The sequence below is a fragment of the Tripterygium wilfordii genome, chromosome 17, assembly GCF_013401445.1.
Source record: "Tripterygium wilfordii isolate XIE 37 chromosome 17, ASM1340144v1, whole genome shotgun sequence".
NCBI classification, from domain to species: Eukaryota; Viridiplantae; Streptophyta; class Magnoliopsida; order Celastrales; family Celastraceae; genus Tripterygium; species Tripterygium wilfordii.
The window spans coordinates 3,810,694-3,946,831 of record NC_052248.1 but is presented as its reverse complement, the minus strand read 5'-3'; the positions used below and the strand labels follow the sequence as shown (position 1 = coordinate 3,946,831).

The following is a 136,138-nucleotide window of genomic DNA, read 5'->3' as shown; positions in this document are numbered from 1 at the left end:
GCAGTTTAGGAGAATTTGTTTAGAGACGATTAATGGATTCGTTCTCAAGAGAAAATTAAGGGCACTTAGATTACCTTGCTTCCACTGTCTTCACACCTAACTATAAACAATAGATTTCCATCAGCAGGGGCGGAGATAGAGGGGTAGAGTGGGGTCACTTGACCCCACTCAATTTTTTTTAAAAAAAATTAATATATGTAATACTATAATTTCTTTTTTATTTGTTAAATTGTAATATGTTTGTTTTTATGATTATTTGGGTTACTTAAATTAATATTATTTTATCCGCTTAGTACGTTATTTTGGTATGTAATTATTTATAATTATAAAAAGTGTGACCCCGGTGACAATGCGTCCCAACTCCGTCACTGTCCATGAGATAAGTTCATGTTTTGTTTGAATAGCATAACTAACAGCCCCTTGATGGCTGACAAACTCTCCTTTCATAAGCTACCTCACTACTTCTCCATTTCAATAACATCAGCCTGTTTGGTAAGGCGTTGGACTCAGCGGTCTCACTATGCGGGCCGTTGACATCCAACGCCTCACCAAACGGCAAGGCGGGACCAACTAGGGGTGTCCATTCGGTTTTCGGTTTGGTTTTTAACCTAACCGAAATGTCCGAATCGATTCGGTTATGATATTTTAGAATCCATAACCAAACCATATAGTTAGGATAACCAAACCGAAAATAACCATATTTTTCGGATCGGATAGGATCGGGTCGGTTTTCGGTTGTCGGTTTTTGAAGAAATGAAAAAGTATGAATAAATCTCAAATAGAGTGAGAAAATAGCTATGATAGACTCCAACTCCATCTAACAAAGTTTGATAAAAATTCATGATAATGATAATAAATATATTATTTCATCACAATTAAAGAAAAATAAATTTACAAGACCGAGAGAAATAATATGATCAAGAAAAAAAAAAAAGAAAACATACATGAAAATATCTCCCCACTTTTACTTTAGCAATAATCAATCTTAATTTATATGAATTTTAAAATGATAAGACTACCTTGAGTTTTAACTAATCAATCTTAATTTATAATTTGTGTAATGATTAGGTTAATTGGTATCTAAATTTATAATTTGTTATGAAGATATAATCAGAATTTTAATCTAAATATGTAACTTTTATATATATATATATATAATATCATATATCGTATATATCATATATATCGTATATATCATAATGTTTGGATATTTATATAATATATATTAATATTTTTTCGGTTATAACAGTAACCGTAATCGAAATAACCGTAACCAAAAAAAATCCAAAATTTTAGTAAAATCATAACCATATCCGAAATCGTAACCGAAAAAACAGAACCGAAATCGAATAATCACGGTTATGGATCAGTTTTCGATTTATGGATCGATTGTGGACACCCGTAAGACCAACGGAACCACTGGCTGCAAAGAAGCTCCTAATTCTATGCATTTTTCTTCATAAAATTAAAGTGGGGCCACAAATGATGTAAAGTTCAAAACATGGGCCCCACTTTTGTCTCCTCCTATTATTTGATATTTTAAATTTATTAACATGGCCCCATTTTGCCTCCTTTTATTCTTGTAGTTTTTTCCTTTAACATTGAAAATAATTCAATCACCCTATCAAACGGATCCCATATAAATTCAAACTTGGCAACTATTAGCAACAACTCATAACTGATAGTTTTATCCTTATCCGGACCAATCACTTATGCTTATGTTTGTTTTTCACTTCCTACAACAAGACTCGTTGATAATAGGGATCGTGTTGCCTCGCATCTCTCCTTCCTTGTTTCCTTCGACAATATTATCATGCTCTCAATGACCTTACTTGTTTCTGAAGAACATCTGCCAACAAGTGTCAGTAACCATTCTTGGAGCATAATTCCTATCTTAAAATATTTCCTTCAAGACCTCTTGACTTGGTCTAGATTTCATAGCAATTCCCCAGAAGCTTTTGACCCTTTATTTAGACTTACATCTCTTCAGATTGGTCTCCTTTATCATGACCTGCTACCCCCTATTTTGACTTGAGCCACTATTGCACAGGATTCTATAGATCATTATGGGCCTAGTCACTTCTTTCAGCCCAAAATCCATTTTTAGTGTACTGTAAACAGTTCCTTTGCGCATCTTTTTGTTCAATTCATCTATTATTTCTTGAACATATGAAGTTGAAGTTGGAAGTTCAAATAGTTTTCTTTACAATGAGAATTTCCAAGTCTGTTAACTAAAAAAGTTTCATCACTTTTAGTTTGATGACTTCAATAATCTGTTATAAAATAGTAAGCTAATTGAAATAATAAGCTTGATTTAGTTTAGGAGTATTTCGTCAAAATTCCATTGCTCCTTATTACCATTACATGGAAGAAGAGACATAATATTTTAGACTCCTACATGCATAGTAAGGAAAGCATTTGGAATACACAGTTAAAAAGCTAATTTTTTGGTCATTTAGGTTGATCGTGACCATCTCTTCTGGAAACATGGAGTAAATTGCTCTAAAGCATTGAAATCAAACAATGAATTAATGGACCTTGGAGCATGTTGCATAAACCTGTATTTCCCCTTAGTACATAAGTGAAAATTGATAGATCTAGCATGGAATTTTCTTCACCAGAAGTTGACATGTATCCTGCTCCATGTGGCCAGAAGATTCCCCTCTATAATGCTGCACATAGTCGGTGAAGGAAGTAGTCTCAACTCTTTTGAATACCTCTTCATTTCCAGACTCGAATGCCGTTGATGAAAGAAACAGGTTGGCCTACGAACATATTACAGAGGAAGTTTATGAAGTTAGAGATATTCATGTTGTCGCAGCAAGTCGTATTGCCACCATGATTGCATGCTATTGCCATTGTATATATTCTTCTCTGTCTCTTTTATGTGAATGTTCTGCTACAAATGTGTGTTCTTTTATTTGTTTATTCTTGGTGGTGTTGCAAAGGAACTTAGTGCTTTAAATCCCACATCACTCCGATGAAGAAGTGAAATACATAATATAATAAGCTAAACTTTCAAACTGGTGACAAGCGATTTTCTTGACTCAAACTAGTATGGACCTATTGTTACAGATTTGGTTACTTATAGACAATGTGGTATGTGTATTAAAGTCTCTACGTTCTTCCAGAAGAAGAAAATATCCTTATAATCAGATTTGGCATCGTTGAACCGACCAGATATTTCGATTAGCTTACACCCTTAGCACTAATAAGTGTTTTTAATTTAACTATTAATAATTTTTTCTTCTTGTCTAAAAACTCAGCAGACCCAAAATGCTTGCCATTATTTATGGTTCTCCACAAAAAAGAAAGAGAGAAAAAAGTCGGTTTTTCATTTCCTTCTGTCCAAACATGTCTGTTGAAAGAGTCAAAAGCAGAACACCCTTCTTTCACTCCAATCCAACCGGATAATTAGATCACTTACATTCCATTTCTGCCTCATGACATTGGGATCTCCATTCACGTGTCCTTCCACCATTGCAAGAAAAAGGCAGAGATTAAAGGGACTTTGTTTGATCTTTCATTTTTGTGTTGAGGTGCCTGGCTACAACAACAAGCTTGGTGCTTGAATCACATTTTTGATTTATTACTAATCTTCGAAAAGTTGCAGAGTTTTCTGGGTTCTTTGGAAGGAGGAAAAGAAGATGTCATTTACTGGAACTCTTGATAAATGCAAGGCTTGTGATAAGACTGTCTATGTGGTTGATATGTTGTCTATTGAAGGAGTTCCTTACCATAAATCCTGCTTCAAATGTAGCCATTGCAAAGGGACTCTTGTGGTATATATGTTTTCTCTACCTGCAATTGTTTACATGACTCGATCGACTTCGTTTGTTGATTCTTTTCTCCATTGTTTCTGATAACATATGAATCGAAAATGTCATAGATCGATTGATGAGATCAAGTAGTTTTCATTCTTTTGTTGAATATCATCACACAACTTACATAAAAACTTATATCCCTCTTTGTTTGGATACGATATGACAGATGAGCAATTACTCATCCATGGATGGAGTTCTCTACTGCAAGACTCATTTCGAGCAGCTTTTCAAGGAATCTGGCAATTTCAGCAAGAACTTTCAGACAGGTAGATCTAACAAAACTTTTTGTCTTTCTTTTGAAGAACACATGAAATTATTTGTATCTTTCCATATTAAAAATTCCTTTTGTGGAACTTTATTGCAGGCAAGTCTGAGAGGCAAAATGATCAGCTGGTAATATTTTGCTTTGCACTTCTATTCCAAATATATTATTGTTTACATGACATTCATATCTTTCTTCCATATTGTAACGAAATAGTACTTTCTTTCCCTCTAATGTGTTGTTGCAGAATAGAACTCCAAGCAAGCTCTCTTCCTTGTTTAGTGGAACCCAGGACAAGTGTTCCGTCTGCCAGAAAACAGTCTATCCGCTCGAAAAGGTTTTCATCTCTATGATCTTTAATTTCTGCAATGCATTGTTTTTGTTTTCAATATCTTACAGGTATTTCCAACATATATATATATATATATATATATATATAGGTTAGCCTGGAAGGAGAGTGTTACCACAAGACATGCTTTAGATGTGCGCATGGAGGGTGTCCTCTCACACACTCATCATATGCTGCTCTTGATGGAGTTCTATACTGCAAGCACCATTTTGCACAGCTATTCATGGAGAAAGGAAACTACAGTCATGTCCTCAAATCTGCTAACCACAAGAGAACTGCCTCCTCCTCAACACCGCCTCCTGAACCTGCTGACGACTCCAACAACACCGACGATCCTGCAGATGCTTCTAAAGAGAACACAGAAGAGCAATCTTAAAATACATACATGAACCAGAAACCAAAAAAAAAAAAAATAGAGTAAAGAGGAAAACATGGTGCATGGTACTGGCTGGGTTGATTTGGGTGGTCTGAGCATGCTTTCTAATCTTGTTGAAAAAATTCTTGCTTGATTGATTGTTCCCATTTTTTGTTTTGTTTTTTGGTATTGGATTATTTATGTAATTGACACAAATGGCTTGGTGCAATATATTGAATTTTTTTTTAATATTATGTTTTCTTATATTCATCATTCTCCAGCAGATTTTGGCTTATGTGATCTTATCTAATGTTTACATGTAAACACCTCTGCAAGAACAGAGCCTTAATTGACATGTTTACATGTAATGTTAATCTGAATCGTAAAATGCTTCACGGATTCGGATCTAGATCCTAACCCATCCAGTCTGTGACCTGTTTAGTCCATAAAAACCTAGGGGAAAAAAAAGAAAAAAGAAAAACCGTACTAGTCTTAAAATCCAAAGCGGACATGATTGGACCAAACTTTCATCTCATTAGTCATCTCCCTACTTTTTTTTTTCTCATCCCTCTTAAATTCGGATATGAATTCTGCAATTCGTTTAAAATTGTAGAGTTTATAATTTGAATCCTATGATTTGAGAGGGGTGTCATATCACACAACAATTTGTTTTTCCATTTTCAAAACAAAATAACCTATTTATTCTTGATTTACTTTAAAATTCATAAATAGAAAGGTTCTTTTTCAGGAAAAAAAAAAATAACAGATAGAACTACTATTCTACTGATTGTTAAATGATTCAGAAAAGAAAAGAAAAGAAACAGTGAAACTGTAAAAAAAGAAACACTTGTTTAAATTCTTTAACAGTCAATATTTACAAATTTACCCATTTAAAGCCTAGTTCAATATCTTTCTGTAACTAACTTTCATTCCCATTAACTGAAACTGTCAAAACTGCAGAGCATTCCCGCCATTCTAAAACCCTTCTCTCGTGCTCTCTCTCTTCCTCTCTGACCAACAATGGCTACAGGGTTCTTTGTGGTCTCTTCTTGGCATCTTCTATGGGAGGCCGTGGCACCAATCTTGAATTTGACCAAGAAAGCCACCATCAACTGCACCCAATCTGGGCTAACCGTGATTGCTTCTGATCCGGATTGGACTGTTGTTATGGTGCTGGAAATAGAACGAACGAAATTCAACGTGTTCTCCTGCTTGGAAGGTTTTTCTTTCGGTATGAATCTTGAAGAATTCTACAAGATGATGAGTAAAGCAACTAATGAAGAAATCATCACCATTTTTGGTGATGCTAGAGAGGTCAAAATTGGCGTTAGTGGTCCGGGATATTTTGGTCAGTACACTCTCGTTGTTGATTTACATTTCTTCCATTCACTGTTGGATTCTTCTTTTAGCTTCTTGAAAGTTTTTTCAATTTAAAATCAACCCAATATGTTCTCTTAATTAGTTAATTCTTTCTGGAGAATCCGTCCAATTAGTCCAGTAAAAAAGATGTAGATGTGCACAAGATTTTGAGCTTTGTGATTGCTACTTGGGTTCTTGAACAAGTACATGTCTTAAAAGATTGTCTATAGAATCTTTATTCTATTTCTCGTCTGATTTTCCAGGGAAAAAAAAAAAGAAAACTTCAACCCATTTGACTCATTATAATTAGCTTTTCTGGGTACTTCGTGTTTCTTGCATCTGACCATTAAAATTTATATAAAGCGATTGATTGATTCTGCTACTTGAAGCCAATTTCTTCTCTCTAATCACTCCCTAGTTGGCTCTGCATAGCAGGATACCGTCTTCTCATCAGTCGTGAAGAGACATTGGATGAACTTGATATTCAGCATCTGACAGTTTTAGCAGCAGAATACAGTTACCATGTGTCTGTTGGGATCCGTAGAAACCCGTTTAGAAGAGCTATGACATTTGCACATCAGAGAAGAGCAACTGAAGGTTATTGTCCTTTCGGCATTTCTTTGATTCCTTGTGTTTGGTTGAAAAACTGTACATTGTTTTGCTGACATTTTGTTTGTCATTTCAGTTACAGTAACGATAACCAACACACAAGTGAGTTTCTCTACGGAGAAGAATGAGGAGATGATCGTTGATACGGTATGAATAATCTCATATCCGATCCAAAGCATCGTTTACTCGATTACCATTTCCACTTCTTAATTACATGACAACATATATAATTAGTCCTTAATTTTGTTTCTATCTCTGCAGCCTGGAGAATTCGCAATCCAGCCTCCTATAACAGAACTGATAAATCCTGTTCAAATCAAGTTCAGTCTCCGTCGGATGTCTTCATACCTGAGGGCATCTCTTATGACTGAGGCAGTCTGGCTTTTTGACTCTGTTGATTCAGGTACCATGATGCTTTGCCCAAGCAGTGTCGGCGACTTCATGTATATCTTCCAGACGCCACGCCGCCCCAAGATTAAGCTGTTCAGTCGAGCTTGAATCGAAATCCTTTACCATATAAAACCGTCATATTAAACTCTCATATGTTTTCATTTTCATTGCCTAGCAAAAGTACTGCAAGTACAATCACTGATATGGGAAGGCTAGCTCAAGTGTATGATAGGATAGTGTAGACAAGATTTCATGATTTTTGTACTGATAAAATGCTTGTTCAGTTAATAATATTGCAAGCATGACATGCATGGATGTTTTAGGTTACAGATTGAAGTTGCAAAAGCTCTATGCATATAGATTATATATGCATGACTTGCCATTCATTTCCTTTCAGTTTTATTTTTCTCTGTTCAATACTAAACACTACCTTATATGCTATGGATTTCTTCTTTACTTTCAGTTTTATTTATTTTTACATGAGACCCTTAAATTTGTAGTTTAGATTTTTGTGTTTTGCTACTGAATAATTAACACATAACTCATGTATTAACGAAAAAATTTATAATCTCTTATAATAAATGAATAGACTATTGAATTTATGTATACCTTTTATCTACATCTTTATAAAATAATAAAAAAATGTTTTTATTTAAAATTTACAAAAAAATTCCAATAATATAAAATTTGAATATTTCTATTTTAACACAATATCAATACAAATTAGAATTGATATGGTACAAAAATAACTACTTTAAACTTTGTGTTTCAATTAAATTAGTATTATATTTTATATATTAAATTATTTAAAATAGAAAAATACTAGAAAAAGGGAGAAATGGTTTATATATATATATATATATATTGTATTAAAATTATATTTTAATTAGATAAGAATATTAATTTTTATATAAAATTCAGCTTGTTAGATTTTGGTCAATTACATATTTTAATTCATTGAATTATACTTACTAATCATATATAAAATATAAAATAATAATATACCTTATTTTTAAAAGCACTTGAGGCTTTGACTTAGAGAACGATTTGCGACCAATGAAAACTGAATCGGTTCAGTTAACAATCAATTGAGTTAGACAAATATGTTAAATGTTCGATTCGAATGAAAAACATATTTCTCAACAACATTTTTAAAACGAGAGTTTTTGCAAGAAAGAGAGTTTTTGGAAGAAAAATATTTAAGGGGAAAAAAATCAGCACCAAACAACGCTCTTTCACCACATTTTGAAAGGCCAGTATCCACGCGCTTTCCAAGAGACTTGGGAGTGTCAACACGCGCAGCAAACGCGAGTCAATGGAATGCTTTGTTTGTGAGAGGAAAATAATGGGCTGACGTGTTTAGAGATCGTTTTAGAGTGTGTTTGGATTGAGAGATTTGGGGGGAAGGGAAGGGAAGGGAAAGGGAAGGAAGAGAATGGAAGGGAAAATACATTTCCCTCTCTCATGTTTGGATTGATAAAAAAAGAAAGGAAAGAAAAGTAGTTTAATTTACTAGTTTATCCTTATTTTTTTTATGTTTAAGTGTTATGTCCAAGGGTAAAATAGGTTTTAAACTTATAAGTAACTTTAGTAATCTCTTCCCTCCAAATGACTCCATTTTGGGAGGAAAGAATTTTGACAAAAATTTAATGAAATCTTCCTCCCAAATCCCCTCAAATCCCTCCACTCAATTTTTTATAAACTATCCAAATAAGGGAATTGGAAGGAAACTCCCTTTCCCTTCTCTTCCCTCCCCTCCAAATCCCTCAATCCAAACACACTCTTAGTGTTAGAGATCGTTTTAGTAAATCAATTTTGGCAAAAAAGAAAAAGAAAAATATAAACCCACCAGCCAATTAGCGAATTTCCCAGCAAAAATTCTCTCTCTTCTTCGAAAGCAGAGTGGGAAAGAAATATTGAGGAACTACTCGCTCTCTGCCTCAGTGAAGGTCATGTTAATTTCCTTACAGTGCCGTCATTTGCTCATAGAACTCCATTGATTTCTCAGTTCGAGCTCCTGTGTGGCTTTTCTTCATCGGTCTGTCCCTTCAATCTCTCTCTATATTCTATTCGTTTGCTTCAACACAGCTCATGCAATCGAAGTGGAAGGTTCTAGTTCTAGGGATACACGTATGGTTTTGTTTTAATTCATCGTGTTAGGGTTATGGACTTGCATTTGGGGTGGAATAATTGGAATTAGCTTCAATGGAATATGCCTTCTCATTTTATTTTTTTTACTTTATTTGAAAATTTTGCTTTGTTTTTCACCAGGTGTTTGACTAAATGCCGCTGAGAGAAGTCGAAACGTGCTTTTCAGCGTTTCTATAGATTTGAATCGCATAGATTGGACTGTAGGTATGGATTTTATGTGCAGTATTCGACATGGGGATGCGTTTCAACTGGCTGAAGGTTCAAGTTATAGGATGCCCGCTCAAATTCCTTCTAGGTTTGGAAATAGAAACTTCGGTTACAATCCAACGGTTGTTTCAATTGCTCGCTCCATGAAGAAGATGAGAAGTACTGGTTATAGTGGTTACCCAAATTCATCTTTGGTTCTCAGGACTGGATTTGGTAGTCACCTGAGAGGTCTGTATCCAGATAGAACTCTGTATTTTCGTTTTGATACTTCCCTCAAGGTTTTGAGGGGAGTTAGACACCAGTGCAAAGGTGGTGATTCATTAGCGTATATTGATGGTGGAAATGGCCGAAAAGAACTTGTAGGAAATTCTGATGGCTCAATAGTGGATTCTGTTGATGGGGCCGAGTTAGATGGGTTGGTAGAAGTAGAACGAGCAGAAGAAAAAGAGGAAATTGAATCACCTAGTTTGGATGAACTGAAGGAGATTTTGCAAAGGGCAATGACAGAATTGGATGTTGCTCAGCTTAACAGTATCATGTTTGAAGAAAAAGCACAAAGCGTATCAGAAGCTTCTATAGCTTTGAAGGATGAAACCGCAAATGCTTGGGATGATGTCAATAAAACTCTTGATGTAATTCAAGAAATTGTGAATCAAGAGTGCGTTGCAAAAGAAACGGTTCAGAAAGCGAGAATGGCCCATTCCTTAGCAGAAGCAAGACTTCAGGTTGCAGTAGAATCATTAGAAGCTGCAAAAGGGAAGCAAGGTTCTCCACAACCTGTAGTTTCTGGAGAGAGTGAAACGGAAAATGATGCTAGGGAAGAGGAGGAAGCACTTTTGGCTGCTCAAGATGTTATTAAGGAATGCCAGACACATTTGGAGAGCTGTGAAGCTGAACTTACACGCTTGAAGAATAAAAAGGAAGAGCTGCAGAAGGAAGTGGACAAGTTGAATGAGATTGTAGAAAAAGCTCAGATGGATGCATTGAAAGCGGAGGAGGAGGTTGCAAACATTATGCTATTAGCAGAGCAAGCTGTTGCTTTCGAACTTGAGGCTATGCACCGTGTTAATGATGCACAAATTGCATTGCAGAGAGTGGAGAAGTCTCTCTCCAATCCTAATAATGATATGATGGAAACTGCTCATCAGCAGGTGCTTGGGGAAGAGGCTGTTGTTGAGGAGGAGAAGGCAGGTCAAGCGAGTCCTTCTGATGTTAGGGTTGGAAGAGAGAAAGAAATACCAATACATGAAGATGTTTTAGATATTAGTTTCTCGTCAAATATTCTATCTGATAAGAGTATCCAGGCGTTTGAAGATTTTAAAAAGTCAGATGACTTTAGTGACCATGAGAATGGACAGCCTGGTTCAGATTCTCCTAAAGAAGCTGAAATTGATTCGGAAAAGTTGAAGAGCGTTGCTCAAACAAAGAAGCTGGAATTGCAGAAGGAGTCAACTCTAAGTTCACCCCTTAATACCCCAAAGGCATTGTTGAAGAAATCTTCTCGTTTCTTTTCTGCATCATTCTTCTCATCTGATGTAGAGGGGACTGAATTTACTCCAGCATCATTGCTCTATGGCCTGATGGAGTCTGCGAAGAAGCAATTGCCTAAGCTAGTTCTTGGATTTTTCCTCTTTGGTGCAGGGTATGTTTTGCATTACCACCTTCTTTCTGTTCATTACTATCACTGTGCTTGTGCTCAAACTTAGAGATATTGATAATTTAAGGCCTTGCATAGGGCGGTGTTAAATTGTTAATGAGGTGAAGCAAAGTAGGCAGTGGAGGGAGTAGAGGGCCTGGGAAGGGGTTTAAGTGTTTTACTCTATTCCCCTCCTACGGACTTAATTAAATTTGTTCTCCCAATTTGTTATTTGTGAGTGCTGCCTGGTGACTTGAAAGAAACATGATGTGGTTATTTTCGAGGTTTTGAAAATACTGATATATGACACTATGAAATGGTATGCACACTTTCCTACTCTTTCATCACCATCTGGATGGTAATTTCTGTATCTACAAGCTTTTCTTTGCTTATTTTCCTGATCAGAGTTTGTATTCGATTGTGGCTTCCTGTATCCTGTTGTTTCACCCCTCATAAAGCTTGCCTGCCTTTGATCATAAAATGCTGAATTGATGACAGGGTAGCCTTGTATGCTAATCGCACAGAGAGGAGCTATCAGCTGCTTCAACAGGCAGATGTCATGACCACTAGCATTGAAGAAGTTTCTTCGAATGCTAACTCCATGATCCAACGATTGCGGAAATTTCCCAAGAAATTTAAAACACTACTTGCAAATCTTCCTCAACAAGAGGCATGTGATAACATAAACCTTCACAGGCTTTGCTTTGCTTTTAAATTCCATGCATATAATGTTTTCTCATGTGAGTTCATGATTTTTACCCCTCAGATTAATGAGGAGGAAGCATCTCTCTTCGATATGTTGTGGTTACTGCTTGCCAGTGTTGTCTTTGTGCCTATATTTCAGAAAATTCCTGGAGGTAATTTAATTCTGGAATTGTTTTCTCATTTTTTTTTCGTATGGTAAATCGATTTTATTTTTAATGGTTTGATGTTCCCAAGTATCAGTTTGCTAAGTTATTTTGGGATTATGTTTCACTTTCTTTTTATGTTATCCATAGAGCTTTCTTCAGTTTAGGGAAGTAGTCTGTTGTTAATACCTTTTGGGTTGTATGAGTTGTTAAGGGCCTTTCCTCCACATAGGTTGGCCTTTATCTCTGTTTGAAGATTATGTCTATGTTTTGTACACCATTCCATTCAAATTTTGTTATCCATCCACTGCTTTGTTTAGGGAGTCCTGTTCTTGGCTACTTGGCTGCTGGCATCTTAATTGGGCCCTATGGTCTCTCCATCATTCGCCATGTGCATGGGACAAAGGCGATTGCAGAATTTGGAGTTGTTTTCTTGCTCTTTAATATTGGTCTTGAGGTGGATTCCATATACTGAGATACTAATTGTACTTTACATTTAATCTTTCATCATAATATATTGACTGGCATTCTGGCACTGACTTTTGATCTTTGTTTGGTAGCTTTCTGTTGAAAGGCTAAGTTCCATGAAGAAATATGTTTTTGGATTGGGCTCTGCTCAGGTGAGTGGACCCCTCCTATCCTATCACAATCATTTACATTTGGTTGCAAGCCAGAATTTTCATGAGCTATTTGCTTATAAATCTGTTCATTCTGCGTAATACAGGTCTTGGTAACCGCAGTTGCTGTTGGTGCAGTTGCTCACTTTTTTGGGGGGCAGCCTGGTCCTGCTGCAATTGTAATTGGAAATGGCCTCGCATTATCATCCACTGCTGTTGTCTTGCAGGTAATGGCCATGAGAAGATTTTGCTTCTAAGTTGCTAGTGTCATTGATACTATGACTTCAGTGCTACGCGAAAGAAGAAACAAGCAAAAATATCAGATTTGTGTATTTTTTTAAATATTAGATTGGTTATCTGGATGATCTAGTATCCTTTTTTTTTGACATTGTAGTACTCTCTAGTATCCTTAAAAGTCTTGGACAACTTTTATTTCTTTGTGTTTTGATGTCCGTAAAATTTTAGAAGCTTTTTATTACTCAATATTCTCGCATATTTAGTTCTTGCCTAATCCAGTGAACTCATCTCCTATTGACTTATGTATTGCATTGACTTCTGGGGGCACTACTTGTCATCAAATTCACCCTCTCGAAGGATTCTATCGACTTGGTGCTGTAAGCACCCACAGACATGCTAGTCGATTTTTTTTTATTAAATGTGCAACTCAACTGTTGTTAATGGGTGGCTGCTATAATAGTCTTTGTCTCGAAGCCCTTAAAATTATTTCAATTTCAATGTAAGTACTAAGTAATCAACGACTTATTTCACAGGTATTGCAGGAGCGAGGTGAAAGCACATCACGCCATGGCCGTGCTACGTTTTCTGTGTTACTTTTCCAGGTTACTATACTAATTGACGTCAATCTTCAGATCTGGAAGTAGGGTTGTGAAATGGGTGTACTTTTTCTTAATCAATCTATCTACCTGTCCACAGATCTCAATTAATTGTCAAACATATGTTCTTGCTCATGTCATTTTTGCACTTCTCAGTAATTTAGGATGAAACTAACAACCAGTTGCTGTGAGACATGACATTCTTTTTGTAGCTAATTATTTGCTATTCTAGTATAATATTGCTGTGAAACTGATTATGGGCTTTGTTGGTTATGCATTACAGCCTACCCTTTGCTCCTTTCAAGTGATGTGGTGACATTGACGCTTTTTTTGCTTGGAGTTTCATTTTGAGAATATAATTGTATTCTGCGCTGCTATTTCCTTGATTGAATTGATTTACCAACCTTTCTGTTGTTCCCAGGATCTGGCTGTTGTGGTTTTGCTAATACTGATACCTTTAATTTCACCGAATTCATCCAAAGGAGGGGTAACTTCTATGTTAATCTACGTATCTTTTTATTTATTTTATCATGCACCTCCTGTGAATGTGTTTCGAGCTTTTCATTTCCTGCTGTAAAAAATAATTTTTCATGTTTTGTATTATGTTATCTACATTAATCAAAATCGTTACTGCTATTTTCAAGTAGAAACTTTCCCAGGCTTTATTAGTAGAAGGCCGTCATCTTTGCATGTTGGTTTAGATCAAAGGGAATCTTTTTTCTTTATCCAAGGCAGCAACTTGTAATATGGAAGCAGGGGGTATGGAAACAGTGGATACGGATTTTATGTTACCCTCTGTTAATAACACAGAACAAATCAGATTATAATAGTGCACTAAAGTTTTCTTCTATGTTTTGTCATTGGTTTTTCTACTTGCTTATCGCTATTAAGACAATACCCTCTGTTGTCTTGTAGGTTGGCTTTCAAGCCATTGCTGAAGCTCTTGGGTTGGCCGCTGTTAAGGCAGCAGTTGCCATAACTGCAATAATAGCTGGTGGACGTCTGGCAAGTCTTGGAACATTTCTGTACCATTGACAAACGATTAATGTGTTTGAGAATGTTTATACCTTGATTAGAAGCTATCATGTTCTCTGTGGATGATGCAATTGTCAAACATATTCTGCATTGCAAATGATTATTTTTGTGAAAGTATCTAATACTAGTGGAGTGTTGGCATAAAAATATGTTGTCTACCTTTTCTTTTCCAATCTTGATAGATGAAGCAATACAGATTGGTACTTATATTACTTGTGTATGATTTTGCAGCTACTTCGACCAATTTATAAGCAAATTGCAGAAAATCAAAATGCAGAAATATTCTCTGCTAATACCCTCCTTGTTATCTTGGGAACGAGTCTCCTTACGGCCAGGGTACAACTCTATGTTTTTTCTTATTATTGCTGTAATTTTACTGAATTTATGCCTTACAGTTTTCCTGTTACAGGCCGGACTTTCCATGGCTCTGGGTGCATTTTTGGCCGGTTTGCTTCTCGCAGAAACTGAGTTTTCCTTACAGGTTGAATCAGATATTGCTCCGTATCGCGGTCTTCTATTGGGTCTCTTCTTCATGACGGTCCGTAATTTTATGTTAATATCTTTATGGGATATATGAATAATTCATAAAACTTCACTCTGTAGCCCTAAAAGCTATCAACCTTTGCTTAATGATTTGTGTCTAATTTTAGCCTATTATTTTTCCCATTGTACTGATGAATGAGTATACTCCCTCGTACCCACCCCTTTTTCTTTTTTTTTTTTGACAAGACTCCCTTATCAGCACTCATTGGCAATCATCTTGTCGGTTTCAGGTTGGAATGTCCATTGATCCAAAACTTCTTTTTTCAAATTTTCCGGTCATTATGGGAACCTTGGGGCTATTAATCGGTGGCAAGACTATGTTGGTTGCTTTGGTTGGTCGGATTTTTGGTATTTCACTCATATCAGCAATAAGAACTGGTCTTCTTCTTGCTCCTGGTGGAGAATTTGCTTTTGTGGCTTTTGGTGATGCTGTTAATCAGGCAAGCCTTCCTATCAACTTCATGTTTTTGTTCATGGAATACATTGACAGATGCTGCATTATAATATTTTTATTTGAGCTCTGTCGGAAGAATTTTCATGATGATTCTTTAGCATTTCTTTGTAGCCCATTGCTATTACTTTGATATGCCTTATTTGTGATGCTTGAGGATAAATATATGCAAAAATTGGTTCTGCTAAGCTAATAGTTGGTTGAAACACGGTTGTTTCTTGTTCTTTGTTAAACACACCCCACTCTTTTTCTTATTTTTCCACAAAAGAAGCCCAATGGTGTCGAGTTCTTGCAATTATTAATGCATTGTAACTAATTGCTGAGACAAGTACTACTTATTTGTGCTTCCTGCAGGGGATAATGTCTTCACACCTTTCGTCTTTGCTGTTTCTTGTGGTGGGGATCTCAATGGCCCTCACACCTTGGCTAGCTGCTGGAGGTCAGTTAATTGCGTCTCGGTTTGAGCTGCATGATGTTCGAAGTTTATTACCAGTTGAGAGTGAGGTAAGTTGCCCAAAAATTAATTCTATTAATTGGAAGGGTTTTAAATGTTTAGTGGCTGGTAATACCTAAGAGTCTAAGACAGTGCTGCTGAAGTTTAATGACTCTTGGGCTTTATTGAACAAGCTCATTTTACACCCAAATTAAGAGGTGTAGTAGCCTACTTATTGGAGCATTTTACTTTTCTGGAAGCCCGAAATAGAAGACTATTCAAGTTGACGATTGATTACTTAACCACAAGCTGACTAAAAATTCCCTCAAATGATTACCCGGATACTGTTGTATTCATACATGTTAGGTGATCAATTTTTTTTTTTTTGGGGGGGGGGGGGGGCGGGGAGCTGTTTCAATATCTAGTGAAGTAATTTTTTGGCTTGCTTTTCTGACATCCTTGGTATAAGTAATGAGGATCATATATTATTATTATCTGTGATGTGGACTAGTTTTTGCTAATTATTTGTTTTCTGTCGTGATTTTCTTTTCTTTTCAGACAGATGATTTACAGGATCATATAATTATCTGTGGATTTGGACGTGCTGGCCAGGTGAGGACGTAATTTGAGGATCTTATTGGATAAACTAGGTTAAAGTCATTCATGTGGAAATTTTTTGTTATATTGTGTTCATATACACTCACCGAATTCTAACAGCTTTTCCCATTCTTTTTGGGTTCACCAGATTATTGCACAGCTTCTTTCAGAACGATTGATTCCATTTGTTGCTTTGGATGTCAAGACGTAAGCCACAAATTTAATATATACTCTGCAAACTTGATTATATGTCTTCTCTTACAGATTGATTGTAGGTTTTTTCTAGGAATAATCATCACCATATGTTAACTTAGTGTGTAGATACATATGGATGCCATAATTCCCCTAAGAAATTTGCAGAAAGATATAAAAGAGTCCGTCCAAGACACTTCTCATCTTCTTCCCAAAAATATGTGTCTTCGCCACTCTTCGGTCTTCACATATATGATATAACAGGGAGGACTTTTTTGGTATTCCATTCAAAATAACTTTTCTGCCTTCTACTCATAGAACAGTTGGTGATTATGTTTTATGCCAAATGGGTCGACATAGAAATTTTTACATGAACTACACTGGAATACTTTCCACCATACCCCGACCCCAAACTCATAGTTAAATAGCATCAATTTCTATATGATTATTTTTTTGAAATAGTTACTACTTTGAACAAGAAAAATGATTAAATATATTTCTTTTGATGCTCTAAGCCTCAGTAATGACTGCATGGCACATATTGTTTAACTTTTGTACAAGTGAGCTGATATATGTATAGTAAAATTCTCCCTTTTTAGTGATAGAGTTACAATGGGGCGTTCCCTGGACCTTCCAGTGTATTTTGGAGATGCTGGTAGTCGAGAGGTAAGGCAATGGGCATAATGAGATTTGAGTATGTTGATGTGAATGCTTTCCATGTACTAACTTTGTAATGCTCGAGTAGGTCCTCCACAAAGTTGGGGCTGAACGAGCTTGTGCTGCAGCAATTGCTTTAGATACACCTGGTGCAAATTACAGAACTGTTTGGGCTCTGAGCAAGTATTTCCCCAATGTGAAGACCTTTGTCCGTGCACATGATGTTGACCATGGCCTGAACCTGGAAAAGGCTGGTGCTACTGCGGTAATATTCTGATACTCATCCCTTGGTTTAATTTGGTCACTGTAGATTTGGTCGTGCTGTATGGACCTTTACACCTTCTATTGCTTGGGTGAAGGCAACTATTAAATCGGAGTACATACCTTTGTATCTGTCATACTGGCAACTATTAAACTGGAGTACATACCTTTGTATCTGTCATACTTAATGTTTAAACAATCATGCAGGTTGTCCCAGAGACCTTGGAACCTAGTCTACAGTTGGCGGCCGCTGTTCTTGCACAGGTAAACGGAATGACGTCCATTAAATTGTTTCCTGGTGATTTTATATATTTGCATGTCGCAATTATTTTGCTAGTGGCATGTTATTTAACTACTGTAAAAGAGATGCTGTATGAAGTCCCTTGTTTATGTGAAGATTAAGGTTGTTTGCACGTATTGCGTGTTGGACAATTTTTTCCCCTTCTTTTTTTTTTTCTTCTCAATATGTATTAAAAGTATTTTAGACATATCTCTTATTTAATTATGTATATCCTGATTTATCAGATCTAATACTCAGACATTGAAGTTAATAGATCAATTAGCTTCATTTTAAAAAAGTACTTTTATGGGTAAAGCTTGTGAATGGGCAGCTCAAAGTAAGCCAGCCTGCATGGATACAATTGATGTTGGTATTTTGGTTGGCCTGTTTTTTCTTGTTCTTGATTCGTTTCGTCTTTTTGTGGGTGGGCATAGGCTAAACTGCCCACGTCAGAAATTGCAGCTGCAATCAATGAATTCAGGTCACGCCATCTGTCTGAGCTGACTGAGGTATTTAATTTTTCAGCCACGTTATTTCCCGCTTATGGCATCGTTTCTATGTACCCCTTGTCATATGAACTTCTATTTACAATTTGTTGCAGCTATGTCAAGCTAGTGGAAGTTCTCTTGGCTATGGCTTTTCTCGGATCATGAGTAAATCCAAATCTCAATCCTCAGATTCATCCGATGATGACCAAATCACAGAAGGAACTCTAGCTATATGACAAAACCCAATGAGTCAGATCAGGTAAATAAATAGGGAAATACAAATATTAGGGAGAACAGTACAGAAAATACATGTTCACTGATATAATTTGTACAAAGACAAAGGATCAATGTAGTACTTTCATAAAAATTTTGACAGACTTCTCATAATGAATTTCTGTAGAAGTATTGTTCGTTTAGTAGTTAGGCTTTGGTCTCTTCTATTTCTGCTGAGCACTCATCCTTTAACGAGTCCTACCAGTGTATGTTGGTCTGTAGCAGAGCCAGTGATGGTAAAAACATGTTTGTTTCTAGACTCTAGCAATGCTTGAATTTCAAGGATAAATGCCAGGGAAAGTGGCAATGCACGAATGGCAGTGTCCTGCTCGCCTAAGTTGTACTATTGTTTTACAGTTTTTTTCAAATTTTATAGTCTTAGGGCTTGCCCGTTTAGGGTGTTGGGAGGTGTTGGGGAGGGTTGGGTTCGTCCCGAACACCTCCAAATCCTTGACTGTTGGAGGCTTTCGGGACCGTTGGTACAAACACTTCCCAACACCTCCCAACCCAACACCCCCAACACCTCCCAATACCCTAAACGGGCAAGCCCTTTAATGATTTTACAATTCAATCTTGTTAGCCTCTCATGATCTAATGTCTCAATTTTGACAATCTTGAACAAAAAAAAAAATATATATATATATTGCATTATTTTTGCAACAAAAAAGAGTGATTTAATAGTTTGCATGTTTCATGACAATCAGACAACATTTGATCTCACGATAGATTCAGAAGTGTAAAAAGTTGTAAATTAGATTGGGAGGAAAAAGTCCCATCTACATTTGGGATCTTATATCCATAACAATGAAATTGTTGGTTATAGATATCATTTTTGGTTTCTTTTTTATGGCAATGACACATACTAGGATTTCATCCCCCAGCACAAAGACCTGATGTTACTTTTGCCACCAAGTTCCATCGATGGGTTTTGAATTTGACCAAGAATAAAGAAAGGTTATAAGCCTGAAGAAGGATGTTTTATTATGCTTGTTGTAGCTGCAAGGATGATGGGATCCACGGCAAAGTTAAGAAATTTCACCTCCCACCCTATTGTCCTCCTCCTTTGATCCAGCAGGCCATTCTTCATCCAAATACGAGGACAATTAATCAAAAGATTCTCCCCAAAATTATTCTGCAATGTCATATAATTAGTACCATGCAAATTAGTTAAATTTATAGAGTTATTAATATGATTCTAAATTTCTAATTATACTAAGTATGATTTGTTTTGCTGATTAATTTATTAGCTGTATGTAATTTCAAATTTCAAAAAATTATTAAAAAAAAAAAAAAACTAACTGTGCAACGGAATGACACGTGTCTCGTAAGCGGCAACGCATTAAAAAATTATCATACTTTAATCTAAAAAAACATATTTTAATCTTAAAAGAAACAAAAACAGAAGGGAACTTTCTGAAAATACCGAACAGAAACGTTGGAGGAGTCCTAATCTTACGGGGAAAGTCTCCCGACCCTAATTCCTTTTTCTTTTGGTTGGATGAGGCGGTCCGAAATCCTAATCTTTAAGAGGTAATCTATTTCCCTGTAAAAATCATACGCATGAAAGAAAGCAATCCAGTGACCGTTTCCCGGCTGGGGCTTTTTGAGTTTGGACCATATCAAATTGTTTTCGTAGGCCATGGCTAGGGTTTACGTAACTGGGAGCGCCTGGTGCGAGCCATCTTGAAGAGGGAGCAGCTACTTGTGCCGACCAGGGTAGCGAAAGAACTCCCAAAGGCATCGTTGATGCGGTGCTGCTGTCGCTTGTTCCAGCGATCGTTTTCCCGAGTGGGACTTTTTGAGATCAAATTGGTTTTCTTAAGACATGGCTACGGTTTAGGATATTGGGAGCGCATGGTGCGAATCACCTTAAAAGGGAGGCAGCTGCGTAGTGCCGGCCAGTGTCAAGAAAGAACTCTTAGCGGCATCGCCGGTGCGGTGCCGTCGTGGCTTGTCCGTACCACGAACATTGACCTGGTCTTGCATGCAGCCAGATTCAGATCGAGGATTCCAATGGCGCCAGAATTTGTATGTATTCTCGTAGCTTGACTTTACATGTTGAAGTCTCAGAAGGTGTATTCGGTACTGCTTTTTGGTCGTCTAAGTGTACTTCTTTCCTGTGGTTTTAAGTTGGAAGATCTGGTTACCTTAATTTGAGAAAATATGGTTCATCTTGAGAATGATTTTGGGTTTGCTTATAGAAACACTAGCCTGGGTTGTTGCCCTTTGGATGGATATTAATTTGCATGGTAAAAACAATCGCGAAGTTTTGAACATTGTCCAATAAAGAGGCTTTTGTTGTTTTAGACGTGCGTCTTTGGTTGAACTTTTGTACGTGTTCTTTGCTTTATGTAAATTTGAAAGTTCCTTTTTACATTGTTTTCATGTCTTGGATGGTGTATTCTGTACAATTCTTGGTCGTGCAAGTGTACTTTTATGTTTTCTTTGGGTTCCCATGAACATCTTCAAGCTGTCCTTGGAAGTTCATTTGTATATGTCTCTGGTTTTCTTACAAGTTCAATACTGTGGTGAGGTGAGATGTAGTTGGCTGGTACAGGAAGAAAACTATAGAAAATTTAATGTTGGGATTATAGTTTTAAAAGCTCGGTTTGTATGTCATGGAAAGTTTAGTTATGAATTGTTTTTTTAAGAAGGATTTTGGCCAAGTTTAGTTGTGTGACATTCTTGGACTCTAATGGTGGCTAGTGAGGAACGCATAAGAATCATGCAAAATAAAAGTATGTGCTCGTGGGCGCAGAAACAAACGGAGTTGAATTATGGTTGATGTCAAATGTCAAATGTCATAGCTGGTCAATGGTCAGGCAACAGAGTTACTTACAGATTTATGTTTTTGATTTCTTGAAATCATAGAGATATTGGTGGGGAAATCAATAGAACTCTGAAGAGAATGAAAAACATTGGGGGGACTTGACGGACTGTCAATGAGAGAAATTACCCCATTTATCAGTGCCAATGTCAGTCTTCTTGGACCTAGGCTTATGGCTGAGTGACTGATGGTGATGATTTTGATATCGTTATAAAGCAACATACCACAGTGGAGATCGAAAAAATTATGCGGCCCTAGTATTCTCTTTCTTGCTCATCTCAACCACTAACCCAACATTATGGATTTCTCTAACCATATTGTAAATACTGATGAATCTGTATATACTCTTGCCCCAGCAAAAGCTTATTCTTTTCCCTCTACAATGTTGAAACTTGCGTGAAAGATTAACTTTAACCTTGTCCTTTCTCTAACCATCCAATGCATGCTGAAAGAAAAAACAATGCGTCAATGCCTTTGCCTAACTATTTTCACTTTACTAAAATGAACAGGTACGCTTGCTATAAACCTTCTAAAGTTCTATTTTTTTCTCTCTCATTGACAGAATTCATATGAACGGCCCCTTTATTAATTCTTCAAAACAAACTTGATGGATGCTAACTTGATACGTAAAAAGATGAATGGACAAGAGGTATGGATTTTAATTTTGTTGAAGCTGATGAGTGTATTGAAGATGATAGTACTTTAGCAGCTGCTTTATAGACACCATCACAAAGAGAAATGAAACCACATAAGTTTTCATTGGGTACTCCAGGTGGGACAGTTTCAAATGCAGCTTGGTTCATATATCTTTTATGTTGGGTACAGTTCTTGAGGAGCCATCCCAATCCAAAATCTGATATAATTGAAATGGGGAAGGATTTGCTTGTGTTGGCTATAATTAGGGCTTTTATGGTCGTTGGTAAAAGGGTTCTCACACCTGAATTTGGTTTTGGAGATCCTTTGCTTTTGTAAGTTTTCTAGTTGCAAATTGGGGATATTTATTACTGAGAATTGTTTGGTTTTTTGGTTGCTTCTGGCACCTTACGGGTTTTTTACGGTTGAGTTCATAATTGAATCATACATCCTTGAGTTTTTTGTTTGCTGATTTTTGCCCGAGTTACTAGTTTACTTGATGGATTACTCATGATTCTACTTTGTGTCATTTAGCTCAAGTTCCTCAATTAATTACGAGGCACCTTAAGGTTTTTATGACTGAGTTCGTAATTGACTTCAGGCGTCCTTGAGTTTTTTTGCTTACAGGTTTTTGCTCGAGTTATAGTTTACTTGATGGATACTCGGGTTTCTACCTTATAGCATTTAACTCAAGCTTCTAAGTGATTTGAAGTTCTCTCGTGTTTTCACCTATTGGCCCTTTACAAATGTTGGTTTTGGCCGAAAACTATTTATCGTTTTATATTTGAAATGGAAATTACTTTTGGCACCTCACAGCTTATTCGGTTGAGTTCATAGTGGATTTCATGCATCCTTGAGTTCTTTGCTTGCGGGTGCTTAAGTTACTAGTTTACTTGATGAATTACTTGGGTTTCTACCTTGCAACTTTAGCTCTAGTTCCCCAATTATTTATGTGGCACCTTACGGCTTTTACGATTGATTTTATAGTTGATTTAATGCGTCATTGAGTTTTACGTTTGCGGGTTTTTGCTCAAGTTACAAGTTTACTTGATGGATACTCAGGTTTCTACCTTGTAGTATGTAGCTCAAGTTCCTAAGTTATTTGAAGTTCTCTCGTGTTTTCACCTATTGGCCTTCAAATGTGGTTTTGGCTGAATTTTTGATCGTTTTCTATTTGAAATGAAAATTGCTGCCGGCACTTTACGGCTTTTATGGTTGAGTTCATAATTGACTTGATGCGTCATTAAGTTCTTTGCTACGGATGCTCGAGTTAGTAGTTTACTTGATGAATTACTCGGGTTTCTACCTTGTAACATTTAGCTCAAGTTCCTCAATTATTCATGTGGCATCTTATGGCTTTTACAACTGATTTCATAATTGACGTCATGTGTTCTTGAGTTGTTTCACCTTTATGAATGTTGCTTTTGGCTGAAATTTTTCATCATTATTTTCTATTTGAAATGAAAACTGTTCCTGGCACCTTATGATTTGTACAATTGAGTTCATAATTGACTTCCTGCGTACTTGAGTTTTTTGCTTGTGTTTGCTCGAGTTAAGTTTATTTGATGGATTAATAGAGTTTCATGGGTCATTGAGTTTTTTGCTTATTGGTTTTTGCTCGAGCTATAGTTTATTTGATGGATACTCGGGTTTTTACCTTACATCATTTAGGTCAAATTCCAAGGTTATTTTAAGTTCTCTTGTGTTTCCGCCTGGCCTTTATACGTTAGTTTTGGCCGAAATTTTTTATGGTTTTTTAAAAATTTTTTTTTTTATAGAAGTTGGCCTTGTGCGGTGGCTAGATACTGGAAAACATTTTGAAACTGCTTGTTGGGAATAAAAATTACATGGAATGGCTAATATGATGTTATAATTTTACATTGCAAGAAACACAATTCCAATGGAATTATTTTATTGTACAATAACTATGAAAAACATAAATCAATTGATGAAAAAGAATTGATAAATAATTAAATTCTCACTCCCCTGTTCCTTAGCTTGACTCCTCTTCATTTGTCTGTTGCATGATATCTTTGATTAACATTGTCAAATTAATATGAGAAGAACCACCTTCTTCAATTGCTTTCTTTGACTCCTCACCAAACTCACTAGCTCTCCTCCTCATCTCTCTTGCCTCAGAATCTTCACCATCCATCAACTTGTTAATAGCCTTCTCAATGTCTTGTTTCTTCAACACAACTCCAATCTTCTCTTCAGCTCCAAACTGTAATGGAACCTTCACTCCAACACTTACACCAATCCTCAGCACTTGCACTACCAACTTCTCATTCAAAAATTGGTCTCCAAATAATGGCCATGTAATCAAAGGCACACCAGCACTTATTGATTCAAGAATTGAATTCCAACCACAATGTGTTAAGAATCCTCCAATTGCTGGGTGTGAGAGGATTAGAATCTGCGGCGCCCAACCGCGAATCAATAGGCCTCTACCCTTGACTCTTTCTTCAAATCCATCTTCAGAGATCCAGTTCTCTATTGCCTTTGATTTGTCTCCCTTGAATACCCAAATAAATGGCCTTTTTGATGCTTCCAGGCCTAGTCCAAGCTCAGTCAACTGTGCTGGTGTTGGATTGCTAAGGCTTCCAAGACAAACATAGACTACAGATCCTGGTTTTTGCAAGTCTAGCCAATTCAAGCAATCATGTTGATCAATTGAGGACTTGTTACCTCTTTGAACCTTATTTAAGGTATCTTTGTTGGATAATGAAACAGGACCAATACACCAAGCCTTCTTATTTGGTCTTACCTTATTAAATTCTTTGATGTACTTGGACTCCAATTCTTCAAAGGTATTAAGAATCATCCCATAGCTTGTCCTTTCAGCGGCTAACACTTGCTCCAAATACACTTGCAAATTCGGAGATGGGGGCTGCGGGAGATGTGCTTTCGCGATTTCAATGTCATCACCGGGCAAGCCAGGCACACGAAAGTATTCGTATTTCGAACTTATGCTCTTCAGGAAACTAGAATTGCTGCGAATGTTGTGCAAGCACAATTCTGCAAAGCACGAGAATCCGGTGAAAGTGATCCTTGGAACACCAAACTTGGACGCAATTGGGGCAGTCCAAGGCAAGAAAAAATCGGAGAGTATGCAGTTTGGACGGGGACTTAGCCTCGCGAATAGTTCTTCCACTGGCTGTTGCAGCATTCCTAATGCAGTGAAGAAATTCAACGACAAATCTATTGAAGGCAGCATGTCGACATTCTCACACCCTTCTGGTAATCCTACTGCTTCAAATGGAAGTTGGAGTTGTTCTATGTTGATTTTGAGCCCAGATTCTCTGGCACGAACAATGGTTGGCATAAAACGCTCTGCGTTAAGCGGAGTGGTGACAATGGTCATAGTCACGCAACGCTGTGCCAACATTATAGCTATGTCTACTAGGGGGATTACGTGGCCTTGTGTTGGTTGAGGAATTAAGAGAAAGTGGGGTTGCTTGGTTTGGGAGGCGGCCATTTGGGATTTGCAAATGAATAGCTAGATGGATCGATCTTCCTGGTTTTGTTTAATCTTTTACTTCTTTTTTTGGCAAGTGATGAACATATTACATGTATAAATAAGCAGAACTTGTTTTGAATTTTAAAAAACTTGTCCGAAAACATCACGTAACTAATATGATAAATTAGTAATGTGGAGCCACGATGATCACATTTTAATTGAAAAACGGTTTTTTTAACAAAGAAAATCAACGGAGATTCGGTGAAATTTCAAAAATGTCATCTTGCACATTTGTGGAGTCAAAAGGCTAGCCAGGTGCGCGGCCGCCAAAATAGTTACCCAAAGAATATTTTAGTGTTAAACCCAAGAACGTGTCTTTATTTGGTAATTGAAAATGACAACAAATAAATTTATTCTTTGAACTTCTGATACTAATCTCGAGCCATCAAGCTTGTTCGTACAAACCTAGGAATGCCTTCCTAACCTAATCAAGCCAAATTTGCACATGAACATAAAAATATCTAGAGAATGATTATTTACCTTTTTATTCCTATCATTCTTTCTTGTGCAAACCTCTTTATTCTTATTTTTTTTCTTATGTACCATCCTTACAATTATTATTTTTCAATCTAGCATCCGATTATAAATATTTTCCAATCTACCACTCTAAACCTACGTGGCCAACCAACCCTGAGCACTTGTCTAAGCACATGTCTATTTTTCGTTGAGATGACACACTAACTTAAAGGTTGATGCACCATTTGTACTTGACTCAGTGGGGCCCACATAAATTTGTCTTGTCAAACATTAGTCTCTCTCTAAAATTTGGCACGTTTTGGTCTCTTTCAAAGTTTGCTTGTCCCAAAAAATTACGAAACGACGTTCCTATTTGCACAACTATTTTTACTTTTCTCACCCCCTTGTCAGACATGACAGCCTTTCATGTCTGTTGTGATGTCCTTTCATGTCTAGTGTATGCATTGCTTTTAGGTTGGGTTATGCTATTCACACTTGCAAATAGGAACGTCGTTTTAGGTTTCTAGTGTGTCATGTCTGTTGTGCTGTCTTTTCATGTCTAGTGTATGCATTGCTTTTAGGTTTCCAATGTGTGTATGCATTGGTACTTTAATTCTCAAATATTTTTAATAATATAAATTAAATGTTGATGTTATTGAAAATATTTAAATTTTCTTAATTGCTTTAAAATTTCTTCTTTTGCAGGGGTACTATGCAAATGGATCATCCTATTTTCTTTGAATACTTTTGTAATTTTGGGTGGATTTTCTAATTCAAAATATTTATCCCCAATTAACTCGATTATGCCAAAACAATTAGATTGAATTGTAATATTTGTGACAGAAACATTTACACCTCATGAAAAATAATATAATATGATTAGATTTTTCTAAAATTATTACCCAAAAATAAAATAATTAAATAATTTTCCACAGGTCAACTCGATAACTCATTTTTGAAACGTCTATAGCTAGATAAACAAAATTTCTTTCAATCTTCCCTTAAATTAAGCTTATTGTTCCCTTTAATTAAGCTTACATTAAAGGAAGGTTTGCACCAGACGTGTGTGTAAAACAATTCTTAAAATTTTTTGTTGTCAAAAGGAAAACTAACATTGTGGTTTATTAATACTGACGAGATAGACATGTGTTTCAAGGAAATTTATGAGGTGATTAATGAGACGAGAGCGCGACTCGAGATGGATTCAAAATTTGTATGATGAGGGAGTTTGTTGAATGTGGGTGAGGGACGAAATACTCGCTTTCGGGAAAAAAAATCTTAATGGGAGAGGGGTTTCAACGTATTGGCTGAGGTTGAGGTGAAGTTGAGACGATTAGGGAATCAAAGTCGAAGTGCTACTGTGTAAAAAATAACTATTGTGCAAAATAAAAAATAAATACTGTGTAAAATTAAATATTATTTACTGACTATATAGACAAGAAAATATTTAATTACATTGATTGATGATAAAAGGGGAAAAACTGCAAAAATTAACATAATGATATTTGAGGAAAATCAGAATCATAAATGCAATCAAATAATTAAAATAAAAAACCCTAAATTTTGAAAATCAGAATCTTGTGTGTATTTCGTTTCGTTTCGTTTCGTTTTTTTATTTTTATTTTTAAAATTGAAAAAGACTAATCATTGGTGCATGACCCATGCCAAAAAAGGACATCAGATAGACTCGCATAATATTAATATGTAGTAGATAGTAGGGAAAGACAGAGACAATAATAATGTCAAAAGTACAATGAAGTAATAGTAATTTGACAAATTTCTGAAATGGACTTTCATTACAATTTGACACATATGTATGAAGATAATGCATGCTTCTTTGACGTTTTTAAAAAGTGAGAGATGAATGGCAAGTGATTTGATTGGGGGAGTTTATAAAGTAAAAAAAAGAGTGTAAATAGCATAACCCATTTTATCAAGCCTAGAGAAGTAGATTTGACCTTAAATTTGGCATGTTTTGGTGATGATAGGTCACATCCCCAAAAGCAATATGACACTTGGAGCTCTTATTTATTTTGTCGTTTAGCCTAGAGTTAAACATTCTATCCGCTTCAAATAATTTATCAACAACGTTCTAACTCCCACGACTCATTTATCAATTTCACACTCAAAGTCCCAGCCTTTCATTTTATCTCCCATGGATCCCAGGGCTAGTACAGTGAACTTAAATGTAATTCCGAATTTGATATCACAAGAGGATATATGTGCTCGTAGCACTGATACTTTTAGCCACAACGATCTTCGATCCGATGATTCTGAAGAAGAAAACGAGATATGGCCCACTTACTATGGCCCAGTTATTGCTCCAGATCCTAGTTTGCGGAGGAGTAAGAAAGGCCGGTCTCAGTCCACTCGCCTTCACAATGAGATGGATGCTAGGGATGGTACTCGTAGACCCCATTGTTGTGGTCTTTGTCACACTGTAGGACACACTAGGAGGTCCTGTCCTAACAAGAATTACTGAATGTTTAATTACTATATTATTTATGTTTACTTGTTTAATTACTAAATGTTTAATTAGTCCTGTGTTATCTTACAAGTGTCCAAACCAATGGTTGTGATTAATTCATAACCAACTCTTGTTTACTCTCGCAAACCGATATGGCTTGAAATGTTTTTTTAGACGGAAACCATGAACAGTAACTCTTGTTTACCACATGAATTTGAAATCACTGGACGTTGGATGCCCATAGATCACGAGCGAAGATGTGTCGAAGTGAAATCACTACTATTTTAGAGAGAGATTAAAGTTTGACAAGACAAACTTATGTGGGCCCCATTGAGTCAAGTACAAATGGTGCATTAGTCAAGTTAGTGTGCTATCTCAGTGAAAGGTAGACAAGTGTTCAGGGTTGGTTTGCCACGTATGCTTGGAGTGGTAGATTGGGAAATATTTAGAATCGGATGCTAAATTGGGAAATAATAGTTGTAGAGATGGTACATAAGAAAAAAAATCTTTCTTCGTCTTTTCTTTATTCTTCTTTTCTCTCCTCTTTCTTCTTCTGCTCTTAATTCTCGTCTCTCTAGATCTATTTTTCTTAATTTAAAACTTAACAAGTTTTAGATATGTTATTTCTATTCTTCCTTATTTTTATTTAGGTGTCGATCTTGGATACAAGACTTTCATGAGTTTGTGAGTGTTAGATCTGAAACAATCTGCCAAGTTCTGCTAAATCAGTTAGACATGTACATCTTACTGTTTAAAACAATTACATAATAAACAAACCCTTGTCATATTTCTTACTGGAGCAAATGACCTTAAAAAAACACAATGTCAATACGTTAACATCATAATGTAAGTAAATATTATGATATTTCAAACAGTAACAATAACATTAAAAAACTCATTTGAGACCCTAAACGACGTAATTTGGCAAAGATTATAATTGTACGATCTAAGATCTGAACTAAGATTACATCTCAGATCTCATATTACATCTTAGATATAAGAATATGAAGACGAAGAATAATAAAAACAAGAAGAAAAATAAGAAGGAGAATAATAAGAAAACGAAGAAGAAGATGATGGTGGAGGTGCGACGGTGGTGGAGGAGCACTTCAGCATTGGAATCTGATATATGTTTGCATTCCTGACTTGAGAGTTCAATACATTATGAAACCTGCTAAGGGATACTAGTTCAGGGAGTTTCACAAATTTTACAATCAATGGACAATGTGTTCCTCTAATTGGGTGATCTCACCGTCCAACAACTAGGGTAACCATAAAATGCTGGATGTGCCTTATGTATGGCCAAAATAGGTGGTGTTAATTTGACAGTATCAACCAATGTTTTATGACACAAAGGGGACAACAATTATCTTCCCCAACAACTGGACAAAGGATCATTGTTTCAGCAGTAACAAGTCACAACAAATTTTCAGCAGAGAGATCAATTAGAGCTTCAAAATGGTCTATCCCACTTCTGCTCTGCTGTTTAGTGCTCCGGAGAATCGAAACCTGGAACATAGTGTAAGAAAAATAAAAATTACAAACTTATATTTCCCAAAGTAAAGCCAGAATCATGGAACTTCAGGGGTCTGAATTATACATTAACAGCAAAAGATTTCAAACATTTCACAATATTTGAAATTTGAATGTTTTTTCAAAAAGCAGAATTTATTGACTTGCCTTATAAATTCGGAGGCCTGAGTTTGAAGACAACCTCAGGCACTCCTTGTTCATAAGAAAGAGTTTCAGCAGCAGTTATATAGGTCGAATTAATTCTGAGCGAAAATAATCTTACGGATAAATAAAAGAATTGCACTCAAATTTGAAGCTTCAGAATTGTTGCCCCTAAACCTACGACGATCCCTATGAAATGATTTGATGAAAAAATGATTTGATAAACATCATTGCTTCTTTGGTTGCAGCTGCTTTCAGCTTTCGCGGTTCGCCATTAAAAAGCTGACTAGTAACATGTCAATGTTGGAATAAATGAGATCCTTAAATATTTTCATTCAACAAACGTGATGATACCTTGGGTCGTTTCATGGAGCTTCCAAAATATCCCACTCCAAAAGACAAGGAAGAGTATGCGGCTGCTATCTCCACTGCTTTCAGCTTCGGTGAATTTCCAGCAACCTAATACCAAAAAATTAAGAATTAATCTACAGTTTACGAAGTCATGAACTGGGTTTTGTCAAGGCTCACCGTCAAAGGAGCATCAGCTTCCACGAGCAAAATCCCAGCACTTAAATTTTGACCGCCATTTTGAACAAAAGTGCGCAAGACTTTCAAGCATGCTGAAGCAGGACCAGCTTGTGAACTAAGCATGAATAGAAACCTTGTCAAATCACATATTTGGGTCAACACAGACAAGAAACACAGCAATGGTTCAGGCATCAGCAAATGCATTGAAGATATCAAACAGACAATGGTACCCAGCCATTATGTGATCAAAAACCACTTTTTTGTCCAAACTCAATTAAGTACAAAGCTACCACAATGCATGAACTTTAAAAACATTGATGGAGTTAGATATCATATCTGAATTCTTCACTGTATATCAAACTGCCAAAGCTACTTAGCATACAAAACTCAAACTTCAGTCAACGGTAGCAATCAGTGAAATAATTGTAAACTCAGGTTTCGAGAACCTCTAAACAGAGGATAGCAATCAATGGGAATTTACGGGCCTTTCTTGATTCCATCAAGAAAATATCCTTCCATATACCCCCATGAAATAATCCAAGTAACATGCTGAAAGACATTGTATTTATTTATGTATGCTTCCATTATATTAACCTTACTTTCCTCAGGTAAATATATTAAAAGGTTGACTCCGGTGTTAAAGGCTCTTGAACACTGGGTTAGGGGGAAGGACAAGATGTACACAATCTTACCCCCTACATTTAGGAGAGGCTATTTCTAGGAATTGAACCCATGACTTCGAGGTAGCAATGCAGGAACTTCACCACCAATGCAAGGGTTCAGCATTGTCGTAAAATTTGTTGCATCCAAGTATTAGGGAACTATTATGTGTGGAATTCTTCTCACGATCTCAAAAATGCCAGAAACATGCCCTAGCAAGTTCACACATGTAGACCTATAAAGTAACAATTACTACTTACTCTTTTATATTCTAGTTAACCAAACAGAATATTCCTTCAAACAAAGTGGTGAAAACCGCATATCACCAATTGTCACCTGCAATTGAAATTCAGATTTTACATTTTCCTTCTAGTTTTTTCATTAGCTTAAATTCTATATTTTTCATCTTCAATTAGGAGCATGCCTAGTGATAAAGTTGTTACACTACAATCTAGGGGTTGCATGTTCAAATCTTGAAAACAGCCTCTACGCAATAAAGGGATAAAGCTGTGAACATCTTATCCGTCCTCCACCCCACGCCCATTGTGTGAGTCCTGTGCACAGCAGCTGTCAAAACGCTCAATAGAAGTATACTCGTTTTATCAAGTGCAAATATACTGGACAAACAAACATGGCTATAGTCATAGTCATGACAAATGTATGTTTCATCGTCAATACTGCCAAACAGAATCACCAAGAAGTGCAAAGGGCAAAGGAAACAACAGAAGCGATGCAAAATCTTATTAAAAACATTTATCATTTCCGAATAATAAATTATTATAAGAATTAAGTGAAAGCTAATCATACAGTGATGGTGATATACAGCATTCTCGAGCTGTAAATGCTTTCATTAAGTGCTCTCCTGCACCCGTAACACAAGAACCAACTATAAAAGCAGCACCAAAGGGCCCTTTCGAGGAAGCCCAGCAACCTGAACCATAAGCAGCTGCTAACCCAACACCTCCGCCAGCCTGGTCACATTGTTTTCATCAAAACTAAAAAATTAATAGGAAAGAAAGAAATCGGCCAAATTATCTTGATCATTGGGAATTGATATCAAATTGAAACAGTCACCTATACCTTAAGTGCTATACCACCACTTGAGGCCCCAGAGGCAATGCATCCTTCAGTATCAATGCAAATTACTCCAATGGTGTCCATGATGCTGTCCTCTTCTAGTGAATTTGGTACAGACACTTCATTGCCCTTGTTCCCCTCTAAAGGGCCATAAGGAAGACATCCTATTTCTGGATTGCAAAATGTGTGTGACAAAGAAAAGCACAATTAATTGTATTTCCCAAAAGGCAAGTTAGAGACCTCCATTACCAACTTTACAAGAATATCAACAAAATAGGTTAGGGGCAAAAGTATTAACGAACAACCAACAATAAGAATACACAAAATTAAGTGCCATGAGACATTGTCAGCAAAATATGGCACATGTAAGCAGATGGCAGCAAAAAGATATGCAGGAATATTTATCCATAGCACATGTGCTTCCTGATCCATTAAAACATAGGAGAAAAGACATCGTATTGAATCTGGATATCAGAAATCCAAAGAGGCAACAAATAATATAACTACAGAATATCAGTTAAATGAGGTAATAAGGGTTCCTTTCACCCTCTGGGAAGGCAGATAAGCAAAGATAGCGCATCATCAGTCTTGAAAAATTTATCTATTTGTCTACACTCTTATAGTGATAGAAAATACCTGATGTTGAACTGGACTCTTGTGTATTAGAATGAAGACCTCCCATGATTATATCTGTCTTTGCTTCAGCATCAGCAAGCATTGCTTTGTACCTTTTCCATTGTGTTCTGGCCTTCTCTGTTACTAGCCACTTTTTCAGAGTGTAAATTATATTAGTTGGAATTTGGAAAAAAAAATACAGGAAAATTGAATTATTTGTAAAAGAATCATGGAAAGTAGTAACAGAACCTTATTGGCCTCAGTGAACCGCCACGAAGAACCTAGGCTTGTCAATTTCTGCCTCGCAAGCCATTCACTGCAACACTCTTGCATCTCTTGTAGTAGGCGTACACAGTGACAAAATGCCTTTACAAGAAAGATGAGAATTTCGGTACCGTACGACTCGCCGCGGACTCGCAGGGTCTATGGGCCTGTGGCAACTGGCAAAAGCTTGATGAGCCGGTTTAACTTGTGGTTCAACCAGAACTTGGGCTTGTTCAAACGGATTTAACGTTGAGGGTTGAGTTCTTATGCATGTCTTTTTGTAATGTGCAACTCATTCGGCTGTCTATGAAATAACCTATTGATAAATCTCAAGTTATATCAAAGATCCCACGACCACTATTGATGATTGAGATCTAGGTCGAGACTCAACACAGAATGAGATCCCGAACAAAATGTATGATGATAAATTATGATAATTAAAGTACTCGTAGAAGTTGAACACACAATATTTCATTTGACACAATATTTCATTTGCGCTAAGAGTTATTGTGGTTAAGTTTATTATCTCAGCCAACAAGCCGTTGTTAGTTCTTATGTATGTCCCTAATCCATATCGGCCACATATGCTCTCTATGTATCCTTTTGTCTAGTTGTGACAAAAAATAGAGAATTGCTATGTTATGTCAAAATATACAAGAGAAAGAAATCTATTAGAAGTAATGCTAATGTAAACACCATCAAAATAGATGGAAGTCCAATGCTACAAGACAAACAAAATTACAATGAGTTTCACCTCTTCATCCACAATCAAATCGTATAGGTTACAAACTTGTACAACAGTGTCTGCTTAGCATTTATTTTTCAATTTATAAAGATTACAAATGGCAGATAATTAAAATAAAAAGACTGCCACAGAGTGAAGCGTTTCAGGGTTTTGCTATGAATAATTTTTTGCACTGCTCCATCGTGTCCTCTGGGCTGGTAACTGCAAGAAGAAACCCGAGAAGTTAAATTATGGAAATAGTACTTTGGGAACACAATCACTTGTTCATAATCTTTGGACCTATTTTACTTCTGGTAAGGATCTTACGGCATCTAAAAGACAGAAAACAATCTCTTCTGATTTACAGCGTAACATGGTAAACTTTTTGTTTGCTGAGTCAATGGTATATAATGGGGCTATCGTAAAGAATGGAATGATCACCCTTCCATAAGACATTGAAAATGACCATAATGAGTGAAGGTTGAAATGTAGAGCAAACCTCTATGACCAATGGTCCTCTCCGATTCATAAATTTCATAATCATTTCCGCCCTGCTCAATGAAAATGTACCAGCCTTTCCGTTAGGTACAGTTGAGAATACACATATTTGAAAATAGACACACAGAGGTTTGTGACCACAAAAGAAAAGTGTAAATACAGTATGTCAGTATGTGCATATACATAGGAAATAGAACATCAACATATTATGTTCATTTTAGGTTACAACGACTTATTTTTCGGATATAATCACACAGGTTATCTTAGATGATTATAATAGACATTCCAGATGCAAATTTATGAATTTCAACCCCAGAGTACGCAGGGATCAGTATCAATGCTAAACTAATGCAATCCTTAGACTATCCTCCAGCCAATGTGCCTAAGAACTCAATTTCTACAGCCTGCACACTCTTCTCCTCAATTTTATCAGATATTACCTAACAAGAAAAAAAAAAAAAAAAAAAAACCTCTAGAAAACATGAAGGCAATTCATTTAATGACCAGCAGGTCCAAGAATAACAAAAATCAAGCCCATTGCTTGGAACCATAAAACAGCAAAAAGTTAAGGTGGCAACTCGAAAGTAGTTAAAAGAGAAACATATCATAAAAGCAGGGTGAAACATAGCTGACTTGAGTAAAGCAGAAAGCAAGAAATAATGGCCAATATATCATGGACAAGATGTTGACCTTGTAAGTTTTGTCACCGAAGAAGTGGATGTCATGAAAATCTTGAAGGTATCTAAGGCAGTACGTCTTGTCCCATCCTTGGGGGAAAACCTGGTAAATGAACTGATGAGAGATTCAATTCAAACCTTCCTAATGGTCCTCCATTTAACCATTTAAGATGAAGAAGTCTAAATAAGATAAATTGCTACTCACGTCGAAACTTATTTGCCCTCCAATAGAAAATGTAAGGTTGAGGTGAGAAAACTTTTCACGAAGCACAGCTACCATTTTTGGGCGTACATTGTGAACCTGAACATCAATATTAATTTTTTGTCAACGTATGTATCATCCAAACATAAGATATATAACATAAACACAACTGCCCGTTTTATCTTTTACACAAGTAAAGCCAAAGTTTCTCACCTTGTCGTACCTTTCAAACTCATCTCTTTCTTCTTGGCTGCAGTTCCGCCCAATAGGTGACACATTGAGCATCCCACTTCGAAATTCTATAAATGTTCCACTACAGTCGTAAAAGAGAAAGACAGGTCTTACAAAACTTGCCACACATGAAAACTGACTTCAGGGTTTCTATTATACTGACCTCTTTATCGGGATATCCAAGTCAGCAATATAGTGGAGAGTAAAGTTTATAAATTCCTGCACAAATATTGGCAATCTTTTAAGCAAACTGATAAGTTACCTATTCTACTGCACATTTCTCTAATCCTAAGGAAAGAATATTAATAGATACATAGCATGTCAATATTCATTGAACAACAGTTTGGCATGCAGTGGCTGTCAATGGGTGACTATAGGAAGTGTTGTGTGTATGTTTCTCAGCAAAATCTTGTCTTTCTGACCATATGATATCTCTGAATCCATTTTTATTTATTTCTTGTTTCTTTCTTTGAGAAGAAATTTCAAACAATCAGTGGTGAGTAGGGTTCTTACCTTGAGCTTCTCTTCTCCAAGAAATGATTTCAAGCTCTGGGCAAAGAAAACAATACACTAATCAAGCAAGGAGCAGAATAGGGTACAGAATGATGGAAAACGACAAGAGTTTGCAATAAATAATTAGGTATGAAAATCTGTAAAGCACATGAAAATTCCCAAACACAATGAAATGAACTCAAGAATTTCAAGCAAAATGCAGAACTATTTGTACCTTTCCCTTTGAAGGAAAAAAAGAACGAAGAAAACAACAAAAATCCTCTATATTATATTTTTCCAAAGCAAAAATGTACATCCACAGAATTCTATTAATGTCTTTCTTGGCCTTCTACCATGGATTGCCTCACATCACCAAACTGAGGCATTTGCATTCCTGTGTCGTATACATCAAAACCATCTAAGACATTTTTATCATATCTTTAGCTGGAATTACCTCTAATTTGGATCACTTTTTCATTTCTTATCAATAAAGAAGCTATGATTTTTTTTTCCTTCCATTTTATTTTATGCATGGCCACATACTAGCACCATTTTCATCCTATTCATTTCACTGCATTGTATACGTCGAAATTACAAGCATCCATTATCCAATAGGACTGCAATGACATGAACCTAACACCTGCACGTTAGGTTTGTGTTATAGAAGGTACCTGGGTGCCAATGAGTTTCCCATCCTTATGAGCCACAAGGCCATTCTCAGTAAATACATAGTCATAATCATTAACAACTGCACATATGAAAGAGGGCGGGAGAGGAACTATTAGATGCAATTATATCAATTTTAATGATAATAAAACTGAAAGCCATAATTTTATCCTTTCACACACTTTACGTGGCTCCTATCCATTTATTGTTTTCTAAAAATAAAATAATTAAATTGATAATAATATTGGAATAGTTTCAATTTTTGAGTTAGACAAAACAATTCTTTTTCTGCTCTCTCAAAATGCCAATTTTGCTTTGGCTCTTTCACAGTATGAATAATGAATGTTCTCTTAACAGTTCAAGTACACTAGACCTCCTGCTGATGGCCTGACTGTGATGTTCTCGAATTAGCTTTGACAAAAGGCTTACTCCAGTTCAATAATGCCGAAAAGTGAAATTATTTTCAGCTATAACCTCTTGAAACACATTTGCAATGTGTAAATTTTTTGCCATCTTATGGGGAAAAAAAAAATCGTCACAAAAAAAATTTAGATCAGTAATACAAGCAAAATCATCAAGGTGAAGTTTGCAACACAATGTTCAGCCCTCAGTTATGTTTTTAACAAAATCAATTGAAATAGCTACTTAAATCGCAGCACGACTAACAATACTGACAAGGGAATCATGTTCAAGGAGACAATCATACTGCACTCAATAAAAATGAGGAATTAAATACCAAACTAGATGTAGTTTTGGAGAATATCAGAACATTGGAACAAAGAATCGCTTTCAGGAATTTCGATCCCTTTTTCCTCACTTTACATTAAAAGCATGAAGCTAAGGGTCACTTGAGCAAACCTGTTTTCCCGAGCTGCTCTGATATCTTGGAAAGGTCAGATCCACCCACAATTCCAACTGTGACATTCTGCAACATGCCAACATCAGAAGCTGTTAATACATACCCATGGCTTTCTGGGGTTCAAACAAACAAGATGCAGTATAAATAACTCATTACAATCAAGTTATCAGCAATATACCTTCTGGAGTTCCTGCATGAACTCAATCATCTCTGGAGTAGCCATCTTGCATTTAAATGAAAACCAGATATATCGTCACTTCCAAATTCATAACACTAACACTTTACCTAATAAAAGGACACTAGCTATGATGGTTGCTTGCACAGATTCAACTAAGAAAAAGAAAATTCATAATAATCTAAAGGGAACAGTGAGGTCAGAGGAAGATTGAGAAATCTGATACCTTTCTTGGAGCTGTAAGGGTGTCATCAACATCAAACAAAGCAATCAAACCAGGCTTTACTGCTGCCATTGGAATTAATATGCCCCCCTCTGTCATCAAATCCACCAAGCAGTTACTCTTCCAATTAACATAAAACTAAAATTTTAAGCCTACCGGAAAATAATGAAGACCACATATCAAAGAAATAAAAATGTAGGACACAACCCGCTACAGTGAGTGAGTACAATGCACTTCAACCAGAATCAGATACGGCATTGAAGCTAACACTAATCAACTTTAAGAAAGCTATAATCTCTCTTTTCCACCCTATGGACTTCAAACTGAACATAAATTCTTCACGATATTATTGTTTTTTATTCAGAATCCACAAACACAAACATAAAAAAATACGACTTCAAGGAAGAAAAGCAGATCAATATAGAACCACCAAAACAAAATTATGCAGCGACAGAATAAAGACCTCCTGTTGTTCCTCCTCCGGTCGTAGATCTTGAAGATCCAATCCAAACAATCGATAAATTGATAAAAGGAGGACAAATTGCAATGTGAAAAGTATCAGATCTCAAGTATTGAATAGTCGATCGAAGATTCTTTGATCTGGCTGAAGCGAGTGGCGCTCTCCGAGGGGAAGGTGTCTGCCGGTGACTTCAGTTTGCGGTTGCGCCACTCGGGTGCTAAGTACTAAGGAGTCCACTCAAACGGCCACTTCTATCTTTCCTTCCTTGCGCATACAATTTTAACCGTTGAATTTTCTTTTTCTATGAAATGGAAAATTTTCCTTAAAATACTACTTTGAAATTTTTTATGTTCGTATGAAAATACCTATAAATGTAATTATAGGCTATTAATAATTTAATACTATATGGTAATAGTATAAAATCTATAAATTAGGTATGATAAATATAACTAGTGATACCATAATGTATTTTTGAATATAAAAATTTTGTTAACAACACGGACGGGTATAACCCAAGAACAAACTAAAATTACCTCCAAAGAGAGATCCGACAATTAAAAATATTGGAACAAGGTCCACACGACCAAAGTTTAAGTACATATGGGCAACCATTCAAAAAGATCCCAAACCGAGCACTCTTTGTCATGAAAAATCCTAGAGTTACGCTATTTCTAAATTAACCAACAAATAGACTGATAGTTTGTTTCATAGAGAAAGAGTTACTTAAATGAAACATTATAGAGATACACATGTAGTGTTGTGAAAGGAAGTCTATTTGGACCAGCTGATTAAACACATAAATATCAAGAACAAGTCTATTTAAATAGATTCCACACATGAATACGAGGGTTAAGGCTTCAATGCTCTGTTGATTCGAATGAATACTAAATAATTGAAAAAAGACTAATGTCTCTTAATTTTATAAAATCAAAATCGAAAATACCTTCAAGTGTTTACAACCTTAAATTTAAAACAGTACGAAAGTCAAAATATAAAACAACTCGAAAGGAAACAAAATAATGAAATCCCTAAAATATCGAAAGTAATGAAAAAGACCAAAACAATAATAATTAGCTTATTTGAAGGTATAAATGATGGAATTTAGTCAAAAAGTGACATATCCAGTGGCAAAGATACTGGTTTTGTAGAAGGCGTCGTTTCGAGTCAACCATTCAATTTTCAATTCAATCCAACCCCATTGACAAATACTTTAACGACATTACGTCCCAATTCCCCATTTCGCTCGTATCTCTCCAAAAACGCACCTACAATTCGATCTGCATCAATTACTAATGATGTTGCAATACATCGTTTTCAAAACAAACATGAAAACTAGTGGCGATAATTGTAAATTTTTTTTTGACTATTTATATTTATATTTTTATATAGTATGTGCCCACAAGGTGACGAGGGTGAAATTTCTCGATCCACCACTATTATAGATGAGAAGACTAGGTAGGAACCTTCCTTAAAGTTGGTACACTTGGCGTAAAGGAGAAGAAATAAAAACAAGATGCATGCACGTATAGGGATGACAACGCCCCTATTCAACATCTTTGAAAATTATAAAATTAAATTGCACATCCTAGGATTCAAACTTGAGACTTCTAGATGGTAGAGTAATGAACTAATCAATAAACCAAAGATAATTTTATGTTACACTTGTCAACATTTATGAGTATTGATTTTAAATTTTATATTATACACTTCTATAGTTTTAAATTTTTAAATTTTATACTTTATTTTATAAAACCTTAGGGTCTTAAGATTTTATCAATATTTATGAGTAGATGGTCATATTATAGCTTTAGGGTTTAGTGCTTAGGTTTAGGGTTTAAGACCTTTAGGGTTTAGAGCCTTTAGGGTTTTGGAGATTATGATTTAGGAGTATAGGGTCCTAAGTTAAATATGACTCTCTAGTCTATATTCTTAAGGTTTAGGGTCCTAAGTCAATTGACTTAGGAATATAGACTAGACTAGAGAGTCATATTTAACTTGGGACAAGCAAACTTTGACAGAGACTAAAACGTGCCAAATTTTAGAGAGACTAAAGTTTGACAAGACAAACTTATGTGGGCCCCATTGAGTCAAGTACAAATGATGCGTCAGCCTTTAAGTTAGTGTGTCATCTCAGTGAAAAGTAGACAAGTGTTCAAGGTGGTTTGTCACGTAGGCTTGGAGTGGTAGATTGGGAAATATTTAGAATCGGATGCTAAATTGGAAAATAATAGTTGTAGGGATGGTACATAAGAAAAAAAATCTTTCTTCTTCTTCCTTTCTTCTTAGTCTTTTCTTTATTCTTCTTTTCTCTCCTCTTTCTTCTTCTTCTCTTAATTCTCGTCACTCTAGATCTATTTTTCTTAATTTAAAAACTTAACAAGTTTTAGATATGTTATTTCTATTCTTCCTTATTTTTATTTAGGTGTCGATCTTGGATACAAGACTTTCATGAGTTTGTGAGTGTTAGATCTGAAACAATCTGCCAAGTTCTGCTAAATCAATTAGACATGTACATCTTACTGTTTAAAACAATTACATAATAAACAAACCCTTGTCATATTTCTTACCGGAGCAAATTACCTTAAAAAAATACAATGTCAATACGTTAACATCATAATGTAGGTAAATATTATGATATTTCAAACAGTAACATTAACATTAAAAAACCCATTTGAGACCCTAAACGATGTAATTTGGCAAAAATTATAATTGTACGATCTAAGATTTGAACTAAGATTACAACTCAGATCTCATATTACATCTCAGATATAAGAATATGAAGACGAAGACTAAGATGAAGAATAATAAAAAAAGAAGAAAAATAAGAAGAATAATAATAAGAAAACGAAGAAGAAGATGATGGTGGAGGTGCGACGGTAGTGAAGGAGCACTTCAGCATTGGAATCTGATATATGTTTGCATTCCTGACTTGAGAGTTCATTACATTATTAAACCTGGTAAGGGATACTAGTTTAGGGAGTTTCACAAATTTTACAATCAATGGACAATGTGTTCCTCTAATTGGCTGATCTCACTGTCCAACAACTAGGGTAACCATAAAATGCTGGATGTGCCTTATGTATGGCCAAAATAGGTGGTGTTAATTTGACAGTATCAACCAATGTTTTATGACACAAAGGGGACAACAATTATCTTCCCCAACAACTGGACAAAGGATCATTGTTTCAGCAGTAACAAGTCACAACAAATTTTCAGCAGAGAGATCAATTAGAGCTTCAAAATGGTCTATCCCACTTCTGCTCTGCTGTTTAGTGCTCCGGAGAATCGAAACCTGGGACATAGTGTAAGAAAAATAAAAATTACAAACTTATATTTCCCAAAGTAAAGCCAGAATCATGGAACTTCAGGGGTCTGAATTATACATTAACAGCAAAAGATTTCAAACATTTCACAATATTTGAAATTTGAATGTTTTTTCAAAAAGCAGAATTTATTGACTTGCCTTATAAATTCGGAGGCCTGAGTTTGAAGACAACCTCAGGCACTCCTTGTTCATAAGAAAGAGTTTCAGCAGCAGTTATATAGGTCGAATTAATTCTGAGCGAAAATAATCTTACGGATAAATAAAAGAATTGCACTCAAATTTGAAGCTTCAGAATTGTTGCCCCTAAACCTACGACGATCCCTATGAAATGATTTGATGAAAAAATGATTTGATAAACATCATTGCTTCTTTGGTTGCAGCTGCTTTCAGCTTTCGCGGTTCGCCATTAAAAAGCTGACTAGTAACATGTCAATGTTGGAATAAATGAGATCCTTAAATATTTTCATTCAACAAACGTGATGATACCTTGGGTCGTTTCATGGAGCTTCCAAAATATCCCACTCCAAAAGACAAGGAAGAGTATGCGGCTGCTATCTCCACTGCTTTCAGCTTCGGTGAATTTCCAGCAACCTAATACCAAAAAATTAAGAATTAATCTACAGTTTACGAAGTCATGAACTGGGTTTTGTCAAGGCTCACCGTCAAAGGAGCACCAGCTTCCACGAGCAAAATCCCAGCACTTAAATTTTGACTGCTATTTTGAACAAAAGTGCGCAAGACTTTCAAGCATGCTGAAGCAGGACCAGCTTGTGAACTAAGCATGAATAGAAACCTTGTCAAATCACATATTTGGGTCAACACAGACAAGAAACACAGCAATGGTTCAGGCATCAGCAAATGCATTGAAGATATCAAACAGACAATGGTACCCAGCCATTATGTGATCAAAAACCACTTTTTTGTCCAAACTCAATTGAGTACAAAGCTACCACAATGCATAAACTTTAAAAACATTGATGGAGTTAGATATCATATCTGAATTCTTCACAGTATATCAAACTGCCAAAGCTACTTAGCATACAAAACTCAAACTTCAGTCAACGGTAGCAATCAGTGAAATAATTGTAAACTCAGGTTTCGAGAACCTCTAAACAGAGGATAGCAATCAATGGGAATTTACGGGCCTTTCTTGATTCCATCAAGAAAATATCCTTCCATATACCCCCATGAAATAATCCAAGTAACATGCTGAAAGACATTGTATTTATTTATGTATGCTTCCATTATATTAACCTTACTTTCCTCAGGTAAATATATTAAAAGGTTGACTCCGGTGTTAAAGGCTCTTGAACACTGGGTTAGGGGGAAGGACAAGATGTACACAATCTTACCCCCTACATTTAGGAGAGGCTATTTCTAGGAATTGAACCCATGACTTCGAGGTTGCAATGCAGGAACTTCACCACCAATGCAAGGGTTCAGCATTGTCGTAAAATTTGTTGCATCCAAGTATTAGGGAACTATTATGTGTGGAATTCTTCTCACGATCTCAAAAATGCCAGAAACATGCCCTAGCAAGTTCACACATGTAGACCTATAAAGTAACAATTACTACTTACTCTTTTGTATTCTAGTTAACCAAACAGAATATTCCTTCAAACAAAGTGGTGAAAACCGTATATCACCAATTGTCACCTGCAATTGAAATTCAGATTTTACATTTTCCTTCTAGTTTTTTCATTAGCTTAAATTCTATGTTTTTCATCTTCAATTAGGAGCATGCCTAGTGATAAAGTTGTTACACTACAATCTAGGGGTTGCATGTTCAAATCTTGAAAACAGCCTCTACGCAATAAAGGGATAAAGCTGTGAACATCTTATCCGTCCTCCACCCCACGCCCATTGTGTGAGTCCTGTGCACAGCAGCTGTCAAAACGCTCAATAGAAGTAAACTCGTTTTATCAAGTGCAAATATACTGGACAAACAAACATGGCTATAGTCATAGTCATGACAAATGTATGTTTCATCGTCAATACTGCCAAACAGAATCACCAAGAAGTGCAAAGGGAAAAGGAAACAACAGAAGCGATGCAAAATCTTATTAAAAACATTTATCATTTCCGAATAATAAATTATTATAAGAATTAAGTGAAAGCTAATCATACAGTGATGATGATATACAGCATTCTCGAGCTGTAAATGCTTTCATTAAGTGCTCTCCTGCACCCGTAACACAAGAACCAACTATAAAAGGAGCACCAAAGGGCCCTTTTGAGGAAGCCCAGCAACCTGAACCATAAGCAGCTGCTAACCCAACACGTCCGCCAGCCTGGTCACATTGTTTTCATCAAAACTAAAAAATTAATAAGAAAGAAAGAAATCGGCCAAATTATCTTGATCATTGAGAATTGATATCAAATTGAAACGGTCACCTATACCTTAAGTGCTATACCACCACTTGAGGCCCCAGAGGCAATGCATCCTTCAGTATCAATGCAAATTACTCCAATGGTGTCCATGATGCTGTCCTCTTCCAGTGAATTTGGCACAGGCACTTCATTGCCCTTGCTCCCCTCTAAAGGGCTATAAGGATGACATCCAATTTCTGGAATGCAAAATGTGTTTGACAAAGAAAAGCACAATTAATTGCATTTCCCAAAAGGCAAGTATTAACAAAATAGGTTAGGGGGAAAGTATTAACGAACAGCAACCAACGATAAGAATACACAAAATTAAGTGCCATGAGACATTGTCAGCAAAATATGGCACATGTAAGCAGATGGCAGCAAAAAGATATGCAGGAACATTTATCCATAGCACATGTGCTTCCTGATCCATTAAAACATAGGAGAAAAGACATCGTATTGAATCTGGATATCAGAAATCCAAAGAGGCAACAAACAATATAACTACAGAATATCAGTTAAATAAGGTAATAAGGGGTCATTTCACCCTATGGGTAGGCAGATAAGCAAAGATAGCGCATCATCAGTCTTGAAAAATTTATCTATTTGTCTAAACTCTTATAGTGATAGAAAATACCTGATATTGAACTGGACTCTTGTGTACTAGAATGAAGACCTCCCATGATTATAGCTGTCTTCGCTTCAGCATCAGCAAGCATTGCTTTGTACCTTTTCCATTGTGTTCTGGCCTTCTCTGTTACTAGCCACTTTTTCAGAGTGTAAATTATATTAGTTGGAATTTGGAAAAAAAATACAGGAAAATTGATTTATTTGTAAAAGAATCATGGAAAGTAGTGACAGAACCTTATTGGCCTCAGTTATTTTTTCTGGCAAAGCAATTCCCTTGGACTTCGCCCATAATCTGGCTCCCTCACCTACCAAGAACCTATGTTGACCCCAATAAAAAGCATCGTGAGCACAAGATCATCATTATTTTCATTATCAAAGCCCCACTCATAAACCGAGTCTGATGCCATAAAAGAGATGCAAGACGAATAATACTTACATGGGTGGTATTCGACCAAGTAATGAAGACCCCATAATTTGCTCTTTGGCCAATAAAGCAGCAATCTGGATGGGATTCCGGACACCTGGGCTACAAGTAATCAAATGGATACCAGATAACTTAAAAAATATTATGCAGTATAAATCATTGCCCCCTCCACGAGAATGTCAATTCAACTAATAAAACTGAAAGAGCCACTGCAAACAATAGCTTATAAAGCATAACCTATCTGGAAAAATTGATTCATATTCTTTATAACAAAGAAAACTATGTCTCAAAGTACCTGGCACTGCCCCGACAGCTCCAAATGCACCAGAAGCACCATCCATGAGACTGGCATCACATTCTACAGAACCATCTTCCGTCAAATTGGAACCACGACCCGCATTTGTACTTGGATCATCCTTTCATTACATAAACAATGATGTCTCTCAGGATAACCAGAATCACCATAATCTCTGTATAATTTGAACATTAAAGTAATATTTTTACGTAACTACAAATGATTTCTCCATAGTCAGGACAGAAAATACCTTCTAATAACAGCATTTCTTTGTTTTCAAAATTCAAGATAAGAGAAGCTGCCTATGAGCAGATTAATTCAATATAACTAACTTTTTGGGAAAAAAAATAGAAAAAGAAAGAATCATCAAACGGCATTGTTGAATTTTGAAGAAATGTAAGCATAGGAGGTAAAATAAATACCTCCAAGACTTGAATGGCAGCTGAAACGGCGTCTACGCAACCACCAGAACCCTAAAATGAAATCAATGCATACAACACAAAATGATTCGCATCCTCATGAGCATTACATGGTCAATTGAATTTGTGGAAGGAAGTTCGAAAGAAAAAAAAAAGTGCAGAAGGTGAAGAAGAGACCTTGCCGAGTATCGAAGCGGCAGCGAGGCAAGCGCGTTTCATGGCGGACCTGAGGGATTTCTCGTTGGACGGGGCGTGATATCCAGCGCCTACGTGAACCGCCACGAAGAACCTAGGCTTGTCAATTTCTGCCTCGCAAGCCATTCACTGCAACACTCTTGCGTCTCTTCCAGTAGGCGTACACAGTGACAAAAGGCTGAAAGATGAGAATTTCGGTACCGTACGACTGCGCCGCAGACTCGCAGGATCTGACGGTCTGTGGCAACTGGCAAAAGCTTGATGAGCCGGTTTAACTTGTGGTTCAACCAGAACTTTGGCTTGTTCAAACGGATTTAAGGTTGAGGCTTGAGTTCTTATGTATGTCTTTTTGTAATGTGCAACTCATTCGGCTCTCCATGGAATAACTTATTGATAAATCTCAAGTTATATGAAAGATCCCACAATCACTATAGATGATTGAGATCTGGGTCTAGACTCAACGCAAGTCTAGATCCCCAAGAAAACGTATGATGATAAATTATGATAATTGAAATACTCATAGAAATGGAACACACGAGATTCCATTTGCGCAATACTCATATAAGTTGAACACACGATATTTCATTTGCGTTAAGAGTTACTGTATGTCCCTAATCTTTATTGGGCACATATGCTCTCTATGTATCCTTTTTTGTCTAGTTGTGACAAAAAATAGAGAATTGCTATGTTATGTCAAAATATACAATGAGTTTCAAGAAAAACAAAATAGATGGAAGTCCGATGGTACAAGAAAAACAAAATTACAATGAGTTTCACCTCTTCATCCACAATCAAATCGTATAGGTTACAAACTTGTACAAGAGTGTCTGCTTAGCATTTATTTTTCAATTTATAAAGATTACAAATGGCAGATAATTAAAATAAAAAGACTGCCACAGAGATTCAGCCTTTCAGGGTTTTACTATGAATAATTTTTTGCACTGCTCCATCGTGTCCTCTGGGCTGGTAACTGCAAGAAGAAACCCGAGAAGTTAAATTATGGAAATAGTACTTTGCGAACACAATCACTTGTTCATAATCTTTGGACCTATTTTACTTATGGTAAGGATTTTACGGCATCTAAAAGACAGAAAATAATCTCTTCTGATTTACAGCGTAACATGGTGAACTTTTTGTTTGCTGAGTCAATGGTATATAATGGGACTATCGTAAAGAATGGAATGATCACCCTTCCATAAGACACTGAAAATGACCATAATGAGTGAAGGTTGAAATGTAGAGCAAACCTTTATGACCAATGGTCCTCTCCGATTCATAAATTTCATGATCATTTCCGCCCTGCTCAATGAAAATGCATCAGCCTTTCTGTTAGGTACAGTTGAGAATACACATATTTGAAAATAGACACACACAGGTTTGTGACCACAAAAGAAAAGTGTAAATACAGTATGTGCATATACATAGGAGATAGAACATCAACATATTATGTTCATTTTAGGTTACAACAACTTATTTTTCGGATATAATCACACAGGTTATCTTAGATGATTATAATAGACATTCCAGATGTAAATTTATGAATTTCAGCCCCAGAGTACACAGGGATCAGTATCAATGCTAAACTAATGCAATCCTTGGACTATCCTCCAGCCAATGTGCCTAATAACTCAATTTCTATAGCTTGCACGCTCTTCTATTCAATTTTATCAGATATTACCTACCAAGAACAAAAAAAAAAAAACTCTAGAAAACATGAAGGCAATTCATGTAATGACCAGCAGGACCAAGAATAACAAAATTCAAGCTCATTGCTTGGAAACATAACACAGCAAAAAGTTAAGGTCACAACTCGAAAGTAGTTAGTTAAGGAGACAAATCTTAAAAGAGAAACATATCATAAAAGCAGGGTGAAACATAGCTGACTTGAGTAAAGCAGAAAGCAATAAATAATGGCCAATATATCATGGCAAGATGTTGACCTTGTAAGTTTTGTCACCGAAGAAGTGGATGACATGAAAATCTTGAAGGTATCTAAGGCAGTACGTCTTGTCCCATCCTTGGGGGAAAACCTGGTAAATGAACCGATGAGAGATTCAATTCAAACCTTCCTAATGGTCCTCCATTTAACCATCTAAAATGAAGAAGTTTAAACAAGATAAATTGCTACTCACGTCAAAACTTATTTGCCCTCCAATAGAAAATGTAAGGTTGAGGTGAGAAAACTTTTCACGAAGCACAGCTACCATTTTTGGACGTACATTGTGAACCTGAACATCAATATTAAATTTTTTGTCAACATATGTATCATCCAAACATAATATATGTAACATGAACACAACTGCCCGTTTTATCTTTTACACAAGTAAAGCCAAAGTTTCTCACCTTGTCGTACCTTTCAAACTCATCTCTTTCTTCTTGGCTGCAGTTCCGCCCAATAGGTGACACATTGAGCATCCCACTTCGAAATTCTATAAATGTCCCCCTACAGTCGTAAAAGAGAAAGACAGGTCTTAGAAAACTTGCCACACATGAAAACTGACTTCAGGGTTTCTATTATACTGACCTCTTTATCGGGATATCCAAGTCAGCAATATAGTGGAGGGTAAAGTTTATAAATTCCTGCACAAATATTGGCAATCTTTTAAGCAAACTGATAAGTTACCTATTCTACTGCACATTTCTCTAATCCTAAGGAAAGAATATTAATAGATAAATAGCATGTCAATATTCATTGAACAACAGTTTGGCATGCAGTGGCTGTCAATGGATGACTATAGGAAGTGTTGTGTGTATGTTTCTCAGCAAAATCTTGTCTTTCTGACCATATAATACCTCTGAATCCATTTTTATTTATTTCTTGTTTCTTTCTTTGAGAAGAAATTTAAAACAATCTGTGGTGAGTAGGGTTCTTACCTTGAGCTTCTCTTCTCCAACAAATGATTTCAAGCTCTGGGCAAAGAAAAACAATACACCAATCAAGCAAGGAGCAGAATAGGGTACAGAAAGATGGAAAACGACAAGAGTTTGTAATAAATAATTAGGTATGAAAATCTGTAAAGCACATGAAAATTCCCAACACAATGAAATGAACTCAAGAATTTCAAGCAAAATGCAGAACTATTTGTACCTTTCCCTTAGAAGGAAAAAAAAAGAACGAAAAAACAACAAAAATCCTTTATACTGAGGCATTTGCATTCCTGTGTCGTATACATCAAAACCATCTAAGACATTTTTATCATATCTTTAGCTGGAATTACCTCTAATTTGGATCACTTTTTCATTTCTTATCAATAAAGAAGCTATGATTTGTTTTTCTTCCATTTTATTTTATGCATGGCCACATACTAGCACCATTTTCATCCTATTCATTTCACTGCATTGTATATGTCGAAATTACAAGAATCCATTATCCAATAGGACTGCAATGACATGAACCTAACACCTGCACGTTAGGTTTGTGCTATAGAAGGTACCTGGGTGCCAATGAGTTTCCCATCCTTATGAGCCACAAGGCCATTCTCAGAAAATACATAGTCATAATCATTAACAACTGCACATATGAAAGAGGGCGGGAGGGGAACTATTAGATGCAATTATATCAATTTTAACGACAATAAAACTGAAAGCCATAATTTTATCCTTTCACACACACTTCATGTGGCTCTTATCCGTTTATTGTTTTCTACAAAGAAAATAATTAAATTGATCATAATATTGGAATAGTTTCAATTTTCGATTTAGACAAAACAATTCTTGTTCTGCTATCTCAAAATGTCAATTTTCCTTTGGCTCCTTCACAATATGAATAATGAATGTTCTCTTAACAGTTCAAGTTCAATAGACCTCCTGCTGATTGCCTGATTGTGATCTTCACGAATTTCCTAGCTTTGACAAAAGGCTTACCTCAGTTCAATAATGCCGAAAAGTGAAATTATTTTCAGCTATAACCTCTTGAAACACATTTTCAATGCATAAATTTTTTGCCATCTTATGTAACACAAATCGTCACAAAAAGAATTTAGATCAGTAATACAAGCAAAATCATCCAGGTGATGTTTGCAACACAATGTTCAGCCCTCAGTTCTGTTTTTAACAAAATCAATTGAAATAGCTACTTAAATCGCAGCACGACTAACAATACTGACAAGGGAATCATGTTCAAGGAGAAAATCATACTGCACTCAATAAAAATGAGGAATTAAATACCCACCTAGATGGATTATAGTTTTGGAGAATATCAGAACATTGGAACAAAGAATCGCTTTCAGGAATTTCGATCCCTTTTTCCTCACTTTATCTTAAAAGCATGAAGCTAAGGGTCACTTGAGCAAACCTGTTTTCCCGAGCTGCTCTGATATCTTGGAAAGGTCAGATCCACCCACAATTCCAACTGTGACATTCTGCAACATGCCAACATCTGAAGCTGTTAATACATACCCATGGCTTTCTGGGGTTCAAACAAACAAGATGCAGTATAAATAACTCATTACAATCAAGTTATCAGCAACATACCTTCTGGAGTTCCTGCATGAACTCAATCATCTCTGGAGTAGCCATCTTGCATTTAAATGAAAACCAGATATATCGTCACTTCCAAATTCATAACACTAACACTCTACCTAATAAAAGGACACTAGCTATGATGGTTGCTTGCACAGATTCAACTAAGAAAAAGAAAATTCATAATAATCTAAAGGGAACAGTGAGGTCAGAGGAAGATTGAGAAATCTGATACCTTTCTTGGAGCTGTAAGAGTGCCATCAACATCAAACAAAGCAATCAAACCAGGCTTTACTGCTGCCATTGGAATTAATATGCGCCCCTCTGTCATCAAATCCACCAAGCAGTTATTCTTCCAATTAACATAAAACTAAAATTTTAAGCCTACCGGAAAATAATGAAGACCACATATCAAAGAAATAAAAATGTAGGACACAACCCGCAACAGTGAGTACAATGCACTGCAAACAGAATCATCAGCCGATACGGCATTGAAGCTAACACTAATCAACGTTAAGAAAGCTATAATCTCTCTTTTCCACTCTATGGACTTCAAACTGAACATAAATTCTTCACGATATTATTGAATTTTATTCAGAATCCACAAACACAAATGAAGTCTCAAAAGAAACATTAAAACATACGACTTCAAGGAAGAAAAGCAGATCAATATAGAACAAACAAAACAAAATTATGCAGCGACAGAATAAAGACCTCCTGTTGTTCCTCCTCCGGTCGTAGATCTTGAAGATCCAATCCAAACAATCGATAAATTGATAAAAGGAGGACAAATTGCAATGTGAAAAGTATCAGATCTCAAGTATTGAATTGTCGATCTAAGATTCTTTGATCTGGCTGAAGCGAGTGGCGCTCTCCGAGAAGAAGGTGTCCGCCGGTGACTTCAGTTTGAGGTTGCGCCACTCGGGTGGTAAGGACTAAGGAGTCCACTCAAACGGCCACTTCTATCTTTCCCTCCTTGCGTATACAATTCCCGTAGAATTTTCTTTTTCTATGAAATGGAAAATTTTCCCTAAAATACTACTTTTAAATTTTTTTATGTTTGTATGAAAATACCTATATGGTGCGTTTGGTAGAGGGGTAATGGGATGTAATGGTTACAAGGGTAATTAAATTTTAAGTTTACTTGTGTTTGTTATGTCAGTATAATTTTTACTCCTGTAATAAATTTTAGTAATTGAACTTATTTTTTATACATAAAATTTACTGGTGGGGGACCTGAGTAATAAAAAGTAATAGGAAGTTTTACTCTAACCTATTACCTCCTTAATTAAATCCCCAAAAAACTCCTCACAGATGGTAATTGAAAATAAGCTCGAACGAGGAGAATTTCACACTAGAAACCTATATATATATGGGTCTGCCTATGTGTGTATATATATATATGCATATGTATCTATGTTTTTTAAATTTTGATACATGATAGTCGTAACAATAAAAACAAAACATGATCTTACTTTTTTCTAGTTTGGTTCATTACAATAATAACAAACAAAGGTAATGGTATTACACCAGTAACGTATAGCCGTAACAAACAACAAACAAGAGTAATGAATGTTTGGGTAAATTTTACCCTTCTTTACCAAACAATGGTAACAATTATTCTCCATAATTATTATTACCCTTGTAACATTTACATGGGTAACAAATTATACCCCCAAATTCTTACTCCTATACCAAACGCACCCTTAATGTAATTATAGGCTATTAATAATTTAATACTATATGGTAATAGTATAAAATCCATAAATTAGGCATGATAAATATAACTAGTGATACCATAATGTATTTTTGAATATAAAAATTTTATTAACAATACAGACGGGTATAACCCAAGAACAAACTAAAATTACCTTTAAAGAGAGATCCGACAATTAAAAATATTGAAACAAGTTCCACTCAACCAAAGTTTAAGCACATATGGACGCTTTTTCCAAATTAACCAACAAATAACTTGATAATTTGGTACGCGCGGAGCATAACGTTTGGCATTCGAATAACATAAAAGTTGTCCAAATGCGGAACCAAAGAAACCCTAACTAAAATATTAAAACTGAACAAGATAGAGAATGCAATGGAGGAAGAAAACAAATGCTAAACCACAATTTGTAGTGGGTAGATAGTACTAGTACTGAGATTGATTTACCTGGATCTGTAGTAGCAACGAGATGATACAGCAAGGGCAGCAGACTCTCTCTCTCTCTCTCTCTCTCAAATGCAAATTAGATGTACAGAATTTAAAGCAAAAGAGAGTTCCTAGAGATTGGATGGAGTGATGGAGTTACTAATTAATATAGTAGCTTGAGAATGAAGAATGGCTTTGGATCTGGTGAAATCAAGCGCCGAAGTTTTGGTAATTTCGGGGTAGAGAATTTGTTAATAATATTCTTCTTTTTTTTTTTGGGTGTTAAGAATATTCTATTATATCCGAAAATAAACGATCAATTTTTATTTTTAAAATGATTATATAGTATGTTTTATAAAGAAAGAGTTACTTAAATTATATACAGAGATACAGGTAGAATAGTGAAAGAAATGTCTATTTGGACCAGTTGATTAAACACATGAATATCAAGAACAAATCTACTTAAATATGTTGATTTGACACATGAATACCAGGTTTAAAGCTTCAATGCTCTATTGATTCGAATGAATACCAAATAATTAGAAAAAAGACTAGATGTCTCTTAATGTATAAAATCAAAATCGAAAATAACCTCAAGCGTTTACAACCTTAAATTTAAAATAGTACGAAAGTTAAAACTATAAAACAACTCGAAAGGAGACAAAGTAATGAAATCCCTAAAGTATCGAAAGTAATGAAAAAGACCAAAACAATAATAATTACCTTATTTGAAGGCATAAACGATGGAATTTGGTCCAAAACTAACATATGCGGTGGCAAAAATACTGATTTTGCAGAACACATCGTTTCGAGTCAACAATTCAATTTTCAATTCAATCCAACCACATTGACAAATACTTTAATGACATTACGTCCCAATTTCCCATTTCACTCGTATCTCTCGAAAAACGCACCAACAATTGGATCTGCATCAATTACTAATGATGTTGCAATGCATCATTTTCAAAACATGAAAACTCGTGGACAATAATTGTAATTTTTTTTTACTATTTATATTTATATTTTTATATAGTATGTGCCCACAAGGTGACGAGAGGTGAAATTTCACGATCTGCCACTATTATAGACGAGAAGACTAGGTAGGAACCTTCCTTAAAGGTGGTACACTTGGCGTAAGGGACAAGAAATAAAAACAAGATGCATGCACGTACATTCATTTCCTCACCATGTCTTCCGTTATATGTACTTCAGAGTTGAAATGTCCTCATTGTCAAGAAATTTCTCCACGAACTTTTTATTATCAATTCAGGACTACAAATGACAGTACTGTGCAAAAGTTGACTTAATTAGGTTAGGAAGGCATGTTCATGGGTCTGTGTATCAGGAATTCACACCCCAAACAATCAATTATATTGTCTGTTTTGAGATTTCGGTTTTCATGGATATATATGATTTTACTCACTGGTTTGTTCTTCCCAGGCCCAGTAAACTTAACCTTGAGAAAATGCCTAGTTGGTGTTTAAAGATTGACTTTACAAATATATACCCATCGGAAGACCTTGATCTTATAGATATGGTATATTTTGTCTTAATACTCCCCCACGTTTGTGGACTGCGTTATGCAAGATCCAACAAATAAAGTAGAGGTGACGTCCAATAGGATCGGATCACTCCAATACCATATCAAAAATCCACACCCCAAACAACCAATTATATTGTCCGCTTTGGGGTTCTAGTTCCCGTTGATACATTGGATTACTCTCTCGGGTTTGTTCCTCCCAAACCCAACTCACTTAAGCTTGGGAAAAGGCATAGCTGGTGTTTAAAGGTGGCTTTACAAATATATACTCATCGGAAGATCTTGATCTTACCAATATGGTATATTTTGTCTTAACACTGTGCGCGTAGATCTGACGGCATGAATTTAGGTTCATATTGAATGTCTAAATAGCAAACTTGTATGGTATCCTTCTGGATTAGAAGAAAACATGTTCCTGGGTTTAACACTAAAATATTCTTTGGATGTCACGTACATTGCTAGCTTTTTGATTGCACATTGCAATACGGCATGGTTTTTGAAATTTGACAGTCTCCGTTGATTCACTTCATTTTCTTTGTTAGAAACTCCATTTTTGAACCAAAATGTGATCATCATGGCTCCATATTATTAATTTAATATATTAGTTACGTGATGTTTGTGGCCAAGTTTTTGAAAATTCAAAACAAGTTCTGCTTATTTATACATGTAATATGTTCATCTGTTACACAATAAGAAGTAGAAGATTAAACAAAACCAGGAAGATCAATCTAGCTATTCATTTGCAAATACCATATGGCCTCCCAAACCAATCAACCCCATTTTCTCTTAATTCCTCAACCAACACAAGGCCACGTAATCCCCCTAATAGACATGGCTCTAATGTTGGCACAGCGTTGCGTGACTATCACCATTGTCGCCACTCCGCTTAGCGCAGAGCGTTTTATGCCAACCATTGTTCGTGCCAGAGAATCCGGGCTCAAAATCAACATAGAACAATTCCAATTTCCATTTGAAGCAGCAGGATTACCAAAAGGGTGTGAGAATCTCGACACGTTGCCTTCGATAGATTTGTCATTGAATTTCTACACTGCATTAGGAATGCTGCAACAGCCAGTGGAAGAACTATTCGCGGGGCTAACTCCCCGTCCAAACTGCATAATCTCTGATTTTTTCTTGCCTTGGACGGCCCCTATTGCGTCCAAGTTTGGTGTTCCGAGGATCACTTTCACTGGATTCTCATGCTTTGCAGAATTGTGCTTGCACAACATTCGTAGCAATTCTAGTTTCTTGAAGAGCATAGGTTCGAAATCTGAATACTTTCGCGTGCCTGGCTTGCCCGGTGATGACATTGAAATCACGAAAGCACATCTCCCGCAGCCCCCATCTCCGAATTTGCAAGCGTATTTGGAGCAAGTGTTAGCTGCTGAAAGGACAAGCTATGGGATGATTCTTAATACCTTTGAAGAATTGGAGTCCAAGTACATCAAAGAGTTTAATAAGGTAAGACCAAATAAGAAGGCTTGGTGTATTGGTCCTGTTTCATTATCCAACAAAGATACCTTAAATAAGGTTCAAAGAGGTAACGAGTCCTCAATTGATCAACATGATTGCTTGAATTGGCTAGACTTGCAAGAATCAGGATCTGTAGTCTATGTTTGTCTTGGAAGCCTTAGCAATCCAACACCAGCACAGTTGACTGAGCTTGGACTAGGCCTAGAAGCATCAAAAAGGCCATTTATTTGGGTATTCAAGGGAGACAAATCAAATGCGATAGAGAACTGGATCACTGAAGATGGATTTGAAGAAAGAGTCAAGGGTAGAGGCCTATTGATTCGCGGTTGGGCGCCGCAGATTCTAATCCTCTCACACCCTGCAATTGGAGGATTCTTAACACATTGTGGTTGGAATTCAATTCTTGAATCAATAAGTGCTGGTGTGCCTTTGATTACATGGCCATTATGTGCAGACCAATTTTTGAATGAGAAGTTGATAGTGCAAGTGCTGAGGATTGGTGTAAGTGTTGGAGTGAAGGTTCCATTACAGTTTGGAGCTGAAGAGAAGATTGGAGTTGTGTTGAAGAAACAAGACATTGAGAAGGCTATTAACATGTTGATGGATGGTGAAGATTCTGAGGCGAGAGAGATGAGGAGGAGAGCTAGTGAGTTTGGTGAGGAGTCAAAGAAAGCAATTGAAGAAGGTGGTTCTTCTCATATTAATTTGACAATGTTAATCGAAGATATCATGCAACAGACAAATGAAGAGGAGTCAAGCTAAGGAACAGGGGAGTGAGAATTTAATTATTTATCAATTCTTTTTCATCAATTGATTTATGTATTTCATAGTTATTGTACAATAAAATAATTCCATTGGAATTGTGTTTCTTGCAATGTAAAATTGTAACAGCATATTAGCCATTCCATGTATTCTTTTTTTCAAAATAGAAGACGAACGTGATGAAATTTGCTAGTTGCTTCTCAATAAATATATATTGTTTTTTAGGGAAATTTTATCTACACGCCACAAAAACACTATCTTTACACCACGTTTTGAACATGATACGTTTACACCAAAAAATTATAAATCTACACACAAAATTATAGTGAAAAGATCAAATTACCCTTGTTTTATACAATATTAGAAATAACAGATGAAAAAAAAAACCCACCAAAAAACCCAATTCTTCTTCCTCACGCCGGAATCCCTCCTTCCTCTACAAAATCATTCTAAATAATTATCAGTTACACCCACTCTGCTTCTTTGACTTACGACCAAGTCTCACCCTATGTTTCACAGCCTCTTGAGCTTGAGCTAGGTTCGGGGCAACCCCCAAGAGAAAAGCCACCACCTTAATCGTCTTCAGTGCATGATTTGCTGCATCTTGGACTTGAGGATGATGCATTGATACCTCTCTCCATCTAGGACCATGATCCCCTGATTAATCCCTCAATTTCACGAACTCAATTTTGCGAATTAAGTAACTGAAATTTAAATTTAACACAAAAAGGGGGAAATCAGTGAAACTGATACTACCTTTCTTAGCACCGAGATTGGAGGAGGTGAACGGAGAGGAGGAGTAACCGACATGCTTGGATTCCTACAATTCCTTGAAGTTCAACTACGGCTTCAACCAAACCTTCTCAAGGGTTTCGTATGAAAAATTGAGCTTATTGGATTGATGACATTGATCTAGAGAAGGAGGCGGTCGTGTAAACTTAGTAGTCTCTAATTAAATATGTAAAAATTATTTATTTTAAATTTTTAGTTTAAGGGTTAATATGTCATTGTATACAATGATATTTATGTAAACTACAAAAAAATTAAAAAATGATGTAAAGATAATGTTTTTGTGGTATGTAGATAAAATTTCGCATTTTCATTATAGGAAAGGGGATGGAGAAACTCAAACTCGAATCCTCTATGAGATACCACACACATAAATGTCATTTGGACTACTCATACTTGTAGTCCTCAATAAATAAATATATACTGCTGGCATTTTTAACTTTTTTTTAAAATCTGTATGTACGGATAATGAAATGTGCATAAATAACACATGGGCTGTTTCGACTAATCTCTCTTTCAGTAATGGCTTAGCCCGGTTCCGTCTATGCTGGGCCCATAGGCCCATTATTCCCAACACCTCAACAAGCAGTTTCAAAATGTTTTCCAATATCTAACCACCGCACAAGGCGAGATATACATATACATACATACATACATATATATATATATTACGTCATCAATTTTTTTTTCTATTTTTAGGAATTGAGACACACTAGAACTAATTCAAAGAAATAGAAAAGAAGAGAAAATGATTTAATTATTAATTAGCACGCACTTGGCACTTTGTTGCTACTGCCATTGACGATGATGTCGAGAAGTTATTATTTTTGTTCGAGGAAACTGTACGTTTTGTTGACTAAGAAGTTTGAGCCACCTGATTGATGAAGGAAATAATCTAATTAATATAACCTAATTAATATAACCAGTGGTGCATCCAGGATTGAAAGACACTGGTGGCATAATTAAATAGCAAGGGTACGGGGTAGTGTCCTCGAAATTTTTTTCGGAATTTTATGTGACACGAAATAATCACTTGTTGTAGTTTCAAACAATAAAACATTGTATTTTTATTTATCACAATTGTTTTCTACGAATCATGATATATGACTTTTTACTTATTTTGAATGTGTGTTGAGCTTGTTGAAAATGTTATAGGGAATTAGGAATCAAAATCCTAGATAGAGAAATAATGAAAGACATAGACATAACTGTGAGTGAGAGGGAGAGTTGAGAGGGTACGTTTTTCTTATGGGCCTATGGGCTTGGTACACTTTTATGGGGTCTGGCTGACACATTTTTTATGGGGCCTAATACACTTTTATGGAGCATGACTTGGTACATTTTTTAATTTTAGCTGGTCTGATACATTTCTTACGAGGCCTGATGTATTTTTTTTTCATTGGGGGTCTGTTATATTTTCCATTGGGGGCCTAATATATTTTTTTCCCAAAAGTCTGGTACATTTTGCCCAATAAATACAATGGGTTTACAAGATTTCACTGGGGGCCCGTGCCCCGGTTCAATAAGCTTGTATCCGCCTCTGCATATAAATGCTTATATACTCAACAATGCACCGCATCTTTTACCATGATTTATGTCCAATTAAAATTCAGTTATGTATGATAGGGATTCCAGTAATTGGTATCTCATTTATCTCAGTAGTTGGTATCTAATTTATCTCAGTTAGTTGCTGAGTTGTACGCATAAAATTTCATGTGCATTATATGTGACATGTGAAGCCCACAAATTCACTTGAATCTTATGTGTCCAATTCAGCCGCGGGAATAACTGGAATATCAAATGGCAACTGCTGTGATATTTTTCATTTTCGATTAAAATTAGTTTCCGTTTGCTTATGTGACTGTTGACCTGGTCATTGTGTATATTGACAATGATTGAAGGAATTTATTTCATCGCCTTCCATGGTTTGACTAGTCTACAAATCCAGCGGCTGGCATTTATCACAATTTACATTCCTACCAGGTATCTTGCAATGTCTAGGGTTTATATAGAGTCGTTGTTCTTGCGTCGTTAATGGCGTCTTGAATCCTAATCCTATTTTGTACGACCGATGAATTTGTATTCAAGACCAACACTAGCACTAATAAAGAGCAAGACTAATTGCCCCTAGGGCATATGGCTCAGCGGCAAATCAGGTGGGGGTATAAAGCCAAAAATGTAAGATGTCCCAAGTTCGACGCATGTAAAAAACGTTGCTTATGGAATTTGTGTGATTTATCTGAACACCTCATTCTGTCCCTTGTTGGGTCGCATATCCTGTGACTTACATTCTACTGACATTCCGAGGGCATGGACCGGTAGACGGGTCCTTCGGTCCCGCCCAAACCGAAAGACCAAGACTAATAACACAATTACGTATATCCATTAGTCCACAAAGACCTAGCTTACCATATAATATTAAAACAAAATCTCACATTGTTTGGGTACTAGCTATTGGCTAGCTAGCATATTAGATTGGGTCGGTGTCCCCTCTCCCTCGTAAGTTTGTATGCAAGGGAAACATTGGGGATTTAGATGGTATCAAAGCAGACCTAAGGTCTTGATGGGGAGTATTAAAACGAAATCCCACATCACTTGGGTATTAGTAGTTGTTGTTGGGCTAGTATATTAGATGATGTGTCCCCCCTCCCTTGTAAGCCGGTTTGCAAGGGAAACATTGGGGCCCACATTTCTTTATATAAATGTTGATTTTGTGCCCTAAAACAACAGTATTTGAAAAAGATGGTAAAGATTAATCACATGCAGCCTAGTTATATTCGCAAATCGCAAACAAACTAATGTATATAGTTAAGTTTGTTAATTTCTAGACTTTTAGAGTAAGTCAAAAACCTTAGAAAGACCTTGCGGCCTTATTGTTAGAAAAATAAATTAAGAATCCTAACTTTAAATCTAACTTTTCCAACCCTAAATGATCCAAAAAAAAGAAAAGAAAGCAATTACGCTCCATTCAATGTTTAAATTCAATTCTCAAATTGGGCCTCCTCCAATAACTGATCAAAAACATCTATAAAAGTTGACAATTCTAATTTAAAAAAAAAAACAGTTCACATAGGATGTGACAATTTATTTACTAGTTTTGCCAAACATCTTGGAGATCAATTGTGCATTGATCCACAATTACAAAAACTGACTTCGTATTTTGAACATAAAATTACACATATTAGAAGCCCGAAACTTCATCTCGCATGAAGAAGAGACCAGAAGGACCTCCTTTAGGCAGCAATGCCAACTTCAAAGGGCTTTCCGCACCTTCTTCGACGGTCAAGGTGCCTTTGTTACGGTTAAAATCTGTTTTGACAAAGCCAGGACAAACACAGTTGACGCAGAAACTCTCATACTTTTTGGCTGCAATCCTTGTGTATGCATTTAAGGCTGCTTTTGACATCTTGTATGCAGCTGTAAATGTAGGCCACCCGTTGCTTTCCAGTGAACCTTCTTTGAAATCCTTCCGAAACTCTCTCAACACCTCTTCAAGTCTATCTTCTGTGAGTTTCTCTCCATCACCCAACACTTCTTTAGCCCATTCATTTGTTATATACTGCCCAAAAAGAAAAAAATAACAAAATTGAAGTGAGCCAATTATCCCATATGTTGAGATGGACGCATAAGATTCAAGAGAATTCGTGAGTTCTATATGTCCTACATGATGCACATACAACTCATCTGTTGGGATAACTTAGATAACAGTTATTGAGATCTATATCATAACTGTTTCCCTAAACACAACTTCACAAAAAACAAAAATAAAAATTTAAGGTCACTGCATATTATATGTACCTCTAACTTGCCATAGTAGGAGGAGACGTTGACAATTGTGGGTGAATCTGATAGCTGAAGAAGAGGAGCTAGTGATTCAATCATGGTTTTGGGTCCATAGTAATTTGTTTTGAGGCAGAGCTCGGTTAATTCGTATGTTTGAATCATTGCGCGACTAGGATCAATTTGTCCACCTGAAGCTCTTATGGCTTCAATGTCAATAGTTACGCCAAGCATTCCAGCATTGTTGACCAAGATGTCAAGTTTTCCGAACTGGGTTTTGATGAAATCAGCGAAGGAAGCGATGCTAGCTGAGTCTGCTACATCAAGCTGATGAAAAACCACTTTGCCAGAAAGGTCAAGTTCATTAAGCTTTTGAACAGCTTCAAGGCCTCTCTTTTCATCTCTTGCTGCTAACACCACTGTGATGCCATTGGAAGCCAATTGCTTCACTGTCTCATATCCAATCCCTTTGTTTGAGCCAGTCACAACGGCATACCTGCACATAACAAAATCAATATATACATACGTTTATGACAATTGAATTAGTGATTAATGCAAAGAAATAAAGAGAAGAGAAAATGATTTAGCGATGAATTAGCACATACTTTGTTGCTGGTGCCATTGTTGATGTGGAGAAGAAGTTGTTACTTTTGAAAATAAGAGGATTGTGTTTCTTGCTTAAGAAAATATGAGAGAGAGCTGGTTGATGAAAAACAACCCAATTTTGAGGGGTATATATGGGCAACGATGGATGTAGGATTTCGTCAACTTTGAACAACAAAGAAAAAAATGTCGGCCAAATAAAAATTACTCTTAGTTTGTCCTTAACTAATCCAGTGTCTCTCTCACGAGCAAGTGTTGGGAAATTATGCGAAATCGATGGCTTTGAGGTGTGAATTATCACTTTCTTTTAGGTGATATTTGTCCCCACAAGTTCGCTGATGGGTTAATGACAAATCACCCTCAGGATACAACAAAAACCATAAACTTGTAGTGAGCAAAACTGAAAGTTTTTCTAAGAGTTTCTTATTGTTGTTGCAGAGAAAGAGAGATTGGAAAGAAAGGGTTAATCCATTGTTTTCTCAATATTAGTATTAATCTTCCCAGAGACATGTCTGTACACAAAAAACTGCTAGTAGTTATTTGTTTGAATAAAAACTGTTAAACTGCATGTGTTTTTATCCAACTGACATGATTTTTCATGTCTCAAAAATTAGACAAAAAATAAATTTGAAAATATAAAAATTGGTATTATATATTCAAAAATTTGACTTTCCCTCTCACATGTATTGAAGTACACGGTAGACTCAACTCCTTATAAAGTGTTTAAAATTCTCGTCTCTTTCCAATGTGAGACTTTTGTTTCTCTACTAGTTTAAACAATCTACTAGTATTACAATCTACATCAACAATCCCACACTTAGATTGTAATACTAGTCATTATTATAACTAGTATTAAGCCATCATGGCATCATCTTTAATTAATATGATATGATAAATCTTTAACATTAAGTGACAGCTAAGCTAATTTAACATTAAGGATTTTGGATTCTAACTCTTATGTCTTACTGATTTCTTTAACACAATTTTTATGGGCCAAAAATCTTATAATTACCTGATACATGTGGGATAACAAGACTCACGTGTTTTGAATTTACCATGTGTGAAGGGATCAAACACGATTGTGTCGTGGATGGGTTCTTGCTATAAAAAAAATCTTATAATGAGAGAAGCTTACGTTTTTTATAATCCGAAAACAATTATTTTTTAAGTAATTTTATACAACGGTGCTAGGTAACTCATATAGTAGTAGCCCAAAATACATGTTAAATTTTAAAAAAAAAATTACATATTCAGAATCAGCGTATAAAACTCTTTCTAACAAGATCCATTATCGATGAGTTTTATCAGGTAAATCTTAATTTCATTATTTTTTTCAATGGAATTTCAAAAACAAATGAATTCAGAACTAAAACAATGAATTCTAGACCGTGCATTTAAAAAACAATAGAATCTATATTAAAACAATAAAATTTGGACAAACAATTATGGGATAAAAGAGTGTAAATAAAATAATTTCATTGATTAAATCAATGGAATAAATCTATTCGGCTCCCATGGACTACCAACCTAATGGACTACATGTCATTTTTCATTTCATGTTATAGCCTTTTTTTTTTTTTTTTAAATGAACAAAAAGGGATAAAAGGGGAATCAAACTTGACGGCATAATATATGAACATCGTCCAATGCATGTATATATAGGGAGTGTGACATTGACCAAGTAATTGTATGACCAACTTAAAGCAAATGATTAAGGAATATAGTATGTTGCTTCCTATGGCTTTGACTAGCCTTGGAGCTGAAATCAAATCCCAAAAACAGTCACATTTGGATGTTAAAGTCATTTTTTAAATTATTTTTTATATAAGAAAATATGAGATTCTTGAATAGTAAAAGGGTGATTGTAGCCATATTTCTTTGGCAGAGTAGACCATATCACATAATTAAGCATATGTTCAACAAACAAACTACTTCATATTTTACAAACGGGACGCTGTTATTTTGCGCTATCAGAGTTAGAGAAGCTCAATCTAGCTTTAACCATCTCTCAAGAGTTTATTAGAGTCCTCTTTCTCCCTCTTTCGATTAGTTGACTTCATCTATGGCTGTCCCGTCTAGTAGAGATCCATTGGTTGAGAATTATTAGGGTTTGTTAATATTTTTCTAATTTAATAATTAGGGACATATCTTTCAACTTTCAGGCTTGGACCTTAAAACATGGGAAATGTGTATTGGAATCTGAAAAAATTTATGTATTTTGAGTTTAAAAAGAGATTGTTCATCACATATGTTATAGTGTGATATGTTGTAATAAATATTTAACATATATCTTAGGACACATGTTATCAATACCCTTAAAAAAATATCGACGGGTAAAAAAAATTCCAGACATGACGACATTTTTACCATGATTTATGTCCAATCAAAGTTACGTTGACCTTGTCAATATTATTGTGTATATGACAAATGATCGACTATGACAAATGAAGGAAATTTATTATATGTCCTTTCATGGTTTGACTATGACTAGTCTACAAGTTGAAATTTCCAAACAACGCCCATATTTAAACGTTAATTGAATATTTGAATTTAAACTTGCATCTTATCATATGTGCATTTTCTCCGGATATCAAGTCTTTCTCATTTCACAAATTTTTTTTTTGAAAAGGTCAGAATATTCATCAACCCAACTAGTGTGCAAACGAACTGCAGGCCATAAAATGACACTCAAGCCACAAAAAAATGGTGGAATAGTGAACATCACAAAAAACAAATGGTAATCTAAAATGAAACTTGCAAAGGTGCACAAACTTTTATTCAAAACTAAACAACTACCCAAATAAATCATTTCTCACAACACTACAACAGAAAGAGCCTATAGTTGCGGTTAAAACTGCCGCCATACGTAAACAAAGCCGCTAGAAAAGACTTTACCTGCGGTTTACCTTCCGCAGCCTAAGCGAGTGTCGCAAGGTATGGACCCGCGGTCTCTGTGTCTGCGGTTAAAAAATACGATACCGCAGCTGTAGAGAAAACAATACCTGCGCTTTTTAAACCGCAAGTATAAGTTTGAGTTTATTGTCGTGGTTTTGTAAACCGCAGATAACATATACCCGCGATTATGTTAGCGCATTAAAAAAGTTTAAACCGCAGCAAAAAACTGGGTAGTGTAGCACATTTGTTTGTATAAAACCGCAGCTAGAGACTTAAAAACCGCAGGTATAAGGTATGCTGAGCGCAGGTAATGGTTGGATACTTTTACCATGGTACTGGTTTTTGTGATTTCCTTCCTGCATATAATCAACCATATACCAAATAAACTTCAAAATCAGAAACAAAACCTCCAAAATAGCATACTACAATGATCCAAAACATCCAATATAGCATACTACAATGATCCAAAACATCCAAAATAGTCTACTACAATAATAAAAAACATTCAAATTAAATAGTTTACTACAATAATCCAAATTAAGCATCTGAAATTTGTCCACTACAACCATCCAAAATTAGTCAAGTCCAAAATGTTGCCAATATGAAGTACTTCAACGTCCTTAACATTAATTTCCAGAATAAAGTTAACCAACAAGATTTATCAAGGATGACCTGCATTAAGAAAATTATTTATCAGCTTTAAAAAAAATGTAATTAGTTAACATTACATACTAAAGATGCATATTTGGCTTGCTTACGTCGGTCACCAGATAGTGGAGGCTCGTGGCTTGAAGAGGAAGAGCGTTGATGAGGATCCAATGTGTTCGAGACATGATGATGGTCACTAGGAGATGAATGTGCCTATTTGTCACGAGAACACATCCACATATATTAAATCCACATATGAATTAAAAATAAATAGAGATAGCATAAGTAATTACCTCTCTATTCCCATATCCATAAATATGTGCCAACAAAGTGCTCATCTGAGACTGCAACGTCGATAGTTGGACATTGTATTGAGCAATTTGCATCTTGAGCTCCTCCACCTCTTCATCTCTATTGTTTGGCCCACTATCACTCATTGCAAGGCCACGAAGTTGTCGAGGTACACTTTGTGTTGTCTTTTGAGAAGGAGTCGGGCCACTGCCCACACCTCGAACACGACCATGTCTATCCGGGCCAAACACTTCCATATAGACATCATTGTTACTCCATCCAATGTCATCATCCATAGAGATGGCACTATTAGGGTTCTCTATCATCTTCTCCTGGAGCACTCCCTGATTAACATAAAACAATCGTGTAATCAATTTGTGATGCTCACTATGTACATTTGCTAAGATAATATATTAGAAAAAACTTACAATTTTATCTTGAACGACAAAATTGATATAACTCCCATCTTTCCTTGTATGAGTCTTAATATATAACTTGTCACGACTTGGTGCAACCCCATCTTCCTTTGCCTACAAGAATGAGGTAATTATATCAAAAAAATATGTCATTATACTATATATGTAATCATTGATAAAGAATACTAATCATCTCTGTTGCCACTCTTGAAAAGCTTTTGGTCCCGGTAGTGTGAACCATCCTCTATTTCTGACAATTGATCTTTTTTATTTCACTCATGCGCTGTCACAATAAATTCAGGTCATTTTCTAGCAATAAATTGGTTATTCTGGACAAGATTAGAGAGCATATTGGCCTCTGTTCTTCAACATACTAAATTAGAAAAAGAAAAATTACAAGTACCTGACTATCCGTAGTGCACCAATGAGAGATAACACTACTCCACTGATCCTTGTTCACTCTTCGAGGGACTAACGCAGCCATTTCTTCTTCTATCATTGCTTTAGGAATGAAATGACGTCTTCGAAGATGGGACTTAAAAGCTCTCCATTTTTGTCCAAAGATTTTTAAAGTCCAGTTTTTTATGGTACGCTCCCTCTCAGGTGGAATTGTGAATCGTTTTGTGAACATGTAAAATTTAAGAAAATATAAAGATGAAATCCATAGTTTTTCAAGCCAAATAGACAATTAGAATTAAAATATACCTTAATAGCTTTCCACAGTTTCTCTTTCTTCCTTGCTGGAAAATTTTTCCATGTATTGTGATTTAACAAGCCCAAGTTAGATTTTCACACCGCTGTCCCCATAAACTTTGTATATTTACCACCTTCCTCACCAATTGGTTGTCCTAAGCTATTGAATTTGACATCAATCTTTTTTCCTAGCTTAGGGAGATCCCAAATTTCCTTCATTAAAGTGTAGCCACGCCCTTGTTTTGGTTCCTCCGATGAATCATCTAACAAAAACAAAACACATGCATGTTCACATTAAACATATTTTATCACGTTCCTTTATAGGATTGTCATTAACACCAATATCTAGCAATTGTTTCAATATATCAATGCCAGAAAGGGTTGAAGGACAAGGTCTAAGTTCTTGTTCACCATCAAATGTTTTTTTATCGTAGTGGAACTTTCTATTTTCACCAATGAATCGGCGAGAGCTCATATAACACCATTTTTTACTGTATTCCAATCATCTTGATGTTGTCTCATAATTACATGTCGGACATGCAAACTCTCCCTTAGTACTCCATCCAGACAAATTAACATACACTGGAAAATCGTTAATGGTCCACATTAACGCTGCACGTAGCTTAAATGTCTCACCAGAAAAACGATCAAAAGTATCCACTTCAACTTCCCACAACTCCTTCAATTCCTCAACCAATGGTTGTAAGTAGATATCAATCTTGCTTCCTGGTTGTTCTTTGCCTGGGATTAGCAAGGATAACATAAATGAAGTTTGTTTCATACACATCCACGGTGGTAAGTTGTACGGCATCAAAATCACAGGCCACATACTATAGTTAACATTCATATTTCCAATCGGATTAAACCCATCAGTAGCTAGTCTTACATTGCAAGGGTCCAAAGCGAAATCCGGGTACATGCTGTCAAAGTGTTCCCAGGCTGGAGAGTCAGCTGGATACCTCATTAGATCATCTTTTTTACGCTCATCCTTATGCCACCTCATAGACTGTGTAGTCTTGGAAGACATAAAGAGTTTCTGAAGTATTTCTTTCAAAGGAAACTAACGTAGTACCTTTACAGGTCTTCTATATTTACGTTTCATTGAATTTCCAACAATTTCACGATCATTTGATAGCTATCTAGAAGCCCCACACACATCACACACATCTTCATCTGCATTTTCCTTCCAAAAAAGCATACAACGATTGTGGCATGCATGAATTTTTTCAAAACGGACCCCTAAGGGTCTGTTTGGTATCACTTTTATTTCTTGTTTTTTGTTTTAGTTTTCAAAAAATAGAAAATAAAAACAAAAAATATTGTTTGGTTGTATTTTCTGTTTTGGTTTTTATGAAAACCAAAAACAGGTTTTCAAAATTTTTGAAAACAAGAAAAAATGTTTTTAAAAGTTTTGGAAACAGAACTAGTTACATTTATTATAGATTACACTTTTTTTAAAATTTCAGATTGCAAATCGCATAGAGATATGAAGACAATGATCAAATATACTTTGGGTTATTGTTTTATTTCTTATATTTTTTTCTTTCTGCTGATGTTTTCAATGGTGAAATACGGCAAATGCTGCAGTTTTAAAAAATATAGTGGTGTGGATATATTCCATTACTATGAAAATAAAAGCATAAACACATTTTTTTTTCAGTTTTATGCTTTCATCTTTTGTTTTCAATTTTTGTTTTCAGTTTTAAGTGTTCAACCAAACAAGTTTCAATTTTATGTTTTCATTTTATGTTTTATGTTTTATGTTTTTGTTTTTTGTTTTTGTTTTCAAAATTTTTGGAAGTGATACCAAACACAACCTAACTTTTTGACAATTTGATTTGTTTCATATGCATTGCGAGGCAAATTGACACCTTTAGGAAAAGCAATCTTTAACAAATTAAGCATCATTGACAAAAACTTGTTGCTCATTCCACCCATAGTCTTCATATGATATAAATGTAGGACGAATGACAACTTACTAAAGGTTTCACAACCTGGATACAATTCCTTATATGCATATTCCATCGGTTCATAAGGCTCTTTTGATATTGTATTAGGCTCCGTAGTTTCGCTAGTTGTGCCTTGGAATGAGAAATCATCCCCACTAATTTACTAATTTATCCTGACTTTTTATGTTAATGTATTATGTACAAGGATAAAATAGGTTTTTAACTTATAAATAACTTAATTAGTCATCACTTCTATCCAAATGACCCCATTTTTAGGAGAAAGTATTTTGACAAAAATTTAATGAAATCTTCCTCTAATTCCCTTCAAATCCCTCCACTAAATTAACAAGAGAATTGGAAGGAAACTTCATTTTCATTCCCTTCCCTTCCCCAAAATCCCTCAATCCAAACACTCTTAGGAAGACCTTGCAGTCTTTTTCTTAGAGCCACAATTGTCACATGCTTTGCTTTAACCTCCATAATGACTGTACCCGTTACATATATTTGGTTAAACTGGTACGTCCAGCGAATTGCATGCATGCGCTTCTGTCTACTCTAAATTCATATCTAATTTAGGCCTTGAAGGATAAATAAAGAATCCCAATTAACTTTAAAACTAACTTCTCAAACCCTAAAAGATCCACACACAAAAAAAAAGAAGCAATTATCCTCCATTCAATGTTTAAATTCGATCAATTCTCAAATCGGGTCTCTGCAATAACTAATCAAAAACATCTATGAAAGTTCAAAATATTCTATTACACCAAAAAGAATAATTTTTTTAAAAAAAACACTTCATTTATGCTGTGATAATTCCTTAATTATTGAATAGTTTTGTCAAACAGCTTGGAGATGAATTGTGCATTGTTCCACAATCACAAAACACAAAAGGACAAAAGGATAAGGGAACTCTTGAATTTTCCATAGCCGACAATTCTCATCCAACGGTAGAGAATAAGTCTGTTGAAAAAAAGACTAAAGTGTGATATGATATGGCAGACCGTCCAAATCATTAGATTATAATTGTGAGCTTTTTTTCGTTTTGTCACCCGTACAAATTTTTATTTGACATATAACACCCAGTTAAAATTAATTTGATATCTAGCACCGTGCCGTTGGTAGAAAGAACGGCACTTCTTTGTCTTTAGTGAAGCCACTATTTACAATAACGATTCCATTAAATTTAATCAAAGCCGCTGTTGGAAACAGCGACTGTGAGAATGATAACTAATGCTGCTGTTAATTTGAACGAGCTTGTGCAATGGCTGGCCTTCATGTACTCCGATTGATGCCTGAACCAACTGATGTTGCACTGCTATATGCCCAACAGCGGCAACAGACTGCTCAAGACTCTATGGGTAGCGGAAGTGAAAAGATTGCACTCATCTTTAACATGGGTGTTGGTTACTGTGATGTAGCCGTCAGTGCTACAGCTGGAGGAGTCTCACAAATAAAAGCTTTAGCGGGAAGTGCTATTGGAGGAGAAGACTTGCTTCAGAATATGATGCGGTATCTTTTTCCAGAATTGGAGACTATGTTAATGAGACATGGAGTTGATGACATCAAATTAAATCAATGGCAAAGCTCCGAGTTGCAACTCAAGATGCAATCCACACCCTCTCGTTTCAGAATAGTGTTCAGGTTGATGTCGATAGCGGCACCTTTTCTTTTCCGTAAGCCGCTGTTGATCCACTAAAGACAAAGCAATGCCGCTGTTGAGAACAGCGGTAAGATGCTAAAAAGCTAATAAATTTCAACTGAGCGTTATATGTCCAATTAAAAATTGTACGGGTGTTAAAACAAAAAAAAACTCTATAATTGTATGAGAATTATAAACTTCGTATGTCGCAAAACCCTCGTAGCCAAAACAAAATCTAACTTCATATTTTGGACATAAAATTATGCACAAAAAACATTTTATTATACAGCAAACAAATTTGTGCAAGATCTAACATTAAACATGGAGTTGTTTTTCAAACATCTTCGAGATAAGTTGTGCTTTGATCCACAATCACAATAATAAAGTGGTATCTTATTGAGTTGACTAAACACAAAAAGAAAAAAAATTACATGATCGTATGTAGGTATGTATAGGTTTCAATACTCTTAAACGTTGACAATAATTAAACACACACACACACACACACATATATATATATATATGATCCATCAGAAGACTGAAACTTCATCTCGCATGAAGAAGAGACCAGAAGGACCTCCTTTAGGCAGCAATGCTAACTTCAAAGGACTTTCAGCACCTTCTTCGACGGTCAAGGTGCCTTTGTTACGGTTAAAATTTGTTTTTACAAAGCCAGGACAAACACAGTTGATGCAGAAACTCTCATACTTTTTGGCTGCAATCCTTGTGTATGCATTTAAGGCTGCTTTTGACATCTTGTATGCAGCTGTAAATGTTGGCCACCCTTTGCTTTCCAGTGAACCTTCTTTGAAATCCTTCCGAAACTCCCTCAACACCTCTTCGAGTCTATCTTCTGTGAGTTTCTCTCCATCACCCAACACTTCTTTAGCCCATTCATTTGTTATATACTGCCCAAAAAGAAAAAGTAACAAAATTGAAGTGAGCCAATTATCCCAGCTGTTGAGATGATAAAGATCCCAATAGTACGGCATCTCAGTTATCTTAGCTATTGAGATGGATACACAAGATCCAAATGAATTCGTGGGCTCCATATATCCCACATAATGCATATGAAATCCTGTGCGTATAACTCAGTTACCGGGATAATTGGGATATCAACTGCTGCTGGGATTCCTATTATAACTGTTTCCCTAAATATTGCTTCCAAAAAAAACAAAATTTAAGGCCATGCATACTATACCTCTAACTTGCCATAGTAGGAGGAGACATTGACAATTGTTGGTGAATCTGATAGTTGGAGAAGAGGAGCTAGTGATTCAATCATGGTTTTAGGTCCACAGTAATTTGTTTTGAGGCATTGTTCGGTTAATTCGTAAGTTTGAATCATTGCGCGACTAGGATCGATCTGTCCACCTGAAGCTCTTATGGCTTCAATGTCAATAGTTACGCCAAGCATTCCAGCATTGTTGACCAAGATGTCAAGTTTTCCGAACTGGGTTTTGACGAAATCGGCGAAGGAAGAGATGCTGGCAGAGTCTGCTACATCAAGCTGATGAAAAACCACTTTGCCAGAAAGGCCAAGTTCATTAAGCTTTTGAACAGCTTCAAGGGGCCAATTGCTTCACTGTCTCATATCCAATCCCTTTGTTTGAGGCAGTCACAACTGCATACCTGCACATTACAAAATCAAAATTTGCATTAGAGAATGAATTAATGCAAATAAATAAAAAGAAGAGAAAATGATTTAGCGATGAATTAGCACATACTTTGTTGCTGGTGCCATTGTTGATGTGGAGAAGAAGTTGTTACTTTGTAAATAAGAGGATTGTGTTTCTTGCTTAAGAAAATATGAAAGAGAGAGAGATTGTTGATGAAACAACCAAACTTTGTAGGGTTTATATGGGCAACGATGGATGTAGGATTTCGTCAACTTTGAACAACAAAGAAAAAAATGCCGGCCAAATAAAAATTACTCTCATTTTGACCTTAACTAATCCAGTGTGATCTCTCTCACGAGCAAGAACCACTTTTTTTTTATTATTTATTTTAAAAGCCATCACGGCATCATCTTTAATTAATATGATATGATAAATCTTTGTCAAATACAAATCGGGAGCACTAGGCATCTCTAACAAATTCAATCATAACATATAATTAGACATCGTAATAACAAAAGTCAATTTAATTAGATAACACGTAATACTTCATATTTCTCTACCTCACGTCCCTCTATACACACACATATATATAATAAACCCTTTTAATTTTTCTAATTCAACACTCAAACCTAAAACATGCGCATCACGTCCTTAATCCACTAGTCAACTGATAGATGAGACTTAAGAGAAGTTTTAGGGCTATAAATGGTCAGCTACAGTGGGTTTTTCAGTTTTTTGATATGAATTTATTCGACCAATTAGTATGTTTTCGAAGATTACAATTGGTCAGTTCGGTAGTCGGTTCGATTTCTTTGGTTTTTTTAACTCCCTTAAATTTTAATATTTTTGGTGGGTTTGATTGTCAAATAGATGTGTCAAAATTTACTAACTAAGATTATTCCGATGTGCCAAAATAGATGTCATGTTGAATTTTTCCGGTCACTCTCTCACTTGAAGGACGAAATATATACCTTTCAATAGTTGAAGGAATGACAAAGTTAAGAGCAAAAAAAATTTAAGGACAAAAGTGAAATTAGAGGTATAGTTGAGGGATCAAATGTTGTATTTTACCCATTCAAAATATCAAAAGTACAATGGTTATAGCTGAGATGGCCATAAAAGGAGAAGTAGTCCGTTTGAAATAAACGGCTACTGACACAGATTAGACTACAAAGAAAGTAATTAAATGGGCTGGCAATAAAAGAAAGAAGATGGGCTTCAAGAGAAGAAACCCAACTCTTGACAGACCCACCAAGAGACAATCTAATTAACAAGAAAGCCCAAATAGAAAACAAATAGGGCAAAAGCTAACAGAAATACAGAAGAGATCGTGAAGCTTCCAGACACCAACCAAGAGAAGGATGAAGACCAAAAGCACCACGAGCTTCAGCAGGAAGGAGGAGGAAATCAACCGCATAATCCATGATAAATCTTTGTTAAATACAAATTAAGTAACAGCTAAGCTAATTTACATATCAATAGTGCTAGTTAGCTCATATAGTAGTAGTCCATTGAACCCCAAGTCTTTTAAATGAAATTTAAAACGTTTTAACTCTAAAAATACATGTTAGATTTTTTTAAAAAAAATACATATTTATAATCGGCACATAAAACTTTTTCTAACAAAATCTATTGTCGATGAGTTTTATCGGAAAAATCTTAATTCCATTAGTTTTTTCAATGAAATTTTCGAATACAATGAATTAAGAACTAAAACAATAAATTCTAGACTGTGTTTTAAAAACAATGAAATCTATATTAAAACAATAAATTTTAGATAATTAATTTTGGGATAAAAGAGTGGAAATAAAACTATTTCATTTATTAAATCAATGGAATAAACCTGTTGGGTTCCCATGGGTTACCAAACTGATGGGCTACATGTCATTTCATTTACATATATAAGGTAACATTAAGGATCTTGGGTTCAACTCTCATGTCTTGCTAATTTCTTTAACATAACTTTGCCAAAAATCTTATTATTACTTGGTGCATGTGTGACGAGGAGACTCACGTGTTCTGGATTTGCCATGTGCGACATGATTAAATATAGTTGTGTCTTGGATGAGTTCCTTGTTATAAGAAAATCTTATAAAGAAACCAAAAACACAGGCCACAAAAGAATTGGTTTCTAAGTTTGTTGGCAACATTTTTTATAAAAAAGCTTTTGAGATAAGCTTTTTTTTTTAATCCAAAAAAAATTATTTTTAAGTAATTTTATATATTTAGGTCCCTTTCTTTCAACTATTTTATATATTTTGGAGGATTTTCTTGAAAACTCTCTTCGATAATCTCTCTTCAACACAATCTACACTCTAACCATTCAATTATATTCTGGATCTTTTCGTACTTACTACTTTTACATTCGATTACTTGCTACAAAGGACCTTCAATTACTATTCTAACTTGAGCGTCGAAATGTCTTTGTCAGGTACCACACCGGTGCATCATTCTATGATTAAGGATATAATATAGCATGTTGCTTCCTATGGCTTTGACTAGTCTTGAAGCTGAAATCAAATCCAAAAAACAATCACATTTGGATGTTAAAGTCATTTTTTAATTATTTTTAAATAAGAAAATACGTATCATTTTTTGATTTCATTTTTCTTGTGTCATTACTGACGTATTAAAATCCTATAAGATAGACATTTATATTGTTAATTTTATTATTGCCTTCCTAAGAAATTAGACTTAATGAAAGAAAATTTGTTTCTAAAATAAATAAATAATAAGGGAGAACTATCCATAGGTCCCTACTTAAATCTTTGTATTCCGTTAAGTCCACTTGTATTTTGAAATTTCTAATAAGTCCTGAAAGTAAATTGGTCAAAAATACCCTTGTACATATAACATAACCTAAGATCTTTTTCTTATTTCCTATCTCACGTCTCTACCATCTCTCTTTAAAACTCAAATCTCTCTACCTCGCGTCTATATATATGGGTAAGGTGCAACACCCCTGAGTTAAAAACCAAAGAAATTTTAGAGGTGTAAATGGTTAGTTATGGTTGATTTTTTGACATGAATTTAACTGACCAACCGATCGGTTATCGGAGATTATTTCAGTCGATTGAGAAATTTTTATAAAAATCGACCAATCAATCAGTTTCGAAGTCGGTTCGTTTCTTTGGTATTTAACACTCCTAAGAAATTTTAATATTTTTGGAGGGTTTGACTGTCAAATTTAGAAATCAAGGGGGTCAATTGGCAATAACGACAAAACTTAAGCATTTGTTTTGCAAAAATCATACAATAAATGTTATAATCCCATGACCATCAAAGTCAAAGATAACCAAAATACTAATTTACATCTGAGACCTAACTTAACACACGCAACCTGAGAATCGGGTTTGAAAAAATCGGATTGATCATCCGGAGCAACTCGCACTACAACAAACCAAAAATTTCTAGCCAAGGTCAAAACGACCGCTATTTCAAAAAAAAAAAAAAAAAACATAGGTCAAAATTTACTTGTAGTAACAAAACTGCAGAAGAGTAAGTATCACAAGGATAATAAGATAGAAAACAAATAAAAACCCGAGTCAGAAATGAGATCCGTGAATAGTAAAGGGGTGACTGTAGCAAGTAGCGTAAATGCTGGTAGTCATCCCAAAAACAATTTCTGGACACATAATCCAAGAGATTTTTATGTAGCATTTATACTACTTTTGAAATGTTCCAATTTTTAACAATTTCACCAGCATCTCAATATCATTTCTCTATTTTGTCCTCATCAAATTTACTTTGGGCTAGTTTGGTAGAGTATTTGTAAAGTAGCAGATATGCTAGTAAAAATGGTGATAGCAGAAATGCTAGACAATTTTAGTAGCAGAAATGCTGGCTGAATGCTGAGTAGATGTTTGGTTGTAATTTTACTGTTAACATTTTTGCTGTGTAACATATTGTAATAAATTACGTGCAGGGGTATTAAGTCTATTTGTTGTATATGTTGTATCCAAACATACAATTTAATTTTTAAAAATAATATAATGACTTTTAAATAAATTAAAGATAATAATAAATTATCAATTAATTAATCAATTATCAATTTAATTTAATTTATTTATTTAATGAGAAGGATTTTAATAACACTATTCCTTCATAAGGGGAACAAATTTTACTTGCACATACAAAAATATACAAATATGAGGGGTAATCTTGGAATTATATGAAATTACAAGGGACAATAAAGAGAATAATTTGTAAATGCTCCAAAAAAGCTACTCAAGAGTAGCATTTGGAAGTTGGAGGAAAATGTTGGTTAAAAGTGTCTCGAATTATGTGCAATTCAATTGTTGTTTGGTTACATCTAGCATTTATACTCAAAAGTAGTAGAAATGCTCTACAAAAATGTGTTCCAAACTAGCCCTTTATCCCACTTCTACCCCTAATATCGTTAAAGAATAGTTCTATTAAAATGCTTCTCATTTAATAAATAAATTAACTATTATTAAAATTTTAATTCATTATATTAATTTTATAAATAAATTTTTATGTTTGGATATAGTTATATTTCTCTATTACAACTAAGATGTATAATACTCATATACGTAATTTATCAGAATATGCTACACAAAATAAATGTTACCAACAAAAATTCAACCAAACACTACAAAGCATTCAGACAGCATATCTGCTATTAAAATTGTCCAGCATTTCTGCTACCACTATTTCTGCTGACATATTTGCACATAATTAAGCATATGCTAACACAACAGGCTACTTCATGTTTTGTTTGTTGGAGAATCGATCCAACGACCATCTCTGTAAAGCATATTTATATGGAATACACACGTACTTTTTCTCATTTGATTTTTCTGGTTGCCTAGTTGTAATCTGTTGATGTTTTATATATATTTAAAACAACTTTAATGCATATATTGGACATGAAGTGAAGGGTAGAGCGGTGGCTAAAATTTTGGGAATTGTACGTGCCCTAAACCCAAGTTCAAATCTCACTATATTATATATATCAAAAGATGGGTCTTGGTCCCTGGGACCTATGATTTCTCAACTTCTTAGTATTATTTTTCTGTCTTTTTAATAGCAATTTTTATTTTATTAAAATTGTAAAACTTTTTTTTTATTAAAACTAAACGTTAAGACTTTTCTTTAAAGATTGCTGCGTTATGTTTTTAGTGAAAAATACGTATTTTTTCGAGTATTATATATAGAAGGACGAAATCTTTTATTATTTTTCTATCTTTTTAATAACATTTTTTATTTTATTAAAACTATAAGACGTTTTTTTTATTAAAACTAAATGTTACAACTTTTTTTAAAGATCGCGGTGTTATGTTTTTAGTGAAAAGACGTATTTTTTTAGTATTATAAATAGAAGGACGAATTCTTTGTGAGATTAACAATTTTAAGAAAGACAAATACGAGTATTGTAATTTTTAATGCTTTTGTGTGTAAAGATCACTTGCAGAGGTTGTAGGTTGTTTTATCTTGGGGACGACGACGTTGTTGTATATTGCTAGCACAAAATTCATAGGCAAAGCCACGAAATCTTCTTAAAGAGAGTGACATAGTTTGTGACTCAGTAATCATCTCAAACTTGATTCGGTTTGTTCTTATTTGTAGAATTTCGAAGTAATATTTAATCAATTTTTTGTGGTAGTGCTTCAACAAAATCAGTGATCGATTTTTGTGTAAGTGTGGTTACATAAAGTTTCACTACTTACAAACGGGACGCTGTTATTTTGGACGATCGGAATTAGAGAAGCTCAATCTAGCTTTGACCATCTCTCAAGAGTTTATTAAAGTCGTCTTTCTTCCTCTTTTGGTTATTTGACATAATCTATGACCGTCCCATATTGAGCCGTCATGGCCGTCTCCAGATATCAGGTCTTCATGTCACCGTCACCGCGTCATGACAGTGAACGTACTATAAATAATACTGCAAAAATTTACAGTTCCACAAGCCAGGCAGCCATAGAGTCGTTGTTTTTGCGTCGTTAATGACGTCTTGAATCCTAATTCTATTTGTACGACCGATGAATTTGAATTCAAGATCAAGACTAGGACTAATAAAGACCAAGACTAATAACACAATTACGTATCCATTAAGTGCACAAATACCTAGCTAGCCATAAAATATTAAAAACGAAATCTCACATCGCTTGGGTATTAGTTGTTGGCTAGCTAGTATATTCAATTGGGCCGGTGTCCCCCCTCCCTTGTAAGTTTGTATGCAAGGGAAACATTGGGATGAATTTGTATTCAAGACCAAGGCTATGACTAATAAAGACCAAGACTAATGTCAAAATTACGTACCCATTGGCTACACAAAGACCTAGCAAGCCATAGAAGATGTTCTTTTGTGTCCTACAACAACAATCCATTTCTTAAAATTTTTGAAATTATATTTGCTCAAGAATAAGTACTTCCAGCGAATTGCATGAGCTTCAGTCTACTCTGAGTTCTTCAAGAATAAAACCCGAAAACATGCACAATAAAAAGAAGCAATTATGCACAATCACAAAAATATTGAGACGAGGGAACTCTAGAAATTTTCAGAGTCTAACAATTCTTACGTAATGGTGGAGAAAAGATAAAAGTGGAGTGTGATATGACATATCTCTCAGACCATATATAGATTATAATTGCATGAGAATTGTACACTCTGCGAATTCCATAGCTCCGGATCCAAAACAAAAACTAATTACTTCATATTTTGGACATAAAATTATGCATAAAAATGTTTTACTATACACCAAACAATAATTCGTTCAGGATCTAACATTAAGCATGGAGTTTTTTTTCAAACATCTTTTCGAGATCAATTGTGCTTTGATCCACAATCACAATAATAAAGAGATATCTTATTGGCTAAACACAAAAGAAAAAAAAAATTACGTGATCATATGTAGGTATATATATATACACACACACATACGATCCATCAGAAGACTGAAACTTCATCTCGCATGAAGAAGAAACCAGAAGGACCTCCTTCAGGCAGCGATGCTAACTTCAAAGGACTTTCTGCACCTTCTTCGACGGTCGAGGTGATATCTTATTGAGTTGACTAAACACAAAAGCAAAAAAAAATTACATGATCGTATGTAGGTATGTATAGGATTCAATAATCTTAAAGGTTGACAATAATTAGACATATATATATATATATATATATATATATATATATATATATATATATATATATATATATATATATATATATATATATATGATCCATCAGAAGACTGAAACTTCATCTCGCATGAAGAAGAGACCAGAAGGACCTCCTTTAGGCAGCAATGCTAACTTCGAAGGACTTTCTGCACCTTCTTCGACGGTCAAGTTGCCTTGGTTACGGTTTAAATCTGTTTTGACAAAGCCAGGACAAACACAGTTGACGCAGAAACTCTCATACTTTTTGGCTGCAATCCTTGTGTATGCATTGAGAGCTGCTTTTGACATCTTGTATGCAGCTGTAAGTGTTGGCCACCCTTTGCTTTCCAGTGAACCTTCTTTGAAATCCTTGCAAAACTCTATCAACACCTCTTCAACTCTCTCTTCCTTGAGTTTCTCTCCATCACCCAACACTTCTTTAGCCCATTCATTTGCTATATTCTGCCCAAAAAGAAATAAGGAACAAAATTGAAGTGAGCCAAAATGATTCTTCCTAATTGCACATGAAAACATGTGTATAACTCAGCTACTTGGGATAACTGAGATAGCACTGACTGGATCCCTATTATAACTGTTTCCCTAATCACTACCTCACAAAAAATATATATATTAAGGACGTCACTGCATATTATATATACCTCTAACTTGCCTCCGTAGGAAGAAACATTGACAATTGTCGGTGAATCTGATAGTTGAAGAAGAGGAGCTAGTGATTCAATCATGGTTTTGGGTCCATAGTAATTTGTTTTGAGGCATAGTTCGGTTAATTCGTATGTTTGAATCACTGCGCGACTAGGATCAATCTGTCCACCTGAAGCTCTTATGGCTTCAATGTCAATAGTTATGCCAAGTATTCCAGCATTGTTGATCAAGATGTCAAGTTTTCCAAACTGGGTTTTGACGAAATCGGCGAAGGAAGCGATGCTGGCAGAGTCTGTTACATCGAGCTGATGAAAAACCACTTTGCCAGAAAGGCCAAGTTCATTAAGCTTTTGAACAGCTTCAAGGCCTCTCTTTTCATCTCTTGCTGCTAACACCACTGTGATGCCATTGGAGGCCAATTGCTTCACTGTCTCATATCCAATCCCTTTGTTTGAGCCAGTCACAACTGCATACCTGCACATTACAAAATCAATATATACATATGTTTACGACAATTGAATTAATGATTAATGCAAATAAATAAAGACAAGAGAAAATGATTTAGCGATGAATTAGCACATACTTTGTTGCTGGTGCCATTGTTGATGTGGAGAAGAAGTTGTTACTTTTGTAAATAAGAGGATTGTTTTCTTGCTTAAGAAAATATGAGAGACAGATTGTTGATGAAACAACATAACTTTGCAGGGTTTATATGGGCAACGATGGATGTAGGATTTCGCCAGTTAAAGACTTGTTTAATAGAGTTGAAAGATTGATTTTTAATACTAGTAGAAAAACGGTAGAAAAAAAACTGAGATTAAAGTTTTGTAATATACAATGAGGTGTTTAAATAACTAAAAAAGTTGAAGTTGGCCAAAATGTTGTTGAAGTAAAGTATTATAATATTAGATTTTAGGATATTTATATTAAATTTAATCTAATAAATATTATTTTTATTAAAATTAATTTTAAGTATAAATTATGAAATATTTTAAAATCAAAATTAAAGTAATTATCTTAAAATATTAATAAAATGATGGATTTATTAATAAAATGACTTATTTAGTTATTTTGTATAATTGTTAACTGCAATAATAATATAAATAATTTTTTAAGTAAAATTAATAAAGAAATAACAAGTAAAAAATTGTTAACTATAATAATAAATATTATATAGCCAGCATCTATTGTGGGGCCATGTTAGTTTTTTTTTAAAAAAAAATTAAGAACCATAAAAACAGAAATTCTCTTATGTGGATCAAAAGTGTGGACAAATTTGTGGACTTATTTTTTAACCATAGATATAGTGGGTCCCATAGTAAATGTATAGCCCCTATTTATGTTGTGCTTTATTACAACCATTGATTTTGGTTCACATAGTAGAATTCCTCCTATAAAAGCTAGCATTTATTGTGGGCCCGGGACAATTTTAAGAAAAAAAGTAGAAGCAAGTCGTTTTCCGGTTGATAAGCTCCGAATCAAAGCTTATCCAATGTCAATGGAATCGCTGGCATATATATGGCCAGCAGTTCTGTTAGTCCCGCTCTCACGTTTGGTGAGGTGTCCATCGACAGCGAATGAATGACACAATGGATCCGCTAAACCAGACTCAAAAAAAGAAAAAAAACGCTTGCTAAAGAAAAATTACTCTTATCTTTACCTTAACTAATTCCAATCTCATTCTGACTAGATAGAGCCGTCATCTTTATTTTTTTTCTTTACATGTCATCATTATTAATTAATACGATATGATAAATATTTATCAAATACAAATTAAGGATTTTGGGTTCAACTCTCATCTCTTGTTGATTTCTTTAACACAATTTTATGGGGCCGAAAATCTTATAATTACCTGGTGCATGTGGGATGTAGAGAGACACGTGTTTTGAATTTACCATGCGTAGTAAGATCGTATATATTGGCTTCTTAGACAAGTTTTTTGTCATAAAATAAAATCTAGTAATCAAACCAAAAACTATAAAGAAGAATTAGTTTATGAGTTTGTTTATAAAATTAAAAATAAACTTTTGAGAGAAGCTTATTTTACTTTATAATTCGATAATTATTTTAAAGTAATTTTATATATCCAAGTCCCTTTATTTCAACTTTTTTATGGATAAGTTCATGTTAGTCTAAACAAAAATTAAAATTAAAAAAAGGGAATCAAACACGACGGCATAATTAATTAATACATAAACAACGTACAATGCAGGTTTTTTACTATCATGGGGGATGTATGTGACATTTCTTACCACGTTATTGTATGACCAACAAAGCAAATTTTGAAGGGCTTCCGATGGCTTTGACTTGACTAGAAGCTAAACATAAACCCAAAAAACGTCAACATTTCATTGTTAAAGTCAATTTTATTTTTAAATAAGAAAATATGTATCATTTTTGGGCTTTTGATTTCATGTTTCGACACTGAACGGACGTACCTCGATACCTACGGTGAAAACTGCAGACAGAGAATAAGAAATTAGACTTAATGACAAAAATAATTTTCCAAAACAAATAAAGAATGTTTTTTCACGCATTGAACTTGACTCAATATATTATGTCATTGGGTGGAAAATTTTTGTAAGCACGAGCCTAATGGTCGTAGTTTAAATTCATACCATATGTCAGCAAATTTGTATGACATCATCCTCTATTATCAAAAAAAATTAAAAAAAATAAAAAAAAAAAAAAATATATATATATATATATAAAAATTCTCCTATGTGAACCAAAAAGTGTGGATCAAGTTTGTGCACTAAAATCCAATGATTATAATAAAACACAACATAAGTGGGGGCCACACATTTATTATGGGACCCATCACATCTATGATTGAAAAACAAGTACACAAACTTGGTACACACTTTTGGTCCACAAAAGGAGAATTCCTATATATATATATATATATGTGTGTGTAAAAAAGTTAGACTGATTGACACACACTGTGGCCGGCGTTTATTTGTTTTATTATAAGAAAACTTGTATTTCTTGTTGACCATTACAAGTTTACACAAATGAAAAATCAAATTTTTTTGTTTTATTAGTCTGTCAATTTTGAAATCAAAGTTTCTATTATTCCATCTAGAATGATTCCACAATCTTGATCCATCAATCATAGTTTACAATTGTTAATATAATAAGGAAAATAAGATAAATATTTCATGAAAGAACAAAGTTTTAGAAAAAAGGGAGTACATGATGAGCATCGCAAGATTGACTATAATAAGTCTGTTTGATAGACAATTTTAAAAGTAGCATATATGTTGATAGCATTGATTTAATAATTTTCATAAGTACACAATAGTTTACGAATAGCACAGTGTATGTAAGTACGAGGTCGATCCCATGGAGACAAATTAATTTAATTGTTATACCTAACTTAATGAATGAATTGAATGAAAATAAGAGAATGGGAGAATGATTTATGTAAGTAACCTAAACTAACAAATAATCAAAATTCATAATTTTGTCACCGAGATGAGAGAAGCCTAGGGTAATGATTTCACCTAGCAATCATATCACAAACATTCAATTAATTAACACACAATTATGGTTCCAATTCAAGAGTTAATTCTTTCTTAAATATGTTGATTTGTTGATCCGCGATGCCAACAAATATTATTAACAATGGATTAATCTTGTTCGGTTCGTAGTCGTTAACCTAAAGCTAATAACTCATTACGATCTAAAGAATTATAACAACTAATCAATCCCATAAACTTTGTTCATGACATTCGACAAATGATTTCCTTAATTCCAATTCTACTAAGACACGTGAATTCGGTTCGTTCTTTAGTCCTAGCTAGATGAGCCTAATTGACATTCAATTAGTGATCAGACAATCAAACAAACGATAGACTATAAGCATGGTAATTAAAGACAAGAATCATTGAACCAAAATCATGCATTCATCAAATCAAATAGCTAATTAATAATATTCATGCTAGGCTACATCACCCCCTAACAGTAAGAAAAACTAGAAAGAAGAACAAAAAAAAATAAAAGTTAGAGAGAATACGACTCTCCAACTCTCCTATTGTGCAGTTGTGACTCTCCTATTTATATTGCACGTGGACTGACTTCAATTGCAAACCAATTCCGATTCATTCTCTAATTTCCTTCAATTCTGTTTATTTCTTTTACTTGCCATGCAAGTCTTCTCCTTTTGCTTCTCTAGTCACATGGCCACATATAGTTTCTCTCTTTACTGCTTTCCTATTTCTCCACTTGACTTTGATTTCCTTCAACAGCCGCCACCTTTCCTTGCTTGATTTGTATTCTTTTGATTTTCTTCTTATTCTTCTTTTTAGGAAACCTTACAAAGCCCTCTTTTATTGTTTGACTAGGATTGGACTTGAAATAATATATCCTTGAACTTGTGGGCTTCTCCGTTGGGCTTAAATCACAAGTTCAAGAAATTCTTTTTTTCATCATTTTGTGCAAATTAACGTACAAACCAAACCAAAAATAAATTATGCAATATTCATGTCCATTCCCATAAATAGAGACAAAAATAAGTGTAAAGTGAGGGATAAAAATAGATAAAATATCATACGATCAAGCATATACTAGTTTAAATGGTAGCATATATATATATACTTTCTGAAATACTAAGACTGTTTTGTTCAATTTATGTTGATAACATATATATTATTTAAAATGTTGTGACAAATTACGTATTAGGGTATTACGTATTTTACATTTGACAAAAGTAATTAAATATCTAATTGTTCCATAATTCAAAAAATTCTTGCACAGTCTAAATTTTTACATAATTACATTGCAAAATATATTACATATTTAAAATAACATAAGAATAATTTCTTATGTTACATGGTACGAAACAATGGGAAAAAAATCACTAATAACCTTTAAGGGCAACGCAAAATCGCAAATCAATATATTACAGTACATATTTAATGGTCATAAAAAGGACAACTAATTGGAATGCTAGGGGTATATAAGTTTAGTTTTGGTAATCGTCATAAAAAGGCCAAGGTATTTTCATAAAAAATATTGAAATGCTAGTGAAATTGTTGTTTTAAGTAGCATTTTAAAATGGTACTTGATGTGGTTGTTTTATGCTTGTTGAGATGGTAAGGCAGAATTGCTATTGGTAAACAAATAGCATATATGCTACTTGAAATTGCTTACCAAATGCAGCTTTAGTAACTTTCAGTGGTAGTAGAAAGTTTGTGGTGATAAGAAAATTTTGAACACCCGTGCATGACTGAGTGAGCTATCGTGAGAAATATTTCAAGAGTGATTGACTGAATTGAGAAATTTAAGAATTCGGCGACTGATTTGAAACGAGTGATATCTTTCGATGATTAAGAAACTTCATCTGAAAAATTAGTCTGTGGATCTAGTGGTGAACTATAAACCTATGAACTCTAACAAAACCGAAACGTACAGGAGAGTAGTGAACTTAGGATTTTGCTAAGTAACTCCAGATATATAGATATGGGTTCTAACATCTCAGATGTGTCTGCAAGTAGGAAGTGTTGTTAACAAGGAGGAGATCCCTCACTACCAGCAGGAAATTTTCTACCTTGTAGGTCTCCAAGCAAACTCTATAGCCACAGAAATTGATGGAATCAGGAACCTAGACGGTCAAGGAAACAAAAAAAGGCAAGCACCAAACTGTTCATAATTAGATTAAGATGCAACCGGATCAAGCTTCCTCCTTCAAAATACAAATGATAACTGCAGATACAACTTCTCAAGCAATAGGAATCGACTACATGTCCAGTTGAACCCTTTACAGAATGGAAATTTATAGACCATATGCACTGCTTAAGTAATCAGTCATAATCTTGACATTTAACATGAGACTTGAGACCCTAATCCCATTTGCTTAAAAACCCGACCCTTCTTTCCGATCAGGGAAGAGGCCAGAGGGACCATCATTTGGTAACAAAGCCAACCTAACAAGACTTTCTGCTCCTTCTTCAGCAGATAAGACACCAGTGTTGTAGTTTATGTCTGTCTTCACATATCCAGGGCAGACATTATTGATTCTTGGCCAGAATCCGTGTGTATGCAATCAAGGCTGCTTTTGAGAGTATATAGGCAGGCAAAAAACTCGTCCAGCCTTTTGATTCAACTGAACCCTCTTAATAATCCTTCAGATATTGTTGCAACACCTCATCAATTCTTTCTTCTGTTAGATTATCAGCATCACTTAGCACTCCTTTAGCCCAGTCATTTGATACATACTGAAACAAAATAAGCAAGCCCGTGAGTAATACCAAAGACTATTTCTCGCAAAAGGTTGTAAAGATTTCTACCTCCAACTTTCCAATAATTGAAGAGACATTGACAATCCTTGGTGAATCAGATATCTGAAGAAGGGGAATGAAAGCTTCCTTTAATCAAAACAAAAACTGCTCTAATAGATTGTCGGTTAATGTCATATGTCAAACAACAGGATTCACTCATATGTAATCGCTCAAGTTTAACATAGTAGTGATAAAGAAAATCAAGATTCATTTTTACGAATTCAGGAAAAATAATGATGAAAAGAAGCATAAATTAAATTGATGAATTATATCAGAATCTTATGAGATAGGTGAACTGTAATACCAGAGATTACAACGAAAGCTTGCAAAAACGAAACTTGTGATGACTCACCAATTTCAACTGCAGATCCAAAAGTAAGCCAAAATGAACTGTTACCCATAAAAAAGTTCAATCACACAAAACCCAAGTAGCTTTTCAATGGTTGTAAAATCATAGATACTTGGATTCCAGTTTCTACTGAAACCCTCTAACCATTCTCGACATTTGCAATGTTTGTTGTAGGAAGTAAGAACAGAAAAAACAAGCTAGTAAAGATGTAAAGACAACAGAGTTTGAATCATAAGTACCAAAATATCAAGCTTCCCAAATTGGGTTTTGATGAAATCAGCCAGAGCAGACACACTAGCATGGTCTGCTACATCAAGCTGATGAAAAACCACATGGTCAGAAATACCAGAAGACTCTTTCAGTTTATGAAGAGCTTCAAGGCCTCTCTTTTCATCTCTTGCAGTTAACACCACCACAACCTCTTTAGAGGCCAACTGCCTACATATCTCCAACCCAATCCCCTTATTTGCTCCCGTAACAACCACATATCTGCACACAGAAATCCATCATTACAGGAACAAAAGTAAAGAGAGAAGCGACAAAGAGCTTGGAGTGTGGAGGATTGACTTAAACGTGAAGAGATGATGCAATCAGAAATGAAAATGGAAATCGCACGCCAAGTGCTTGATTAATTGCTGCAACTTCAAATAAAACAATACCTCTTTGTTGCTGCTTCTGCCATGTGTGTGATGGAGATTCTTGAATTTTAACCTTGAAGCAATGGCAATCGGGAAGAACTAACTAAGCTTCAATACCTAAATCCCTGCCTCTGCTTCTACAATGTTCATCTCTCTCTGTCATCATTTTAGCACATAGAGAAATGAGTGATTGTGGTAGAACTTAGAATTCTCTTTGTTGATCAATGATACGAGGTTAGAAGCAATAGTTCAAAATTTTAGATCAACCCTTATTTTAGATTTCTGTCTTTTGGATCACCCGAAATTCAAAAGGCTTAAACCTTGAAATCACATGAAACTTGGCGGGTTGACTCAAAATGTCGATCTTGAAATCACGTGAAACTTGGCGGACTGACTCAAAATGTCGATTAACACTGCACCAGTAGTGTGCCCCTGCCACGCCACTTTTTGCTTTGGCCAAATTCCTTGCTAGGTAGTTCATGGACGTGTGGGACAAAGGGAGTGTCATGATCCCACATCGGAAGATGTGGGCATGCCAGTGTAGTATATAAGTGGGAGAGCCTTCCTCCCACTATAACCAAGGTTTTCATGGGATGGGCTTCTCTTCCCCCTATCCCTGCCCATGAGGGCCTTGGCCACAGCCCGGTCCATTCGTGGGTGTGAGGGTTGGGCCTTGGATTATGCGTGGGGGCCCAGGGGGGTCATCACATTTGGTGCTTTCATTGAGAGTCCAGTGCCCCGACCTTGGGGCCGCGTCTGCGGAGTGGCCAGCCATGGTGCTCGACCCACGGGGTATTGACCACCAGAGCCCATGAAAAACTGGTATGGTGTGTGGCTGCGGCCCGACTGTACTGCCGGAGGGGTCGGCCATGGTGCCTGACCAACGTGGACGTTGGTCTTTAGAAGGGGAGGGTATTGTCATGATCCCACATCGGAAGATGTGGGCATGCCAGTGTAGTATATAAGTGGGAGAGCCTTCCTCCCACTATAACCAAGGTTTTCATGGGATGGGCTTCTCTTCCCCCTATCCCTGCCCATGAGGGCCTTGGCCACAGGCCGGCCCATTCGTGGGTGTGAGGGTTGGGCCTTGGATTATGCGTGGGGGCCCAGGGGGGTCATCACAGGGAGCGGCCCGAAATGGTGTGTGGCTGCGGCCCGACTGTACTGCCGGAGGGGTCGGCCATGGTGCCTGACCAACGTGGACGTTGGTCTTTAGAAGGGGAGGGTATTGTCATGATCCCACATCGGAAGATGTGGGCATGCCAGTGTAGTATATAAGTGGGAGAGCCTTCCTCCCACTATAACCAAGGTTTTCATGGGATGGGCTTCTCTTCCCCCTATCCCTGCCCATGAGGGCCTTGGCCACAGGCCGGCCCATTCGTGGGTGTGAGGGTTGGGCCTTGGATTATGCGTGGGGGCCCAGGGGGGTCATCACAGGGAGCCTCCCATTTCCACCTCATATTTGTGTAAAATCATGAATACACATATCTTCCAACTCCAACCAAATCATTTGTTTATACTCTTACAAGCTTATCATATTTTCTTTCTTCAAGTGGTTCACAGTGTTCTTGAGCACATTTTGTTGTCAAACCACCAGACATAAGACAGTTCTGATGTTTCTCTTATGTTCCAACTTGATGTGCTAAATAGTCCATTACATCCTACCATCACATGGTTTTGCTTCCCATGGCATCCATTATTGGTTCAGTAGCATTGAATAGGTCGTCTCTTGCTTTTTGCATATATAAAGCAATCCACATCCTCTGCCCTCTACACAACAAAGCATTTCAGCTATCAGAACTCCAAGATTTAAGATCGATATATCCTCTGCTGTGATTTCCCCACAGTAAGAATGATTAGTACCAAGAAGCTCATCAGATTGGCACGGAAGTGGCAGAAGTTTGTGGCAATCCGGCGAAAAAGAATTACATTCCCAAGAACAAAAGAAGCCATAGATGTGCAGAGTTGCAGCACATCATCATCATCAACAACTAAGGGCCACTTTGTTGTGTACACTGCTGATCAAATCCGGTTTGTGCTTCCTCTGCAGATTCTCAACCATGGAATCATCCGAGAGCTGTTTAGACTTGCAGAAGAAGAGTTTGGATTATCAAGTGATGGACCTCTTACATTGCCTTGTGATGCAAGCTTCATGGAATATGTTATTGCTTTAATCCAACAACATATAACTGAAGATGTACAGAAAGCATTGCTCATCTCCATTTCAAATCGTCGATGCTCATCATCTTCGTATGTTCATGAAGAAGAAATAAACCAACAAATGATCTGCAGCTTCTGAAACATATTCTTTTCTGATACTGTAACAGGAGAGATGACAAAGAAATAGCAGGGATGGAGATCTAAGACAGAATTCCAAGTGTTTGTAGCTGCCCAAAGCAAGAATCTTGGAAGAGCGCATTTGATTCATACCCCAAAAGCCAGAATCTGTAGAAGAGCGTGTTTGATTCATACCCCCCAGAGCCAGAATATTTAGACGAGCGCATTTGACTCATTTATTTCAAAATGTTCTTTCATTCTTATGTAACCCAACACAAGGAATTGGTCAAATACCTGATATACAAGCACCACAACTGAAGCTTTCTTCACACTCAAACTCAACTGCTACAGAAATTGATGCAACCAGAAACCCCAATGATCAGGGAAACCACAAAGCAAGCACCGAACTTATATTAATTAGATTAAGCTGCAACTGGATCAAATTTCACCCAAAATAGAGATAATAGCTGCAGAAACAACTTCTCTAGCAAGAGAGATCCACTCCACTTCAACTTATTTAGCCTATACATACATAAGAATGGACAGCTCTTAAGTTCCAGTAAAAGTACTGACTACATGTCCAGTTGAACCATCATAGAGTTGCAATTTACAAACCATATATGCTGCTAGAAAAAACAGTCACAATCTCGACGTACAACGTACTTCAAACCCTAATCATAACCTAAGATGAAAAAGTAAAGGAATTAATCCCATTTGCTTAAAAGGCTACCTCTTCCTTTTGATTAAAGAAGAGGCCAGAAGGACCATCATCTGGCAACAAAGCCAACCTAACAGGATTCTCTGCTCCTTCTTCAACAGATAAGAAACCAGTGTTGTAGTTTATGTCTGTCTTCACAAATCCAGGGCAGACACTATTGATTCTGAAAGTAGGGTACTTCTTGGCCAGAATCCTTGTGTATGCATTCATCGCTGCTTTTGAAAGTATATAGACAGAACCAAAACTCGGCCAGCCTTTCGATTCAACAGAACCTTCTTTATAATCTTTCAGATATTGATGCAACACCTCATCAATTCTTTCTTCTGTTAGATTATCAGCATCACTTAGCACTCCTTTAGCCCATTCATGTGGTACATTCTGAAACAAATTAAAGAAGTTTAACTCAACCATGTGTAATACCAAAGACAAGTTATCTGTTGCAAAAGGTTGTGAAGATTTCTACCTCCAACCTTCCCATGGATGAAGAGACATTGACAATCCTTGGTGAATTGGATATCTGAAGAAGGGGAATGAATGCTTCTACCATTCGTTTTGAGCCATAATAGTTTATATTCAAGCATTCTTCAGCCAGTTCGTAGCTTGCATTTCTTAACAATTCCTTCCAAATGATTTGACCACCTTCCTGGATTAGTTAGAAGAGCTTTGTTATCCTTGTTAGCTATATGAAATGACGTCCAATATTACTTGAGTAGAACAAATTTGTGAAATGAACTCTTCTTCTGCGCCAATGTGTTTTCCAGCTTTCCTTTCCTCAATTGGGTTAACAGTTATGACTACCAACCAGATTATGGTAATTGCTAAATCCCATTTAGAAAACTCACCTTAGTCGCTGCTCTATAAGCATCTTCATCAATACTGGCTCCAACAACCCCAGCATTGTTCACCTGCGCTTCACTTCTTCAAAATCAACCCAGAAATTTTTTCAAAGAAAAAAAAAGGGAAAATGTACATCCAAATAAAGAATTTCAACTAGATTGTATTACCACTTAGTTGACGCCAAAATCTTCAGCTTCAAATAGATTAATTAATATGCTTCTTTCAAGTTTCAATCAAAATAAACACTGCTCTAGTAATAAATTGTCAGTTAATGTCATATGTAAAAAACAGGATTTCACTCATATGTATTCTGTGAAGTGTGATATAGAAGTGATAAAAAATTAGGATTCATTTCAGCATCTTAGTAAATAGATGAACAGTACTATGAGATCACAAAGAAAGCTCCAAAAATGGGGACATGCAAAATCACCAATTTCAGCAAATCCAAAAAATAAAGCCAAAATGAACTGTTATCCATAAAACTACTAAAAGTTCAATTACACAACCAAAACCAAATAATGTTCAATTGCACTAAAATCAAAGATACTTGGATTACAGAACTTCCCAAACCCTTAAGGCGACAGAGTCATGTGCTCTATGTTAGTGTTTGTCTATATGAAGAACCAAAGAAACCAATGGCCAGATGGGTATACCATTAGAGTTAAATTATATCGCCAAATCAGTGCATGCAAATGTAATTTCTCCACATATGCATATACGTATCTTGTAGGAAGTAGGAATAGAAAAACAAGAAAGTAAAGATGCAAAGACAACTGAGTTTGAATTATCAGTACCAAAATATCAAGCTTCCCAAAATGGGTTTTGACGAAATCAGCCAGAGCAGAGACGCTAGCATGGTCTGCTACATCAAGCTGATGAAAAACCACATATTCAGAAATACCAGAAGACTCTTTCAGTTTATGAAGAGCTTCTAGGCCTCTCTTTTCATCTCTTGCAGTTAACACCACCACAATCCCTTTAGAGGCCAACTGCCTACATATCTCCAACCCAATCCCCTTATTTGCTCCCGTAACAACCGCATATCTGCACATAGAAATCCATCATTACAGGAACAAAAGAGCCTGGAGTGTGGAGGATGAGTTAAACGTGAAGAGAGATGCAATCAGAAATGAAAGTGGAAATCGCACATCAAGTGTTTGATTAATTGCCGCAACAAATTAGAAGAAGAGGACAACATGAAACAAGAAAGCAGTACCTCTTTCCTGCTGCTTCTGCCATTTGTGCGATAAACGTTTTTGAATTTGAACCGTGAGTAGTGCGAAGGTGGCTTCAACATTTAAATCACTGCTTCTGCTTCTACATTGTTCATCTATCACTGTCCGTTTGACCCATATGAGAAGACTGAGAAGTTATCCACTTTCGTCTCTAATCTTATTTGATTGGACAACAGTTGGATGATACTGCCCCTAAGAAATGACTGGTGGATTTATTCGGAAAAAAAAACCCTCAAATTCGTGATGAAAAGTACCATACATTTATAATTTTTCATAATTTTTTTAAAAAATATAGTGCACCGATTCAACACTAAACCTACCCCGATCCCTTATTTATAGACTTTGAAGATGATATATGTGGATGATCTTAGAGTCATGCAAAGTTTTGAATAATGGCCCACACATCTCTTTCATTACGTGGAGTTCAAGGCAAAATCGCAATCACTCTCCATCAACAAAGCCAAATTGAATTCGTCTTCCCTAATATGATCAAAAGCATAAAAGCAGATAAAAGAGTTGGAACATAATATTTCGTTTCATCCCAGCATAATACAAACATACGTGCCAATCTGTGTTCTACAGTTTCTTCTTCTCTTAAAATGATATATAGGTAGAAGGAACGAGACAGATAGATAAATTTAAATTGTTCAGAGTTGTCCATTTCTCTTGAAAGCTTTCAGAAAAAATTCAGACCATCAATCCAAAATGTCATCTCAGCCTATCAATACTAAACCCATAATGTGTACCAGGCCCCCTTAAGAGTAAGATATATTTAACTTGTTACACCAACAAATCACATAAAAAAAAATTAAGTACATCAGAATTCAGAGGGGGGCTTTTTCCCTCTTTTCCTTTTATTATTTGCCTACTCAATATTTTAAGCTACCGGATAAAGCATAGCACAATACCGCCAAGCGTGGCTGCAAAATTTTAGGTCCGGTCCCCTCTGCAGCAAATTAGCCTGAGAAGATGATGACAATGGAAGGGCTAAGAATGGTTTATTTCTCATGAACAAGAGGGCTGTAAACTGGGAACCACATGTTATGTTTCACATACTCCACTGTCTCCTCCTGCAGCCAAGATCATATAATTTAGAAAATGACAAGATTGATTTAAACAATAAACAAGAGTTTATTGCATCTGCTCTGGTATTTTACCAAAACAAAAAACAAAACAAAACAAAACAAAAAAAGTCACTCATACTTTTGACATTAGCATAAGCTCTTTGGGTCCGATGTCACCATGTCCTTCAGCAAGCTCTTCTGCAACAGCTGCACGTAAAACAGCAGCCCCAACCTCTGCTGTAATATCTCGAATACTGTATCATGCACAACATAGCTTTCTTAATATAAGTCTGTAAAATCAGACATGAGCCAATTTTTATAGTTATCAATACGAGTTACACAATCTATAATGAATATGCTATCAGCATCCCTTCATGTAAATGATGATTTCTTTAGTAAACAGTAAACACGCACGCGCACACACACAAAAAAAAAAAAACACTCTAATCTTTAATGTTGAGCAGAGAAAACAAACAAAACCAAAAGGAAAAGAAAAACGATAACTGCCTTATGCACGTAACGAAGAGTGACTGGAAAGATAATGAGAAAGACTCAAACTACCAAAGAGCATTCATGCAAACTACTGATTCAAGCTCACCAGGAAATATCATAGGCTTTTCCTAGTCTTTTTTCCCACTAAAGAATCGTAATGCAAGAAATTACAAATATAGATACTAAGCTTGAGAGGGAAAGATTTTCCTCAGAACTGGAAATATTACCTATTTATAGATGGATATAAGATTCCCTTTTGGATTTCTTCATCAGTCATATAAGAAGCAAGGCTGTAAAATGACATCATGTCAGCAAGCAGTAAAAGGAGGCTTGAAGCCACTCTATCACAACAAAAAGGAATTTACAAAAATATAAAACCTTACTTTTCATTTCAATAAATTATAGCAGTGAAACTTAAATCTGTTTCAGGTCAAACTTGTTTTATGCATGCATACAAAAAACAACAGTCAATACCACCATTGACTTCATAGTTCATAGTCTAGCCAACCTAGTGGACATACCCACCACAAAAATTCAGCACTCAAAAATCATTTCTACAGAAATCTGAATCCAAAGTCCTAAGAAATAAGCTTATAAATGAAATGATGAAAACGAAAGAACATCGAATTAAAAAAAGAAACTCAAGCTCAATGACAGATTTCAAGACCTCATAAAAACTCGGAGGTTAGTATAAAATTGTACATTAACTGCAGATTGAGTAGGATTACACATACTTGGAGGCTGGAGCTATTACATTACAGTCAATTAAAACATCCATCTATCCTTCTTCAGCAAAAACACTGGTTCTCACATAAATAAAGCACTGAAGCAAAGGTGAAAAACATTAGGAGTATTATACCATTCAGAAGCGGCTTGTAACATTCCATCTGTTATAATACGAGCACCTGACAGAAGACTTCCCAAACCAATCCTAACAGATGGCAGAAAAATTGTTGTCAGTATGTTTAAACATAATTAACAGAAGATAAAATTCAGTCCAAAAAATGAAAAAGAGGGAAAAGAAGACACAAACCCGGGAAACAGGTACATGTTATTTGCTTGATTTACATGCCCTAATTTTCCATTTCCTGAAAATACATCATGGTTGTGAGGATTAGTAAAATATCCAAAAATCATGTTATTTGTTATTTGATAATGCAGGCTGACGAAGCTCAAATGTTAGGTAAAGAATCACCACTCATCTTGTTCATAATAAGGTGCCAAAAGTATTCCAAGATATATGAAGAATAAAAATCAATAAGATTGTAGCATACCGAGATCAACATTTTCAAAAGGGCTTCCACTGGCAAAAACTATGTTTTCTCCAGCATGCTTAAAAGCATCAATGGCAGTGCATTCCGCTGTTACATACAGTTACAGAAACCATGTCAACTGGGAAAAAAATTAGCGTGAACTGTAAAAACTTGAAAAAGATAGCCAAAATGAACCATTCATGGTGGGATTGGACATAGCAAATATAGCTGGTTTGGGCGAATCAGATTTTCGCATGGCCTTGAGCACCTGATTCATATGAAACCCAAAAAAAATGTAAGCATCCAGAGAGAAACATCGAATCACAAATCTAAATCAGAAAAATAAAAATGATTTTCCACATATAATGCTTCTCAAGGTAATACTACTTAAAGAGAAAAGGGGGGGGGGGGGTCGGTGAAATTGAAAACAAAACTAAGTTGGGTTTTTACCTCCTCATGGAAGATCCCACCAACTCCAGACAAACCAAGCAATACATGCGGTTTGACCTTTTTAACCTGCATAACATTCAGGCATAAGCAATTAAATGTATATCCTAGAGGTGAGTGGTTCAACTCTCTCAACCAAGATATTGCAAAACAAACATTAAATATAATAAAATTTTAGGCAAAGGGAAACAATTCCAATGCGCAAGGCTCCCGCAGTCGGTAGGGTCGGGGACAGGAACAATGTATGCGGACTTTACTCCCATAATATGTGAAAAAGGTTGTTTCCAGGAATTGAACCTAATCTCTAGGTAACACCCCCTACAACTCTACCAATGGGCCACATGTTTAATGAAATTTTATTAAACATTATGTTTTATTAAAGCTGTGATCAGCAGTGTACCACTTCAATTAGACTAGCTCCCTCCTTGAGTCCCAGTCCTTCGATATCACTCAAGGTTTTAGCGAATGGTGCCGCTGCGGGATCAATGTGTTTCCTCTCTTTAGTGATGAGACCCTGCACCAAAATTTAAAAGCCTGTATTAATTAATCAGAGAGATGCTTCCACAATGTTAATAAATATTAGTTCATCTAGATGAAAACTTAAGATCATATTCTAACTTCTTGGACATTTTAACTAACAACAAAATATCACTATTACTATTGCATCAAATATAACCTATTACACCAAAATACCTATCCTTGATAGATATGTTCTGAAATGAATTCAATAATCAAAGCGATCTGAAATTAAAACAAATGTCTTTCTTCTGCGAAGGGATATGCTATGTGCTATTAGCCTATTATAGAACTTCTAGAATAGAAAAGATAAGAGTAGGATTATACATCTTTATCTAGCAGGAAAAAAGGCTTCGTAGCTGTTTCACTGTTCCCTGACATTCTTGTGGCAGCCTGTACAGCCATGTTAAGAACACCAAGCCCTGCACTGAAAGCAGAAAAGAGAATGGCTAATAACAAATGCAAAGGACAAGAGCATGCTACCGATAGAAAGCAATTCATAATGCTTAGATGCAGTAATAACTTAGCAGGTACCTCCCAGCTCCCACCACAACTATCTTTTGGTTCACAAAGTCAGCCAGTTGCCGTCCCTGAGCTCTAACGGCTCCCAATAGCCCCGCAAGTGCAACACCAGCAGTTCCCTGTAATTATGGAGCAAACCATCATAATCACATGGTATTCTTCCATATAGTGACAAATTGCACCAAATACTAACCTGAATGTCATCATTAAACATGCAAAATCTTTTACGATACCGTTGCAGTGTTTCAAAGGCCCATTTCATTTGAAAATCCTCAAACTGACAAGAATGATTCAAGCGCCAAATTACTTACATGAAATAAATTAACCATAATACATTAGTCGTAACTTTTAAAAGGACAAACCTGTACGATGGCCTTGGGCCAACGTGTAAAAACAGCCTCCATAAATTCATCAACAATTGATAGATACTCTTCTCCTTCCAACCTAGGTTGTCGAACTCCTAAATCTGCCAAAAAAAGAAAAAGAAACTATGTAACGAGAATATCATTCTTGCACAGTGCACTTTTCCCATTTAAAAAAGTATCTCAACCACAAAAATAGTTAATGTAAAGGTCAACAACCCCATGCACAAGGCTCCCACATTAGGCGGGGTCGGAGACAAGCAGAATGTCGCAAACCTTACCCCCGCAAAAACAATTTAATGTATTCAAAATAAAAATAGATTAACATTGAATTAGCCAAATTGCTTCCAGATCATTAGGATTTAAATCTTCGTGGTACAAACCTAAGGAATCATTGGTTCTATTTCTTTAGAAAATTATCCATTTATTGGTCAATCACAAAGTGGATTAAACATATTTAATTAAAGTATACTTGTGGAGAATAATGAATAATATAAAACCCAAGACACCAATCATATACAATACAGGCAATAGAGTGTATTATTCAAATCACAAGAAATAACTATTTCTGAGGCAATGAAAAGAAAACAAGAAGAGAGCCAATGCAATGAAGGACAGATAACAGCTATGATGCAAAAAAAGGAGCAAAAATAGTTGTGCATATTTTACTCACAAAGATGATCTTCAAGCAACTTTTGATTGTTTGTACCAACATCCAGCATAACTGGGAGAATCTGTAAAAGATGGACAGGGTAAATGTTATGACTTATAGCAGAATCTGCTACTAAACCAATATAGTAATGAAGAAAAAAAATTTGCCAAGGTGATATATTCCAAATACTTGGAGCTTTATGAACATACTCTCAACTTATTCAAACTGTACATGCATGCATGTATGCTCTTTATCACCACGTGTTCATAACCCACAAGAAATAAATTACAGGGAACCATTCTCTCACAATGTTTTAATAATGGCCATCAACACATCAACATGTTTGTTTACACAACAAATGGAAATTGCCTTGTCACAGCTGAGTATAAATGTCTGCTTACACAAGCATATGTAGTGCAAGGCCGGAAACTGTCACCAAAAATGTATATTTAAACATTCATGAGCAAATATACACCAAGAGTCACACAATGCACACGAGGGGGTTCAAACAACCAGCACGGAGAAGGAGGAGTGATGACGGCATACCCTCTGCGGGTTGATGCCGGCAGCCGCAACATACATATCAAGTTTTCCAATTGGTATGCCAATTCCTTGAACCCCTAGATCACCAAGGCCAAGAATACGACTACCATCTGTCAGGACAATCATGTCTACCTGCAAAACATTAAAAAGAAAAGAAATTTAGCTCCTGCCACAGGACGAGCGAGGCATATGGTGCAAATAAGAGCTAAATATAGCCATTTATGTTACCATTCACGATTAATGAATTTAAAAAGTAATTAACAACAATGGAACTACAACCCAAAACTAGTATGAAGTAACCAACAAGAAGGTTCTCTTTTCATGCCAGTAGGGGCGGGGGAGAAGTCAATCAAACTATGATTACAACATCTTAAAACAAATCAAGTTGCTAAGACGAAATTCAGACGATTAAAAGAGAAATTATTTGTGTGTGAATGCAAAAAAGAATTAAAGCTCCAATTTTCACCCAACAAAGCAAAGAAGTTCCAAATAAAACTTTTGCGAAAATCCATTTTGTCTAACTATTGAGTGAGGGTCCTGTAACTCTATAGAGGGCCTTTCTGAAGCTGGTGAGACTCCATCCTACAGAGAGGAAAAGTATGACGACTTGGTTTATACACCAGTGCCCATGAAACTAGTGCTTTACCCACAAATTTGGAACCATAAAAAGGGTAAACAACTCTCATGCACAAGGCCTCGCAATGGGGAGAGTCAGAGTCATAATATGTGAAGAGATTGTTTACAGAAATTGAACCTGTAACCTCTAGATTGAACCTGGGAATTGAACCACACAAAGGTAAAATGTGAAGAAAAAAGAGCAAAAACTAGATGAGTAAGCTCTTTTGCACCTTCTCAACAACTTGTGTAAGCAGATGATAAGAACACACAATAGAATTCAAGATAATTGAATTGGCGCCACCAAGTTTCTTTTGTACACTACAGCTACAGGGGCTTCCATTTTTACTAATTGAAACTGGGAATACAGCTCTGGCTTTCAAAGAGCCAGTAACCTCCTAAACCTAGCTGGAGCCAGGACCTCCAAAGTTTCCTTACCCAAAAACTGCCCTTTCTAATGATCTACTGCTACTAAAACTCCAAGGGCCACTAAAATTACGAAAGAGTTCCCACTTAACCTAACAAATATTCCCCATTAATACATTTTAGTAATCAGTCTATCAATACCCCTCCCTAAAACCTCAACATTGCCCTCAAGGTTGAATTCAAGAAATAGGAATCAGACAATTCCCATACTTTTCACACCCATAGCTAGAACAGCACTGGGGTTGAGCTCATATTGGTCGGCTGTTGGCATGTGCCGAGCACGATCCAAGGCTAAGTTTCTCTCTTCAATAAGATGGGCCAACACCATTAGGCCTGCAAGAGTCCTAATTTCAGCTCATATTTCTTCTCGAAGCCCATTAAGAAAAACCCCTACTAGCATCTTCTCACCGACATCATGTAAGGGAGCAAAGATATGTTCAAGCGTTTATGATAATCGGTGACACTTCCTTTGTGGCATAGAGCTGCTAGGCTTTCATGAGTGTTGCCCTCTTGAGAGTTCCGGAAACGCTATAGCAAGGAGGATTGGAAATATGGCCAAGCAACGATGGGTGTTCGTGCCTCCACCCATCGGTACCAACTTAGTGCCTTACCTTCCAGACAACCAACGGCTGCCGAAATCTTCTCTTCCTCTATCACTTGATTGACGGCGAAATAACGCTTAGATCGAAATAACCAACCATTTGGGCGTCTTCCATAAATAAGGGCAACTTAAGCTTCAGTCAACCAAACTCCCCCTCCAAGGAAGACCGTCGCTCAGGGACTTTGACGGCAACGCGAGAAGGCTTGCCCTTAGCTTTCTCCTTCCCGCATCAATCCGCGTACCTCATACATACATGTCTCCATCATCTCCATGTCCTCCTTCACGCTCGCAACACTCCTCTTCAATCCACTCATATCCTTCTCCAAATCCTCCATTCTTCCTTCCATCTTGGATCGAACCATAAAGAATCATCACTGCTCCAATACCAATTGATAAGAACACACAGTAGATGTCAAGATAACTGAACCGATTTTACCAATTGAAACTGGGAATACAGACTATAAAACGAAAATATGTAGCTCTGGCTTTCGAGGAGCCAATAACCTCCTAAACCTAGCTTTCAAGGAGCCAAGACCTCCAAAGTTTCCTTACCCAAAAACGATCCTTTCTCATGATCTACTGCTACTTAAACTCTAAGGGCCACTAAAATTACAAAAGAGTCCCTACTTTACCTAACAAATATTTCCCACTAATACATTTTAGTGATAGGTCTATCAGAGGACAAAGAGTAGAAAGGCATTATGAATTATGGAGATAACTGATAAATTGAAACGAGGAAATTACAAAAAAGAAGTCAAGCAGGTGGCAAAGACAGTGTTCAATTCATGCATTAAAAAATAAGACTTCAAAAGCCAGTTAACACTATGGAGGATTGAGTCTTATAACTTACAATAACAAGTATTCAAAATGATTGATTAAAAAAACCCAAAAGATGAAGAGCCTAAAATAGATTAATAAAATATCAAATTTATATATTAAAAAAAATTATATAATATCTTCAAGTAATTCAACACGAATCATGTGGCGCAGGGTTGACCTAGGAGCCAGATAGACAGAATCAATCTAATAATGACTATAAAAACTTGCATTTAGAAAAGGCTCAAAGATACTGGAAAAACTATTCAAGTAACAAGATCCTCAGAACCAAGTATAGGTCAAATGAACTCGACATGCTATTATGGATACCAATAAGTTTTTCCAGGATCACAATTTTTTTTTCCTTTCAAACAACCCTTGAGCTTTCCAGAATCAATTATTTTCAACTGAGACCTTGCTGTCAGAGACTTATCAAGTACACAACTCCATCAGTGACAATTGAAATACCAAGTTACTAATTCACATAGTTATTTTCACAAATTCAACTATTTCCCATCTCAAGAAAAGACCTGTAACGGAAAAATGAAGAACATAGGGATGAAATAGAGAATGTAGCTAACAAAAGATAAATATATGTTGCATGGCACTCTTCCAAGATTAAGAATGATACCTGCTGAGCTGGCCAATTATAAATCATTGACATCATCTCTCCTTTATCCTTTGCGCTAAAATACATTCCCCGTGGGCGTCTAAATAACCCTGAATAATTTTGACATACTAATCCTACCGTTGGTGTGTATATAACTGGTGCAAAGTCCTTGATATTATCAATAAGGACCTGAAAGAAACAAAAAAAAAATATATATCCTCAAAAATCAACAAACTGCATTAATTTGAAGCACGCATACGTCAGAATTCCCAACAGCACATACTCGGTAGTACAAAGTCTCATTCCTGTCGTGCAGTCTATTCAAGATCCTCCATTTCGCTAAAGATACAACACTTTCTGGTTGACCCTTAGTATTTTTCTCCAGTGATCGATATGATTCCACTGAAAAAATAGCATAAGAGGCAATACTAAAAATTTTGAACTCATTCTCCATTAAATGAAACAAAACATATATATTTGTGCGTCTGCGAGCACGTGCATGAGAGAGGGAGGGATAGAGAGAGGGGAGGAGGAGGAGACTTCATAAGAGTCTCATTCATATCAAGAAAGATTATCTGGCAAAGTAAAATTCAAACAGCACAAGAACAGCACAAATTAACAGGTATAGGTTATGACATGGTGTACTATAGTATTTCCTTGGGCTACACAAGGAGTCCATAGTCTCGAGGCACTTTGAGAATGGCCAGGTAAGGTGGAAATTTTTCTTTATAAAAATATGTCATCAAAGTAGGCATTTCAGTGAACAGCTGGATAAACCAAAAATAGCAGAGGAGGCATTTCATTGATCTTGTTAATGCCAACCACTAACAACGGAGTGAACAAAATCCAGACCAGTAAATTCTTATGATAAATCATGCATCACTAATTTCAATTGGCTTTTCATAACTATAAAAACTATACAGCAGGTCAAATGAGAAGCATGCTTTTTTTCTGCAATGAGCTGAGCCTTTAGTTATTTAGTTTCTATGAGATGGGATATCTGACCAGCTATCAACAAGCTATTGGCGACAAGCATGACTAAAATTGTGTGTAGATTTAAGAAGATAGATATCTTTAAGCAACAGAATCTAAATCACATTCGTACTTTAAGACATTAGAAATTTAGAATGCCATTGGCTAAGCAGAACAAAGATGTAAACAACTTCAAATGGTATGGAAGTAACTTACTAAAACGATCATATTGTTGCTCAAAAGATATAACACGAGGAGGAAGAAGGCCACGCAGTCCTAATCGATCTCTTTCAGTCAAAGGAAATCCAGTATCCTGCTCTTGAATCATCCACGGCATAGATAATATGTTGAGCAATATTTCCATCAATTAGAAAGAAAAAAGTAGAGTGCATCTTTCAAACATCACACAATCATTTCTCTTGGTAATATTAGATTGTTAGTGAAGCATCATGATGACAGGTTTGAAAATCTTGAGAGATGCCAGAGAATTCTTAGCCATGTTATGGCAATTAACACTTTTATTAAAGAAAATAAATAAGATTAGCATTAACCATCTAAAAAATGGAAAATTTACTCCATCTACAGAACGTACTCAAATGACCAAACGTCTAGGCACAGAGTGGACAACAGTAGAACAGCATGAAATTCCTACAGAAAATACACCTAATTCAAAGAAATAAAAGTCACACAAATAAAAGCAATACAATCTTCAAGATTCCAAATCCTGGTTCTTGAAGCCAATAAAAATCAGACATCTATTCTAGCCATGAACTGATATCTATGATTATTGTCAACATGTCATCCTAATCAGCCCAGTTTTTTTTATTCCCCTTCATTATGTGTGCATAACATAAGTTCTACTGCTTTATCAATAATCTCTAATTTATTGCATAACCATTACATAAATAACATGTAATTGTGCCACTCCTTAAGTGACGTAGTCTTAAAGCCTGCAAATTATTGCTTGTGCCAGTCTCTAGTCTAACCAAATGAAGTAAAAGGATTGCGGCAATATTATAATAGCTTGTGCCACTTCTTCTATCTTAAAGCCTGCAAATATCACAGTTCAACGCCATTTAAGTACAATCATTTTTAATGAATTCACAGTCAAAATCTGGCCCTTTCCTTTTCTATCAGCAGCAGAAAACCTAAACTTTAACAAACTGTAAACTACGTACTACTTGGAACTCATTACTTAAACATAAACAAAAGAATTTCTTTCAGTAAATCGGCATCACCATACACACCAACCAGTTCTCATCAAAATCTCTACAAGAATAAAAGCTGTGCGTAGCTGCTGTTATCATTCGCAATTACAATTTTTGTCAGCTAATTGACCGTTGCTTTTGAAAGTATAATATCTTGATCTCATAAACCAACACCAACTCAAATCTTTGAAAGAAAGAAAGAAAAAGGAACACTAACCTTATTGAACCAGGGGTCATGGAGGATATCAGCACCACGCTTGTGTACAATACAGGGACCAGGAATCAACGTGGAGAACCGCCTCGATCGGTTCAAACTCGACGCCGCGATTCGTGCAAGATTCCACATTCTCCGCGTCCAAGAAAAATCAAGATCCAATCACTTCAAAAGTCAACAACACAGAACTAAGAAACAAGAAACAAAAAACAAAGCTCTGAATATCACTTCCAGCTTCCCTTTCTCAATTCCACATTCTCTCCATCTGAGATCAGAGAGTGAAACATCAGCAACCGTGGTCTTCCTCCGCGATTATATTTAGCGATAAGATTTCAAGATTTGCTCTCGATTTTTTTATTTTTAAATTTTTTGTTTGTATTTATTGAATTTCGGCCATGGACTTGGGTCCACGGTCGTGTTTGTGGATGTGGAGCGTAGAAAAAACAGTTGAAGCGGTCCGAGAAAGCGAGAGGTAAGTGGTGAGGGTTATACTCTTCCCGACAAAATGAAGGGCAGAAAGGGTATATAATATATATGGGAATATTATGTGCATCGTTCGTTGTATGTACAAGCACACAAAATGGGAAGTTGGCACGTGGGTTAAAGGTGGGTTAAATTTTTCCTTTTAATTTCGAAAATTATATTTTTATTTTTATTATTTTTATTAATCCAACAACATATTTTGTATAGAATTGGAACCGTAAGCCCGCTAAAAAAAATTATTATTTTTTAAAAACATAAAAATTAAACATGCCTAAAATAAAATTACAATAGGGCAACAGTCTCACGGGACTCCTAGGTGGATGGACATTAAGGTGTCGTTTTCATGACATCCAACTTTTCTTTTCACTTTCCAAGAATAAGAGTTTTCTTTTTGAAAATAATTTTTAAGTTGGTTGAGATAATCTTTGGAATCTAGAATTGTAAAGAAAATTGGATTTCTCATTTCACTTTTCAAGAATAAGAGTTTTCTTTTTGAGAATGATTTTTCCAAGGAAAATTGGATTTGTCCTTTCACTTTCTAAGAATAAAAGTTTTCTTTTTGAGAATGATTTCTATATTGGTTGATGTAATCTTTTAAATCTAGAATTGTAAGGAAAATAGGATTTCTCCCAAATGAGGAATTCCTCCGAAAAAGAGAGGAACTCTTGGAATCCTCACTTATTTTTTAATTAAATACTTATAATGTTATTTTAAAAAACATATAATTTTGACAATGTGCCACAATTATGTATTTTAAATACGTTTTTTATATTATTTTTATTTCTCATTGATTAAATCTAATCACATAAAAATAAAAATATATATTTTTAATTTTTAATTAAAGTGTCATTTTTAATTTAAATATATGTCCTATGATGTGAGATAAACGAAATATGACCAATCAAGTCAATGATGTCAAGAAAGGAGTATGAACAGTCTAATCAAAACGTTGACAAGGAATGAGCATACCAAGAAAATAGCTCTTTCTATTCCCATCATCATATCCACGAACCAAACCAAACCAAACCAAACCAAACCAAACCAAAACGTTAATTTGCTTAGGTGATAGCAGGAAAGGTTTACCGTGTGGACCCGAGTACTAGTATTAGAGAGTCCGATACCATGCTTGATGTTTCATATTGAAACTAGGTCTGAATCTCCACTCAACCGGAGCATACTTGAATGCTTGCAACCAAACATTTAGCTACTAGAAATTCACCCTTCAAAAGCTTAACAATTTGCCGGAGTTGAGAGAACTTGATATATAATTGGGTTTTGCATCTGAAAGAAAAACCAAGGGGCTGCACTAAAAGTAGTAAGCTATCTAATGGAATTGATTCCAAAATGACTCTGCCTCAAGGACACGCCTTTTCTAAGGCAGACATGCCTTTTCTGAAAGTAAATTGGCTCTTTTATCTTTCAACAAATCAATGTAGACTCAACCTTCGAATCTAAACAAACCTCAGCAAATTCTACACCATGACATAAACTACACAAAACATAACTTTCGACACATTCCATTGATGACTGTAAACAGGAGTTTTAGAAAGTTATTGACAATAAAATCAGAGCTATAATAACCCACATCCATAGTTTGTCGACATGAAATCTTATTCCAACAGTTCTGAATCAAGATGTAAAACGGCGCTCACATATTTAATCAACACAAACAGAGTGGTTACCCAAACAGCCAGACCAACCGACCAAGCAATGGCCAATGGTAGTTTTAGTACTCTTTATTTCCAAAATTCTTGCACCAGAGCTGTGATGGAATTGGACGAACAGGGTGATGAGGCCGTTGCTGCAAGAAATCAGATATTCATTACAAGTACAATTGACAACATATGCCCAAAAAAAAGAACGGAAAAACACCAATACCTTGAAAGGTCTAAACTAATTAACAGAACTCAATCTCCGGTACACAAGGAGAAAGTTGAGGGAAATTTTATCAAAACAACAGTGTCGGCATTCATTAAAAGCACCTACAAAATTAAGACATGACACCAAGTTCCCTCCAGTATAAATCCAAAAGCAAATTTCAGATGAGCCAAAAGGATGTTTGATACTAAAATTCCAGTGTAGTATGAGAACTCTTCTGTCAGGAACATGAAACCACATTGCAGAAAGAGGAACAAGTAGCATGTAAACAGCCCCTTTAAGGATGAATAAAACTCTTTAGGACTTCTATAAACTCTCGTAATGTTGACTCTATCTATTCATTGATTTTACTTTCTTATATTTTTTAGTTAGGCTCGCTCCCTATTTTTCCAAGAATTCATGCACTTCCCTAACTTCATAGGGCCTGCGCATTTTAAGACGGGATCTAAAAGCTCTGCAACGTGTTGCGGAGCCTTCAGCCATGAGAGAGTCTTTTGGCTTCCTCAGGGGAGCTCAGTTTCTTTCCTTCTTTTTTCCCTTTCTAATGAAGAATAATCATTTCAATAGGGATGAACGGGCTGGAAGGAATGCCACCCAAAAAATTACAAAACCAAAGGTAGATCGATATGTTCTAGGAAATTGTAAATATTGAAGTTACATTGCCTTGAGAACCAAACACTAAGATGGCTAAACCAATTCCCTTTAACATCTCAAAAACGTGATTCAACCAATTACCTACAAAACCTGAATGACCTAACTCAGTGTTTATGAGGAATCATCTACTTGGCCCTCCAGTTCTCGCAATCGCCTCCAAAAACATTGCAGGGTTGAAGGCCTCATTACGTGGAAATGCGAACTCACAATACCACCCACTGAAATCCTTGAGATCCTAGTCAAGGTACAAATAAACCAAACCCTTTTCTTTTTGGGAAAATATAAAAACTAAACCCAATCCAAGACCCTTCCCCATGCCAAGGATCATCCACGTGTCCCACTAGCTCCAACACCTGACCGAACCCAATGCTTGCAAAAATTCTTTGCTTTGGACCACATGGCCTCACAGCTTTCCCCCCTAGGGAACCTTGCATGGTTAATGTCAAGCCCTCCATATATACTATTGAGCAATTCACAACAGGAAGTACGCTCATTTGTCTCCTCCAAATCCTCCAACAGTGAAGAACAAAACTAGATATATAATCTTACTCCACTCCTTGTTGCGATAAAGGAGTAACCAAACCTTTTTAAGTCCTTCCCCAAGGATTGTGCATAACCTTAAAAGCCCCATAAACTTCAAAGGAATATTTAATACATAAGAGTAGACCAACTACAAGGAAGAATAAGTTGGTTCACAAATTCGCCCACCTGTCTCATATGTTATCTATCATTATGATATCCGACAAAAATGCTTTACCAAGTGAAGAAAGGCACTATAGAGAAATTTTCAGCTTCCATAAGCACTTCGAAAGGAAACTACTTATTTCCATCACAGCCAAGACCTTCAAAAGAATCCTATAGTCTTCATTGGAAATGATTCAACATGTTTTAAGACCCTCCAAATTCCAAACTAGCATGTTCCAACTTACACAAGTGAATAGAACCTTGCCACATACAGAATACCAAGCTTTTGGATGAGTAGTTGCACCTAAAACACACCTTATTGATACTGCATGAATCACAAGGCATCACACAAATCCTGGTCCACAGGATAGGACAAACTTGAGCAATAACGTAAAAAGGCAACCAACAATGAATTGAAGTTAAGATAGTGGCAGATGCCAATTACTTGGAATCACGACCGTACCACAATCTAAAGCACCCACCAATACATTTCAGGGACACTAAAACAAAAATGCATCCCAATAACACAAATTATTCGCATCTATGCACATAGTCTCAAATCACTACCCTAAGCCAACAAGTATATAATTCCCACACAGAAATTCCAAACCCAAAATTCATTAATGTCAAACACTAATCTAATACGCACAGACCTTTATAATTGTAAGCAGGAGAGCGATATTAGTAACAACTACTAGATCCAAGATATATTATCTTCAATTATCACGTTGTATTTGAAACCAAAAGTCAAATCCAATTTCAAAGGAATAAACGATAAAGATACCTCGAGCTCGGCGGATTTCATGGCGATGGGTATGCAGATAAGGAAGATGCCGGCCATGGCGATGGCCGTGTTGCGGCGCCAGTGCTTAGGTCTGCAATTCGGACCTCCCGACATGCTCCACACCTTGCTCCTAAAATCAGCAGGGCCGTGGGCCCCTTCCGCTCCGTGTCCATGGTCTGCTCCTCCTCCCATGAGTGTTTTGATCGAAGATGATGAGAGCTCGGCTTGGGATTTGGGAATTGTTTGATTTAGGGGGCGTTCGGGAATGAGTGTGGAACTGTTGTGATGCCAAAACGATGGGATGAAGTGGACTGTTTTGTAATTTACTTTCGACTTATTTTTTATTCATCTATTTACTTTTATTAAATACTAATTTCCTCGACTATATCCAAATTTTATTTTTGTCCTTAAATTATTTTTCGACCTAATTTTAACCCTCAATTATTATTAAAAAAAATTCATGACATTTTTTTTCTTTATATCTAGCTTCATGTCTTCCAAAGACTTCTTAATGGCCTCCAAAGATTCCTAGAAATACTGCATGGGAGAAAGATGAAAATAGAGGCAAGAGAGAATAAAGGAACATGTTGCACACCAAAACCAAAACTAGAATAACTACTCTTAACGTGTAGAATACCAAACTCGATCTCTCAACTGGGAAGGAATTCCTGAGAGAGCAAATCAAATGCCATGCGAGTCACCCTAAAGTTGGTCGCCAACCAACGGGGGAGATAGGACAGGATCGGGACGGCATAAGACAACAAGAGAAACCTACAATTAGTGAGCTGCTTGTTACCTTACCTAATGCAATTGTAAGACAACCTGAAAGGCTAAAATAAGTAAATTGAACAAGACCGTTTAACTAACATAAACCGAATATTTCGGTTCCATTTTTAAGCAAACCGAAAACCAAAAATACCTAAAACTTCAAACCATAAACCAAACCAAACTAAAAATTACGGTTTGATTTTCGGTTCGGATTACAGTTTGATTCGATTTTTAACAGCCTAGTCTTTCTCTTTTCGGCTTTCTAGGAATAAGAACCGTAGGAATTTGAGATCAGGGATCCATCTTCTTTATAGGGTTCGTACACATATTTTTCTTTGCCTTTTGTGCAGTAGGGCCTTTAGACACTTGAGTTGCTGCACCCCCACGATTTGGTATAATATATACTCGACTACTCATGCTTGATCGCTTGATATATCCATGCCAGCAGGGATGGAAAGACTTAATTGGCTTTGACCTTCCCATATTGGATTTTTGCAGCCTCGAGACCATGTGAAGGAAGGAAATGGTACCTTACGAAATTAGGTCGAAAAACAATTTAAGGACGAAAATGTGACGGATATAGTTGAGGGACGGAAAATACTATTTAGCCAAATTTTAAATGCATTCAACACCACCGCGGATAAGAATTGTCTAATAAGCACTAATTCAAAGACCAACATCTAATATCACTAGTTCATCATTGCAACCAACCTCTGGCACCATAAAGCTATTCATGACCAGGTCCTGGCCCTAGAAGAACATCCAAATCAGGTTGAAGCCCATATGTCTTGTTCTTCCATCAATGACGCAGCCATTCAGGCATTTTGTGGAACACCTGCTACTTGCTATGCATGGTAACACTTGAACAACATTTCAATTGAACCCAAATGGTCATAAACACCCCAAGACATTTTAACAACCCAAATGGCACTGACCTGTGCTAAGGACCTGAGCTTGTGAGGAGCCCTTGAGGCCTAGTTCTCTCTCACAGGGAATCCACCACGGTTCACACCAAGGAAGTTTACAACCAAGTGCACTCTTTGCGGACATACTGTTACCAATGCCATCAAAAGTCAAATTACTATATAATGTACAACACTATAATTTGTAGTGTGGCTTCGGATGGCATCTCTGGATGTAGAAGCAATCAACCACAACTTCAACTTCATGAAATCACGGCCTAGCTTCAGTGTTGAGGGTTAATCTAACACCATCTACGAATGGAGTAGGATGAATACTTAGTGTCTGAACCAGCTTTCTGATATCCATGGATATGTCTGCTGGGGACTTGACCCCTCGATCAACCTGAATACCCAGTTGCAACCTCAGGTTAAATCAAAGAAAACACAAAACCTGTATGTTATGAACCAACAAGGAATACATACTGATGATGCAGAAACCGGTTTGATTAAGGAGGTCTCATATCCTTTAATGAGTGCCACAGACTTGGCCATTTGCTCACGGGATACCCTGTCAGGTCCACCAACATTCAACAGCAACCGCGTCTGCTTAGCCTCTAAGAAAGGCATCATGAATCATGAATGAAACAAGTATCAATTCAACATCAAAGTATACAGAAAACAATTGCTCATAAATAAAAGCAATTAACATTGTTCCTAAAATGCCCGCACCATGCGCAGGAAGTCTGATTAAAGGTTATACATATAGAATACAATTGCTCGTTTATGCTCCTACTAGCTTTGTCAAGAATCTCTTTCTCATTCAGGTACTGAAACTTGAGTTGACAGTTAAGACACTGAAAATAATGGTGACTTCAAAATGTCATCAAAGAGGTCTCCTACATTATTTCTGATGGACATAACATGTCATATTCAAGATAAAAGTACTTACATACCAGATATCCAGTTGTTCGATAACTTTAAAATGATAGCCACAACATCCTTGACATACACTGGGCAGCGAAACTCATCATAAAAAAACTCAACTGCCTCCCCTTTGGAGAGGACACTATCAATCCACTGCATCAGTTGTGCCATTGGTTAGATAGGCAGCTTATAACCATAAGCTATATTTACTTAATTTTGGCATTTTTACAGGAGAACAACAGAGTTGCAGAATCAAAATACATGTCTCATGTCTGGCTTTTGTATGCACCTGAATTGGAAGGGATTTTGGGACAGGTGACATAGTCTGTGGCCCAAAAATGATACTGCTTCTCAAAATCGCAAAATTTGAGCATTTATCTGAAATAAACTGCTCCGCTGCCACTTTTGACTTGCCATAAACATTTACAGGAAGAGTTTCGTCTTCTTCCTTATAGAAGGACTTCAACCCTTGATAAACTGAAAGAAAAAAAAATGTTTCTCAGAAACTTAAGCAGAAAGGAATAAAAGCATAAATTGCTCAAACAGAGACAAAGTAAATCATAAATGGTCACAATAAAAAGGAAAGGTGTACGGTAAAGAATGACTCCAATTATAAAAGTATGCTATCAAAGGCTTTTGAGAGAGAGTTTCTGGCAGTACAAAATTTAGATGAAGTTTGACTAAGAAAATGACTGTTCCGACGAGATGGTTTAAAAGAAAGTAAACATGGTGCAAAGCTCTAAAGTACATAGATGGACTGTTAGAGAGTGTATAGAAAAATAAAATTCACCACATATAGCCAAAAATATAAGCTGAATGGATACATCGTGTTAAACAACCAAAGATGTTAGAAAAAGCTAACAAGCAAGTGAACCTACTTATTGGTGATGTTGGGTTTGGACAGGAATTTCACTGACTTCCATCAAGTAGAATTCTTAAATGGAAGAAGAAGAACAAGAAGGATTTTGTTGCCCAGCTTAAGCACAGATCACCAGAAGAGATTTTACAAAGACCAAAATGTTAATCAAAAGCTATACTCAGTGACTTCTAAAGTTTGTGCCAGAGAAATCTCCTTTATGTCAATTTGAACTACATCATAAAGTCCTCAATACGATATTCTTCCTGCCTAGCTTTCAAAGGAAGATTTTCTTTTTGAATAGCCCATGGGTTAATAACTAATATGAATGAACAAATTCCTACAACAAGTAAACTCTTCATGTCCCAAACTCCTTGAGGTGGCTACTTCATGCTCAGACGAGGATCACAGACGAGTTGATGAAGATGGACTTTTCGGATGATGAAGGTAAGGAAGCAGGGAAGAAGTTGATGGAAGCAGGGAAGAAGTTGATGGACTATCCAGCTAAAGTTCATCTTGGGGTTTCACTTGCAGCTAGATACTGGCATTCATTTGGAGATTGTTGAGTTCGTAAGTTTGGTAGTGTGTTGATCACAACTACATTTTAATGCCGTTAGTGAATTTGATTGTATAGGTACTTTGTTTTTTTATCCTTGTGGATGTTATCTTATGGTTTTCTTGTTAGGGAAAGAAAATAAGTGGACTGAATGAAAAAAAAAATCAGGCAATCATCAGATTTATCTTATCCCACGTAATCCCATTACATGCCAAACACAAGATAGCATCCTCTCTGTATGATTCTATACTATTCCCTCCAATATAATCACCAAAACCAAGCCTTATAAGATATAGAATTATGTTTGCCATATAATTTGAAAAACCATGAGATAGAGTGACTTACCCTGGTCAGTCGATAGATGGATCAAAAGAGCATTATTCTCCCTAAAGCTTGATAACCAGTTTACAAGGGAGCAAGGTACATTGAGCGACATAGCAGCTGAAGGATCCTTTTCACAAGCACGAGGTACTGAAAGTGCAGCACAATTAACGATCACATGGGGCTGCCATTTCAAGATGGTAAACTTGTTAGAATTTGGTCAAGGGAAATTCAGCAATTATCTATGATAAAATCCTCTGCAGCACCAGATGTGTCAGTAGTCAGTACACATAGATGTAAAGTTGATATCCTAGTTCAAATACTGCAACTGAATATCTGTAGAATAAGCTGAAGCTCAAGTGTACGGTTTGGAGACAGGCTCGAATTAACACAGTCCAATTGTGACCTAATCCATCCTTGATCGTATAAAATCAAAAGTATATGTTCCTTTAACTCCAGCAATTATTTTAAACACAATTATATTAGAATCCTTCTTTGAAAAATTCAAGAATTCAAATTCAACAATGGAACACTGTCCAAGGATCGTGCAATATGTGTTTGAGCACTTTAGTTTCTCATATTTTTCCCCAACTATTAAAGGCTTTCACCATGCTAACTGAGGTTTGCAGAGTACAATCCAAAATTTCCACATACATCTATATGCATTATGAAACAACTGTATGAGCAATGATTTTATAATGCATTGTCAAAACATAAACCCACAAAATCACCCACCAATTAATCATACAATAAGGGAAAAAAAACCCCTTAATCAAAGCAAACAAAAATGAACAAACACTCAAAAACACGAATAGAAAGAAAAAAAATGTCGTCAAAATTGATGAGAGACCTGGCCAAATGCGTGCGAAATAGCATCGAATCCTTGTCCAGACTGCAAATCGACGTGGAAAGCAAGAGCGTGAGGGATGACATCGAGCAGGGCCTTCGGAGGAGTGGAGTGATGAGTAAATGCCAGATCATAATGGCTGTCTTGGACCTCTAAGAAACCCTGCAAAAGGTGCTGCCCCAAGTAGCCCGTACCTCCGACCACCAAAACCTTCTTCCTCCCACTCATCTCTAGCTGCCGGAGAAGAATATGAGCTAAAGAGACGCAAATATCTTGGATTCGATAATACAGAGTGACGAAGTTTCTTCTTCTTGACGTTTCTTCTATTTCACGGCCCGGCCCACTAGGCACGAAGTTTGATGAGCTTTTATTAAACAGGCCCGAACGAAAAGGACTCGAATTCAAGAAAACCGGCCGCGGCCCAAAAGTGATACCTCTAAAAGAAAGGAAGAAACTACTTCATTACCAACACGCCGAGAATACCGAAAATTAGGGTTTCGATTATTTCAACGCGGCGGATCCAACGTTACATTAGGGTTTCTTCCCAGCCCCCTTCGCAAACCCTACTAATATATATTTAGTCTAGCGACTCCTTTTTCTGATGCATTAGTATCTCTGTTTCTTCACTCCCTCCCTCTTTGCAGTAGATTTTAAGGTTTTTGTTTGTTTTTTTCAATCTTTATCATCCTTGGCAAAGTTGGATCATGTGATGAGGAAAAAACTGCAACAAAATGAGCGATTAATTTCGTGATTACTTTTGTATTTAAGTCTCTGATGATCTCACTTTGTGTCTTCTTCTCTTTTTTTTTTTTGGTTTTGTCTATTCATTGATCGACGAATCTGGAGGGGATATGATGATAAACCATTTGGTCCGTGTTTCTGATTCAACCGTGACTGATAAATCTTTACCAATATCTGATCTCCATGAGCTTCGTTGATCTATTTCGATCGCATAATCTTCGTGGTTTAATTCTTGAGTCCTGTTTTGCATGCAAATCAATGTTTTGAAACATTTTTACCTTTGTTGGCTTGCAATGATGAACCATGAATTATTCACATGTCAGACTTCAGAGATTTTTTTATCTATGAGAAGAAATATTCATGTTCTGAGCATTGGATTTTTCGTTTTTGTCATTTCAGGAAAACAAGAAAACTTTTTCGTAACCATTCTCGTCTTTTGTAATTTGAATTACTATTATTTTTTATTAAATTTGTGCTGCAATTTTGTCGAATTGAATTGGAGATACGCTGCAGTTGGCAGAGTATTAAAGATCTGACTCCAGGAGATAGATGCAAAGAGAACATCAAAACGAACAAAGAAGGAAGTGAACTCTAAACAGATAAAGATTTTAGATGAATATTATTTGTACTCCAGAATTAATTAAATATACCCCATTTTAAATAAATTCCAATAAAAAATATAACAATTATGAGAGAAATTTTATGAATTGCATCATATAATTTCAGTCATTGGATCTTATTTATTGTTGAGATTAAAGAAAATTAAAAAAAATAGATCAAACCCTAGCCTCTAAACATGTCAATCTTTCTCGTCAGCCACAGATCTTAATGATGATATCAGCGACGAAATTCTCATCTGAATGAGTCTCTCCCTTCAGGTTAGGGAAGAAGGAAGAGGGAAGATTTGGGAAAGTTGGGCGCTTATAGATGAGGGTTTTTAATGGGTTAATGGGGTGTAATTAGTTAAATGTGATGTGCAAATAATCTTTTATCGAATTGAATCCAATACAGATCAACCCAAGTTAGCAAAATAAAAATATACATAAAATGATTGTTTGCAAAATTCAGATTCAATAGAGGGATAGTAAACCTCAAAGATCGATATGTAGTATCAAATGGATATTGAAGGAACTTCTGATCACAAACAGCATGTACTTCAACACATAATAATTGTCAAATCCACATTGTCTGCTTCAGTTGTGTCGCGCTTTCTCTCTTCAGATGTTTCAGTGACCGAATTTGAGCTGCTTAACTGCTTTGCTTTTGGGGGAAGATTGGGACTTCTCCATCAGGGATTCAATTTTCTGGTCATGGAACAAATGAAACACACAATCAGTGTATGACTATACTTCCCATAAAATATAAGCTAATGTCAAAGCAATGGCATTAGATTTTGGATAAAGTGACTATTTACTGGAGTCATTTGGCGAGGAAGAAGAAAAAGAATGCAGGCAGGCCACATGTGAACAAGACAAGGTGTGAATTCCTACACTTGTTCGAAACATAATGATCTACATAATAATTTTCAGTACCAAAGCACATCCCTAAAACTTCTTTTCATTCCATGTATAACCTAGCTGTCCATAAAGACTTAATGGAGAAGTTCATACCTTAACTGATCTGCTTACTTCTTCTAGTTTATTCAGCACCAAATCCTCGGGTATTATGCCTCTGCGGTCCATTGGAGAAAAACGGGGTGAACCAGTCATCTGCATAACATCCATGTGATCGAGTATTTGTTAATATAATGCCTTAAGCTGCAAAAAACTCACCACCAACAGATATAGTGAATGCCATCTCTCATGTCTCAAAAACAAGTAAACATCTGACTAGTTTACTCATGTAAAAGCTAATATGGAACAAAATTATTGTTTTTTGTGCTTCCACACACTTTCTTCAGAAGGTTGTGAAGCAGAAGTGCCGTAACTCAATTTCTCACCAAATAGAAATTAGAAAAGAGAGTATCTGCATCATTTATATAATTTGGTTCCTTGGACACCACTAATTTAAACATCCGTGCAAGGTTGACAACAAGGTTTTTTTTCCAGGATTTGAAGTGCATGGAAACTCGCAAACCAAAGGAATATGGAGGTATTTTTCTCTCTTGTATACCAAGTAGATGAAAAGCATTTTGTGAACCAGATAAGCACTACCCTTCTCCACCTTCACCAAATAATAAGCCTTAAAGTAAGATTCAGAGTTCTTAGCCAAAACATCAAAAAGTTCACAAAACCCCAGTCCTCATTTATAGTTTAATTGCAATCCCTTGAGTTGTTTGCACCTCAGGCGCTGTGCTGACCTTGAAAAGCCAAATATCTCAAATAAAAGCATTCAATGATACGAAAATATATTGTAAAGGCTTTTCGCAACTGGATTGAAAAGGCTTTTCGGGAAATTATCCTAATAAAAAAGGCTTGTCAATGGTAGGGAAACCCCTAACTATCATCACAATTTCTCAAGCATTGCAAAAGGAAAAGGTATCATTAGGTCAACAGATCTTCTGATACTTTCCTTTACCAAATGCGGAAAACATGAAAACTGTATGTTCTCATCACAGGATTACAATGGAATTCTCAAGGTGATGTGGCAAAGTCTTCCCAAATCCTCTTAAGTCTTTCACAAACTGACATTTCTCTTTGCCAGAACCTTTAGAATCATCAACATGCCACCACTTCTGCACCCTGTCTTTTTGTAAAATCTAACTACATCTTCTAAAATCAACCCAAATAGACCCCCATTCTCCTGCCAGAAAATAACAATAAAACAAGTTTCTATAGATAGCGAAGTTCGCATCCAATTTGATTTAAACAGTCAGACCAAGTGACCACTGGAAAACCTCGGTTTGAGTTGCATCTTACAGTCAATTAAATCATGGCAATCAATGGATGTGTGTGTATGTCTATCTTGTGGAGGGAACGATTTTTACATTCATGCATTGATGGACTTTGAGTTGACTTTGACACACCATTAGGGAATAGGTTGAGAGATTCAAGATTACCTTCAAACTTTTGGATGGTGATTTGAAAATTAAAGGTCTCTCAGTTGGTGATCCGATCTGAGAAAAAGTTTCCCCTTCCTCAGCCAGAGTAGCAGGCTTTCGACTTATACCAATATCCTGCATAACCTTTGAAGCTTCTGTTATGATTACCTGAAAGGAACACTAAAAGTTCAACTGGGATTTCCATCAACTAATAATCACCTTTCAATGAGAAGCAATGGCTGAATACCAATGATGCAATGAGATTGGCATGTAAGGAATCCAGTCCGGTTTTTGAATGAGAACAACTAAATGCAAGATACCATAACAAAAATTAAAGTACATCGTACCTTCCTCAAAAGTCCGGGATTTGCAACCCCTTGAACCTGCAGCTCATCTACAGGTGCGGCTTTTCCACGAGCTATACTTTCAATTCTAAATGTATGGATTCCATACAATGACTGCAACCAACCTACATTTAGATTTGACATGTAAATTCCACCTTTTCCATTCATATAAAGTCTCAATAGTCGCAAACTATTTTTCCTATTGCAAGCATAGGAGTACTGAAACTCAAATAAATCCAGCCACACAAGACGACTACCTTGTTCAATAATGATATCAATCACCATGGAAAGAGGCACCTGCTTCTCAATTGTAATTACACCCCAAAAGGGTATAAAAGAAGGCCTTGAAATCTTTGCAAGGGAAAAAATTAGGATGTTCCTTCTTTCCTTTGAATGGTCAGCAAAATAATTTTCATAAAAATACATTTCTCAATACTATACTTACCTTGTAAACCACATGGCTCTGTGTAACATATAGTTTGCGAGAAGAAATGTCCTTTTGAAGTACGTATCTTCTAAAGGGTAGATACAACAACATGATGAGGCCTACCCCCCAAGCTAAAACCAGTAATAGTGATATAGAAAACCATATAATAGTATCATACTGAATAATATTTCTTGCAAGTTCTTCAAAAGAGGCAGTGTACAGTATCTGTTCAGAAGTAGATGCTGCCTCATCATCATCATCTTCTAACTCAGATTCAGGATCAGGAAGTAGCTGATCCCTCGATGATCTCATTTCTGATAGACCATCAGCATGACCCAACAACATTTCTTTGAACTTTGAAATGACCACTGAAAAGGAGAGTCCAACAGTACTAATTCATTTAGTTCCATAGATACTTCAAGAATAAAAGTGTTCATGGATCAAAGTAAGAAACATGATAATGTAACCGTTGCAGATGACAGAAAGACAATCCTTCAAATCCTTAAGAGCACGGATCCTGCATGGATGCTCAAACCACCCATGCATTCCCTTTGAGTCAAGGGGTTTCTCAATTTAAAAAGGCTTGCCAGGAATACCCAAGAAATATTGCAATTCATATTCGCATTTGAAAAACAATACCAGGTCCATTCTTCACTCAACTAAAACTGGGTATACAATTCATGCAAACATCAACCTAGAGCACAAGCATTTCAAATAAATTCGAACTAAGCTTATTTTATCTTCTCTGTAAAAGGATACTCATTAATCACTTACTGGATACCCCCACAAAAATCCCAGAGTCAAAATCCATGTTGTTTAGAGGAAATTGCTCATATAATATTATCGAATCATTATTTTAAAATATAAAATATTTCTAAAAACAAAAACTCTGTCAGTAAAGGCATTGTTTACTTACCATTTTTGAAGTCATACTCTACTCTTATCCGAATCAATGCTTCATAAATTATTAAATTGCACATATTTTAAAAATTGAAGGACAGAGAAAGCATATTGTCCAACCACCCGAATAAGATTATTTAACAGAAAATTAAAATAAAAAACTCCCACTGCACAGAAAAGAGAACTCCCACATCTTAATCATTTCTTCTAGGGTTAACAACCTATGTTCGAGTTTGCTCTATCTCGGAACCAAACAGACCAAATTGGAGGATCTCCAAATTGATTGAAAAGAAGAAGATGAAGAGACACATTAACACTGATAACGATAATAATCGAACAGAAATAGAAAAGGCGTGCATTTAAGATACCTTAGATTTGCTCAATCCTCCAATCTGTCAATGAAGAACATTCAGGTTGAGAACAAAAATGTTTTCCTTCGGGTCTCGCAATAATTAGCGAAACTACCATTCCATAGACGATCTCAACTCGATCCTTCTGTCGTTTGTTTACTTTGCTAGAGCGCATTTCTTTTTGGGCCGCTATATCGTCCTAGATCCATGAATATTGGCCCACCCAGACAAAGCCCAGTCCAATAGAAGCGGTGCCGTTTCTTATGGAAAACAAACTTTGTGCCGCAGATGTATTGATTTTCAACGTTAGAGCATCCACAATGGGATGATTTTGAAGTGCTTGAGATGATACTTTCTTGATAAATTATGCGCTAGATGTTCACAATGGATACTTGAGATGATACTTTCTTGATAAGTTAAGCGTTAGATGCACACTTGTGATAAAAAATGACACTTGAAAAATTAGTTCATACTTATCTTTGAAGTGTATGATAATTGATGAATAGTGAAGAGAGATGATGAAAAAGTAAGAGATATATGATGAAAAGTAAGAGATATATGATGGAAAGAAAGAGAGAAGATGAAAAGGAAGAGAGAGGTGATGGAAAATAAGAGAGAGATGATGAAAAGGAAGAGAGAGAAAATAAAGAAAATGAATATAGAGTGTTGGAATGTATGGAGTGTCGATGAATAGTGTAGGTTGTGGGACCCAATAACCCAATTAAATTGTGCCACCTAAGAGAGAGTAGAAAAGAGAATATAATTTAGTGAAATTTGGAACATGCTCAAGTAGCACCATTGTGGATGCTCTTAACACTGTGGAAAAAAAATTGAGTCTAAAGTTATGAAATAAATTATGAGGTGTTTAATAGAGTTGTTAACTATTGTTAGCGGTTAAGTTGGGTAAATATATTTTGTTTGTATTTTTTCATTTTAATTTTTGTTATTTCAATAAAAAATTAAGTAGTTTATTACTTGGCCCACCAGCCACGGTGAAGCTCGCGGAAAGCGTGGCGTAGGGCCGTGTAGGCGGACGGTATATTCTGTCCTTCGTTGGCGTAAACAACCATTCTACCTTTGCGCGAATCTCCACCACGACCTTCGCTGTCTGTTTATCGCCTATTCGCTTTGTTTTCTCTGTAACCGAAGTTAGGTTTCTCTGCGAAAGATCGTCTTCAAAAGGGAGAGAGGTACAGTGGTTTCGGTTAGTATTGAAAAAATCTGATACCGCTCCTGTTGTTTTAGAGTTTGCGTATGCTAGAAGCTTTACCTTCAATGATATTCTTGTCTTGGACTTAACTTTGCAATTTCTCCCAAGTATTAAGGTCTATGAGATTTATGGCAAAAACAAAATTATTGGCAATCAATGGGCGTTTTATTGATAATTACTTTTGATATCATGATATTGTGATTTGCGTGGATGTTTGTCGTCATCGGAGATGATGAAATTTCGCTTGAAATTCGTTTCTATAGGATCTGATTCATTTATGAATTCAATTAACTGTTAGTTCAGACCTGTCCTGCTCGACCAAACTAGTAAATTTTATTTGTTGTGGTCAAAATATATGTTGTGTTTGGAGCATTTGATGCTTTGAACACTACGATATTGTTTCTAGCTTTTCTTTTTATTGCAGAAATGTCAGTATGGTGTACTTGTTCTACTAAAATGATAGCTTGCTGGACCATATGTACCTCAAGTAAATTCTTTATGGTTTCCTTGCTATTTTTTCATGGTAGAATATTTATTGGGGCTTGTGATGAATTTGATAGTTTGAAATTTGAATACTAATATCCCTTTAGGTGTCTTTTCTGCAGTTTCAGGCATAATTTGGTGATTTTAGCAAGATTTGGTCCTCTATACTGTTTGTGTTATGACCTATCTTCAGGAGCTTGTTGAGGTTGTCTGTTTTATGAATTGAGTCTAATGATTGAAAATTAGGATGGATAAAAAACAGCACATTGCAATCTTTACTACCGCAAGCCTTCCATGGATGACTGGAACTGCTGTCAATCCTCTGTTTCGTGCTGTCTATCTGGCAAAAGATGGGGAAAGAAAGGTTACTTTGGTAATTCCTTGGTTATCTTTGAAACATCAACTGCTAGTATACCCCAACAATATCACGTTCAGGTCACCTTCTGAACAAGAGAAATATGTACGACAGTGGGTTGAGGAGAGTACTGGGTTTATATCTGGCTTCAATATAAAGTTTTATCCAGGAAAGGTAATCATACCTGGTAACTTCCTGTTTCGTGTATGCCCCTGTATCTGAATTGAAGTTATTCTATTTCTTTTGGCTGATTTTGGGAATTCAACTCCCACGTATGTCTTTTTTTTGCCTGGGATTATTTTTTTTGTAGCCTACCTGAATTCCAATCTGTTTGATCTTTCAATTCCTGTGCATTTTGCTATTTTTGTTTAGGACAATAATTCAGAACAGTGTTGTAAGTCTGATGTTTATATGCGGCATGCTTGTCATGCAGTTTGCTGTTGATAAAAGGAGCATTCTTGCTGTAGGAGATATCTCAGAAGCTATCCCTGATGAAGAGGCGGATATTGCTGTCCTAGAGGAGCCAGAGCATCTTACATGGTTTCATCATGGGAAGAGATGGAAAACTAAATTCCGCCTTGTCATAGGAATTATACACACCAATTATTTGGAGTATGTGAAGAGAGAGAAGAATGTGATGCAGGCGTTTCTTCTCAAATATGTTAATAGCTGGCTTGTTAGTATCTATTGCCACAAGGTATATGTTTAATTATTCTAGTCATCGAACATTTTATGAGTTTGGATGAATTGATATTTTCAGCCTTTTTTTCTTTTTTTGTCTTAACATGATGGTAGGTTAATTGAGTATATGCAAGTTGTTAATACTGAAAGTCGACTTTGCTTTAAGGACTATTAATTTTATCTTACATATCCTATGTGCATTTTATGTACTCGATGATTCCCTTGATCAGCAATTGTCTCCATCATGCTTATCAGGCATTTATACCTCTCATATCGAGGTCTATTGTCTTAGCAGTCTCTTTTACTACCGTCTTTTGAATGTAAATGAGACTAGTATAGGCTTACGGAAACAGATAAATAGAACACAATGGGAACAGAAGTCCCGAAATTAAGTGCAGCAATTAAGTTACGGCAAGGCTAAGTGACCCTAGGAAGTTCTTACCACAATAAATGTTCAAGTGTGCATATTACGGAGTCAATTATTATAATAACATTAGTTTTTTTTTATGGAAATTTGGATTTTTATGATTTGAGTTTTAAGCTTAAGTGCTGAGTGCTCATGCTTTTTATTTCTTCTTTATAATCCCCAACTTAAATTCTTTCAGAATGAATGACTTTTATTCCTTTTTTCAACACCTCTAGATTCTATATGACAAAGAACCCAACCAATCGAATAACCCATATGAACACATAATTTCCTTATAATGATTCGTGAGACAATCAACTCAGTTTCTAGGTCCAGCTAGTTCTTTGCCTTTCAGAGGCCCTCACTGCAAGCCATACATATTTTAGAGACCTGAAATCCTGTTGATTTGGATGCTAATCAACCCTGTTCTTGTAATTCCTTAATTGTGAAAGAGATTACTTTAATATGCCCTACATCATTGATGGAGCACTTGAAACGTGTGAACAAGTTAAAGACAGCACCTGTCTTTTTCTCACTTGTAACTAGGACTCCATGATGAAGTTAACGGGCATGCATAAGATACCAGTCTTTATGATGCAGGAGCATATTAATTACTGTTCACTTCACTGTAGCAGGAGCAGTGCCAGATTTTATGTTTTTCTTATATTTTTCTTGTTTTGTTTTAGTACAAGGCTATTAGTTATGTTTAAAGCAAACAGAAAGTCTGGCATTGTTTAAGCTACAGCGTGAAGAGTAACATACTGGAACTCGGTTATATCCATTGCATATTTTATTTGGATTATTACATATCCTCTAGGTAATGTTGATCTTGTAGCTCCTGGCACTTACATGTGAATGTAGATATATTCTGAAAACAAGACGCTTATGGTCATCTACATCATTCATTCATTCCCTTGGGTGATGGCTTGTGACGATAATGGGGCTATCAGTAAGATTGTTTCCAACTTTTTTCCTGAACAGAATAATGGCATTTCCAGACAGCCTTCATTTTTACGTTAGCGCTCATCTCACCATGCTAAAATGTTCAATTGACAAGTTGTTTCTCTGATAATGATTATTGCTTCGTTACTATAATCTTAACGGAACTACTCACAATATTATGTTTATGACGTGATTTAAGGTTATTAGGCTGTCTGCTGCCACCCAAGATTATCCTAGATCCATCGTTTGCAATGTTCATGGAGTCAATCCCAAGTTCCTGAATATTGGTGAAAAAAAGATAGAGCAACAACACAGGGGGAGCCCAGCCTTTACCAAAGGTGCTTACTATATTGGGAAGATGGTGTGGAGCAAAGGCTACAAGGAGCTTCTTAAACTTCTTCATGATCACCAAGAGGAGCTCAGTGGGCTGGCAGTTGATTTGTTTGGCAATGGAGAGGACTCAGATCAAGTCAAGGAAGCTGCTAAAAAGTTGGAACTAATGGTCAGAGTTTACCCTGGGCGTGATCATGCTGACCCCCAGTTCCATGAGTAAGCTACCTACCATACGTCCAACATTCTCATGATATTCATTCGATTTGATTTTCTTTGGAAAAAGGTTCCTTGACCACTAATAGTCTAATGCCATGCACCACCTGGTTTTGAGTAGTTGTTGGCCTTATAAGGAAGTTTTCTATGATGCCTTAAAGTCACAATAACTTTTCATGGCATTTGTGAGTAAACTCTCTTGGCAATTGTTTGTAACCGTTCCAGAACAAAATTTTGGATTCCTGAGCAAAACAGAAAATTTACTTAAAAGTGACGAACATTGCAGAAAAGCTAGTAAACATTTTTGAACAAAATATGCTTACCTTAACGCACCCTTAACCCATTATGGTGATGGCATGGTGCTTGCTAAATAATGGTTTACAAGAGATATATTTGCGACTTATTTGCATGCAATTGTTCATTAGCATCATCTTAGTGTCACATGTCAAAACAAAATTAGCACCTGCTTACTTTGAGGTGCCACTTATGACCAGTCATATTATGTGGATTGATGGAACACTTGGTAGATGTGAATTCTAGAGACCTCTACCTACATATTATTATTTCTGTATTTTTTTCCCCAAATGTTTTGAGATGGACAACATGTTTGCATTGGTACGAGTCAATTTATCCTTTTCCCATTTTTCTTTCAGTTATAAAGTCTTCCTCAACCCAAGCACTACCGATGTGGTTTGCACGGCCTCAGCTGAAGCATTGGCAATGGGCAAAATTGTTGTGTGCGCTAATCACCCATCAAACGACTTCTTTAGGCAATTCCCAAATTGCCAAACTTTTGATGACGGCAATGGGTTTGTCAATGCCACATCCATGGCACTGGCTGAAGAGCCTGCCCAGCTGACAGATACTGAGAGGTATGAGCTGTCATGGGAGGCTGCCACTGAAAGATTTTTAAGAGCTGCTGAGGTGGACCAAAGATTCTCAAAGAAGCTGGCTAAAATTCCTTCTAGGTCCTTTGCATCCACTTCATTGAATCTGCGGAAGAACTTAGAGGATGCGTCAGCATATCTGCATTATGCGGCATCTGGGTTTGAAGTATCGAGACAGGTATTCGGGGCTATTCCTGGAAGCTTGCGACCTGATGAAGAGCAATGCGAGGAACTCGGACTCCCAGTCTCTAGAGTGAAATGAGGCTTGAAATTTGAATTACGAGGACTTGTTGGATTAAAATAAAACTGAAAGTTCTTCCTAGTTAAGCCTCGGGTAACGGGGAAGGCTGCATGTATAATGGATTTGCGATTTATCTGCTGCCTGTTGATGAATAATATTTGGAGCATCGCATGATTTTTCTTGGCATGTCTGCAATGGAGGCCATGAAGTTTGTCATTTGGAGTGATGAATGGAAAAATGAGAATACTAGGAGAAAGCTCATACTATCGAAATCAATGTACAAACGCTATGTTTGGAACTCCTATTTGGTGATTCCAGTGATTTGTGACTCCAATTATTGTGGTTGTGTACAACGTCCCACTCGATTCGGGTGCATGAAAAGAAACCATCCATGGATCTCTATTGCATAAGTTGGCACGGTTAGTCTTGTAAAGAAAAAAAAATCAACAAGGGTGGAGCCACTGGCATATCTTCGCTCCGCTGGCTACAAAAGCTTACTTCTCCTTTACTGCTCAAAATGATCATGCCAGTAGTACTTATCGCCAAATGAAATGGTTATTGCTTCTGTTTTCAGATATGTCATCTATAAAGCATAAGGCCGATCGAATCAGCTGATGATATTCTAGGCCTATCCTAGATCAATAAATAAACAAGCTGCATATTATTCGGATTTCGAGATGAAAGAGATCCCTTTCTATCAAAATAGTAAATATTTCACAAATTAAAAAAAAAATGCTTTATTTTTTTATTTGATTTTTCCGACCGATTGGTGGGAGAGAAAGATATGTGGATTAGTACAATTATTGGTAGCATCATATGGAGGATTTCAAAATAATCCCACACGAGGAATCTGGCATTTTCGATTACTCCGACATCTTGTAATGTAAAATAGACTAATAGAGTACCATATCATATGTTCGTCGAATGTAAATCATCATAGTATCATACAAAGACAAGGGTTAATGGTAATACTACTACCTCTTCGTGTTGTTGCTCTGTAATTACATTAGAGAAGGGATCATGGCGGGCGGTATCATCAGGGTTCACAAGCCTAAAATGTACTATTGATATTATGTTATTGAATAATATGAAAGTACTACTTGTGGGAAATGATGGAACAAAAGTATTGTGCATTTTTATAGGAGTGTACTCTTTGTAATATATTGTGCGAATGGGGTTGTATTGGAATGAATATTCATAGGTTTCAAGCAATTAATGTTCATTACAATCTAATTGGTAATGATGATTACTATTCTTGCAGCCAACGAAACCTCCAAGTTGGAGAAAAGTCCCAAATAGGTTAGTTTCGAAAAGGGTGGATCAAGTCCCATCTTTTCCTATATTTTATCTATGACTAAACAAGTCATTCTATTTTGAATGTTCGGCTAAAGAAGGAGTCAAGGGTTTCTGCACTGAAAGTCATTGCAATGTCCTTGCAGTTTCAATCAGGAGCATTGATAGTGCATACCAAGGTGAGGACCAGTCTGTTTTTTGACTTTACTAAACATATTTGATGCATAGTTTTTAAACCCGACCCACGTGTCGAACCGTCAAGGTTAAAGGGTCAAGGGTTTCAAGGTTCAACCGTTACGATGGAGGTTGAACCGCGAGTTTTTAATAAATAATAAAATAATAAATATTTATAATTTAATAGTTATATACTATATAACTATATCCTATATAGCAAGTTAGAGGAGCATACCTGTACAATTCAACCATAATTTTTCTGTAAAAATTTACTAATTTACTAAATTCTATAGCAATAAACAAATCAACTAAACAATTCATAAACCAAACACAAAATTCAAATTCATTAACAAAAATAAAATATTTTTGTGTCCATTGAAGGTAAATTACATATTTGGCCTCACAATTCATTAACAAAAATAAAATATTCATTGTTTTTAAGTCATTTTACAACACATGCGGGTTTTCTTTTAACCCATCGGGTCACAGGTTGTCGGGTTTCACGGGTTGACCCACGGGTTGATGCACAAACGATCTTTTTCCAATAAAAAACTGTGGAGACCGTCGGTTGAAGGGTTTCACGGTCCGACCGATGGACCGGTCCAATTTTAAAAACTATGATTTGATGACATTGATTGAAACTGCAGAATACGACATACAATCCTACTACGGTTACCCTCAACTATCTTTCGTAATCATTCTTGTATTACATGGATTCTTATTATTGGATATTTGATGACGTGGATGACATGACATGACATGACATAAGGTGCTTCTAGCTTTTGAGATGAGCAATAAACGTGGACCCTTGCTTTCACCATGATTGTCCAAAGATTCTCAAAGAAAGGCAAGTGTGGATCCTTGATAGTGAATATATTCCCAAAGAAAGACAAGTGAGGTTATAGGAATGAAGGGTTATTCACCTTCTGCTTTCAATCAAGCTGCCCTTAAACTAAAAGGTTCATAGAGAGCATAAAGTGTTTGATTTTAGGTTTTGATTATTTACTCTCTTTTTGTAAAATTTTTATAGGGGTTTGTATGGTTTAATTTAACTGATTTATATATTTTTCTTGTTGGGAGCCTAGCCATGTTATATTTTATACGTCCTTCCCATTTTTCTTTTTTCAAATCAAAGCCATGTTAACATGTCAACTCTTTTTAAGAGTAATTTGGTGGAAGGGCTAATAGAACCCAAACTTCAAAATACAATGACTTGTTTAGATAAAAACAAAGTATAGTAGCTTGATTGATCCTGTCATTTCGATACTTACCCCTAATATGATCTATCCACAAGTATTATTATCGTTTTTTTCTCAATTATGGAATGTCCAAATTAACTTTGTTAGAAACTCTAACACGGTAACACCAGTGATGTAAATATATCAAGAGTGATTTGAGAGTACTTTTTAGAGTTGCATAACCAATCAACATTTGACACTTGTAAATTTAGTCAAGAGAGAATAGAATAGAAAAAATGAATGGAAATTGTAGTTGGAAATTTTGAGTTTAGAGTGCTTCATATTGTGTACTATTGTAGAAAGAAACTCTTGATAATTTAATTGTGCACAAATTACACAAATTACAAGCTTGTAATTTTGGAGTGCTTGAAATATGTATGCTATTAGAGATGAGTGCTTTTATTAAAAATAAAAAAAGAACTCTCCACCTTGCTTTAGAAAAAAATATATTATAATAGAAAACTTTGGGGCATCAATAATTCAATATACACTATAAAAAATCATTAACAGATTCTGGTTCATGAAACGTTATGTGCAAGGCTACAAAAAGCTTGGGGCGGTGTTTGGTTAGTTAGGTTTATTATTTTGTGTGTTTGTTAAAAAAACTAAATAATGTTTAGTCTCGGTATGTGTATTTCCAAAATTGTTAGGTGTTTCACTTGAAAACTTGGGTCAAAAATCCCACATCGGTTGATTCAAGTGTGTATAATATATAAGTTTAATAAACCAAACATCTTTTAATCCTTAGGGGCGGTGTTTGGTTAGCTAGTTTTATTGCTGTGTATGTTTGTTAAAAAAAAAAAAGCTACAAACAGCTTTCACAGTTGATTGGTTAAGGGCCCACTTTGACTTCGTCGGTGGATAAACGGACGATACGGCTAAATGTGCCCAGCCCAGTCCAGTCTTGTTTCACTTTCACCAGAGAGGATCGGCTATGGCGGTATCGTCTGGTTCCACCATCATCTCGGAGGACATGACTGAAGAAAATGTGCAAAAGGTCGTAGGCTTCTTAAAAAAAGTTGGAGTCTCCGCTTCCTTGACAGGACAGTTCACTTCAAAGGATTTCTACTCCTCTATCATTCGCGATCTTCTCAGTGCTCATCGGGTCGAACGTGGCCGCGTCACCTGTTTCTTCTCCGTCAAGCCCCTTGTCTCCGTCTGCTTCTTTTTTCTTATTCAATTTTTATTTCGGTTCTTTTTTCCTTCCTTTCCCCGGGAACCAAATGGAAAACCGTGGTAGACCGAGCGTTGCCAGGTTAACAGATTTTTTTTCCTCATATTTTTAAAATTCTCTTGTTGGTGCTTCTGTAGAATTTTTATGGTTCGATGCATGGAGGGGCTGTTGGAGCTATAGCAGAGAGAATGTCGATTGCTTGTGCTAGAACCATGGTGGCGGAGGATAAGGAACTGTTTCTTGGTGAAATGAGCATATCTTATCTCTCTACAGCACCAGAAAATGTAAGTTTTTTCTCTCTTTATTTGTTTTTGTTGGCCTGTGTGGGGGGAGATTTCCACGATCAGGGGACCTCTTTATTAGAGGTTCTTGACCGGAGGGGTTCTGGCCAAGAAGCTCCGATGATCAAGTCTGTGATGTATTTTCTACCAAGTGAAAGTATACTAGTATAGTATTTAGTATAAGGATCAGCTTGTTTTGCCTGACGTCGAAGGCCTCCTGTTGTTGGCTTGTGATCAACGATGATTAAGATGGATGACGATTTTTGGTCATAACACTAATTCCGATTCATCTACTTTTCTATCGAAATTCAATCGTTAGACTGCGTATGCCCCCAAGGGCATATTTTCTTTTTGGTACTGGCATTGATGATTTTGTTGACTGTTTGAAGGTCTTATGCAGGATTAGCTTGACAAAAGAATTAGCTAGGCTAGAGTTTGAGTTATAGTAGTTAGATGTTATGCTTTAGCCTTTATGACTTATGGTCTAGTATAATGAATTTGCAAAATTGTTTTATGTTGTCAATGCTCATAGGCAGAGGTAATCGTTGATGGATCTGTAGTTAGGAGTGGGAGAAACTTAACTGTGGTTGCAACTGAGTTCAGAGTCAAGAAATCTGGGAAGCTAGTTTATACTACTCGTGCTACTTTCTATCACATGCCGTCTGCCAAGTTGTGAAGTTCGTATGGTTTCACCCATTAGAGGTTACTAGAGGTTCGTAACAGAGACCTTTAACTTTCACAAATTTTGTGCTGTTTTCTATTAATCTGCTATGGTTGAGAATTTTAGGTATCAGTACTCTTGTCATGTTAACAATTTCATTCTGAGCTCATCGCATGCTTCTGCAGTTCTGCTATGCTATTAGGTTGCTATGAACAGTTTCTTCATATAATCCTGACCTTGTCTTCCTTCTTTTATGTTAAACTGAGATCTTAGAAGTTGGATGAACAATTCCTTTAATATTTTTCTTAGCAAAAGCTAATCTTGCCTTGGGTGGTTCACGCCATTAGCTGACATCTATTTTGGAAAATAAAATTCATTGAGAGCTTCTTTAAATAGAAATTGTTAAGATATTATCAAATTATTGATTTTAACTCCATAAACAATGGAATAGTTTTTTTTTTTTCCACATCCTAGGTTGTAATTGTTTGTTAAGTTCTCTGACTAATCAAACCAACACTTTATTAACCGGATGCTTCTTTGTTTCTATTGCGCCTTTCATTTTCTCCTCTTCTCCTAAGATTGAATAATTTGATTATTGCAATTATAACTAGGCCTCATTAGATCTTAAGCAGCATAGCAGAATGACGATGGATGACTTGATGTTTGCTTGTTTCTCTAGAGCATATGATCTTGAATCTTCTCTATGTGGATTCCTTAGACTGGTTCTAGTATAATATTTGCGTATGTATTTTGACGAGGAAGAAGAGCTGGGTGCTGTACATTTTCTCTGCCAAACATTATAGATATGTAGCGGGTAATAGCAGTGACGTGCTACCATTTTCCTTGACATAATCCTTATATGTGCATGTGTGTTTTGATGGAGAAAGGGTAGATCTATCATATATAGTTGTGATGTAATGCCAGTTTTCTTGTTTTTTTCTCAAAAGTAAGTACTGTCTTATATTTCCTCCCTTTGTTTTGTCTTTCCCTTCTTTGTTTAGCTAATTCAGCTGTCTTATATTTTTTGCAGATTGATAAGTTTTATTGGCAAGGCGGGACTGGGGCAGCCATATCCTCAACAGCAAGGATAATGCTTCCACATGATAGTGTCATTTTAGCTTATCAAAAAAAGAGCATCATTTTATATGTTTTTAGGAACTATATAATGAATATTGATATAGGCTATTTAGTGTAATAGTATAGACTGTTCTTGAGTTCATAAAATGTCTACTCTCTTTTTTTCTCTCATTCCTATTGCATCTACTGTTTGGTTTTCTTGTTTCCAAATCAGTTTTGCTGAACTCTTGAATATAAATCTGAAGCATTCAATCTTTTTCATATCCAATTTGATTTTTATTTGGGATAAAAAAAATTATCGTAGACTCGTAATCAAGACACATTCATAATATATAATAAAAAAAATTTGTTCAACACAAAATTCAGATTACAACGAGGTTACAGGCTTACAGCTGACCACCGGGACCTGTAAAAGGAGGGGTGAAAATTTTACTCAACTGGATTTGGGATCAACAAATTGTTACACGATCATCGAATTAGTTGGCTGTTGCACAATGCCTGTAACTTTGAATAACTGCTAAACCAGATATGAAAACTGTCGTGAGCCATGACCGGACCAGTTAACAGCCCCACCAGCAGGGCACTTTTTGAGGATCATGGATTGTGTGATAGTGTAGATGTTTCAGGTCTGTAATTTACAACACAGAAGCATCATCTTAATTAAGCACTTATGACTGATCAGATAAAAATAGCTTTATAGGATGGTTTTACTGACCATGTCACCTCACGAAAATATAGCGTTAACAAAGGCTTCAGCGTCGAAGGGCTGGAGGTCTTCTACACCTTCACCAACACCCACAAACTTAACAGGTATACCAAGCTCATCAACCACACTGACCTGCAAGTTTAAGCTCATCTCCATGGTTATTCAAATTACAGGCAAATCAATTAATTGAGAGTTGAGGAATCCCGGGAAAATTTTTTTCACCAGCGAGAAATCAGAAGAATTAAGCATATGTTGTTATCAGATTGAAAGCACAAAAGAATCCATACCACACAACCACCTCTTGCAGATCCATCGAGTTTCGTCAAAATGAACCCAGTTATACCGACAACCTGCCACAGAAGGTTGAGAGGCAAACGAAAGAGATTTCAATTGTATGAGAATGTAACAAATATCAGAAATCAGTAGGAAGGTAGAAATGAAGGAATCAACAGCCAAGAACAAAAATTCAGACCTACACTAATAAAAAGTCAGCACCACAACCACTATTAATAGTATAAATTAAATGGTTTTGAACTTTGAAGCAGTTAGAGTAAATTAAAATCGTTGAAACAACCACATTACCATTTTCCTAGAAAAAAAAAGGAAGTATATTAATAAGAATATGTTTGAGATTAATAAATGAGGATGTATTTACTTAAATTTGTTGTCACAAGAGATCTTTTACCATTCAAATTAAAGCCTTAGCTCTGAGAGTAATTTGAACCCAAGCACACATCAATACTGACTAGCTGTCATGACCAAAACATGATTAAGAAAATTGCTCTCTAAAACTCCCAAAATTTTGCATCTCAACTCTGTAGTAGCACACGTGAACAAGAAGACAAGAAAAGATTACCAAAGAAAGGATTTCAATTCAAAATATGAATAGTGAACCATCTTGTTAAGAAAGGAAAATGATAAGAATATTACTTCATTGAACTCTCTAGCTTGTGGGAGCATATTCAGACCAGTGTTGCCATCCAGAACTAGAAGGATCTCCTGCATAGATTCAAAGGTGGTTTTACATCCAAAACAAAATAAATCTGGGAAGATAGCGGATACAATTAAATCTAAAGTAGAATAAGAAACAAGGCCAAAGAATAAATGTAGCAGGAATGAGAATTACTGTGTTGGATATGCAGCAACAGAATAAAGGATAGAATAAGAAATGAGACTATTAGACATAAAGTAGGAGTAGCATCAATCAAAGATGAGACATGGAAAACCGTTTAAGATAGTATCCGTATGTACAATGTCGAGAGAGTTCTGTGGCGGTAAGAACACGGATGAAGTGGAAAACTAACAAAGACATGGAGCGAAGTGATAGGAAAGGATATGGGCACCATAGGATTATAGCTCTAGATAGGAAGAAATGGTAAAAAAATCATCAACTTGATTTTCTATTGGATTCATATAGACAAACCCCAACTGTTTTGAAAAAAAGGTTCAGAGGATAATGAATGGGTATTGTACATATCTAATCACTCTAGATGCCTATGAAAATATAGGATGTGAGCAACTAGCAAGTTTATAATCCGACAGGATTGCTGCCAGAGATGAAAAGAGACAATGAAAGATGTAACAAAGGATCCAGTATCAACTACTATTACACCCTCAGGCTCATTGTATTAGTTAGAATTCTAATCTATATTATGTGTCACATGGCCTAGAGCAGAAATTTGAATTTTCTAACAACAAAAGCTATTAGAGGTGCCACATAAGTTAGGCGTACATTAGGTGTGCCAGGAACGATTTTCGCAACAGCTTTTTTGCATGCTATTAACTCTTCCATCAGGCTGTAATTAGTGTGAAGACCTGTCAAGATTATACAGAGCTTGCTGAGACATAACCAATGCAAAAGCATATTATTTCAAGGAGGAAGAAAAAACCTGTAGCTGATCATGAAAGGGCTCCACACTTACGTCCAGATGTGTCACACAGAACAACATCAAAACCTTGTTCTTTTCCTCTTTTAACAGCCTGTGAAAGAACTACTCAAAAATCACTTTATAATCATATTTTAGAATTCTATATCATTCAGAAAACAAGCTCAGTGAACATAATATCTGCATACCAGATGATGCTTTGGCATTCTCCCTTTCAGCCACAACAATCTCACAGCTGGTCCTTTCAGCCCATATCTCCAACTGATCGGTAGCAGCAGCCCTGAAAGTATCGCCTGCAGCCATCAGTATCTGGGACAAATTGAAACAAACAAACCATTAATAAAAATGAACTTGTACTAAGCATGTACATCGTGTAACACTAGGAAATGAAGAGATGAGACAATACTTTGCGCACATGCATTGTCTCACGCAAAAATCACGCAAGTTTCTTCCTTTCTAAAATCGTCATACTTTAATCTAAGCTTAAAAATCTGAGGGTTTAAATAAAATCATGTGCTCCAAAGTTGATGCGACACATATTCAGATAAGAAAATTAAGAGAGCCTCAAATTCCAGTGATTTGATATTTCTATTCAGATATCAGGGTACAGAGGAAGCAACTAACATCTCACCTTTGCTCCTTCATTCTTCAATCTATAAGCCAGCTTTCCTGAAAATTCAGTTGATTAGAGCATCATTTTTGTGTTTTCCTTCATGACCATAAACATACTATAGATTAGTCTGTTCAGACGAAGAAAACGTTCCCATGCTCCTTTTTCTTTTTTCAAAACCCACGTGAACACATATGTGCAGGCAAGAACTTTCACATGTATTTATCAGGCACACTAAACTAAGAAAACCTGCTTTGGGGAAAAAAACAAAAGAGAAAACAAATTTCCTGAAGCTTCAAAGATTGTATAATCTTTACAATCTCAGCCAAAGCCCAGGATGCACAGTCCTCGCTTAATCTCAGGGTCTCAAGGGCTACACTACAAATAATCTTAGAACATTTTGACAAGTTACTTTGGATAGATATGGGGAAGTTTTGGACCTTTTAATTTTGCTTGTCTCCGCATATCATCAAAGTAAAGTGTGGTTGGATTTTTTTCTTTTAAGATTTCTTTTTGTCACTAAGTTTGCCCACTTCTGTAGCCAGGACCGGAAAACACCTTACACCCCAAATCTTTATCTTACCCAGAGATGTTGTCTTTCCACCTCCATTGACGCCAACAATCATAATCACAGCCGGTTTTCTGACAGCAAACACAACAGGAAACAAAGCTTCCAATTTTCAGGAGAAGTCCATGTAATAACCAAACATAAAGGATAAGAAGACTGATTAAAATAACCACAACCTGAAGCCAAGCTGAAGCTCCGTCTTGCTTCCTTTCTTAGTTAACAAATCCAACACAATCTGCTTCAAAGCATCCTATTGCCATGAAAGATCCACAGACATTAAAATCTCCAGCACTGCCCCTTTTGGCAGCTGAAATACAGCTATACACACAAATAAATTTTGTATATGTGACTTTTAGGAGAAAAACTAAGATAAAATGACAAATCTTCATGAACTGAAAAGAATTTATGAAGCTCTTTATACAAAGACACATAAATAACTTGAAATCAATCTACCATTCGAAATAAATCTTAAAATCAAACAAGGATGCGATATTTATTTGCACATACCTTTATCTCGCTACCTGATTTGAGCTTCCCTCCTAGTATATCTTCACGCAAGCTCTCCACAATCTTAATTGTGATTCTTGGCCCGAAATCAGATACCAATAGAGCCTGCATTGAAAATTCACTCCCAATTTTAAACCCCAAGCATTATACGAGCTAAGGTTCCCGTAGACGCTAAGAGGACGCAATACAGCAGACGAAACACAAAAGTGAACTTCGCAGCCATATAACTTGCCTCCTCGAGCTCATCAAGGACGCGGTCAGTGTCGGCGAGGTTCCAGTAGAGGAGGAGCTCATCGATTACGGCGAGGTTGTCGCGGGTTTTGGAGAAGCCCGAGAAGATTTTCTCGACGTCACTCTTAGCCTTCTCTTTTATCAACCGGCCCAGCCGCGTGAAGAACCCAGCCTGGCTGGCCGAGCATTTGAAGCGTCGGGTTCCGCATGAAGCCGACCAGGTGGTCCGAGGGGAGGCAGAGGAGATAGGTCGCGGGGGTTGTGGCGTTGATGGTTTGGAGGAGATTGAAAGGTGAGCTTGAAGAGCCATTTCTCAGCTTCTGTGAGTAGCAAGCATACTGGATAAAATACCAAGGCAACGACGCCGTATCTAGCATTTCAAAAACCCGCACTAACTACGATTTGATTGGTAGGTTAATCATACTTTTCAACAAGAGTTTGTTAGGACACTTACAATGATATGTAATTATTTGGCCAATAAAGATGTTGTTTTTTTGTTGATGTGGTTGTATTGTAAAACATGTTTTGCTTATGTGATTGTATTAGGAGAATTGTTTTGCTGATGTGGATGTAGTGATATTTTGTGTTTTGGTGTAATTTTGTTATAGATAATATGGAGGAATGTAGGCCTAGTTTGGTAAGGCATTTTGAAAATAGCAGATATGCTAGCAGAAATGGTGGTAGCAGAAATATTGGAGAATTTTAGTAGCAGAAATGCTGCTCGAATGCTGTGTGGTGTTTGATTGAACTTTTGCTGGTAACATTTTTGTTGAGTAACATATATTAAATAATAAATATTTTATAATATCAATAAATTTATTTATTTATTAATTTATTTATTTATAATAACACATGAAGTGAGGGTATAAATGGAATAAAAAAATTAATAGGGACAATATTGACTTTTGATGGTGAAATGTTACTAAAATGCTTCATACAAGTAGCATGTCAAAAGTAGCATAAAATGCTGAGTAAAAATCTCTCGGATTAAGTGTCAAAAAAACCCGTTTGGTAAGGCAGTAGCATTTATACTAGCAAGTAGTATAAATGCTACTAAAAATACTTATCCAAACGGTGCCATAATGTTGTTGGCCTTCATGTTGGGTGGGAAGAGAAATTGTATAGAAATTTATGTTTTGTTGATGTGGTTGTATTGGAATATGTGTTTTGTTGATGTGACTGTATTAGAATACGTGTTTAACTTGACTTTTTATA

The 136,138-nt window shown here is 36.0% G+C and overlaps 22 protein-coding genes and 3 non-coding genes across 40 annotated transcripts; 10 read left to right on the top strand and 15 right to left on the bottom strand.

Annotated features, from left to right (window-relative positions):
- The first annotated feature begins 3,647 nt into the window (after positions 1-3,647).
- On the top strand, positions 3,648-4,811 carry LOC119983128 (LIM domain-containing protein PLIM2b-like). Its single transcript, XM_038826807.1, has 5 exons — positions 3,648-3,782; positions 3,991-4,090; positions 4,189-4,217; positions 4,334-4,423; positions 4,527-4,811. The coding sequence occupies exons 1-5, from the start codon at positions 3,648-3,650 to the stop codon at positions 4,809-4,811; spliced, it is 639 nt and encodes a 212-aa protein (XP_038682735.1).
- Positions 4,812-5,810: 999 nt separating this feature from the next.
- Positions 5,811-7,256, top strand: LOC119981828 (proliferating cellular nuclear antigen 1-like). Its single transcript, XM_038824970.1, has 4 exons — positions 5,811-6,138; positions 6,585-6,746; positions 6,835-6,905; positions 7,020-7,256. The coding sequence occupies exons 1-4, from the start codon at positions 5,811-5,813 to the stop codon at positions 7,254-7,256; spliced, it is 798 nt and encodes a 265-aa protein (XP_038680898.1).
- Positions 7,257-8,990: 1,734 nt separating this feature from the next.
- LOC119983093 (K(+) efflux antiporter 2, chloroplastic-like) lies at positions 8,991-18,793 on the top strand. The gene is made up of 21 exons (XM_038826757.1): positions 8,991-9,186; positions 9,420-11,148; positions 11,641-11,812; positions 11,909-11,999; positions 12,311-12,447; positions 12,551-12,610; positions 12,715-12,834; positions 13,378-13,446; positions 13,862-13,927; positions 14,356-14,445; positions 14,707-14,811; positions 14,885-15,013; positions 15,249-15,458; positions 15,824-15,973; positions 16,461-16,514; positions 16,648-16,706; positions 17,291-17,357; positions 17,437-17,613; positions 17,817-17,873; positions 18,324-18,398; positions 18,491-18,793. The coding sequence occupies exons 2-21, from the start codon at positions 9,506-9,508 to the stop codon at positions 18,611-18,613; spliced, it is 3,654 nt and encodes a 1,217-aa protein (XP_038682685.1). The 5' UTR covers positions 8,991-9,186; positions 9,420-9,505; the 3' UTR covers positions 18,614-18,793.
- A 5,120-nt stretch (positions 18,794-23,913) lies between these two features.
- LOC119981628 (UDP-glycosyltransferase 73C4-like) lies at positions 23,914-25,672 on the bottom strand. Its single transcript, XM_038824702.1, has one exon. It carries the CDS (start codon positions 25,586-25,588, stop codon positions 24,104-24,106), a length of 1,485 nt encoding a protein of 494 aa, XP_038680630.1. The 5' UTR covers positions 25,589-25,672; the 3' UTR covers positions 23,914-24,103.
- A 3,989-nt stretch (positions 25,673-29,661) lies between these two features.
- LOC119982003 (putative threonine aspartase) lies at positions 29,662-33,537 on the bottom strand. The gene is made up of 7 exons (XM_038825147.1): positions 33,357-33,537; positions 33,129-33,258; positions 32,496-32,662; positions 32,223-32,386; positions 30,756-30,870; positions 30,582-30,686; positions 29,662-30,062 (listed from the first exon to the last, which is right to left on the bottom strand). Exons 1-7 carry the CDS (start codon positions 33,438-33,440, stop codon positions 29,970-29,972), a joined length of 858 nt encoding a protein of 285 aa, XP_038681075.1. The 5' UTR covers positions 33,441-33,537; the 3' UTR covers positions 29,662-29,969.
- Positions 33,538-34,052: 515 nt separating this feature from the next.
- Positions 34,053-52,993, bottom strand: LOC119982005 (phosphomannomutase-like). 3 transcript variants are annotated; one of them, XM_038825152.1, is made up of 12 exons: positions 38,582-38,865; positions 38,122-38,210; positions 37,899-38,005; positions 37,720-37,786; positions 36,867-36,943; positions 36,217-36,252; positions 35,867-35,922; positions 35,686-35,785; positions 35,476-35,571; positions 35,284-35,373; positions 34,595-34,646; positions 34,053-34,317 (listed from the first exon to the last, which is right to left on the bottom strand). In XM_038825152.1, the coding sequence occupies exons 3-12, from the start codon at positions 37,941-37,943 to the stop codon at positions 34,259-34,261; spliced, it is 678 nt and encodes a 225-aa protein (XP_038681080.1). In that variant the 5' UTR covers positions 37,944-38,005; positions 38,122-38,210; positions 38,582-38,865; the 3' UTR covers positions 34,053-34,258. The 3 variants fall into 3 exon arrangements, with proteins under 3 accessions (XP_038681080.1, XP_038681078.1, XP_038681079.1); XM_038825150.1 differs by having other exon boundaries at positions 37,899-37,943; positions 38,582-38,864; XM_038825151.1 differs by lacking the exon at positions 38,582-38,865 and adding an exon at positions 52,859-52,993 and having other exon boundaries at positions 34,056-34,317; positions 37,899-37,943.
- Positions 41,459-46,588, bottom strand: LOC119982002 (putative threonine aspartase). The gene is made up of 11 exons (XM_038825145.1): positions 46,216-46,588; positions 46,042-46,092; positions 45,620-45,740; positions 45,337-45,421; positions 45,135-45,216; positions 44,908-45,037; positions 44,304-44,470; positions 44,031-44,194; positions 42,564-42,678; positions 42,390-42,494; positions 41,459-41,870 (listed from the first exon to the last, which is right to left on the bottom strand). The coding sequence occupies exons 1-11, from the start codon at positions 46,357-46,359 to the stop codon at positions 41,778-41,780; spliced, it is 1,257 nt and encodes a 418-aa protein (XP_038681073.1). The 5' UTR covers positions 46,360-46,588; the 3' UTR covers positions 41,459-41,777.
- LOC119982004 (phosphomannomutase) lies at positions 46,944-52,960 on the bottom strand. 2 transcript variants are annotated; one of them, XM_038825149.1, is made up of 12 exons: positions 51,409-51,687; positions 50,930-51,018; positions 50,707-50,751; positions 50,528-50,594; positions 49,668-49,744; positions 49,108-49,143; positions 48,758-48,813; positions 48,577-48,676; positions 48,366-48,461; positions 48,174-48,263; positions 47,481-47,532; positions 46,944-47,203 (listed from the first exon to the last, which is right to left on the bottom strand). In XM_038825149.1, the coding sequence occupies exons 2-12, from the start codon at positions 50,996-50,998 to the stop codon at positions 47,145-47,147; spliced, it is 747 nt and encodes a 248-aa protein (XP_038681077.1). In that variant the 5' UTR covers positions 50,999-51,018; positions 51,409-51,687; the 3' UTR covers positions 46,944-47,144. The 2 variants fall into 2 exon arrangements, with proteins under 2 accessions (XP_038681077.1, XP_038681076.1); XM_038825148.1 differs by lacking the exon at positions 51,409-51,687 and adding an exon at positions 52,859-52,960 and having other exon boundaries at positions 46,961-47,203.
- Positions 52,994-55,086: 2,093 nt separating the features above from the next.
- LOC119983000 (UDP-glycosyltransferase 73C4-like) lies at positions 55,087-56,761 on the top strand. The gene has a single exon (XM_038826636.1). The coding sequence runs from the start codon at positions 55,131-55,133 to the stop codon at positions 56,610-56,612; it is 1,482 nt and encodes a 493-aa protein (XP_038682564.1). The 5' UTR covers positions 55,087-55,130; the 3' UTR covers positions 56,613-56,761.
- A 3,666-nt stretch (positions 56,762-60,427) lies between these two features.
- On the bottom strand, positions 60,428-61,901 carry LOC119982704 ((+)-neomenthol dehydrogenase-like). Its single transcript, XM_038826206.1, has 3 exons — positions 61,787-61,901; positions 61,200-61,677; positions 60,428-60,960 (listed from the first exon to the last, which is right to left on the bottom strand). The coding sequence occupies exons 1-3, from the start codon at positions 61,801-61,803 to the stop codon at positions 60,583-60,585; spliced, it is 873 nt and encodes a 290-aa protein (XP_038682134.1). The 5' UTR covers positions 61,804-61,901; the 3' UTR covers positions 60,428-60,582.
- Positions 61,902-70,845: 8,944 nt separating this feature from the next.
- LOC119981827 ((+)-neomenthol dehydrogenase-like) lies at positions 70,846-73,358 on the bottom strand. Its single transcript, XM_038824969.1, has 4 exons — positions 73,255-73,358; positions 71,902-71,947; positions 71,517-71,825; positions 70,846-71,223 (listed from the first exon to the last, which is right to left on the bottom strand). The coding sequence occupies exons 1-4, from the start codon at positions 73,356-73,358 to the stop codon at positions 70,846-70,848; spliced, it is 837 nt and encodes a 278-aa protein (XP_038680897.1).
- A 5,270-nt stretch (positions 73,359-78,628) lies between these two features.
- LOC119982705 ((+)-neomenthol dehydrogenase-like) lies at positions 78,629-80,416 on the bottom strand. Of its 2 annotated transcripts, none has more exons than XM_038826207.1 (4): positions 80,303-80,416; positions 79,716-80,193; positions 79,121-79,518; positions 78,629-79,056 (listed from the first exon to the last, which is right to left on the bottom strand). In XM_038826207.1, exons 1-3 carry the CDS (start codon positions 80,317-80,319, stop codon positions 79,141-79,143), a joined length of 873 nt encoding a protein of 290 aa, XP_038682135.1. In that variant the 5' UTR covers positions 80,320-80,416; the 3' UTR covers positions 78,629-79,056; positions 79,121-79,140. The 2 variants fall into 2 exon arrangements, with proteins under 2 accessions (XP_038682135.1, XP_038682136.1); XM_038826208.1 differs by having other exon boundaries at positions 78,629-79,070; positions 79,135-79,518.
- Positions 80,417-85,353: 4,937 nt separating this feature from the next.
- Positions 85,354-87,484, bottom strand: LOC119982707 ((+)-neomenthol dehydrogenase-like). Of its 3 annotated transcripts, XM_038826210.1 has the most exons (5): positions 87,009-87,484; positions 86,589-86,838; positions 86,353-86,361; positions 86,010-86,063; positions 85,354-85,937 (listed from the first exon to the last, which is right to left on the bottom strand). In XM_038826210.1, the coding sequence occupies exons 1-5, from the start codon at positions 87,029-87,031 to the stop codon at positions 85,836-85,838; spliced, it is 438 nt and encodes a 145-aa protein (XP_038682138.1). In that variant the 5' UTR covers positions 87,032-87,484; the 3' UTR covers positions 85,354-85,835. The 3 variants fall into 3 exon arrangements, with proteins under 3 accessions (XP_038682138.1, XP_038682139.1, XP_038682140.1); XM_038826211.1 differs by lacking the exon at positions 86,353-86,361; XM_038826212.1 differs by lacking the exons at positions 86,010-86,063; positions 86,353-86,361.
- A 941-nt stretch (positions 87,485-88,425) lies between these two features.
- LOC119982706 (auxin-responsive protein SAUR68-like) lies at positions 88,426-89,503 on the top strand. The gene has a single exon (XM_038826209.1). The coding sequence runs from the start codon at positions 88,840-88,842 to the stop codon at positions 89,284-89,286; it is 447 nt and encodes a 148-aa protein (XP_038682137.1). The 5' UTR covers positions 88,426-88,839; the 3' UTR covers positions 89,287-89,503.
- Positions 89,504-89,732: 229 nt separating this feature from the next.
- LOC119982703 ((+)-neomenthol dehydrogenase-like) lies at positions 89,733-92,356 on the bottom strand. The gene is made up of 5 exons (XM_038826204.1): positions 92,036-92,356; positions 91,614-91,863; positions 90,825-90,887; positions 90,446-90,625; positions 89,733-90,360 (listed from the first exon to the last, which is right to left on the bottom strand). The coding sequence occupies exons 1-5, from the start codon at positions 92,056-92,058 to the stop codon at positions 89,983-89,985; spliced, it is 894 nt and encodes a 297-aa protein (XP_038682132.1). The 5' UTR covers positions 92,059-92,356; the 3' UTR covers positions 89,733-89,982.
- Positions 92,357-92,687: 331 nt separating this feature from the next.
- LOC119982702 (NAD-dependent malic enzyme 59 kDa isoform, mitochondrial) lies at positions 92,688-103,806 on the bottom strand. The gene is made up of 19 exons (XM_038826203.1): positions 103,371-103,806; positions 102,162-102,258; positions 101,257-101,375; positions 100,995-101,162; positions 97,909-98,037; positions 97,384-97,444; positions 96,711-96,814; positions 96,542-96,625; positions 96,361-96,467; positions 96,154-96,253; positions 95,711-95,824; positions 95,314-95,379; positions 95,059-95,131; positions 94,885-94,971; positions 94,644-94,698; positions 94,470-94,541; positions 93,838-93,900; positions 93,258-93,372; positions 92,688-93,124 (listed from the first exon to the last, which is right to left on the bottom strand). Exons 1-19 carry the CDS (start codon positions 103,497-103,499, stop codon positions 93,053-93,055), a joined length of 1,815 nt encoding a protein of 604 aa, XP_038682131.1. The 5' UTR covers positions 103,500-103,806; the 3' UTR covers positions 92,688-93,052.
- Positions 103,807-105,335: 1,529 nt separating this feature from the next.
- Positions 105,336-108,139, bottom strand: LOC119982784. The gene is made up of 2 exons (XM_038826342.1): positions 107,851-108,139; positions 105,336-105,651 (listed from the first exon to the last, which is right to left on the bottom strand). Exons 1-2 carry the CDS (start codon positions 108,040-108,042, stop codon positions 105,577-105,579), a joined length of 267 nt encoding a protein of 88 aa, XP_038682270.1. The 5' UTR covers positions 108,043-108,139; the 3' UTR covers positions 105,336-105,576.
- A 1,327-nt stretch (positions 108,140-109,466) lies between these two features.
- LOC119982783 (methionine adenosyltransferase 2 subunit beta) lies at positions 109,467-113,342 on the bottom strand. Of its 2 annotated transcripts, XM_038826339.1 has the most exons (6): positions 113,028-113,339; positions 112,202-112,361; positions 110,734-110,921; positions 110,474-110,597; positions 110,004-110,134; positions 109,467-109,923 (listed from the first exon to the last, which is right to left on the bottom strand). In XM_038826339.1, exons 1-6 carry the CDS (start codon positions 113,250-113,252, stop codon positions 109,792-109,794), a joined length of 960 nt encoding a protein of 319 aa, XP_038682267.1. In that variant the 5' UTR covers positions 113,253-113,339; the 3' UTR covers positions 109,467-109,791. The 2 variants fall into 2 exon arrangements, with proteins under 2 accessions (XP_038682267.1, XP_038682268.1); XM_038826340.1 differs by lacking the exon at positions 109,467-109,923 and having other exon boundaries at positions 110,002-110,134; positions 110,470-110,597; positions 113,028-113,342.
- A 381-nt stretch (positions 113,343-113,723) lies between these two features.
- LOC119983232 lies at positions 113,724-113,804 on the top strand. The gene has a single exon (XR_005464580.1). It is a non-coding gene; the product is annotated as a small nucleolar RNA Z199 (small nucleolar RNA).
- Positions 113,805-113,870: 66 nt separating this feature from the next.
- LOC119983210 lies at positions 113,871-113,947 on the top strand. The gene has a single exon (XR_005464566.1). It is a non-coding gene; the product is annotated as a small nucleolar RNA SNORD18 (small nucleolar RNA).
- A 105-nt stretch (positions 113,948-114,052) lies between these two features.
- LOC119983235 lies at positions 114,053-114,141 on the top strand. Its single transcript, XR_005464582.1, has one exon. It is a non-coding gene; the product is annotated as a small nucleolar RNA R64/Z200 family (small nucleolar RNA).
- A 594-nt stretch (positions 114,142-114,735) lies between these two features.
- On the bottom strand, positions 114,736-118,943 carry LOC119982038. Of its 3 annotated transcripts, XM_038825200.1 has the most exons (8): positions 118,785-118,943; positions 117,695-117,884; positions 117,535-117,604; positions 117,347-117,440; positions 117,093-117,214; positions 116,764-116,913; positions 115,376-115,474; positions 114,736-115,069 (listed from the first exon to the last, which is right to left on the bottom strand). In XM_038825200.1, exons 2-8 carry the CDS (start codon positions 117,859-117,861, stop codon positions 114,992-114,994), a joined length of 780 nt encoding a protein of 259 aa, XP_038681128.1. In that variant the 5' UTR covers positions 117,862-117,884; positions 118,785-118,943; the 3' UTR covers positions 114,736-114,991. The 3 variants fall into 3 exon arrangements, with proteins under 3 accessions (XP_038681128.1, XP_038681126.1, XP_038681127.1); XM_038825198.1 differs by having other exon boundaries at positions 117,535-117,884; XM_038825199.1 differs by lacking the exons at positions 114,736-115,069; positions 115,376-115,474 and adding an exon at positions 116,133-116,507 and having other exon boundaries at positions 117,535-117,884.
- Positions 118,944-119,735: 792 nt separating this feature from the next.
- On the top strand, positions 119,736-125,092 carry LOC119982607 (digalactosyldiacylglycerol synthase 2, chloroplastic). Of its 5 annotated transcripts, none has more exons than XM_038826076.1 (5): positions 119,736-119,956; positions 120,582-120,988; positions 121,248-121,511; positions 123,043-123,392; positions 124,043-125,092. In XM_038826076.1, the coding sequence occupies exons 2-5, from the start codon at positions 120,707-120,709 to the stop codon at positions 124,536-124,538; spliced, it is 1,392 nt and encodes a 463-aa protein (XP_038682004.1). In that variant the 5' UTR covers positions 119,736-119,956; positions 120,582-120,706; the 3' UTR covers positions 124,539-125,092. The 5 variants fall into 5 exon arrangements, with proteins under 5 accessions (XP_038682004.1, XP_038682006.1, XP_038682003.1 ...); XM_038826078.1 differs by having other exon boundaries at positions 119,768-119,956; positions 120,567-120,988; XM_038826075.1 differs by having other exon boundaries at positions 119,768-119,970.
- A 2,959-nt stretch (positions 125,093-128,051) lies between these two features.
- Positions 128,052-130,586, top strand: LOC119983120. Of its 2 annotated transcripts, none has more exons than XM_038826798.1 (4): positions 128,052-128,372; positions 128,534-128,680; positions 129,210-129,389; positions 130,369-130,586. In XM_038826798.1, exons 1-3 carry the CDS (start codon positions 128,157-128,159, stop codon positions 129,351-129,353), a joined length of 507 nt encoding a protein of 168 aa, XP_038682726.1. In that variant the 5' UTR covers positions 128,052-128,156; the 3' UTR covers positions 129,354-129,389; positions 130,369-130,586. The 2 variants fall into 2 exon arrangements, with proteins under 2 accessions (XP_038682726.1, XP_038682725.1); XM_038826797.1 differs by having other exon boundaries at positions 128,073-128,378.
- A 130-nt stretch (positions 130,587-130,716) lies between these two features.
- LOC119983119 (cell division protein FtsY homolog, chloroplastic) lies at positions 130,717-135,282 on the bottom strand. 2 transcript variants are annotated; one of them, XM_038826795.1, is made up of 12 exons: positions 134,925-135,282; positions 134,693-134,797; positions 134,362-134,435; positions 134,201-134,259; positions 133,639-133,676; positions 133,196-133,316; positions 133,044-133,112; positions 132,854-132,936; positions 132,052-132,120; positions 131,409-131,471; positions 131,139-131,253; positions 130,717-131,043 (listed from the first exon to the last, which is right to left on the bottom strand). In XM_038826795.1, exons 1-11 carry the CDS (start codon positions 135,231-135,233, stop codon positions 131,140-131,142), a joined length of 1,104 nt encoding a protein of 367 aa, XP_038682723.1. In that variant the 5' UTR covers positions 135,234-135,282; the 3' UTR covers positions 130,717-131,043; position 131,139. The 2 variants fall into 2 exon arrangements, with proteins under 2 accessions (XP_038682723.1, XP_038682722.1); XM_038826794.1 differs by having other exon boundaries at positions 131,131-131,253; positions 134,925-135,278.
- Between the last annotated feature and the right edge of the window lie 856 nt (positions 135,283-136,138).

Bases quoted from the DNA above. Each gene is read 5' to 3' on its own strand.
- LOC119982005 (XM_038825151.1), bottom strand. From the start codon at position 38,190: ATGGCAGCAGTAAAGCCTGGTTTGATTGCTTTGTTTGATGTTGATGAC. The intron at 37,944-38,121 runs GTATCAGATTTC...TTTAAATGCAAG, and splicing joins CCCTTACAGCTCCAAGAAAG to ATGGCTACTCCAGAGATGAT. The intron at 37,787-37,898 runs GTATATTGCTGA...GGCATGTTGCAG, and splicing joins TCATGCAGGAACTCCAGAAG to AATGTCACAGTTGGAATTGT.
- LOC119983128 (XM_038826807.1), top strand. From the start codon at position 3,648: ATGTCATTTACTGGAACTCTTGATAAATGCAAGGCTTGTGATAAGACT. The intron at 3,783-3,990 runs GTATATATGTTT...ACGATATGACAG, and splicing joins ATTGCAAAGGGACTCTTGTG to ATGAGCAATTACTCATCCAT. The intron at 4,091-4,188 runs GTAGATCTAACA...ACTTTATTGCAG, and splicing joins CAGCAAGAACTTTCAGACAG to GCAAGTCTGAGAGGCAAAAT.
- LOC119983120 (XM_038826797.1), top strand. From the start codon at position 128,157: ATGGCGGTATCGTCTGGTTCCACCATCATCTCGGAGGACATGACTGAA. The intron at 128,379-128,533 runs GTCTGCTTCTTT...GTGCTTCTGTAG, and splicing joins CCGTCAAGCCCCTTGTCTCC to AATTTTTATGGTTCGATGCA. The intron at 128,681-129,209 runs GTAAGTTTTTTC...CAATGCTCATAG, and splicing joins TCTCTACAGCACCAGAAAAT to GCAGAGGTAATCGTTGATGG.
- LOC119982704 (XM_038826206.1), bottom strand. The intron at 60,961-61,199 runs GTACATATAATA...CTTTTTGGGCAG, and splicing joins CCTACTATGGCAAGTTAGAG to TATATAACAAATGAATGGGC.
- LOC119983000 (XM_038826636.1), top strand. From the start codon at position 55,131: ATGGCCTCCCAAACCAATCAACCCCATTTTCTCTTAATTCCTCAACCA.
- LOC119981828 (XM_038824970.1), top strand. From the start codon at position 5,811: ATGGCTACAGGGTTCTTTGTGGTCTCTTCTTGGCATCTTCTATGGGAG. The intron at 6,139-6,584 runs GTCAGTACACTC...TCTGCATAGCAG, and splicing joins TAGTGGTCCGGGATATTTTG to GATACCGTCTTCTCATCAGT. The intron at 6,747-6,834 runs GTTATTGTCCTT...TTGTCATTTCAG, and splicing joins TCAGAGAAGAGCAACTGAAG to TTACAGTAACGATAACCAAC.
- LOC119982705 (XM_038826207.1), bottom strand. The intron at 79,519-79,715 runs GTATATATAATA...CTTTTTGGGCAG, and splicing joins CCTACGGAGGCAAGTTAGAG to AATATAGCAAATGAATGGGC.
- LOC119982004 (XM_038825148.1), bottom strand. From the start codon at position 50,998: ATGGCAGCAGTAAAGCCTGGTTTGATTGCTTTGTTTGATGTTGATGGC. The intron at 48,814-49,107 runs GTAAGAACCCTA...ATATTTGTGCAG, and splicing joins TTGGAGAAGAGAAGCTCAAG to GAATTTATAAACTTTACCCT. The intron at 48,462-48,576 runs GTGAGAAACTTT...ATTGATGTTCAG, and splicing joins AGTTTGAAAGGTACGACAAG to GTTCACAATGTACGTCCAAA.
- LOC119983119 (XM_038826795.1), bottom strand. From the start codon at position 135,233: ATGGCTCTTCAAGCTCACCTTTCAATCTCCTCCAAACCATCAACGCCA. The intron at 133,317-133,638 runs GTGAGATGTTAG...AATTTGTCCCAG, and splicing joins TGAAGAATGAAGGAGCAAAG to ATACTGATGGCTGCAGGCGA. The intron at 131,254-131,408 runs GTATGGATTCTT...TTAAACTTGCAG, and splicing joins CTGCAAGAGGTGGTTGTGTG to GTCAGTGTGGTTGATGAGCT.
- LOC119982706 (XM_038826209.1), top strand. From the start codon at position 88,840: ATGATTAGTACCAAGAAGCTCATCAGATTGGCACGGAAGTGGCAGAAG.
- LOC119982707 (XM_038826210.1), bottom strand. From the start codon at position 87,031: ATGGCAGAAGCAGCAACAAAGAG. The intron at 86,839-87,008 runs GTATTGTTTTAT...TTCTGTGTGCAG, and splicing joins GCAGAAGCAGCAACAAAGAG to ATATGTGGTTGTTACGGGAG. The intron at 85,938-86,009 runs GTAGAAATCTTT...ATTTTGTTTCAG, and splicing joins CAATTATTGGAAAGTTGGAG to TATGTATCAAATGACTGGGC.
- LOC119982783 (XM_038826339.1), bottom strand. From the start codon at position 113,252: ATGAGTGGGAGGAAGAAGGTTTTGGTGGTCGGAGGTACGGGCTACTTG. The intron at 112,362-113,027 runs GTCTCTCATCAA...TTGAAATGGCAG, and splicing joins TTTCGCACGCATTTGGCCAG to CCCCATGTGATCGTTAATTG. The intron at 110,135-110,473 runs GTATGTAAGTAC...TGCCTTTCTTAG, and splicing joins ATCGAACAACTGGATATCTG to AGGCTAAGCAGACGCGGTTG.
- LOC119982003 (XM_038825147.1), bottom strand. From the start codon at position 33,440: ATGCAAGAGTGTTGCAGTGAATGGCTTGCGAGGCAGAAATTGACAAGC. The intron at 33,259-33,356 runs GTTCTGTTACTA...ACTCTGAAAAAG, and splicing joins GGTTCACTGAGGCCAATAAG to TGGCTAGTAACAGAGAAGGC. The intron at 30,063-30,581 runs GTATCATCACGT...ACTATGTTCCAG, and splicing joins GCTCCATGAAACGACCCAAG to GTTTCGATTCTCCGGAGCAC.
- LOC119981827 (XM_038824969.1), bottom strand. From the start codon at position 73,358: ATGGATTATGCGGTTGATTTCCTCCTCCTTCCTGCTGAAGCTCGTGGT. The intron at 71,826-71,901 runs GTGAAGCAATTG...GTTTTTCATCAG, and splicing joins AAGGGATTGGATATGAGACA to CTTGATGTAGCAGACTCTGC. The intron at 71,224-71,516 runs GTATAGTATGCA...CTTTTTGGGCAG, and splicing joins CCTACTATGGCAAGTTAGAG to TATATAACAAATGAATGGGC.
- LOC119982002 (XM_038825145.1), bottom strand. From the start codon at position 46,359: ATGGCTTGCGAGGCAGAAATTGACAAGCCTAGGTTCTTCGTGGCGGTT. The intron at 46,093-46,215 runs GTCTCTTCTTCA...ATTTCATTTTAG, and splicing joins CCGCTTCGATACTCGGCAAG to GGTTCTGGTGGTTGCGTAGA. The intron at 41,871-42,389 runs GTATCATCACGT...ACTATGTCCCAG, and splicing joins GCTCCATGAAACGACCCAAG to GTTTCGATTCTCCGGAGCAC.
- LOC119982038 (XM_038825198.1), bottom strand. From the start codon at position 117,861: ATGTTGTTGGGTCATGCTGATGGTCTATCAGAAATGAGATCATCGAGG. The intron at 117,215-117,346 runs GTAGTCGTCTTG...ATCTAAATGTAG, and splicing joins TGATATCATTATTGAACAAG to GTTGGTTGCAGTCATTGTAT. The intron at 115,475-116,763 runs GTAATCTTGAAT...GATGTTATGCAG, and splicing joins CACCATCCAAAAGTTTGAAG to ATGACTGGTTCACCCCGTTT.
- LOC119982784 (XM_038826342.1), bottom strand. From the start codon at position 108,042: ATGGGAGGAGGAGCAGACCATGGACACGGAGCGGAAGGGGCCCACGGC. The intron at 105,652-107,850 runs GTATCTTTATCG...GATTTCTTGCAG, and splicing joins TGAAATCCGCCGAGCTCGAG to CAACGGCCTCATCACCCTGT.
- LOC119982703 (XM_038826204.1), bottom strand. From the start codon at position 92,058: ATGGCAGAAGCAGCAGGAAAGAG. The intron at 91,864-92,035 runs GTACTGCTTTCT...TTCTATGTGCAG, and splicing joins GCAGAAGCAGCAGGAAAGAG to ATATGCGGTTGTTACGGGAG. The intron at 90,626-90,824 runs GTGAGTTTTCTA...TAACTAATCCAG, and splicing joins CTTATAGAGCAGCGACTAAG to GAAGGTGGTCAAATCATTTG.
- LOC119982607 (XM_038826076.1), top strand. From the start codon at position 120,707: ATGGATAAAAAACAGCACATTGCAATCTTTACTACCGCAAGCCTTCCA. The intron at 120,989-121,247 runs GTAATCATACCT...CTTGTCATGCAG, and splicing joins TAAAGTTTTATCCAGGAAAG to TTTGCTGTTGATAAAAGGAG. The intron at 121,512-123,042 runs GTATATGTTTAA...ACGTGATTTAAG, and splicing joins TTAGTATCTATTGCCACAAG to GTTATTAGGCTGTCTGCTGC.
- LOC119981628 (XM_038824702.1), bottom strand. From the start codon at position 25,588: ATGGCCGCCTCCCAAACCAAGCAACCCCACTTTCTCTTAATTCCTCAA.
- LOC119983093 (XM_038826757.1), top strand. From the start codon at position 9,506: ATGGATTTTATGTGCAGTATTCGACATGGGGATGCGTTTCAACTGGCT. The intron at 16,707-17,290 runs GTAAGCCACAAA...CTCCCTTTTTAG, and splicing joins GTTGCTTTGGATGTCAAGAC to TGATAGAGTTACAATGGGGC. The intron at 17,614-17,816 runs GTAATATTCTGA...ACAATCATGCAG, and splicing joins AAAAGGCTGGTGCTACTGCG to GTTGTCCCAGAGACCTTGGA.
- LOC119982702 (XM_038826203.1), bottom strand. From the start codon at position 103,499: ATGTGGAATCTTGCACGAATCGCGGCGTCGAGTTTGAACCGATCGAGG. The intron at 102,259-103,370 runs GTTAGTGTTCCT...ATTCAAGAGCAG, and splicing joins ATGACCCCTGGTTCAATAAG to GATACTGGATTTCCTTTGAC. The intron at 95,132-95,313 runs GTAAAAACCCAA...CATATGAATCAG, and splicing joins GTGGGATCTTCCATGAGGAG to GTGCTCAAGGCCATGCGAAA.